Below are 144,179 nucleotides of genomic sequence, written 5' to 3' on the forward strand. Positions count from 1 at the left end.
TTTGTTTAGTTTCTCATGTACAAGTGGATTTTCACTTCTGTCTTCATGTACAGACCGTGCTGCTGCTAATGTTTGGCAGTCTGAACATTTTCAAACGTTAAAACGTTTTTTTGGGGAAAAAAATAGTATCACCTTCTTCATATCCTCCAATAGACAGGAAAGTATGCTGGCTTCCACACTTCAAAATGTGACCTCCCTCCCTCTGAGCGCCTACACAGCAGCTTCGCCCCTCTCTGTGCTGCGAGTCTGCGGTGTTTTTTGTATAATAGCCTATGATGTTTTTTACAGTATTGTAATTAACGGGTCTTACCTTTGCCGAAATTTAAACATCATGATGCAGATTTGTCAAAAGTAAAAATGAAGCTTTGTCAGGTCTGTCCTCAAGAGGAGAAGAAAACTACTTTTAAAATGCTCGTTTGTTGAACGGAGGTCGGATCGATCATTTCTGATGCATTCGAAGGAGTCGGGAAATCTGAACGCTGAACGGCTTTTGCAAACTAAAGTTTTTTGTGTCCGTTTTGGCTCTTGTTTGTGTTATTCTCATTATGTGTTTGCCCTACAATCTGGCACAAGGCCACAGCTCTTTGGGCTATGCCCATAGTCGTCATTAAATGATAATCACCTGCTATTTGATTTCTGTTACCTGTTGTTTGAACAGTAGTAATACAGCCTTGATATTATGAGAGGCTTGAGGCATTTGCAATAAATCTTGTCAAGCTTTAAAAGTAAATAAGTGTCATACTTTAATCAAATGAAGAAAATTATATCAATTTAAAGGGAAGCAATGTCAAAAATCTCAATTTTTTCATTAGGCAGGGTATGTTGTCTTGATGTTTTAGTTTATTTAAAGGTGTCCAGAGTGTAGCAGCCAGAGAGAGAGAGAGAGATTTGTTATTTCTGATGAAAACATCCTGTTTTGTTTACTTTTATTGCTTTTTCCATAGAAATGTCATTCCTTGTTAATAGTTTAATTTGATAGGTCATTTATGTTGGCATATTTATAGCTTGTTAGATGTTTATTTTGTTAGTCACTTAAGTTTCCCCTTTTGTGTGCCTTGGGCTAGTCCATTGTGTATATAACCCCCACGTGTGTCATTTGAAGCGAGGTCTATTTAGTTATAGTTTATTAAGTTACAGCTTTAGTTCTTTATTGCTTAGTTGACTTCCTTTCCTTTATTTTGTGTGTATATTCAGATTTACCTTAATTATTTCAGTTTTTGAGATTTTTAAAAAATACATTTTGTCATTTTTATACCTTTGCGTGATCCCTTACAATAACCATCCAGTTGTTACAACTTTTGAAACCATGCAGGACCAGTGGCTGCAGTCCGCTCCACTTAAGACTGCAGAGAAAAAGTATATTTTTCATCGTTTGCTTTTTCTTTTGTTATTGTCTCTACAAACTGAACACATCTCTTCATGTTTTGAGTCAAACATTTCTTCAAGTCATCTCTGAATACTCTGAGACTCATTTCATGATGTATCAACTAAAATTATTTGATTGTTATTAAGGATTTTATGTAATTATTGTTATGATGGGTATACCTATTCTGCATACCTTAAACAATGCACATTATGAATGTTATACCATAACACTTTCTTCAGTTCACCCAGAGCTTTCAAAAAGTTATTTTTAAAGGTTGATGAAAAATATAATGAAAAAGACATGAAGGCATCATAAAGTGAAAACATTAGATTTGATTTTATATATGAAAAGTTGTTTTTGCAGGATGATCCTGTTAAAACAGTTTAAATCTTTGTCCCGAGTGTCGTCTCTCAGGGCGATCCTGCCTCTTTAGATGGAGCGTTGAGTCTGGTCTTCGCTCTGTCATCTCTTTCATCATCCTGGAGCTGTCCCGCATCCCGTATCTCCTCCTGAGGTCCTCAGGGGTCTTCTTTTAAGCTCCTGGTCCTGCAGTCTAAAACCAGGGCTGGAGGGAAACAAACAACAACAATCATGCCTTAGCATGAATGAAGGTAAACAGATTTCACCCAGAGGGCCTTGCTATGTACTTGACATACAAACATGACACACCTAGATAACCATTATCCCTTTCATAATCTTCCATGTGATCTCATTTGCCTAATCTCTCTTTGCATCTCGGGGTTATTTCTCATCTTTGAGCTGCACTGTCGCTTTTTATATATATGGGGTCATATGGGGTCTTAAAGCACTTCATGAATTCAGGGATAACTAAAAGCGTTTCTTTAAATTAGAGCACTTTATACTTTAACAAAAAGTAGAGCCATTTTTCTTCAAGTTACCATTGTTCCTGAGAACTGTCCCTCAACTTTCACCTCCGCACTGGTCATAGGCCTGTTGCCTCGTCTTTCCTTTTGGGGCTGTCTGTCATCTCTTTCGTCACCCTGGGCCTGTCCCCCATCCTGTATCTCCTCCTCAGGGGTCTTCTTTTAAGGTCCTGGTCCTGCAGTCTAAAACCAGGGCTGAAGACAAACAAACAATCAGACAGGATCAAACTTATTACATCAGCATGAATTCTTCTGGTATCAAACTCACCTTTTCATATTCCAGTTGCATGCTAAGTGAATCCATCATGTAGAGTTGATTTACTTACCCACTGAATGAACCTCTACGAGATTCCACTTTGATAAGCTACATTTAGAGGATTCATCTTGCTGTATCTGTTTGTTTCCCGCTCGCAGTGATGAGAGTAACTGGGAGGCAGTTTTCCCACTCCAAATGCCATTACACATTTCTCAGCATTGTGGTCCTTGTGACTGTCTCTAGTGTTTGTACAACAGACAGCAAATTAAAACACGTCTCATCACAACATATTACAACTCATCACATTGCTATGTTTAAGCAGCTGTCTGGTGTGGTGGATAAAGTGTTGTCTAATAGATGCCCTCTGTGCATGTCTTTTAGCAAGTTGTAGTGAAACCAGTCTTGGTGGTGCCTGCTCTTATGGCAATGATTCGGGCTGTGTGACACTGATATAGCTCTGTCAGACTGGGCTACCTTACCTTTGTTATAAGAGACTTACTACAACACATGGGTTATTTGCCCATAGCTGAGGCAGTGGTTGACGGGCACGCCTGCACGCCGCGTCTCTGGGGCCCACTGCTGCTCCGAGATCCCCTGTAGTTTAGCCTGGGACCGTGAGATACCCAGTTTCCATGTGTGGCCGCGAGGAGGCACTGCAGGAGTCTTGGTGGTGGAGAGGCTGCATGCTAGCAAGAGAAAGCTTTAACAACTGTCTGCTGTAAGCAAAGAGAGACAGGCAGAGAGCACGGAGCTGCACGCAGCACGCACCGACTACCAGCTCCTCTACACTACTGCACTACTGCATGAGACACTCCACACACCCTGTGTGCAAGCACACCCACACACACACATTCACACGACGCAGACAAACACATACATTCACACACACCCACACACACACATTCACACGACGCAGACAAACACATACATTCACACACACACACACATTCCACTGACGCAGACAAACACATTCATTCACACACACACACACACACACACACACACACACACACACACACACACAGACAAACACACACATTAACACAGACACACACACATTAACACAGACAAACACACGCACACACAGACAAATGGACTGTACTTATATAGCGCTTTTCTAGTCTTTGCGACCACTCAAAGCTGCTTTTACACTACTTATCACATTCACCCATTCACACACTGATGGCAGAGGCTGCTACGTAAAGTGCCCAACTGTCAATCAATCCTCACATTCACCGGGAGCAGTGTCTGTTCAGTGTCTTGCCCAAGAACACTTCGACATGTAGCCTGAGGGAGCTGGGGATCGAACCTCCAACCTTCCGATATGCACATGTTAACACAGGCAAACTCACATGTTAACACGGGCAGACTCTCATGTTTACACAGGCAAATTCACATGTTAACACAGACAAACTCACATGTTAACACGGGCAGACTCACATGTTAACACAGACAAACTCACATGTTAACACGGGCAGACACATGTTAACACAGACAAACTCACATGTTAACACGGGCAGACTCACATGTTAACACAGGCAAACTCACATGTTAACACGGGCAGACTCACATGTTAACACAGACAAACTCACATGTTAACACGGGCAGACTCACATGTTAACACGGGCAAACTCACACGTTAACACGGGCAGACTCACATGTTAACGCGGGCAGGCTTACATGTTAACACGGGCAGCCTCACATGTTAACAAGGGCAGACTCACATGTTAACACGGGCAGACTCACATGTTAACAAGGGCAGGCTCACATGTTAACACAGACAAACTCACATGTTAACACGGGCAGACACATGTTAACTCAGACAAACTCACATGTTAACACGGGCAGACTCACATGTTAACACAGGCAAACTCACATGTTAACACAGGCAGACACTCATGTTAACACAGACAAACTCACATGTTAACACGGGCAGACTCACATGTTAACACGGGCAAACTCACACGTTAACACGGGCAGACTCACATGTTAACACGGGCAAACTCACACGTTAACACGGGCAGGCTCACATGTTAACACGGGCAGGCTCACATGTTAACAAGGGCAGACTCACATGTTAACACGGGCAGGCTCACATGTTAACACAGGCAAACTCACATGTTAACACGGGCAGACTGACATGTTAACAAGGGCAGGCTCACATGTTAACACAGACAAACTCACATGTTAACACGGGCAAACTCACATGTTAACACAGGCAGACTCACAAGTTAACACGGGCAGACTCACATGTTAACACGGGCAGACTCACATGTTAACACAGGCAGACTCACAAGTTAACACGGGCAGCCTCACATGTTAACACGGGCAGACTCACGTGTTAACACAGACAAACTCACATGTTAACACGGGCAGACTCACATGGTAACACGGGCAGACTCACATGTTAACACGGGCAGGCTCACATGTTAACACGGGCAAACTCACATGTTAACACGGGCAGACTCACATGTTAACACAGACAAACTCACATGTTAACACGGGCAGACACATGTTAACACAGACAAACTCACATGTTAACACGGGCAGACTCACATGTTAACACAGGCAAACTCACATGTTAACACGGGCAGGCTCACATGTTGACACGGGCAGGCTCACGTTAACACGGGCAGACTCACATGTTAACAAGGGCAGGCTCACATGTTAACACAGGCAGACTCACATGTTAACACGGGCAGGCTCACATGTTAACACAGGCAAACTCACACGTTAACACGGGCAGACTCACACGTTAACACGGGCAGACTCACATGTTAACACAGGCAAACTCACATGTTAACACGGGCAAACTCACATGTTAACACAGGCAGACTCACAAGTTAACACGGGCAGACTCACATGTTAACACGGGCAGACTCACATGTTAACACAGGCAGACTCACAAGTTAACACGGGCAGCCTCACATGTTAACACGGGCAGACTCACGTGTTAACACGGGCAGACTCACATGTTAAACGGGCAGACTCACATGTTAACACAGACAAACTCACATGTTAACACAGGCAGACTCACATGTTAACACTGGCAGACTCACATGTTAACACAGGCAGACTCGCACGTTAACACGGGCAGACTCACATGTTAACACAGGCAGACTCACACGTTAACACAGGCAAACTCACACGGGTGGCTGTGGCTCAGCGGTAGAGTCGTTCGTCTTTCAATCGGAAAATCGGAGGTTCGATCCCCAGCTCCCTCAGGCTACATGTCGAAGTGACCTTGGGCAAGACACTGAACCCCAAATTGCTCCCGGTGCCAACGGGTATGAATGTGATATCTGACTGACAGTTGAAACTTTACGTTGCAGCCTCTGCCATCAGTGTATGAATGGGTGAATGTGATATGTAGTGTAAAAGCAGCTTTGAGTGGTCGCAAAGACTAGAAAAGCGCTATATAAGTACAGTCCATTTGCCATTTACATTAACACAGACAAACATACATTAGCACACACATTAACACAGACAAACACACATTAACACAGATAAACACACACATTAACAATCAATCAATAAAACTGAAACAGAGGACGCTTATCTTTGGGGGCACCCTCGGCCTCCTCAGCTGGTCTCTTCAGTCCTCTGCTCCCACGCTGACGGTTCCTCCCCATCAGGTCCCGCAGGTTCTCCATCCACTGCCGAGAGGGGTCCGCTGGGACGGACGTCTTCGGACTGCTGCTTGGGGGCGGTGTGGCAGGTGGGCTGGGTGGATCAGAGGAAGAGTCAGAAGAGAGGCTCCCAAACACGTCAGCATAAGAGGTGGAGGGTTTAGGAGAGGTCAAGGGAGAGTTAGAAGGTTCGTCAGAGGAGGAGTCAGCAAAGAAGCATAAGGACAGGCTGTCGGACAAGTAATTAGAATTGGTGGGGGATTTAGGATAGGAGGTGAAGGGAGAGTTAGAACATTCGTCAGGGGAGGAGTCAGAAAAGAAGCATAAGGACAGGCTGTCGGACAAGTAAGCAGAATTGGTGGGGGATTTAGGATAGGAGGTGAAGGGAGAGTTAGAACGTTCGTCAGGGGAGGCGTCAGAAAAGAAGCATGAAGACATGCTCTCGGACAAGTCAGCAGAAGTGGTGGGGGGTTTAGGGGAGGAGGTGAAGGGAGAGTTAGGAGGTTTGTCAGGAAAGAAGCATGAGGACAAGCTCTCGAACAAGGTAGCAGAAGAGGTGGAGGGTTTAGGGGAGGAGGTCAAGGGAGAGTTAGGAGGTTTGTCAGGGGAGGAGTCAGGAAAGAGGCATGAAGATAGGCTCTCAAACAAGTTAGCAGAAGATGTGGAGGGTTTAGGAGAGGAGGTCAAGGGAGAGTTAGAGGAGGCGGGGAAGGACTTGCGTGCGCCGCCGGAGCGAGCTGGTACACGGATCCAACGCAGTCTCAGCCTTGGGATGCCAGCCTCGTCGGGGGACGGTACGAGGGTCGATGTCCACGTGTAGTGCCGGCGGACCTAAAGACAGCAATACATCCAACATTTAAACTTGTGCTGCAGGTCACATGAACATACCAAAATCTGCTCTACCATAATGAATACCAGGAAAAGTCCTCACATTTACCATCACAATTCAATAAAAACACACTTGAAGAGATATGCAACTGTCTCTGTGCTGATGGTGTAATGTGAATGGACACCTTGGATTCTACATTATTGGAAGAGGGAATGGCCTAATCAGGGAAACTCACCCTAACCCAAACGATTAAAGTAAAAACTGTATCTGTAGTCGTGTCAGACAAACTGAATATAACTAAACAACCCCTCTGCACAGCACATTTTAACACACATGTTACAGTTAAAGCTCAAATTGGTGGCATCTGGCACTTTAAATGCCACTATTCCACCATATCTTCCCATTTTATTACGTAATAACATATTTAAATGACTTGCCCATTCAGGCCAGACACTCTGTAATATTGTAAATAAGTAATATTTTAAACAAGCCCATTCCTAACTGATCTGAACTTGATCTAAAACTGACTAAATTGTCTGTTTCACTTTGTTTGCATTCATCTTAGTAATTTCATACTAATATAAGTCAGAAAACATTCAGTGAAAATTAAAATTACAACAGAGAACTACTTGTAACCTTCCTAAGAACGGTTTAGGTTCAAATATATTTTAGTTTTATTACAGTAATAGGCCTGCTAAATGAACAACTAGGTTAAGTCATATGGTGGAAACTTCTGCAAAATTCTGTATCATCAAGAAGAAAGAGACAGTAAAGCCAAATGTCTCTGCTGCAGTCAGCAGGGTTTTGTTTATATTTAAAATGCCTTTACATAACATCTGATGTAGATCATTCCCTTTACCCTCAATATGTCCTTAATATGTTCTGTGTTTGCCTATGTTAAGAAAAATAAAATTGTTTCATACAATTATTGACAAAACTGTATTGAAATAAAACCCAAAGTAATTTGTTCAACATTTAAATCTTCTCACAATATTCGGTGTAACTGTGCACAGTGATTATTGAGTTTTGTCAAAAGTCTGTCAGATTTAATCAATTAAGCTTGAAAATTACATTTTAAAAAACTTTTCATCATCTCAATGCATCGTTAGGGTCAAACGTGTCAACCATGAAACACACAGCAAAACAAAGTGGGTAATAAAATAATAAGTCTTACGTCCTCCATGCTGAAACCGGTGTGGTCCAAGTCCGTCGAAGGTCAGTGGATGTCAGGTGGCGAAAAAATCTGCCGTAGGAGGTTTGTTTTCGAAGAAAACTCTGAATAGAGGCGCTGAAAAAAAAGTGTCTGCGTTTTCTCTGCGAGAAACTTTGTGACTGTTCAGATAACTCTGAGTATGTTTATATTCAATATATCCGCGATGGCTATCTGTAACCATGACTTTATTTACATTTTCAAATAAGTCGGAGTTTGTTACTGCTCGAAATGTTCTAATTATGTCAACGTTCCGACGTCACTCACCGTCCGGTCTGCAGTCGCGCTGTCGATTCTAAAAGCTTTAGGCTAGCCTACTTATTTTTGATATAGCCTACATATTTGAAAGTGAATGTACACAAACATTATCTAAATCTTACGACGGAGTATTAGGGCCTCATTAAAGAAAAAAAATATAAGATTTCGAAAATAAAGTCATAATATTACGAGAATAAAGTCGTAATTTTACGAGTATAAATTCATAATATTACGAGGACAAAGTCATAAGTCAGTCATTTTAGGCTATGGTTAGCCTGTCTTATTTTGAAGGGTAATATCAGAAGAGTAGCCAGTCGCCGGCGCTGAAATGACTAAGATCACTCATTTAATTTTTCAAATAAATGCTATGCTACCGGGTGTGTTCAATAAAGAATACATAAATACAATAAATACAGCTCCGGCTCAAGTTGTGTTAAGCTTACACCTCTTTTTAGGACTTTGTGGTCTTCCACCACCAGGTTGGAGCATCAGCATCCATCTTTCAGCAACCTCTTCATTACTCAGGTGTGGACATACAGGTACATGCAGCAAAGAAGGATTGACTTCACACAGTATCTGTTGCGTATGTTACGTTGTATTTTGCAGTTTTGCAAGCACGACAGTGCATGGAAGATTTAATGGAGAAGGAGTAGATTTAAGAAATAAGTTATATTTTTATTGAACTTCGTATATATTTCCAGGGTTGGTTTTTTAAATTGGCTACAACTTACAAACTTTGTCTTTAGGTCATTTATTTCCCTTCACACTTTTAATTTTGGTCAATGTTTGTAGGTTGCACAAAGTATTGCTTCGTTTAGGGTAAAAATAAGTTAAATACATGCTAACATACAAACATTGCTTTGGTCTCTGTATCTTTAAAGGATAACATTTATCATATTTTGGAAATGTTTCTTGCACTAGTTTTGTTGTGTGATGCTTAAAGTTTTCTACAAAGTCACAGAAAATTTAATAAATCCTCTTTGAACAAGTCGCAGCAATTTTACTTATTAATTTTCCACCTAAAGCCCTGATACTCCACTTTAATCTGCTCATGTTGCTCATTTTCTGTCAGTCAATGAAAACCGTACAGGAAGTACTCTCACAAGGGCTTATCTTTATTACAATAGGACATACACATATATATACAGGACACAACAACATACAAATGCATGGACGAAAGGAGGTTTGGTTGTGTGTTTAGAAGCACTTCCTGTGGACAATGGAGGGGCCAGCCTCATCGTACTCCTGCTTGCTGATCCACATCTGCTGGAAGGTGGACAGGGAAGCCAGGATGGAGCCACCGATCCAGACGGAGTACTTCCTCTCAGGGGGAGCGATGATCTACATCAGAAATTAACAGTTTTATTAAAAGGTAATTCACTTCACTGAAGAACATGACGACTTTAACCATGTCAGTTCTCTCACCTTGATCTTCATGGTGCTTGGGGCCAGAGCTGTGATCTCCTTCTGCATGCGGTCAGCAATACCAGGGTACATGGTGGTACCACCAGACAGCACATTGTTGGCGTACAGGTCCTTACGGATGTCAATGTCACACTTCATGATGCTGTTGTAGGCAGTCTCATGGATACCAGCAGACTCCATACCTGAAAGGGGACAAGCAACAACCATGAGTTTTGCCAGAGACATTTCTCAGATCTATTAAAAACAAACACAACTAATTACTCACCAATGAAGGAAGGCTGGAAGAGGGTCTCTGGGCAACGGAAACGCTCATTACCGATGGTGATGACCTGACCGTCGGGAAGCTCGTAGCTCTTCTCCAGGGAGGAGGAGGAGGCAGCGGTGGCCATCTCATTCTCAAAGTCCAGAGCCACGTAGCACAGCTTCTCCTTGATGTCCCGCACGATCTCACGCTCGGCTGAGGAGCAGAAAAATCAACGTATTGAGAAAACTTGCGAACATTTTATCCACACATTTAACAAAATAAAACCATGATGGCATTGACCTACCAGTTGTGACGAAGGAGTAACCACGCTCAGTCAGGATCTTCATCAGGTAGTCAGTCAAGTCGCGACCGGCCAGATCCAGACGCATGATGGCGTGTGGCAGAGCGTAACCCTCATAGATGGGGACGTTGTGGGTCACACCATCACCGGAGTCCAGCACGATACCTTTAGCAAGCAGAAAGAGAACACAGTTAGTCAGCAATACAAGCATGCATAGACTTGCATAGCTGACTAGAGGATTAGCCGCTATGCGCCCTCTACAAGTATGTGACACATCATAAACTGCACAATGCTGCTGACATCACTTGACACACACCCTTCCCAAGAGAGATTAACACCTTCCCTTAACAACAGAAAGGAATCTGTCCATATGATAGACACCCTATGAGTGTAAATGTTAAACACTTTCTCACTTGCGGTACAAGTTCTTCTTATTGTAAGGCATTGTGTAACTGACCACACACTTGGTTTGAGAAGGAGCTGCAGTGTACTGACCGGTGGTACGACCGGAGGCGTACAGGGACAGGACAGCCTGGATGGCAACGTACATGGCGGGAACGTTGAAGGTCTCAAACATGATCTGGAAGAATAAGCAAGCAGATTGTTAAAGGTTTGTCCTAACCAAAGGCAATGTGTGAAGACAAAAAGCAGTGACTGTAAATTAAGGTACCTGGGTCATCTTTTCCCTGTTGGCTTTGGGGTTCAGGGGGGCCTCAGTGAGCAGGGTGGGGTGCTCCTCGGGGGCCACACGCAGCTCATTGTAAAAGGTGTGGTGCCAGATCTAACAGTGAAAAACAACAGCTGATGTCAGGACTGAAACAACTCCTGCCTGAATAAACAACAACAGTCCTTCTAAATAAAGCGCCACACTACACAAGCAGCTTTTACACTGGCGCCAAGCTGTGAACTCTCGAGGATGCGGACCCTCAGCTGCCATGAATGTTGTAAATGAGTCCGACTGTCAACACACACCTTCTCCATGTCATCCCAGTTGGTGATGATGCCATGCTCGATGGGGTACTTGAGGGTCAGGATACCCCTCTTGCTCTGGGCCTCATCGCCTACGTAGCTGTCCTTCTGACCCATACCCACCATCACACCCTGAGGGAAGAAACATAAGAGGAACATAAGACACAGAAAGAGGGTAGCTATGTTTTTTGGGTGGTTAAAAAGGAGGCAGATTTGTACCTGGTGGCGGGGCCTTCCAACGATGGAAGGGAAGACAGCACGGGGAGCGTCATCTCCGGCGAATCCAGCCTTGACCAAGCCAGAGCCATTGTCGCACACGAGGGCGGTAGTCTCATCATCGTCGCACATGATTAGGCTTTACTTGGGGCTGGTCTACAATATGAGGGAGAGATGGTTTAAGCAGGGTGTTAGGAGCAGCTGTCCAAAGTCTCCACCATAGAATACATAGCAGGAAGGCCTGATCTAATGAAACAATCACAGACACTTTATCACTGGACTTTCTGATAATGCGATGATGTGATTAGACCTGCTATGTCTGGAAAAGTAAGTGCCTCAATAAATAAGCCACTCATATGATTATTACATGTATAAGCTGCGATGTAGAGGCCTTTGAAGACCTGCCAACACAATCTCACAACCGCTTTAAAGGTATTATCACTTTCAAACACTAATACGACCCACTTGAATGGGCTGCTATCTATAGAGAGCTAATTAGACATGCCTTTGGATGCTATTTTGGTGCTAACCTTGCTGTACAACTACTGATACCATATCTCCACATGCATGATTGTTCCTGGGACATCTCAGAGCTGCTGAGGTAGCACCAAAAAGGGGCATAACAGAGAGACCTGAGATCTATTTTAAGATCAGCACCCCCGCCGCGCTTAATGGGGCGAAACAAGTGACACATCGGATGTCCTGCTATTTCAGGTCTGAGAGCCGGGCCGGCTCTCATCTGTCGCCCACACCGTGACACTTTTGTTTTACTACATGGCTCCGTGCCCCAGCTGCCTCTTCACTTCATTCATTGGAGCAGAGGTCAATTTGGCTGCTTTTTGTCTGGCTTTTTGCACTGATCCAAGTGAAACTACCTTATAATAAGTCAGAGAAACCTAATGTCAAGTTCTGACTATGCTTTTTGATATAGAAATTTCCATACAAGCTAATAATGCTAACTCCAACATCCCATTTAAATCCAAGTAGCATCAACATGTAACTGTACTCATTGAGTTCCTTTAGCATTTACAACTTGAGCAAACCATTACTAAGCTGCAGATACATCATCCATTCATTCATTCATCCAAGTATCATTAGCTCAACTGATGGACTTAATGAAACTAACACACAATTTGCACAGATATCCACAGTGCTTCAGAGAAACAAGCTGCAAAGAGTACTCACCAAGGTGCACTGGTAGACGGATGCTTCCACTGGGACAAAGGCTGAGGGTGAGAGGAGCCCCTTAAATAAGAGCCTCACTGGGTCCAGGGACCAGGGGCGGGGCTCGGGGGTTTACACAAGTCCAAATAAGAGCTGCAGGCAAGGAAACTCAGCAAGCCACAGGAAAGTGTGTCTCACATACATGGATGGAAGTCACTCCAGAGACACAGTTTGAATGAAATGTTGGGAAGTTAATGTCATTGTTGATTAAAGATCACCAAGAAGTAAAGAGTGCTGGGGGTCTTATCCGGCATCTGGCTACAGTCTGTTTATTGTATTATATAAATATAAATAATACAGAATATATTAAAATTATTCACATTATTATTTCTGAGAGGACTTCTCAGAACTTCATGTGTAAAAAAAATCTTACATACATGTTTGTTGCAGTATCTTTATAGCCCTGAAAGTACAAATCAAAATCCAGATATAGTGTGATTTTCAGTGAGTTTTTATACTGTATTTTCATCGACTCTAATGTGCTTACACTCATATGTCATATCTCTTAATATGTTTCAATAAACTCATAAGCACCTAGAAGGCCCACTATGATGACCCAGTCAGCCCAGCGTCACCGGTGTCTTGTTAAGGAAATGAAAACATTGCATATGTGTGTGAACCACGCTGCTGGTATGCGCGCTGAGCCTCCTCAACGCGTGGAACAGCTGATGGTAATGCCAGCCGGGCTCTGCGTCTCATCTGGCCGTCTGAGTGGCCTGTCTGTTTCAGTGCTGCGAGCCAATTGGCCCAGCTGTCTCCTTGTAGGGTTATGGTGAGCAGCAGAGTCATGAATGTGCAGCCACTGAGCTTCCCGAGCTGTGAGTTTGCATAGAGGAGTTCCATATTTGTGCCACCCACTTTTCCTTATATTTACCTCCATGTTCATTGTACCTTATGAGGTAGTACTTGCATCCAGCTTGCAGGAATGACACCTACATTTGACGGATTATTTGTTATTACAACAGCATTCACAAAGAAATATCATATACAGGCAGATCTAAGGGAACATCATGCATTCAGTAAAACTACGAATACTTACCTCATGTAAGGAAGGATTACTCATATAAACAAGCAGCATATATGTGACTTTATATCATATCTGTAGGAATGTGAAAGCGTTCTTCTGTACCAGGCTGTCCCACCAGATACTAAAGCCTCCTATTTATAGCCGTGTTTCCTCTCTATCTCCACAGATAGGAGCTGGATGCAGCTGAAGCATCTCACACTTATTTGAATACCAGAGACGACTTTCATAAATTGGATTAATATTGTTTTAATTTGTGAATAGAGGACATGTGACTCATGAGCAGGCTCTTCTACCAAGCAGCAGTGAGAGACAACTGCTCACTTAGAATTCTGAAACTTAATGAATACAGTATTAAAGGGGAGCTGGACCTCTGATGAGTTCTCTCAGCTTAGGCTTTGAAACTATAAATTCATAAAAGAGAGCCTGCATTACACACTTGAGGTTTGGGGATTTTAAATGATGTGTCAATAAGAAAATTGCCATTCAGTGTACTGTAGGTGGTGAAGTATCCAGCGGGGCATGAAGTTTTAAAGTAATAAATATCTCAGCCTCTGCTTCATCATTTTTGACCAACTGAATCACTGCAGTACCCCTCTCAGGATATGAAAGGGTTGGATTTAGCAACAAAACCCAGTTATAAATTAAGTTTTTGAACATGCTGCTTTAATCGAATCACTATAAAGTGTATTAAAGTATTGCTGTGTCTTATGTCTTTAAAATGTTTATCACTGGGATACACTATGCTGACCTTTGACCCAGCCATTCTGTTGCACTCCATCCAACTTACATTAAGTTTTCCAAAAGTGAGTTTTTAACATTTTCTTAAGTACTGTAATTCCATACAAATATCAAGTCCTAGCACTTTTCTTTAGCAGTTTCATTTGATGCCTTTAAATACTCCATACAGTTTGGATACAACTATTGTATACTACTCCATTATTCACTTTACAAATGCTACATTTCGTACTAAACATATGAAGATCTCATAAAAAATATCTATATAATATATTTAAGTATTTTTATCCAATTTAAGTTAGCTTGATCTTGACTAAGAACAACAGTAAAAACTACTTTCACATTTATGCATTAGCAAAAATGTGATAATATTACACTTAATGGTGGGACATTCTCAGGGGTATTTTTGAAATAATAAAAATGCGTTTAAAATATTCAATGTCTCACTTTTATGTTCAATATTTTCTCTATTTCAATATTGATATTCAGTATTTTCCACTTCTTCTCACAGTTACTCCCATCGTCAGCGTTGCCCCTAGAGGCCTTATTTTGAAAAAGCAACGTGATGACGTTGCACCTGCGACTGCGACACGCATGCAACAGCCATGCGCCAGTAACAGCGTTGTTATGGTGGCCTGTGCGATAAGTTCTCTATAACTGAGTTGTGGTAACAGTGCGTTTTTTTTTTAACTATTACAAAGTTTAATCGTTTGCAAAGTGCTGGAGGAGGCGCGGGGGGCGGCGGCGGAGCAGCGTGTCGAGCGGACCCGCTTCCTGTTTTTGTTTGACGGCTGTGAGAGTGACAGGACCCGAGGACTGCCATGTAGCTGAGGCAGAAGAATGAGCAGTCAGCACACTCCAACAGATGGGACAGACGACCACACGGTCCAGCAGGAAAACGAACTAGAAGCCCTCGCGTCTATCTTTGGAGATGATTTCCAGGATCTGCGGAACCATGATCCGTGGAAGGTAAGTTAGCTAAAGATATTAGCACAACGCCTTGCCTTTAGGTAGCTGATGATGGGTAAAAGTTGACTCATTACTAGTTTTACATGCTGTAGTCCAAAGTGAAATTCATCACAAATCCATGGCTGTATTTTCAGGTTAAAAGGCCTCCAGAGGTGCACCTCTACCTGCGGCCCAACGGGCTGAACACTGGGGAGGAATGCTACGTGACTGTGGACTTGCAGGTCAAATGCCCACCCACATACCCAGACGTGTGAGTACTGACCCCTCACATGTGTCATGTACCATTAATGCCACTGCAGTACAAAGTATTATTCTCTGCAAATGATGTACTCATAAGATCATGTGCCTTTGTTAGAAATCACGATGTACTTTTTGACACTGCAGGTGTTGGAGCTAGATTGTTTAGAAGCCAACTTTTTTTTTTCATTTCCTTGTTTTTCTCCACAACTCATTTGTACTTTTATTTACCCCCCTTCTAAGACAAAGAAAATACTCAGCATCTCTGAGCACTAAGATTGCAAATTTGATGTTAGCAGCATTGTCAGGTTTATTTTGTTCAATCATTGTTAAAGTCTCAAAAGGGTTACACACTCCTGATTAACACAAGTCAAAGTACAACTCAGCCTTAGAGTGTGATTTTATCTTGTGTGTGTGTGTGTGAAAGAGAGCCGTCTTGCTGAGACAGATTTTGCAAGATTTCAGGGGAAATTTGCCCAGTATGATTTTTATTTATTTATTTTTATATTTCGAACATGTTTAAAAATGACAACATAAAAGAAAAAAAAACACCAGGCAAACAAAACTGATTGCAATACCTGCAGTCTTTGTAAAGAGTCTCAATTTGTAAAACTAAAGTCTGTTTGAAAAGGGTGTAGGATGAAGTGAGAAAAATAATGCTATAAACTATATCAATTCGGTCTAGGCCTAAGCATTCAAAATAATACCAGCAAATACAGATACCTAGCTAATCAAACTGTAAAAAAAAAATGTAATAACCAAATAATATTAATTACACAAGATACACAGTAGTGATATTAGTCTAGTTTAGCCTTTTGTTCTTCTGTTATAACCAGCAAACTCAGTAAAAGTAACAGTTATTCTACATTTTCCAGTGTCTAACACAGTAAGTTTGAGTGCACAGTATTTAATTCAACTGCTATTTTTCAGCACTGACCAAAATGTATCTTCAGCACAGATAATCAACAAGTGAAAAGTACCTAAAGCTGGCTCAGAGTCCTAATCTTGTTAATTTCCTTTTGATCACATATAAAACTTAATTTTAATGTATACACTGATTTATTCAGCCAAAGTCCCCTCTCACTGTGTGCTATTAACATAGATTTCCATATCACCTGTTCCTTCCAGAGCTCACTAAGTAAAGTTTCTTATATCATACGTGTTAGAAGTCCAAGTTATGAAAACACATTTTTGTTATAGAGTGTTGGAGATTTAATTTGTGATTGTTTTGCAAGTTTTGGACCTCATATCTGTCCAATTAATAATAGTAAAATATAATAGAAATAATTATAGAAATAAGCACTATTTTGCTCAAACTTGCATGGTTGCATGCAATATCCGCTAGCTCACATGCAAGTTATGTTGTTGTCTTAAAACAGTTTGTAACCACATAAGCCCACATGATTGGGAAAAAAGAAAGAAAGAAATTCAAGTCCAACAGCCACGTGTTCCTGATGCTAATCAAGGCACAGTCAGCACAAAGATGTACTTTGTGTAGAGATGTAAATGTCACCTGAGTGTTTACTAGTGATCTTCTAACTTATCTCTCGTGTTACCAACAGGCCTCCGGAGCTGGAGCTGAAGAATGCCAAAGGTTTGTCAAACGAGAACCTCCAGAACCTGCAGAGTGAACTCACAAAACTTGCCGCAGTGCGATGTGGAGAGGTGAGGACACACGCATAGCAACACACTTACAAACTAGGGATGGGTACGGATAATCGAATATTCGATTATTCTAAATGATGATATTCAACTACCGCTGTAGCAAACTTTTTTTTTCATTAAATATTATTCATTAGCTACATCAATCACATATTGTTCATTAAACATGTATACCAATGTCATTTAAAATATGTACAAAGGAGAAATAAAGATAAAAACATGCCTGGCACAGCAGCGTAACTTTAATTATTTAAGTCTCCACGCCGTGCGTTGGCTGTAAAAGTTTGTTTACTTATATTTGCTGCTGGGTCACATGGCTATATTCTCCAGTGTGTGTGTAATTGACACTGGATAGTATATTAATATATGTGGGCACAATTGTCAGTTCCAAAGGTAGTTATGTTTAAGGTTTATTATTTTATTTACCTCTCAGTTCCGTGTGTGCGAGTGTGTGTCTGTCTGAACTTGTTGTCGGCCTCTGGCTGTTTTTGGCCCGTGCGTTGCTCGAGCAGGAATCTCCCTAAGGTGAAGCAGGCGTGTGTGAAGGCAGCGGTGAGCGTGTCCTCGTTGCCAGATCGGCACCAAACCGAAAGCGGTATCATGATGTGAGGAGGCGAGGGAAACAAAAGCTCGCTGTCTCACAGTCCTCTGTCCCATAAACAACTTCATTTAACTGTCTCAGCAAATACACAGATTTTTCCTTATGAGGAAGAGTGCTACTATTTTTGGCAGTGAAGTTAACCGCATATCCAATTTTTTTTCATACAATATTCGAATATTGCTATGCCTTCAATGCCCACAAGTAAATGTACAGACTGATTTGAATTTACCTTCCTGTCCACTTAGGTGATGATTTACGAGCTGGCTGACCACATCCAGGGCTTCCTGAGTGAGCACAACAAGCCTCCGCCGCGCTCCTTCCATGAGGAGATGCTGAAGAACCAGCGGAAGCAGCAGGAGAAACGAGACCAGGAGGAGCAGCAGAGGATGGACCAGCGACGAAAGCAGGAGGAGGATATGGTGAGGAAGGTTTATTGCAAAGTTGCCAGACATTCAACACCTTAATTCAACCGATTTATCGATACAAAAAATACAGAATTTAATACTCTTTCTACACAATCTGCAATCATTCCCTTGAATTCCCAACAACTGACTGAGGCTATGTTTGTTTCATTCTTGTAGGAAAAAGAGATCATGGCTGAAATCCAAAGAAGAGAGGAGGAGAAACGAGAGGAGAAGAGAAGAAAGGAGATCGCCAAACAGGTCTCTGTGCTGCACTGTCCCTGCTGAACTCCCTTTAAAACACTGTTTATGTTTGTTTTTTAGAAAGTGTGTGACCTTCTATTCGCAGGAGCGACTCGAGAGCTTGGAGCAGCCGCTCTCTGCTAACCCTGCCTTGTTAGGGAAGAGCCCGCCCAGCCCGGGCGGAGCTCCTCCTGAATTGACTGAAGCCAAGAAAGCGGTCGGTAACCGCCGTCGTACTACCTCGAATACTCGCCACAGGTAAACAGCAAACCATCAGAGTAAAACACTTCTCCTGTTAAAGACATGTTGTCATAATGATTAGAGTTATTTGTTTCCTCAGACGTGACACGGTCAATGAAGAGAACCATCGGTCGCAGGAGCTTCTTCACTTCAACAGCAGCACTTTTGGAGAACTTGTTGTCCACAGAGGCAAAAGTTTAGGTAAGAGCAAACCTGAGAAGATGCAGCTAATGTCTTTGTCTACCTTAGGCAACATTTTCGTTCATTTGTGGTCATTATTCTGACAGGTGAAAGTGAGAGGCTCCGCCGGAACGTTTATTATGGATTTGAGGCGAACTCAGGAGACTTTGCTGTGATCTACGAGTGGTCGCTGCGCTGGAACAAGAAGATGGGCAAGTTCTTCACCAGCCAGGAGAAGGGGAAGATTGAGAACTGCAAGAAGCAGGCAAGTGTAGATGAAGGCAGTCGCTATCATTCATAACTTATTGTTAAAAAAATGTATTTGGGGGTGCCAGTTTAGCTCACCAGTTAAATCATGCGTCCCATATACAGAGGCCTCGATGTGGCAGCCCCAGGTTCAACTCCTACCCCTTGCTGCGTGTTGTCCCCTCTCTCGCTTCCCTTGCTTTGGACACTATTTACTGTCCTCTCGCTCTCAAGTAAAGGCAAAAACGGCCAAACAAAATAATCTTTAGAAAAATAAAAAATTTATTTGTCTGTTTTCAGAGCATGGACATCTGAAAATACTCCATAAACTAATCAAAAATTGCTTCTCGGACTTGACTTCCTGTTTAGATCCACGCAGCAGAAAACGAGTTCCACTCCCTCCTGCGGCTGGATCACCCAAACCTGGTGCAGTACATGGCACTGAGCTCCTCTGAGAAAGAGGACTGCCTGGTGGTGAACCTGCTGGTGGAGCACGTGCCCGGCATCAACCTAAACCAAAGCCTCGTCACTCAGAGCCCGGTCCCTCTGGATAAACTGTGCCAGTACGCAGCCCAGCTGCTGGCCGCCCTGGACTACCTTCACTCAAACTCAGTGGTCCACAAACAGCTGGGCGCCTCCAGCGTGCTGCTGGACTCGGAGGGGAATGTTCGATTGACTGATTACAGCTTATCTAAGAGGTTCTCTGATATCTGTAAAGAAGACATTTTCGAGCAGGCACACGTGCGTTTCTCAGAAGAGACAGCAATGCCGACCAAAATGGGCAAGAAAGGGGACATATGGAACTTGGGGCTGATGCTGCTGGCTCTGAGTCAGGGGAAGGAGGTGAAGGAGTATCCAGTCACAGTGCCCACCAGCCTGCCTGCTGACTTCCAGGATTTCCTGAACAAGTATGTATGGCTACCTCACCAGCTTCTGTGTGGAGGATACCAGTTTTTCAGTCCATTTAGTTTTAATTATGTACTGCATGGTTTGTTCCTTTAGCTCATGATATTTTATAGGCAGTCTGTTGACTTCTTTTCTGGCTGTTTAAACATGATTTTCAGGCTAATTTGACAGACAGAGTGAGTCTCATTCTTCTAAACTAGCTTGAAAAAGGTCTGAATACTTTAAATACACCCACCATGTTTTTGATAGCATCTTTTTTCTTAGTCAGCAGAGCACCAGCAAATACTGACTAAGCACAACAGACTAGATTGTTCCAGCTGCACTACTGCACTATTGAACTGTATGTGTCTTTGTCACAGGTGTTTGTGCCTGATTGATGCTGAACGCTGGACAACCCAGCAGCTGTTAGAACACTCCTTCCTCAAGCCTCCGTCACCGAAAAACCTGCCGCAGTACCAGGAGGCCAGCCCAGAAGGTGATGTACCCAGCCTTATGCAACATCTGAATGTGTAGGACACAATGTTAGAAACAGCTTTCAAAATCCAGGACAAGAAAAAACATTTTGTAGAAACTATGTATCCAAAAAATTGAGAGAACAATCCAAAAATTAAGTCAATTGATCTGTCCATTAATTTTTTGATTTAATCATGAATTACTAAAAACTAAATCATAATAAGCAAACCACTTTATTATCCAAACCGATGTATGACATGCCAGCTACCTAAAAGTGAAGCCCATAAATGTTGAGCGCTTGCATGGGGGCTATTTTGGCTTCACTTTTGTACAATGACGGTTGATGTATATTTAGATGGTCCATCTAAATATACAGTCATTGGTCCAAACTATAAAAAATCAGAAAACTTGAAAAAACTTCAATCTTTCCTCGTGCTTTTTTGTGTCATCTTAGATCTCGCAGAGGACTTTCCATCCTCGGTGATCCCTCAGAGCCACATCCTCAACGCTCCCTTCAGCTCCGGGGTGCAGAGGCAGTTTTCTCGCTACTTCAACGAGTTCGAGGAACTCCAGCTTCTCGGAAAAGGAGCGTTTGGTGCTGTAATTAAGGTAGGACACTGGGACAGAACGTTAAAGCGAAGTTATTTCTTCGTGTCTGATTCGTCTACTCCACTTCCCCTCTCTCTCTTCTCATCTCCAGGTTCAGAATAAACTAGATGGTTGCTACTACGCTGTGAAGCGCATCCAGGTCAATCCAGCCAGCAGACAGTTCAGACGCATCAAAGGCGAGGTGACGCTGCTCTCGCGCCTCAATCATGAGAACATAGTCCGCTACTACAACGCCTGGATCGAGCGGCACGAGTCGCCCTCAGGGGGAGTCCTGAGCAACACTGACAGCTCTGAGCAGTGGAGCCCCGCAGAGAAGCCTCCTCCGTGTAAGGAGCGTCCGCTGCGCCTCAACGAGCTCGGCCTGCCTGATAACGTGGAGGACGTCGCGCCTCCTCTGGCCCTGTCCAGCTCCGTGGAGTGGTCCACCTCCATCGAGAGATCCTCCAGCGCCAAGTGTAGCGGACACCAGTCGAGTGATGAAGAGGATGATGATGACGACGAAGAAGACGTGTTTGGTGCCTCCTTTCTGTATGTTTTTTTTTGTATTCTAGAAACAGTTAGTCCACTAAGACTTCCTCCTGCTGAACTCTTTATTTTGCTTCCAGGCCATCAGACAGTGATTCAACCAGTGACATCATCTTTGACAATGGGGATGATAGCACAGAGGAGATGTCACAGGTTTTATTATTTACACTTCATGTATTATTCACTAGTTGTTTTTTTTCGTCTGTGTAACAATCGCAGTGTTTCCTCTTGCAGGTTGAGCCCAGCAAAAGGACAACAACTGAGACAGAGAGCACGGACTCGGATCGACTTCCGCTCATTGCACATCACCTGTACATTCAAGTAAGCTTCGCCTCTATGCACACTTTTAACCACTAGAGGGCCCCGCCTTACCTCTAATGCATGTTGTCTCTGTCTGACAGATGGAATACTGTGAAAAGAGCACTTTAAGAGACACCATAGATCAAGGCCTGCACCAGGACCAGGTTCGCTTATGGAGACTTTTCCGAGAGATACTGGACGGCCTTGCTTACATCCATGAACAGGTGCTTATCAGTGTGTGGAGTTTACATCTTACTTTAAAGACGTAACATCTCCAGAGTGTACCATAACAGCAAGGATCACACTTACACAGCATACTTTTTGTTATCCATGACTTAACATCCGTCGCTCTTGCAGGGCATGATTCACAGGGACCTGAAGCCTGTCAACATCTTCCTTGACTCACAGGACCATGTGAAGATTGGAGACTTTGGCCTGGCAACAGACCATCCTGCTAATGTGGTATGTAGATAACGCTATGTCTCACCCTGCAGGGGTTCCTCCGCGATAACAACCTGCTGACTATTCATTATACTGCTTATTACTCGACTTTTACTTATGAAACTAATAATTTGACACAAAATCTTGATTTGGAAATAATTTTGTTAATTTAAAAATGATTATATTTCCGTTTAAAACACAGCAGCAGTGAGTGCGTGAACTCTTTAGCCTTCTTAAATGAGCTAACCAAGCTAATATTACTCGCATTAAAATAACCTAAGCTAGCTGTCTTTACTCACATTAAAATTAGCTAGCAAGTCAAAGTCAAGTGAAGCGGCCGTAGCCACTTCTGCTAACCCAAACACACACTTAACTTACTGAAAAAACAGCAAGGATCCCGCACGCCGGCGTGTTTAACCGCAGAATAGCTTCTTTGTGTTGGTGTGAGGTTAACATTCACAGGTATATAAACTTCTGTGACTGTAGTGTTCGTTTTAGTTACGTTTCCACTCGCGGATCGTCCTCTACTCTGCTCACCTGAAACTGATTGGCTGCAGGAGCCGAATTTGTCAACAGAGCTGTCAATCATCATTTTGACAGGATCAAATAACTAATTAAAAATAAACTTGTCAGAAAAATGAACACTTGGACGTGAATCACCATGATAATAACTAGCTAGATTTCCCACCTGTTAACATGGAGGAGGCGGGCTTTATGACCTATACTGCAGCCAGTCAGCAGGGGGGCGCTCTAAGTGTTTTGGCTTCACTTTAAGGGAGCTGTCATGTCATCCATCTTTTTTATACAGTCTATGGAATCAGCGCAGCAGCTGATTGAGGTTTTCTGTCTCAACACTGTCAGAGTCTGTTGACATTTTCGTTTCCATTCATCGTCTTTAAACACCCCAGTATCCCGTACTGTGTTCTTTTTAATGTTTAACTCTTGTACCATCTTCAGTTTTGCAGATCTCTCTGTCGTAGCCTTCAGTTTTTTATCAAGACATAAAAGACCTTGGAATGCTGTAATTAACCAATCAGAATCAAGTATTTAACCCAGCCTTGTAATAATTTAAAACATTGGCACTCAGCCAAATATTTAACCAATAAATAAAAAGTATAATACCAGTGATGAAGATGTTATGAATGTATAGAGATACTGTTTATGTCTGTCAGGCTGCAGGTCTATTTGAAGTGGAGGAGACCGGTTCAGCAGTGATGCCCAAACCAGACCCGACAGGTGCACAGAGTTTGATAATATTCCCACTGTCCAGCTCTGTTTTGTCTGATGTTCCTTACTTACACCTTTTCACCACTATTCCACAGGTAACATGACGGGCATGGTTGGAACTGCCCTCTACGTAAGTCCAGAGGTTCAAGGAAACACCAAAGCCACCTACAATCAAGTAAGAGTTCAGATTTTTATTCCTGGTTAGTCAACATTACATCCAATAGTTTTTAAGTGTGTGGTATTCATCCGCTCTGTCTGTTGTCAGAAAGTTGACCTGTTCAGCCTGGGAATCATCCTGTTTGAGATGTCCTACCGGCCCATGACCACGGGGGCCGAGCGTATCTCTGTCCTGAGCCAGCTACGCGTGGTGCGTCAGTGTTCAGTGCTCTTATTTGGACCATGTGAGGCTTTATAACTGTTCTTTACTAATGTCATCTCTTTTTATGCTGCAGGAACCCATCATCTTCCCTGATGAATATATTTCGTGTGAACAAGGAACACAGGTGAGGCCCCCGCAGCATAGAAGTGGACATGAATCTTTCCCCTCAGCTTCATAAGCTCTCTAACAATAGAGCACTCGTATTTGTGTCTGGTAGAGGGAAGTGATCCAGTGGCTGTTGAACCACGACCCGGCACTGCGACCGACAGCCCTGGAGCTGCTGAAGAGCGACTTGCTGCCTCCCCCACAGATGGAGGAGTCGGAGCTGCATGAGGTGCTGCAGCACACCATGGCCAATGTCAACGGCAAGGCGTACCGCACCATGGTGGGCCAGCTGTTCGCCCAGAACCCCTCTCCTGTCATGGATTACACCTTTGACATCGATCTTCACAAGGTACAGCTTCTTCTTTGTTTATTTTACTAATGTATTGTATGCGTCCATTTTGTAGCAGATCGGTGCTGAGGATGGGTAAAATTGTTTATTTAAGTCACCAAAATCCTTATTGAGAAATGTGGCAAAATCCTGTAGTAAAGTTGTTCCTTTCTCTACCTGAAGATGTCACTGCAGTCATATGAATGACTGCACTGACCCCTCCGTGCTGCTTCACTCATCTGGTCTGTGTAAGCGTCCAGCAGGAGGCCTGTTAGTGCTTAATCGATGTCTCCTGATCCCTAACAGAGGCTGTTTGTTTGCTCTCCCTGCAGGGCAGCTTCAGCTTCAACGGTGCCAAATTGCAGCAGCATGTGCACGAAACAATCACCAGGATCTTCAAGAAGCACGGTGAGTACATTAAGCTTGTTTGAGCCGTTGTTGACTCTCCTCTACAAAACCACTTGGACTCCTGACCTGCTGTAAGCCTGTTTTTAGGGACCCCAACATCTGCTCCAGTGAGTGGCAGCTAAACAATAAGCACACTGTTGGACGGCGCAGATTCTGTGCAGGTGGTAGCTCTATTTTTGTGCACACTGCTGATGATGTCCAGCTGGGCTTATTTGTTTATGCTCAGTGTGTATCTGCTCACACGCAGCAGCTCTGTAAAGGTGCGGGTTAAGTTATCTTATGCAGATGTAGCAGTAATGCGTGATGTTTGTCTTCAGGAGCGGTGCGTCTCCAGACACCGCTGCTCCTCCCCAGGAACAAAAAGCTGTACGAAGGCAGCGAGCTGGCCTGCTTCATGGACCACAGCGGAATGCTGGTTACACTGCCCTATGACCTCCGCGTGAGCCCAACACACATGCACACAAAACACACACACAAGCCTGTGTGCATGCCAGCGCTCTCACACCAACGCTAAATACACACATGCAAACACACACACAGTGAGTATGAGGGTGCAATCAGCAGCCGCCTTTAGATCCTGCTACCTCAGGAAACCCTGAGGACTAAATGGTTGTTTCCACAGTGTGATTGATTACAGCCTGGTAAGCACTCACTTCACTGTCATTATACAAAGGCACCCAATCCAACCTGACTGTCTTCTTGTTTTAGATGGCGTTCGCAAGATTCATCGCACGCAATAATATAACTCATCTAAAGAGGTAAGTTAACATTTTCTATGCCAATCGTCCTCTGTTCTAATAGTTTTTTTTAATGCTCCTTTGTTAGCTTAAAGCTCTTAAAATGTGGCAATATCACATGAGAGGGAGTGACGTTATTATTATCTGCAGCCTTGTGCCTACAAAAGGATCACAGCCGAGCTGATATTCAGCATCACAACCTCAAGTGTGATATTGACATTAACAGTTGCACAATCGGCAAATAGTAATAAAAAGTAACAATCAACAACAGATTATTTTCTGCTCCACCAGCTCAACTAATTCCCCAGCTTAACTGAAACTGGACCTTTGTTGCCAAGCAACCCAAACATTCTCCTGCACTCTGTGTCTACAGGCTACCACAGATCAGCTGTTTTCTATCATGTACATTTATATGTATGTTTTAATTTATCATCAACCAGTGAGATACAGTCTTCTGTGTGATTCAGAGGTACCAGCTTAATCAATGTACATAAAATACACGGTCTGTTTTACTGTTAATTAACAGTATTCAGAACACGTGGCTGAGGCAGAGTGATACACAGAGTGAAAAGTCCTAGTAATGTTGTTCTCTATATCGCCACTCTTGTCCAATCAGATTACTTGGATTGGATTACTTAAACTACACTTCCTCGATCTAGGATGCCCTCCTCTTATGTCATGTCTCGTCAGGTTTGAAATGTAGACTGCTGACCCCAAGATTTTTTAGACGATCCACTGGTATATTCTCGTCATATTTCGGATTCTGTACCGCTCTGAGCCATTGCTTGCAGCGAAACGGTAGTGTTTCACTTCAGCATCTCTCGCTCCTTTCAGAGGGAGGGGTGCAATGCACGCTGGGTGTTGTAGGAATGTAGAATGGGCGAAACCAGGAGCTGTTTGTACAACTTTCTCCACAGCTATGGCGCCAATTTCCAATATTATTGCTTCTATCGATTACAGAGAACACCAGCTTTGACTAACAGTAGCTTTTTCCAGGGGCGAACTGCTCCTTTAATATTTGATCAGCACTGTCTCACCTTCACAGCTCCCCCAAGCGCAGAGGAGAGGCCCTCTCCTGAATCGTCCGAAGTTAGAAATCCAAAATAAAACGGTTTTAGTTTAGATTTCTAAATGAGACCCCTGGTGCTTATGAGTTCTCATGAAAACAAACAAGCCAGTTGTTAAAAATAACCTTTAAGGGAGCGTTCCTGCTGCTATTGTCAACCTGACTCTATGTTTCTCTTAAACTTTAAGGTACAGCATCGAACGCGTGTTCCGGCCCAAAAAGCCGGATCGTGCGCACCCGCGGGAGCTCCTGGAGTGTGCCTTTGACATCATCACACCCGTCACTAACAGCCTCCTCCCTGACGCCGAGACCATTTACACCATCTCCGAAATAGTCCAGGAATTCCCAGCACTCCAGGTTATACACATGAACTGCCTGTGTTTTATACATCCCAGCGAGCTGACCGTTTTGATTCACATTCCAACCCTGCAGTCTCTGTCGATGCATCATTGTTCTTTTTCCTGCGGATGCCGTCAACCTGTCCTGTTTTTGTTTTTTCCCTTTTTACTTCCCACTCACATTCCTTACATGCCACAGCATGTGTAAGCCTGACAGATTGACACTGGATTTATTATTTACATAGTAAATCTGTAATGTGCAGTTCTGTCTGCTTCCTTCCATGCCTTCCAGTACAGTCCATTTCCTGTCCGCATATCCCAGATCTGCGTCAGTCTCCAGTCGCAGCTCCTCTTGCATGTTTCATGAACCCTGTCAACCCAGAGTCTGACCTCTGGTTCATCCTTCATAGACCCTCTCCACCATAAAGCTCTTTGTGTGAAAGCTTTTCAGAATATATGAGTCAGACAGAATGAGAGGGCAGCCAGACACGGCCGTCATTATTCACTGAGCCGCTCTTTGTACAGTAGTGCTCCTGCTGTTGACTGTAATTGCATCTGAGAGGGTTAAAGGTGTGATTGCGTGTGTTTTTGTGACCGCAGGAAAGGAACTATAACATTTACCTGAACCACACCAGCTTGTTGAAGGCCATCCTGCTCCACAGCGGAGTCCCTGAGGACAAGCTGAGCCAGGCCTCCAACATACTGTGTGACGCCATGGTCAGTGCAGGTCACACGTGCGTCACAGATGTTCTGCACATCGCGTGTCAGTCGCTAATATTCTGGCAAAAACATAGAAAGCAGAATTCTCCCCAAGTCTGGCAAAGGTAACCTTTCTGTCTGTGTTTGTTACAGAGCGAGAAGCTGACCAAACGTGAGGTGGAGGCAAAGTTCTGCAACATTTCACTGTCGACCAACAGCGTAAGTGTCCAAACGGGTGCACGAGCCTTCTGTGAAAATAATCAGTCCTGCAGCAGCTCGTAAACTCTGAGATCTCTCCTCCTCCTCTCTGTTGCATCCAGCTGCAGACGCTGTACAAGTACATAGAACAGAAGGGCGACCTGCAGGACTTGGCACCACTGCTGACATTGCTCACCAAACAGAAGACCGCCGTCACCCAGCTGGCCAAGCAGGGCCTCAAGGACCTGGAGGAGCTCACCGTGCTGCTGCATAGGCTGGGAGTGAAACAGCAGGTGATCTTGATTCTGGCGAATGAACGTTTAAAGAAGCAATTCTATGTTTTCTCCCCTTTTTAACGCAGATGTACGCTCTCTATAGGTGGTGGTAAACTTGGGTTTAGTGTACAAGGTGCAACATCACTCGGGGGTCATCTTCCAGTTTGTGGCTTTCGTCCGGAAACGGAAGCGGAAGGTTCCGGACATCGTGGCTGCAGGAGGACGCTACGACCACCTGGTGGGTTTCACTGTCATTAGTAGACAAAAATCTCCAGCTATTAGTTTTTAAGATGTGGCCTAACGCTGTCATTCCACATATGCATGCACGTGAGCCATCTTTTTTTCCATCCCAAATATACTGCAAGCTCTTCCGTCTGTGTTTCATTAATTCCTCACGGTGCAGTGTGGGTAACGTAGTGCAGATCCACGTGGTGTCTTTACGTGCTTTCCTCTCTCTGCTGATAGATCCTGGAGTTTCGAGGACCGGCTTCCACGGTGCCAGTGCTCTCTGCAGTCGGAGCCAGTGTGGCCCTGGATAAAGTGTGTGCGGCTATGGCCAGCATGGAAGAGCCAGTGAGAGAGACACACACACACACACTGTGTCTGACATTCCTAATTATTGTGATGAAGCAGCAGCAGACAGCTCCATATTTAATGATGCCCTATTGCAGCAGTCGGCCGCCACACAGCCACTTTTAGAAACATGTTAATAACTATGATCAGTGTGACTCTTGACGCCGTTGGGCTATTTTTGGAGGAGCATTATTTCCTATATTTCAGATTGAATGAGAAATGAGCTGCCTAGAAGACAGTGAAGAGCATTGAATTAACTTACAATAAAGTGATTGTTATTACAGATCACTGCATCTCTCAGTATTTGACAGTTTTTTAACACTGTTTTTTCTCCAGCCGTCAGTGAGCTCCTGTGATGCGCTGGTGGTCCCTGTGGGTCATTCTTCAATGTCCAGAGCCATCAATGTGGTGCAGAAGCTGTGGAGCGCCGGTGTCTCTGCAGACATCGCATACGATGTCTCACAGGTTAGCAGCCTGCCCGAAATCAATCTATATTGATTCAAAGGTGTACAGTGGAGTTTACGTGTACACAAGTAGTGTTATGTGAACATTTTGTGTATTCTCGAGGCCTTATAAAAGCTTTAAATGCATTTCCTTCTTCATTCAGTATTTGAAGAGCCAAGCTTTTGAACATTGTGAGACTTGCATCAATGTTTGCTTGCTGCGGTCTTTTACTTTTTACTGCAGCTCTGCTGCATTACTAACACCTGATTTTGATTTGATTTCTGTAGATCAGTAGAATAGTGGCAGAAAGTAAGCATCCCACATAAACTGCGTGGAGATAAAACATCACACCGTCAAACACATTGGTCCAACACTCCACCTGGTACCTTAAAGATATAATCTGGAAGATTTTCATCTAAATAAATGTCTGTTAAGTCACTATCTATCACTGAATGAGGTAACACAATGGTGATTGAGCCTATTTCCCACTCATGAAAGCCTTTGCATTAGCAGTATATAGTAGTATTACAGACTGGGTGTCTGTGGCGACATTCATGGATAAAATCACAAGCAGCGCCCAGTTAGTGACGCGTTTTCCATCAGCCAGCAGTGGTTGGTCTGCCAGAGAGGGTAAGCGGAGCTAAGTGGCTGCTTTTCCGGTCTCTGCAAGTGTTGCGAGTAAACAGTAATCTACTATGGCTGAACAAACAAAGAAAAGATGGATGACTACAGATAAAACTTCAACAATAAGTGAAAATCCAAAGAAAAAGAAACAAATTTCGACACTCAGATGAAGACAAACAGGTTAAAAAGGAAAGCCACCGTCAGCGAGGAAAATCAAGAGTTACAACCGGAGCCAACCGTGGACGTCTGGTTATTTTGGACGTATGTGCCTGCAATTGCCGTTTATCGCCATATATTATATTTTTAAAGTTGGTTCCATAAGATGTCTGCATATCAGTGATGTAAAATAAGTGTAAGAGCTAGATTTAAACTATGAACAAACACGTTATCTGCTGTTATAAAGGGCTTTTTTCCTCCTCATATATGAGGTTCATCATGAGAACCACATATGCCAAGGCTTGTAAGCTTGTTTTAATACAAATCCAGGATTTTTGTAATATGTTTCCTGATAGTCGAAACAATGGGCTGCATTTATTGTAGTAGAAGAATATTAAAAATATAAAGTGCAATCAAAATATATGAGCAATAATGAAATTGAATGCGGAACAACCACTTACAGCAAGTCGAGCCAGAGCCATCAAGCTCTAAATATATGTGGGCTACAGGAAGCAGAGAACATTTCTCAGTCAGTAACTTCCTCACTGATGCTTCCAGAGCTGTTAGAGAAAGAAGAGGGGATGCATGTAGAGCAGCTCTGTACATGTAAAAGGACTTTAATTAGTTTGTGTTCATACACGTATATTATGTAAATGAGCACATGTGTTTGTTGTTTGTCTAAGATTAACCACATTTCTGACATTTTTGATCCTAAAGAGTGATTTCCTTTTGCCCTGCAGTAGCCTCATCCCTCCTACAGAGGGCAACACCTAACTTCCGTTCTTGAGGAAAATGTCCCCCTTCTGTCAGCAGCAGACTTATCGAGACAGAATCAGGAATAGTAAACATCCCAGAGAATGAGCTGCATTCTGCGGTTTCATGTAAAAGAGGCTTAGTGGCCATATTTGGACAATAAAACATGGAGTCATTTTGTGCAGTAATTGACTCGGTCATCTGTTAGAAGAGCTTCCAATGACGTTTCCTGATAAGCTCTCGTTATGGAAACTTGTTCTGTGATTGGAGGGCAGCCCAGCTGAGATCAGTCCCTTCAAAGTGAGTCATTATCGTCTGGTCCAAAAGTCCCGATGCCATGCCTCCGTCACATTCTTCACGTTAATGTGACAAACTGATCTCAGCCTTGTTTTTGTGTTAACGCCCTGCCTGGCACAATGCTGCACCCACATTTAAATACCCGTCCTGTTATTTCCCCCTTTGCTCTTTATAACCTATTGTTTCAACTTTCCCCTTCTGGAGTGCATGAGTGTTTGCTTTAATGGTCTTCATTGTCTTTTGTACTGGCACAGGACATGAGCGATTGGCCACCTTCATTTCCCCCCAGAGTTCTTAGAAGCAATTAGGAAAGGTTGGGTTTGGCTACAAACAAGCGGCACTACTATGTTTGTGTGTGTGTGTATTTGTTGATTATGTATGCAGGTGGTGCCCTGACCAGTGGCAAAACGGTGAGAACACCTTGTTCGACCCTTCTCACCCATGTCCCCCCTGCTCAACATTTGTTAACACCTTTCACACACTGGCCTTTTTAACGGGCCGAATCTGCCGCTTTCATTCAGCCTCAAGGAGACGGTTCCCCTCTTTTAACTTTTATTAGCCAAATATGGCAAAACCCCTTCCACATGCCGTCAGCACCCATCAGCATCCGGGGAATGGCTTACCTTTGACTTAATTTGTTCTGTCATTGAGAATGTTGTGAGAAAACGGGACGTTTCAGTGCTCGTGTGATGATAGAGCAAAGTCACACACACACTCACACGTTGTACAAATAAGGGTTTGTTCTCTGCCGTCGCGAGCTCGTCTAGCAGAGAGGCCAGATGAAGCTCTGTGGTTGAAGTTAATGAGAACACATTCTGTTGACACAAACATGTACAAACATAAACAGTCATACACGCTGTCAGGGTTGAATGCATTACCTGATTGCACGTCGGTTCGGCTGTGAGTGTCGCTTAATGCTCCTTTGTTAAAAACAAAACTCTGCTTAAACTGACTCACTGCTGCTGTAGGAGGTTTTGAGGCGAAGAATTACCTAATTTATTGAAGACTTTCCATCCTTTATGCTTCAGCCAAGTGGTATCTCAACCATGCCCTTTCATTGCTCTTTCAGCAAACACATCAGCGTCAGAGTGAAATGGGCAGAAGCAATGCATTAAGTATAAACGTCCTGTACTGTTGACTCATTACTCTTTTAGTGTTTAATGGAAGAAAACATTCAACAAACTTGTTGTTGATGGAGGCAAGCTTTCAGCGCTGCAGTTTCCATAATGCCAGTAAACACCTCCCTCTAAGCTAAACCATGCAGGCCCTCTGGTCTGCATCCGGAAGCTCCTACAGTGAAACATAGTGACAGGTCATCAGCAAAACAGAGCTACCAGGAATCTAGCTCTGAATGGTGCTCTTGGGCAAAATGATTCATAGATATAGAAAATGATGTTTTTATGCACACTGTGAATAATTCAGTCTTTTGTCATTTTGTGTGTTTAGTCTCAGGAGACGTTGTTGGACCACTGCAGGCTGGCCGGCATCAACTTCATGGTCCTCGTCTCTGACAAGGAGGGAAACTATGTGAAGGTAATTAAGCCTCTGCAACAGAGCCTGACCAATGTATTGGTTGGCCGATATTAGTGGGCCGATATCAGCCGGTCACAGAGAGATGTTTCTGATATGAACTGTCATAAAGACTTTTTAAATCAAACATATACTGTATTGGTCTGAATAGAAGACACAGTCCCAAAAAGTGGGATCGTCTTATATTCGGGGTCTAGACTTTTAAATGCCATTTTACGTAGAAGGTGCTACTTATCTTTAAAGCGAGTGTAGCCCTCATGACTGAGACCAGCCGTCACTCACATCTACAGTGCCTAACCCTAACCCTAACCCTTAAAAAGGTCGTCTTAAAAAAACAGTCTCGACTAAAAGAAGAACAGAACAGAAAAAAAACAAAATTAAATTGTTTTCTTTTTAAAAACAAATTTGGTCTTCAAAAAGTATTTTTCAACAAGACTAGGTGAAAACCTAGTATGCTGACTGCATCAGGTCAATGTGTTACAAGGACTGTCCTCATGAGGCCGATGACAACGTTTTTGAAAGCAGGTGCGCGCTGCGGACGTAGGTGAGGACAGCGGACGAGCAGTGGAGGAGCAGCCCCGCCTACTCCTTGAACAAAGGACCAGAGCCGTATAGACAGGGAGTCGCGTCAGTGCAGGTCCAATATGCTCCATGATTCGCCATTGTGATGTTGCAACTCTCTCTCTCTAGGGCTCTGAAAGTACCGTCACACGCTGGCTCAGTCAGTCAGTCAGTCACATACAGACCCATGTGTAGGGCTGACCCAGGCCGTCAGCCAAAAATATTAGCCCTGAAAAGGGATTATATTCGGACCAATACAGTTATTCAAGTATGATATTTGGGGTGATCTAGAATAGTTGTAATTATGTACTTTGGTTTAGCAGAGTGCGCTCAGACTCCATAGTTTGCAACAGTCAGCAATGTCTGCAGCACATGTAGCGAAGAATCACAGCTTAGTTGACAGTGGTCCACACTAGGTTGACAGTGTTGAATAGTTTTTCATATTCCTTAATAGTTATTTGTTTATAAAAGCAGCTTAGGAAAATGTTCTATTTTCATTTCAGTTCATTTCAGTTAACTGCCCTATTTATCCCTCCAAAATGAGTCAGTATTAGTTTCAAAAATCACATAACAGTCTGGCTCTACTCTAGAAATATAGTGACACCTGACTTCTTCAATGTCTTCAAGTTTCGTTTCATTTAAGTAAACAGTTTTTCTATAATAAACATTGCAGATAAGAGAGAATCATAGAAAGGCTGTGTAGAACATCACATGTTAAAGTCATTATCCGTCTTCAGGTGAAATCCTTCGAGAAGGACCGACAGTCTGAGAAACGGATCCCAGAGTCGGACCTGCTGGACCACATCATTCAGAAATGTCGGAACAAATTCCTCGAGGACCGAAACAACAGGTACAGAAGTTTGGGCCTAATGTTCTGCTAAGAGGTGTGAGTGATGTAAGAGGCTTGTTCTTACATAATGTTGTGCCTGTGCCTGCAGAGAGATCTCTGAAAGCATGTCTCTTCAGAACCCTAAAGGATCGCTGCTCAACACCACAGGTACTGTGTTCAGCCCCGTCTGATTACCCCAGTCTGCCTCGATAAACAGCTTAAACTGTATATTTGTAGCCTTTAAGTCTAAGTGCAGCGTGAAACAGTCACACCTCTGTGTTCATACAGTCGTGCTTTGACTCCACCAAAGTGCCTAATGTATAATAAAAGTGTTTAGTTATGAAAAGTGGGATATGTAACGTGTGACAGATCCGAGTGTTGCCTTTAATTTCTGATATTAACTCATTTATTACCCAGAGTGACGCACAATCAGTGCAACAGAAGAGTGAGTGTTACATTTCACACTGCTTCTGGCGTACACACAGGTAGACAACAAAGTGAGTAACAGTTAAACAGAAGCAGTTTTTACTGTCGCCTCACTGGAAAAAGTAAAAGTGAGATTTAGGTGTGATTACCTGTTAGATAGCAGACATTAAAAACACTGACAATTGGATTGAGGTGGAAATGTTCCTTTTTCTGCCTCCAGGCTCCTCGGAGCAGCACGGGAGCAGCAGCTCCATGAACATTAATGTGAACTACATCAGCCCGGAAAAAGTGTCTGCCAGTTCTAGACGACGCTACGAGACTCAGGTTAGTGAGCCGTACACACACACACACACACGCACACGCGCGCAGATAGAACATTTAACAGGCAGAAGAACCGCTGAGCTCACAGGCCAACCTGTTCTGATTGTTTTCTTGTTATTTTTCTTTTAATCAACGATTTGGTTCCGCCAGATATTCTGACATCATCACCTTAAATTAGTCACAAATGTCTGCCACTAAGACGACACAGGAGTGTGTATCTGAACCTTCTCATTAAAACATTTCTGTACAGCACTACAAGTGTGTAAAACTACACAAAGTATCTTAATTACCAGAGTAGTTAACGCTGGGTTAACAAATGTTGCTTTCTCACAATTTGACGAATTTTTGCTGGTGAAACTCCGCAGCTGTTGTTTGAAATTTTCCTTCAAATTAAAAGTTTAGTCTGTACTTTGGAGATGATTGTCTTCTTTATTTGGCAGTAAGGGTTAGGCAGTAACTAAGGACTATTTTGATAGTCAACTAGTCATCGGTTATTGAAACGATTAGTTGGATAATTAATAGCACAATTACTTAATGGCTCTTATTTAGCTCTCAGCTTTTAAATGTAGTTGGAGGTTCCTTTAGGCATGTGCTAACTACCAATAAATGAGTTCTTCATTCAAAAATATATCTTCATAAACTTTGTTGCTGATTTGGCTTCTACTGATACAAAAGATAAATAGAGAAAGAAGAAAAAGAGATGAGAAGGAGAGAAGAAGTGTTTAAAGTGAGGGACAGAGTGTGGCTGTAACTTTGGACTGTGAAGTTGATGCTTAATAGAAAGATGCGTCAGGTTCCTTCTATAGAACGACAGTGTTATATTAATATTAAAAGCCCATACAACTCCCTGTATAGATAGCTAACGTTAGCTAGCTGAGAGGCTAATTATCTTATCTGGGCGAGTCTGTATCATCCACAAGTCTAATGTCCCTTCTCTTCAAATGCTCGCGCATTACCGACATGCTCCCATGATAAGTACGGTCTGCTTTACTAATCCGGCAGGCGATCTTGATGTATTTTCTGGTCATTAAGAATATGGCATCTGTAAATATAGCTCCAGCTTGTTTGCTTATGAAATGATTGCATGTCACAATGTTTTTTCTCCTCTTCTTCTTTCATTTTTTATCATGGGAACACATTTTTCTTCTTTCTTGCTTATTTTGTTTCCCTTTAACTCTCTCTTTCAGATCCAAACCAGATTGCAGAATCTCAGTAGCAATTTGCAGAACAAGAGCAATGACATTGAGGTTCTGGCAGTAAGTCATTTGTTTGTTTACCCCTCCCAGTCCCTACTCCCCCCCCACCCCCACCTTTTTTCTGCTCTCCCACCTTATCTCTCGAATTCATGTGTGAAATCACAGAGCGAGGAAAGGGCTTCTGATAGCTAAAACAGCAAACATCAGCGGGAGCAGCCCTTTTATAGTGCTTTGCCTCGCGCTGAAATCCCCTGCTGGAGGTTACGATGGCTGTGAATCCGTTCTCGTCGCCACAGAACATCGAACACTAAACAGAAGGCAGCGAGCGTGTCATTTCAGGGGATGTAAATGGCTGCCATATTGAGTTTATTTGTGGTTGCGTTGTAGATTTATGGCCAGATACTCTCAAAGTAAATCAACCCTGCTTGTCTTATTTACTGTGTTGCTGAATACTCCAAATACATTTGTCATCCCTGCTGGGGTCTGGATCGCTTCAGCGCAGCGACAGTAAATACGAGTTATTGAAACATAACAGACATAATCACCTTGAATCCAGTAAGCGGTTTGGTTGTTGCTTGTCTGTCAGGCAGACTGGAACACAACAGCTTATTTTCCAACGATAAACGCAAGAGGCCATTAGCTCCTTCCTGAGAGAGGGACATGGAGTGCTTTCAGGCCTGGCGAACGCAAAGTGAAAGTGGACTTATGAGTTACTGATGTCAGAGGGGATTGGATTATCTTGTGTTTAAAGCATTACACAACTAATCGAGCACAGGTGTAACCTTTGATATTTTTAGCTGGGTTATAAAAACACTGTTCTGCAGCATTTCCTCTCAAAATATTGCGTTCTGCAACAAGACGTAAGGCACCATTGTTTGTGCGTAACCTTGCTTGTTTTGCGTCCCACAGGTGGACCTGCAGAAGGAAACGCTGGTCAACTTCCTGTCTCTTGAGGTTTGTTCAATAATGGCTTCATATTTAGAGTTAATAAAAGGTTACATCCGAATGAATGCAGGGAGGGAGGAGGGGGAAGTGGAAAGAACGGCCACTAGAGGTCAAGATCCTAGACAGGAAGAGGGGATCCCGTCTGCTTCCTTACAGTCTGATGAGGAGCGCAGCGAGGGAACACCCTCGCCTGACTCTAACTTAACAAGGCTCCCATGTGGAACAGACACACAGTACAGTTAACAAAACGCATACTTTAGAGGTGTTAATATTCACATTCCTAACTCCTTACCAAAGCTGCACCCATTAAAACCCTGCTTTCTTAGAGCGGTTTAAAAAAAAAAAAAGATCTTAATTATATTATGCTAAGAAACATGAGGAAAGCTGGAAAAAGCCCTTAACACCACTCTTATATAAGCAAATGAATGGGCCACCTATACAGTCGGCCCCTCGCAGCACATGTGTCAGAGAAAACACGTTCAGTATATAAAACACATGACAATACACAGTGTGTACGGCCAGGCGTGCAGGAAAGGCCTGTTTTAAATATGGCAAATTACCCCGAGTCACACGAGGAACCAGGGAGCTCTGTGAACCCTGGTAGCTTTGTACCTCCACAGCGCTGCTGCACTTGACATGCAAAAATATACCACCAGGCTGCAGTTAAAATAAGATGTATTCCTGTAAAATCCAGTACAATGCTTCACAAGCTGTTATTCTCCTCATGTTAATCTGTAGCAGGCCGTTTACCGTCACTGAGCCCTTTCTGTTCTTTCCTCTCTCTAGTTTGAAAGTGAAGAGCAGTTTAACAGCAGCGTGAAGACTCTGCTGTCTCGTCTCCCAAAGCAGCGCTACCTGAAGTCCATCTGCGATGAGATCCACCATTTCAAAATAACCAAAAGGTGCGTTTGGTGACTTTGCTCTTTACTGTGCTTCTATTTTATACTTTTACTCTACATGTATTTGTTAGTTTAAGATTGATCTTATAAAATAAAAATAACAAATTATGATAATTGTAATGTAACAGATTTAGATTTAAGCAAAATCACATGAAAGGGAGTGATGTACTGAATATCAGCACTGCTGTGATCATCTGATATTCAGTTATCCAAGTGGCATAAAATAGTAAACACTGTGAGGGCCTGTGTCCACTTGCGGCGTTTTTTTGCGCCCACGACCTCAATTTCAGAGCGCTTCTCACCGGTACTTACTGTTGCTAGGTTACGAAAGTTGTATCGCTGCACTTCCGGTTCCCTTGGTAGTGACCTTTAAGGGCCCAATCAGACAGGGCGCGTTTTAGCAGCTAGGGGCAGCTGTTTTGTCATTGTTTTCAATGAGAGGGACGCTTTTTGCGCGCTGCTTTTGCTTTGCAGAGCGCCTCGCTTTTTTTTCCGCTCTGTGCGCCTTGCGTTTTTGAGGAAACGCTCCGAGCGCCTCGAGTTGAAAAAACTTCAACTCAAAGCAGAAAAGCGCCCGATGTCATGGGCGTTTTTTCTCATTGTCCAATCGGATGAAAGGAGAGGCGAGCCTTCTGTCAGTTTACAATGGAACGGTTAGGTTAATGACACTTAATGATTCGGTGGTTGCCTTAACAACAGTAGGGAAAAAAAGCTGCCCCCAGCTGCTAAAACACGCTCTGTCTGATCGGCTGTGTTTACTTCCACAAAAAAGGCAATTTAAAACAGACTTAGGGCCCGATCAGACAGAACGCGCTTTGCAGGCTGTAAAACGCATTCTGTCTGATCGGGCCCTAAGTCTGTTTTAAATTGCTCTGTATGCTTAATGTTTGTTTTTATTCAAGGAAATTTTACAAAGAAAACATAAAACCAATGGAAAGAAATCGTGTCCTGGCATTAGCAGCAGCTCTACCGCCATTGTTGTTGACAATGTTGATATCGTAAATCCCGCCCCTTCTTAATTTTGATTGGTCAGTGAGGGAGAAGTGACATTGACGAGTGCGATGGTGTTCCAAAAGTTGAACTATTTTCAACTGAGAGCGCAGTGAGCGCAGCGACAAAAATTAGTGATTCAGAGGTACCAGCTTGATTAATGTAGACATACATGGTCTGCTGTGTTAAAAACACCTGGCTGAGGCGGAGTGATACACAGAGTGAAAGTCATTTCAACTGCTGCTGTGACGTTCCAGCGCTTTGCATTGTGGGATACAGTAGGCGAGGTAGACTGGTCTGATGCACACTGGAGATTTCAGTACGACATCCAGGCATCTTTGGCATACTGCACATTTTGCTTTTGTTTGCATACTGCATACTATATTTTGGCCAAATCAGTACGTACTGCTAGTGTTGTATGGCATTTCGAACACAGCATATATCAGCACTTATGGAATGTCTCTGGTCCAATCAGATTACTTGGGCAGAACTAACTGTATAACAAACTTTATAGACCTGTGGGAAGAAAGATATCCAACCAACATTATCGTCCCTACAACCATGAAATAGAATATATAAAGGAGATTATGTTGAGTGCGCTGGCGAGGAAACCTGCATATCTGATGTTGGCTGCGGTGGTGCAGCAACATTTTCAACAATCTGAATTGGCCTGCAGGGTTTATCCTGCCTATCAGCAGTCCTACTCTCCACTGTACTGGATTTAAATGTATGATGCTAATATTTAGATAAACAAATAATACTTACATGAAATAATGAGGAAAATCTGGCCATTAAAATAGATTTTAAGTGATGTAGTAAAGATTGAAATACAGGAATGGGTCAAGAGTCAAGACTGAAACTCCTTCCCATTTCTAAAATTCTGTTTCTAAAAAGTGTTTTCAAACTCCATTTTCACACGCACAGCCTGGTGTTTGGTGTCAAAATGTTTTGTATTTCAGTTTTTCCTCCTCAAGAGTAAAGAAACAAGAGGAACTGATATTGTATTGACAACAGTTGTAAGACATCTTGTCTCAGCAGGAGCCGAGACCCCACCGCCTCGCCTCTCTGCTCACCCGCACATGTTTCCATCTACTACTAACATGTTTTTTTCTTTTAAAGAAACCTGAGGCAAACAGTAGAACACATTAAGACCACATTAAAAACAGACAGACTTCCTTTTACGGGCAGCTGCCACTCCAAAGCTCCGACCGAGCCCAAACACTCCAGGTGTAACAGTGACAGTCAGTCCTTCAAAGGGAGCTGTTAGACGGATAACTACTGCCTTGCAGAACATCAAATCCTCAGCTGATCCCGTTTCCTGAGGTGAAATCTGGAGAAGGATTAGCCATGTTTGGTCCTCTGATGTCTGCCTCTTAACACCCAGGTTGATTGACACTGAGATTGCGGCACAGAGGAGGCGGGTTCGCTTCATCCATTACTGTGGTTGTGGATGGAGCGGGTAATAGTCCCAACCTTCCCGACAGAACGTTCAAAGCAAAGGCTAATTCCTCAGAGTTTGAGCTTCTTGTGTCGTGACGCTCGTGAATGCACATAGAGAGCGACCCTGTGAGGGATTCAGCGGATTTTCTCTTTCATGAATGAGATGGCAACAAAACAAAAAAAAATCAAAGCTTCTCTTTCTTGCTCCCTGCTCGCCTCAGCAGAGCAGTTGGTTTTAATTTCCTGTTTCTGCTGTGTGTCTGATTTCCCATTTGGGGTTGGGGTGGGGGGGGGGGCTGATAAATGAGCATCACAGAGGCAACAATGGACATATTCAGCGTGTGTTTTTATGTGTTTGTTTAGTTGTTTTCTTCGAGTGTGGGGCGCTTTAAACCACCCCAGATGAATGGGTTAAAGGGCTCATGCAGTCACCTGGCTGCAGCAACACCATAAACAAAACGTATCCCGAGGGCTTCACAGTCAGCCTAAACTACTGTGGGCTCGACCTGTATGCGTGACCTGTGTGTCCAGTGCAGGCTTAACAAGTCTGCAGCCATGCTAGCAGCTGTAATATGGCACAGAGATGCTGAATACCAACATCGGCATGTTAACAAGACCACAATAACAATGGTGAGAGGAATATTTAGTGTTTCCTCAGGATGGAACTTAGTTTTTAAGACATTTTACTACAAATCTAAAATTAACATGGTGGCATAAGAGGACATTTCAGATGATAACAAGAGACAGGAGGCTTCATACCTACATATGTAAAGTGTTGAGAGATAACTTTTTTGTGACTTGTATAGATAAACATTGATTGATTCCACAGACTGTTCATGAAAAGTGGACGTAGCCACCGTGATGTCACCCATTGGTACTTATTTTTGAAGCCTCAAGTTTGGATTATAGGTCGCCACCATCTTGTTTTTTTGGAGCCAGGAGTGACCATGTTTGGACGATAGAGGCTATGTCTCTCCTGTTAGAGAGGTCGTCCTATTAGTAACATTTCAAACACATTTATTGCCTATTTTACTGGGAATATGACATGTGGAGAGAGATGCTGATTTAAGGGAACATTTAGCGTGGTCTCTTAATTATTTTCAGAGCTGTATGTAAAGTGTCAAGAGGTAACATTTAATGTGACTTAGACAGATGGACAAACAGAGACAACCAGAATTCGATGTTTATCTATACATCTGTCTGTCTGTATGTCTCCCCTAGTAGAGAGGTCGCCCTGGTAACAACATTTTAATCACCGCTTGTACAAAGCATACCCTAATTTATTGCCTATTTTCCTGGGAATAGGATCATATATTATGAATATCATGCTGTCTATAAGAAGACTTGGAACCAGCAATTGAAACCATAAACTCATTTGGAAAATGTTTATGTAGGTAATAAATCAGCTGAGATGTAAGGTCATGGAGTACCAAAAAAATAACTATACTCCATGTATAATATAGATAACGTGTTACAAGGTTGATTTGAAGTTCATTTCTAGTTATTGGGACTTTAAGGAGACTTGGCAGCAGCTCTGACCTCTTCAGCTCAAGAAATCGAACATCCTGGAAATTCTCCCAGCTGACTTTTCATTGTTCTCATTTTCAGATGTCCCCTTTGGACGGTCTCCATTACGTTCTGTTTTTTTAATGTTCTTTGTAATCTTATAAGTGACAGATGTTGTCCCCTTGCAGGATGGCTGTGGTGGTCTTGTACAGCTACAAGGACGAGTACTACAAGATCCTTCTCTGAGAACCAAGAGGCCTCCTCCGGCCTGGGAGACGACCCGCTTTGCTTCGAGGCTCAGGAGACTCCCAGAGACACTTTTCATGCTGGGACCACAGGGATACGCTTGAACATTGACAGAATCAAACCCTTTCTATTTGGAAACGGGGCGCCTGATAGACACAAAGGATTTATCTTTGTGCCATGTTGGATGGTAATTTATGTCTTTGACCTTAAAATCCAAAACTTTCCAGTGTTTTTAAGTCTTTCTCAAAGAAGGTGTGACAAGAGGTTCACTGGACTTTTTTGCCTTAATCGAAGTGTAGAAGTTGGAAGAGGAAGGGCTTTTTAGTGAAGAGTATGTGTCATAAATGCAACAATTTTACATTTCTACTACGCAACAGTATGAAAAGTAGAAATAAATCACTTTTTCCCACATGGAGCTCAGATTCTGTCTGTTTAAGTGAGTATAAGACAGTATTCAGACTGTTGATCATTTATTTTCATGAAAACTGATACTTCTGAATCAAGTTGTTGCTCCGTTGGGATAAAAGTTTGAAATGTTTGAATATATCTCAACTCAAACAGCTCTGCCTTTGATAGTCTGAAGGCTATGTGCTGCAGTATCTGACGTTTCCAAGGCCTGGGAAACTGACCCTGATGTTTGCTTTATTGATCCTTCCGGAGAAGCTTCCTCACCTTGAAGTTTATGAGCGAGCTTTGACGAACAAGTCAAAACAACAGCACAGCCTGCACCGAGGATTATCCAGGTTTCCAGATCCGGCCTGCGCGTCCTTGTGCGTTTCTGTGTTTTATTAGCCCGCTGGATAGATGAGAGGTCTCCCCGCTCTTATTTAAAACTCAGGGGAGCCCCGCTTAGAAACCAAATACCACCACTGAACACATCTGCAAGTGCTACTGAGATAAGAGAACAACCGTGGTAAGCAAGAGAGAGCGATCAGATTTAAAGCAACTAAGAGAAAACAAATTCCCATTTGGAGCTGAACTCCAGAACCAGATGTGCATGAGCCTGCAAATGTGCAAGTGAGTAAAAACCGCTAACAGATACCATCTTAGATGACATCACTGCGCTTTAGAGGACTGTTTCTCCACACAGAGTATCAGCAGAGGAGGCTACTTTGGTTCACACATTTATTTTTCAAAATAAGTGTAAATGTTACATTTGATCATCTAGGAAACGTATGTACACAGTTTGCAACGGTGAAATAAATAAGTCGGTATAGAATATAGCAGATAGAAACGGTAATAGTCTACAATGTACAGCAGCTTTGGCTACCAAACGTTCATTTTTCAAAAGAAAACTCAAACTATAGTATTAATAAATAAAGCTATGTGAAAAAATAAATAAGGTACTTTTCTGTCCTACTAATTTAAACTACTTTTTACACAAAGAAGAACAAAGAACTGCGTAAGCTTTTACAGCCGCCTCTTCATTTTAAAGCACATGGTCGTGATTCAAACAGACACACATCTACTGAGTTGCTAAAACACTTCAATATAAATTGGTCTCTAACCAATTTTGGCATCAGAATGGTCTTTGTGTTGAGAAATTGGCAATGGATTGAGAACTCTGATCCAAAACGTTTTTTCTTCTACGGGACCCACATTTTGTTTCGTAACACGTCTCCGCTTCTGCTGGTCAGACCGGTGCGGAGCCTCTCGCTGCATGAGTGGTTAAACATCTCCGTGTGCTTAATATGCCCATCAAATCCCTGATTAGGGATCTTTATCCCTCCAAGAATCCTGCAGGGAGCTTTCTAAAAGAAAAGTGCTACGTCTCTTTAACATGCTCGGATGTTGTACCAGTAAGTACGGTTACTGTACAGCTCCCGTTAACGTCTCCGCATCCCATAATTCACTTGTACATGAAGGTGAAAGTGATGCTGTACAACACAATCGGTCCACCTTGAGTGAATATATTACAGTTTGTAGGTTCCTCGCACGGGCTGACGGTTAAGTGAAAACAAGACGTTGACACATTAAATGCATTAAGGCTAAAGAATTAAGGCTTAAAAATGAATCCCTACTATCACTAACATTCGCCGTGAACAGTAGCTCCACACACACATGTGAATGAAGTTAAGGAGTGAGGCATGGTATCAAAGACATTCCTCGCAGGTCCAGATGAGTTCTCTGGCACCGTTTTGTCTCCTCTGCATTCAATAAAACGACATTCTTCCCGGATGAACATCACTCCGCTTCACCTTCATTTCGCCGCTTTATAAGACGATGACGTTCGACTGATGAGCTGATTCCTCCCGGACGAGCCAAGGTCTACCGGCTACTGTATTGTGGGCGAGCTCTAGAGAGCGGATTCACATGTTTCCTTTTGTAGGACTGCGGTTTGTTGTCGGGAGTTTTCTGAATGGAATGGCTGGGGTCATGTGAAGGCAGGCTATTATTTGGGGAAGCTTGTCCTTCCTGAACTTAATCGGGGGGAATGTTTAGACTGGCATCTTCAAAATATTTCAATCTGGCCCATTGGAGAAACCCATAATAAAAACAAGAGGTGGCCAAGAACAACATTACAACAAGTACAAACACTGTAGAAATATACAAAAAGGAAGATGGAAAGCACACATTCTAAAGCAGGGGTTTGGATCAGGGGGTCCAAATAAAGCCTGTTGACTTGTTATGATTTGGCTTCTGCACCCAGTTTGATCCGACTGGATAATCAGTTCCTTTGGCCTCCCTGCTGATGAGAATGATTACATCCAAGAAGCACTGCTGAGTTAAGAGAGGGCAGCATCCTCTTTACGCCCCCTTTAAACTGCAGCCCAAACCCCCGTCCTAAAGCTTTTTATGCTCCTCTTACTGCCTCAAAGTTCCAGTTTCAAAGGAGGCAATAATAAGCAATCATATTACAAAGTTCACAGTCAAAGTCTGATTCTGACAGAGGAGCCTCTCTGGCTGCCTCCTCCTCTGTTTGTAAAGCACAGAGTGGCTGCGTCCTTAAAGAGTCTGTGCGTCCGCCTCCCAGCGTCTCCTTCCACCCAAAGATCCAAACACAGACGAATAAGGACACGAAATAAAAGAATCTGAGGTCACTTGCTTTGTCTCTTGGAAAAGTCCTCAGTTTTACTGTCACACAGAAAGAAGGTGTATCCGATCACCTTGTACACAGCGGCGAGAGAGAGAGTGGGAGGGGCCGGACAGCTCTGATCTGCAGGGTTTGAGCGTTGTGTTCATTTAGCGGGGCGTCCACTCGTTGCCCATGCTCAGCTTGGCCCTGGGGATGGTCATCTTGTCCACGCAGGAGGAGCTCATTTCCGGAGAGAAGTGGATGATGCCGCAGTCGTTCTTCACGTTCTGGAACTTGTTCTCCTTGGAGGGCTCCATGTAGACGACGGCGTTCTTGTTCACATGCTTCTTAAGGATCACCGTCTAAGCAGGAAGAGGAGAAAGAACATAATCCCTTGTTGTTAGCTGGATGTCATAATTCATGCCTTGACAGCTGGAAGGTGATGAAAGCTAACAGGATTTATGCTAACTTTCACTCCTTTGTTGTTAAACTGACGGCCTCTGATAATACTCTCTGATTTTCTGACACAACAAACTCGTTAAACGGTTCATTTTATGACGGACTTGACCTTTTTTCCAGTCCAAAGGTCGAGGGGGGGAACTGCATTAATCCTAAAGTCGTGACAGCTTTAGCGCTGGTTGTAGCACAAGCCTGAACATCAAGGAGCCGGCTCTTTAAAGTAATCACCTTATTTACGTGATTTACGGAGAACGCCTCACCTTCTTTGGCGCGCTGTAGCAGGACATCTGCACCCACTTCTTTTTCTTGTTGATGAGCAACGCCACGATGAGGAAGATGATGATGGCCAGTAGGAGACCTGCCAGGATCCAGGCAGCTGATTGGTAGATGAGGGCCATTTCTGTTTGGCTGGGGTAGTTCTCACCCAGAGCTGGCTCATCTGTGCGACAAGAACAACATCAATAAATCCATCCCGCAGAGAGTTTGTCATTAACTTTCCCACCACTTTCACCACATCGTAATTGGAAACAGCTCTTTTGCTTTTGGCAGATATCCTGGCTCAGTGCTGAAGTAGCCAGTGTCCATTTATCATTATTGTTTAGTTCAGCTTTCACTCATTTATCAAGCAATCCCAAACAGCCTGCATTAGGATAAACATGTGCAGAGATTGGCAAGAAGATTACACATCCAGCAACCAGGACGGGGTACTACTACACAGTGTATTAAAGGGATGAGCAGGCAGGTACCTGTGTCAGCGATGATGGGCGGCACAGTGACAGTCGTGATCCACACTGCACTCTCCACTGTAACGGTGGCCGTCGTCTTGGGAGCGTTGGTCGACACCATCACCGGCACTGCGGTTGTTAGTTCTGTTCAAACAGAAAATAAGATCCAGTATCACTGATGTAATCCAAAACATTGTAGATATAAACATTTCAAACTGTGAGTTTGTGTATAAAGTCTCTCGGTTCTTGATTGATCGGCTCTGTTTAGAGGAACTGTCCTCTTAACTTCCACTGTACTGCTATGTAAAGGCATAACGCAAAAAGCTGTGTTTTCCACGGGGCCAATAACACAAACAAAGGGCCGGTGAAACGGCTACATATCAGGCTGAACAATGGGAGCCTATGCTGAGGTTTTCCTCTATAGGAAAAGCTGACATGGAGCTTTGCCTTCCTGTGCCGCCACAGAGAGAGAGAGAGAGAGAGTTGCGCGCCGATTCAGCCGGGGACAGGAAACACGTGTGAATGTGCGGATGCTCGAGGAATGTTTTCGCTCTGAGTGGACCCTGTGTGTATGTCGCATGGAATGAACGTTGCGAATGTTTGCCTTTGTAGCGCCAGAGTGGCTACGAGTAAAAAACAAATGCACACATATTCAGTCTGGAAACCGGCCTTCCCTCGGTGACACCCTCTTTTTGACATATGAATTATAACTTTCCCAACAACAGGCTGTGCCTTGTTCCTGTTGTGCCACTTACAGCTCTGCTCCTCACTTTGTGGAAGTGTTTCATAAACTGCAGTATGAACTCAAAGCTGACTGTATTTTTAGTGCATTAAAAACACTCAGAGCTGATCTTTGGCACAAATACTTGAAAGCAGCTTTGTTTTTATTCAAATGCACAAAAATACTCACCGAGACAGTGTGGGCAGCACTGGCCCTTGCGTAAGACGGGCACCCTACAGTTGGCAGCCGGACAGCGCTGAGAGAAACACTGAATGGTGCCGTTGTTGCAGGTGCAGCTGGTGCAGGCGTTGGCCCTCCAGGAGTCTCCAGCCAGCAGCACGTCTCCATCGCTGGTGATGCAGTACTCCTGCTGACTGTTGTTCACCGGCAGCAGGGGGCTCAGCGTCTCCTCTGGGGTTGCACACAGGTAAAAATAGGGTTAATAATTCCCCTTTAATGGGACTTAAGGACAAAGCCTTGCAGAGAATTGCCATTGTCAAAGGGGAAACCTAATTTTGTCTGAGTTGTATATAACTACATGGCGTTTCCTGCTTGGACACGACTCCTACATTAACCCCTGCTGTATAACATCTCAATCCAAAGACATAATGAAGCCTTTGGGGTTCAAGATAACATACTTTACTGCATGTTAAACACAAGTGACTCCATATGGCAGATGTCAGCTCTAAGGCCTTATCTCTCTGTCTCATCAGACCACCGCAGGCCTGAGATCTGTGTCCTTCTAATGACCAAAGACTTAGTTAGCATGTGCACACAGCACTACCCGACGGTACACATACATCATAGGGCCTGTCAGTGTGATGTGTATTATTCCCACATTCCTGGTGACCAGGCCCATACATATATCAAAGGCCGGCCTCTGACAATCTGCTTTTGTGAAGGGGAGATGCAGCGATAAGGCGGGCCGGCATTCTTGAGGAGCCGCTCTCAGGCGCAGTCATGCATTGCTGATTTGTGGGCCTCCTGCTTGGGAGTGCTCGGGATATGTTGATTCTGAGTGTATAAAAGAGAGGCTGGGGTGTTTGGGAGAACGGTTGTAAATAAAACATGCGTGCGGTTTTGCATTCGCAAAGATATCTGTGTCGAAGTTCCCATATCCAGAGGAAAAGATCAGATAGAGTGCAAATGTGTTACATTCTTGCCCTTTAAGCTGCATGAGAGCTAACTGAACCTCTTTGGGTGAAAGCAGTCCACATGTGCTGCCGCCTGCCTGGAGGATCACTATGTAAACCCAACCGGTCTTGGCTGGTTTCTTTATGAGTCTGTGTGCCTAACATAAAACTGCCTGACAGAGAGCAACATACAAGTCTTTCCTAAACCACATGCTGATAGTACATTCAAAACAGCTTTATACTTCTGACGCCCCCTGCGGTTTTTCCGAAATGACCCGTCTCTTCCTGCACTCTGGACTTTTCCTTATTACCTGGGCATACGTGGCAGCAGGTGTCCTTGTTCCTGATTGGCGCCTGGCAGAGAGCCGGGGGACACACTTCGGTGTCGCACAGCACACGTCCCTTCCTGCAGGTGCAGCGCGTGCACTCGTCCAGGTTCCACGTTTCTCCTTCCACATAAAATTCGCCTCCAGGAGCTCGGCACACCACCATGTCCATCCCCTCTGGCTGACCGCTGCCCGACTCATCTACAGTAGAAGGATGAGAAAGGAAAACAATCGTTTGTGTGTTCTGCTATCAAATTCACATCATTCAGGCCGTAACAATAACAATAAAGTGAAACACGGATCCAGAGAGAGAAAACCGAGTCATAGGTTAGTAGAATAAAGATGCTTGGGAGATCACTATCCGTTAAAGAGAAACCTCGGGCAGAGTGGGGCGCTGTCCAAGTTGTGTTTTGACACTAGCTTAGTTAAAAACATCTTTCTGTCCAGCAGAGTAGCAAAACATCTGCAAGGAGTTAGCCTGTTGTCCCCTGACTGCGATGTGTGCACAGCTTCTGAAAGTTGTAGACATTCTTTCACTCCTAAATATTTGAACAGCCAACTGAGTCACTCCTCCATAAATATCCTGCATGAGTCGGACGGTTGTGGATAAAAAAAAAAAGAGTGTGGGTGTGGATCAGTGTGCCTTCCGTTTTTAGAGAAACAGACAGAGACTGTGTGTTTGAGAGTTTAAGTGGACAGGGAGTATAAGGCCTGAAAGCTAGCTAATGATCCTGAGCTCTCGGCTGAATGAGCTGTTAGAGGAGTTACGCTGTGTGTTGCCAGATGTGTGTGTATCGAATACAACTAAATGAGAGTAAAAGTGAGCTCTAACGTCTTCAGCCTATGTAACTGCACAAGAAACAGTCAAACTTAACTTACATCATTGATAGAGTTTGTCTTTTTTTAAGTTAGAAGAAGATTTTAAAGGATTATTCCATTGATTATATCTTGAGTGTTTTTGCAACTTTAACCATATTGTTTTGGTTTATTATACACATTATTATTTATATTTTATTCACAAGTAATTGGTAAGATCTGGGAACATTGCATCAACAAAGTAAAGAGGGGGTGCACCCAAAGTTTGTGGAAAACTTGCATCCAAAACATGTCCGGTTGATCAAAGCTTGAACCAGGAAGTAAGCCTGTCACCGTGTTAATCTCGTTGACGAAAATAATGACGAAAAATGTTCGTCAACGATCGGGACTAAAATGTTGGTGGTGGGCTGTCGGATATTCAAAATGCATATTTTCTCCCACTGTGCGTCTAATCTGTCAGTCAAAATACAAGCAATTCATTCCTGTAACTGGGTAACCCGTTTGAAGATAACGGGTGTCACAAAGGTGGTTGTGAACTTTCTCTTTTAACCCAGGCTTTCTGCTTCAGGCTCTGTGCACGCTCACAGAAAAAGGGGCGTTTTACACGTCATTTGACGCTTCTTCCGCACAAAAAGGAGCGATCATCGGCTGTCTGCTTCAGTCGGACTGTTTCAATGAGAAGCGATGATGAAAAGTAATCTTTAGATGCTGTGCCCTCATCGTTCTTTAACTGTATGATTGATCTGTTGAAATTTAAAGTCTTAATTTTACCTGAAGCAAACACATAAAAACGACAAGAGGCAGACTAAAAGTAATATATAAAAATTGAGTTTTTTGGACTTAAACTGGACTAAAATATTTTGAGTTTCGTCGACTAAAACACTAAAACATTTAAGGGTAAAAATAACTAAAATGTAACTAAAACTAATAAGCAATTTTGTTTGAGGACTAAGACTAAATCTAAAATAGCTGCTCTGTCAACTGTGATGGATGTTTTTTACAGACAGTTTTGGTGATAAAATCATGATTCACCTTTATTTTCTCTTCCAGTTTAGTTGAGCTTACGCCATGTTTATTAAAAGCCATCCTACTGTGTGATACGTCTGTTGCCCAGTAATATTTCTTCCAAACTGCGTTTCCAGATTTCATCAATAAACTTGTGTGTATGTGAGAACGCATGGTGCCTTTTTTAACAATAAAAATGATGGACAAATGTACAAAAAGTAAGATGGCTAGTAAATTAAAGTCATGGTTGCATTGCAGGGACGTACCCTCACACGTAGGGCAACACTGGTCGGCCCTCACAACTGGATTTGAACAGCTCGGCACGGGGCAGGATATGAGCACGCACATCTCCCTCCCGGAGTGGCAGTAGCAGTCACGACAGCCGTCATGCCAGCCGTCACCTTCCTCATATCGGTGCCCGTTGGAGGTGAGGCAATAGTCGGGCGTCGGTGCAGGCCCAGCGGTGCTCGGGACATGGTCGCTTTCTAGAGACACAAACATGGAAGGAACAGACGTTACTGAGGAGGCTACGGCCGTTCGAATCGTGTGCAAAGGTATCAAAAGCAACACAGCCTGCTCGGGCAAGGTCGTAAATTCAATGTGGAAATTTCATTAAGTATATTTATGATTTGCAGTAAAAGGGGTTTGTATTATTGTCTTAGGTCCAATTTCATTAGAGGCTAAAGTGAGAGCTAAGTGGTTATTTTCCATAGACTGGAATACTTGATCCTCCTTTATTGCGTATTTAAATCCCAATACTCAACTTCTTATCCAGCTACAATTAAAGCTTTACAAATCTCCAACAATTTCTGTCAACTGACAAAACTACAAGTTCGTAGCTGTGGGACACAGAGAGCTTATGAAGGGAGCAGGTTGCCAGTAACTGGGTCCCAGCATGTGTTAAACTCAGCAAGGCTCTTAAAACTTGTACAGATCTGCTTGGATCAGAAACAAGGGCGGACACAGTGAACTGTACGAAGCTGCAGAGTTCATGCAGGTGTTATGACTCTACTCAGAAGACACGCAAAATCATATTTCCCAAAAAAGGTTTCTGATCCCTAAATATTTTAACAGTCCACAGAGAGACTGATAGAAGAGTTCAAAATCAGGAAAACAAGAGATTCTTCAGATTCAGATTCTCAGTCTCTGTGTGTCACCATACAGGAAAACCAGAAGTATATTTGAGTCTGAATATTTATAATGCAGCTAAACAGGCAAAATAAACACACATAAAATGTGGCGCAGCATAAATATGGCATCTGCACGCTTGCTTTAAACTTGAGGTTTGAGGGAATCTAATTACATCTGCACACGCAGCCCCGGGTTAAAGCTAAACACCAACAAGAACCAAAACAAGCACATATAAAAGTCTCCACAGTCGAGCAGCAGAAGGTCAGAGGAAATCAAAGCTGCAGCTTCGTGGCAGAAATTCAACTCTGCTAACAGAGCGCTCCTATCTCACTTCATCTACGCTTTCCCCCTGCTCACATTTAATTCATTGTGGTGGTCTCACTTTCTTTTTCATATAAATGTTTCATATATGAGTGAAAATTTTAGACTTAAATGGTTGCAGAAGAAAGGGGTAGCTATAACCATTAATAGCATGGTTCATCTTCTGGTGATAATGAATATATTCACAATAATGTCAGGTTTCATCAAACATTTTTGGGATCATCATTTGATTACCACGCATAATAGTACCAGTTATGACCTGTAGTTGTTGAATCTTTTAAAATAAGTTTTATGTCTGAAGTGACCAATTCAATTAATTCTTATAACTGGTTAAATTAAACAGTGAATACTCTACTGTGTAAGCACCAGTAATCTTCCCAAAACTATTGTCACATTGTTACTTTTTAACATATTCACATGGCGGCCATTTTCCAGGGGTGGAAAGTTACTGCTGTGCTCTTTGTTAACAAAAAAGTGTATCTGCTGACTCGCTATTACCTCTGACAGATTCATCATCATCTGAACTGACAATGGATAGTGAAAATCTGGTGGCAAATGGGGCCATATTTCAAATTAAAACAACATATTTGATAGCTCATTAGCTACCGTTCGACAACAGCTAACGCTAGTATTCAGTCACTTCTTAGCTAACATTAGGGTTTGATGCTGCTAAGCTGTCAGTGAATAATGTGGTGAACAAGTCAGTGAACAATATCACATTGTTTAAACTTTTTCTGAAATAGTCCAATGACTATCTGTATTTTCACTATGAGTTTTCTTTTCAGTTGCTTATCAGAAAGCGCAAAAATAGCAAGTTGTATGATTCCTTATACGTTTGCAAACCTGGAACACAGAAGTGCAACATTATAACCGTATTATAACATCATAACTTTCCACCATAGCGTGACTTAAGAGGAAAATGGCGCTGTGAGTATGCTGTATCTGTAGACTTGCTATTTGCCCTATTTTGCTTCCTCCTGATTTGTCAGAATCTGAAGAGACAATGGATACCGAAAATCAGGTGGCAAATAGGCATATTTCAAATTAAAATATATTTGGTAGCTCATTAGCTACAGTTAGACAACTGCTAACGATAGCTTTCAGTCACCTCTTAGCTAACATTAGCGTTTGATGCTGCTACATGATACCTTAGGAAAGTACCAGGAAACGGTTATGAAAGGGGGCCAACAGAAATGTGAGCTAGTTATTAGTTGAATGCTAACGTTAGCTGCTGTGACTAAGTGAAAAATGGGGTGAACAAGTCAGCGAACAATATCAAATATGTTGACTGTGTGGATTTTCACTATGAATTGTTGCTGATCAATCAGTAGGCGCAGAATTGTCAGATTCCCTAAACGATTTGCAAAATCTGGAACACAGAAGGGAAACATCACAACAGCATTTGAGCTTCACACATTAGCATGCCGTCAGAGGAAAATGGCGCCATGTGAATATTTTGAATAGAGGTATTATGCAGTCAGACATACTGGGGTATTGCACAGAATTTGCTGTAGGTAGGATCTGAACCAGGGCACACTTACCTTTACACATGCAGATGGAGCAGCCCTTCTTGTTCTGACGATAGCCGTCACTGCAGTGCTTGTCGCAGGTGAAGGGAGGACACTTGACACAGCGACACATTTCGCACCCATGCTTGTTCCTCCTGAGGGAAAACAAACACACACACGATAAAGCACAGGTAGATAAAAGGAAAGGAAACAATGCCAGTTTAATGGATTCACGTTGAGGATATCTTTGGGATGCACAGAGGTCTACAGAGCAACATGGTGTTGTGAAACCCATATGTCCAAGTGTAGTATAATCAACATCTGGACCTGCTTTCCCCTCTCTACATAAGCTTCCTTTAAAGAAGGGCCAAATAAAAGGGCAACACGTGAGATCCCCGTGGTTTGCACATCATACCAACGCAAAGACTGGAAAAAGAACTCTAAAGCCAATTCAGATGCTTCCAATTCACCCTGCTGCCATCCTTATTGCTCTAAAATCCTTTAGTGGACATAAAAGAGCACCAAAGCAAGACGGGAGCTATGAAGGTATGGTGATTTTAGATTACAAGGAGGCAGAAAAAGCAACATTAAACAGATATTTTCAGGTACAAAGAGAGAGGGACATTATGAATCACAGAAGCTGCAGAGCCTGGAAATAGTCCAGTTGGATGCAATTATCTGCCTGATAAAACATGGATGAGTCGCAGGTTGATAGATCGTCAAAACCCAGATGAAAGAATGACCTGTATCTCGGTCTCGCCACTCTCTCTGGCTCTGCCTCACAGTAACTGATGATACCTATTTTATGAAGCAGTAGCCTCATTAGATGTGGGTAATTACTCAATTAATCTTTATCTGCCAGGCCAGCATTAATAAATGAAGCCCTCCAACCAACCGATGGGTGCTGTGTCCCATAAAGAGGACAGAGCATGTCAGGCTCAGCAAACAGAGCACCCTATCTATGCTGAAGCAGCAATAACAGCGGGTGAAACAACATTGCGAGGGCTTGGCCAGTGCCTCACTGTACAAATACAGAGACAGAGAGTGCTGCGACCTTAGAGCAAGGCTTTGTTTAAAGATGGTGTGTGGAATGCCAAGCAGCGCTTTGGGCTCCGGGGGGATAGAGGGGCTTGGGGAGGCACTGGGGGCCAACCGCTGGGACTGCTGGCTCTGCACAATTTCCAGTTTGTCACAAATGTGATGGCCAGAAGAATGCCATTCATGACCCGTGAGGTTAAAGTGATGATTTTAGGCTGTGAAGGATGGAAAACAGGACTTAAGTTGTTAGAAATACCCTGAGAATGTCCTTCATCCGAGTTTACAAGGTTTACATTCATCCTGCACCTTCAGTTTTGGATACATACATTACAGTTACTCACAGGATGTCATCTATACAAGCAGTATAAACACAGAGATCCTTTGTGGCTTTTGTTTCTTTGTGGTGGCTGCATGCAGTGGCTGGATGTGAAGGGACAGATCTACATTGTAAGGCTGGCAAGCTCTCAGAGGATTTCAGACTTCTGAGGCTAGACCTTAACAGCTGCTTACGAAGGATAAAGACAGGACTTCCTGTTCTTCTTTCATCCACAGAGTCCCCATCATCCTCTCTTCTCTTCTCTCCTTTTGCAGGCATATCGGGCCCATCTTGAGCCGCGGCTTCACAGAGCACGGTTGAGATACCAGAAGAATCCCGACTGTAAACGTTTCATAAAGGCCGCTTTTGTCCTGATGTGTTTTTGATCGTTGTTTTGAGACAGAACGATGATTTATGAAATGAGAGTGGTGCCTGGGGAGCGAGCGTCCCGGTAGAGAGCACTTCCAGATGTTTGATTGGGTTAAATGGAATTGAGAGGAGAGGATTTGCAGGGGGCTGAGGGGCTAGTGAGGACCTCACAGTGAATTACTCACATGCACAATCACAACCACGCACACGTTTAAAGACCTGGGATTGGCCACCCAAGGTTGGCCCTTTGATTTCAGGTTCCAAGTACTCTTGCAATGGTCTGTTCTACTTCCTTTTGACCAGGGACTGGCCTCTGGGCATCACTTGAAAATCTAAGTATTGAACTATATCAATTTATATACTGGAGGTAACTGTGGTAAGTTGACTTTAACACAGATTTTAGGGCGCAACATTCCAGTTTTGTTGCAGACAATGATTTTGCATGTCAAATGTCCTTCAAGAATGGAATAATTGGCGTAAAAAAAGCAAACAGCCACAAATGTATTCAAACAGGCTAAAAAGCATGCATGACAAATGAGTGTGAGAAACCGATGGGTTCACTAGGTGTACTTACACGTATCCATAGGGGCAGGTCTTAGTGCAGGTCAAAGGTCGGCACTTGGGCATGGGGATGCTGCACTCACAAACCTCACATCCAAAATCATCCCTCTCGAATCCCATTGGACATTGCAGGGAACAATATTTACCCAGGTCAGGGCAGGAGTCATCTGAAAGAGGTGAGGAAGAGGTCATGTGATAATGGGCACGAGCTGCTATTGGCCTGCTCACAGTAACATTCTTGTGAACCTTGCAAAGACTGCAGCTACGGACGCAAACAAGCTGCTGTTTGTGCGAGAATGTCTTTGCTGCTTTTATAACCGAGCGGTCGCCAAATTATTTTGACATCATCATGAGCAAATTGGTACTTACAGCAGTGTGTTTCCACTGTATTAATGCAAAACTTCTAGAGGCAGCTTTTCAGAAGAACAAGTCAGTCCCTAAAACCTTCAGGGTTCAACATAAAGTGAGAAAAGTGGACTTACTATTGAGACACTGGCAGAGCAGACATCCATTTCTGTCTTGCTGGAAGCCATAGGGGCACTCAGTGCCTGACAAGGAGCAGTTTTCCAGGGGAGGACACAGCATGGGGCTCACCGTTTCATAAGAAGGCTCTGGTGAACACGATTGGGAGTCAGAATTTAGCATGGGCGCAACAATAATCAAAGCACACAACAACAACAAAAACAGTCATTTCTGTTATGAATTTCTCTTTGTTTTCATAAATGTGTTCAAGGACCCACTCAGGTCTAATACCTCTATGCTTTTTGTGCCAACTGTAATAGCTACCCATTTACACTGCTCTTATTGTGGAGTAAATAGTGATTACAGATAAATGTGGAGCAATTACAGCAGGGTGGGTCGCACGGTAAGGGGGATTATACCTTTCTGTCTTATTGTGCGGAACTGTTTCCAATTAATAGGTTGTATGTGTCTAAAGTGCATTTTGGCTCTACCATTGAAAATAATAGCGTCCCCTGGACTCAAGTTAGATGCCAGCACTGTCCAGACTGCCCATTTTGAATCAGGGCCAGCTTTATTGTGAACCACAACAATAGTTTGGAAAAACACAGTAACTGTTCCCGTCAAACATCTCTTGCCACGTTCAGTGGAAGGAGCAGCTCAACGAGCTGTAACTAATTACACTCACAAAAAAAGGATCCACTTCAATTATGCAGCGTCCTGTGTTAAAAGCAGAGTCTCACACGCACAGGTGGGTCTCGTTTTTGGCGGGCAGCAGTAATAAAGGAACACAAAGAACCCTGCAGCTTGAAGAATTCTCAGTGGCCTCCTCTTTAATGAGCCCATGCCGACATGGCCTCTGTAGCAAAGCTGCGGGACCACAGGAGCCCCCTACATGTGGTATGTGGGCTAACGTGTACCTCATAATGTATAGAGCTATTTATTAGATGTGATAATGATAAAAAACAGCTTTTTCGTTTTGTCTCTACCTTCACAGAAGGGACAGCACTCTCCTGGGATCTTGACCGGGTTTTGACAGCTCTGTTTGCAGGCCATGGCTGTGCAGTGCGGCTCTCCATCCACACATTGGCAAAAGGTGCAGTCGTCCTCTTTCCACTGTTCCTCATGTGCTCGCAGCTTGTTATTTACCCAGCAACTGGCCTTCGTGCTGTCCATCGTCAGTAACTCCACATCTGGGAGGAAAGAAAGAGACGTGCACGTTGTGGGTAAAGGTTAGAGAGGAGGGGAATCTTTGATCTGATTCTTAGCACATGTATAAGTCACATGTATAGTTTGGTTTGGGTCCCATGTATGTTATACAACATCCTCTAAAGTAATTGAATTAACAGGAGACAGAGTGAGAGCAGAGCTGAAGGAAGCACGATACTCCATAAGGGAGCTAACAAGATATGGAAACTGGCTTGTCACCAAAACGCTGTTGATTGTAAATGACCTACTACATTTATAGAAGGGGAGAGGCCGCTGGCTTTGGGACAACATATACAGTGCAGGGATTTACGTAGAAATGACAGATGAGTTGAAGGGTATCATTGTGTCGTCCCATGAGAGATTTGATCATTGGAAACACAGCAAGGGTTATGACACTGGAAACTGCAAGTACCCACAGTGTCCACTGACTTTTTGGCTGAAAGTTCATCCATATGAGTTTCAGCTGTAACCCTGGAGGTCAAAGGCTAGGTCAGTGTTTGATACCATAAATTTCGCTCCAAAAGCAATGAAGGCCCCTTTAAAAAAGGAGATCTGTAGCCATCAGTCTTAACTAGGAACCGTAAAGTTTGTGCCAGTTTAAAAGCCAATCTGGGAAGCCGTTCTGCTCAGCAAGAGGTTATAAATAAGGCTCGACCCAGCTCAGAGTCAGAACGGTTTTAATTGTTTTTGTTGCACTTTTAAGTGGTAAAAGAGGCAAGTTAGAAGGTGGTCTCAGCATTTTGTTCATTCTCTGTGTTCAAGTGTTTGGTGTGGCCTCCTGAATATGTGTCAGAGGGAGGAAGGGTGCTGTATTCTGTGTTCAGGGGTCCTATTTGTCCTATCTGATCCCAGCTAGGTTTTGCCGCTGAGGTTTGGCCATCTGGCTGTGATTAACCTGAACGGGATCTATTTTTCTCTCCCCTATTCTCTCTCTCTAACTGTGATCACGGATAGTGCACCGTGAGCCTTATGATAAAACTTTAAAGGACCTCCTCAAGATTTAAGCATTTCACTTCTATCAAGCTGGGGTGATAGGCAGGTAAAAAAAAGAGTAGTCATGGGTGATGCAGCAGAGGCCTAGATATCCTGACTTTATTTGTCAGCAGTGCTGGTCAAGCTCGAAAATCCCAGAAGACTACATTACCCATAAAGCATCTTTTGGTTTGCTTTTTTGCCATCGTGCAATCTCCAAGTCTAATCCAACATTCAGTCCTCAAGAGTTTATAAGGCTAAGTGGTACAATCTCATATAAATGACGCTGTATTGTTTCACCAAAAAAAACTGCATCTCTACGCAGACGACTGTCACGTTTCTTCTGATAAGTTAAGACATTTTTTGGCCACTAGAACATGCTAAAAAACAGCATTTACCTATAATTACCTTTATAATTTTGAGCTTTATTTAGAGTTCAGTCTCAGTCCAATATTCATTCCTCTTAGGTCTGTTAATCCACTCCAGCAAGACATGATAAAAGTATTTCACTTTTAAGCTGCTTTTGTGTGTCTGATGTCTGGTGCTGAGAGGGAATCTTACAGTGGGTTCATCAAAGCCTTTTCACTAAAACCACCAGCACTGATTAGCTAAGTAAAAATGGACAAGTTTATGGGCTGTAAAACCAAAACAATGAGCTGAAAGATGCTAGAGCACTCAGTGGAGCTGAGAGGAACCACACAGTCTGGTAATCGTTACAATGCTTTCCTCATTACACAGTCCTTTGATCTCTACTTAATAAAATATTGATCTGTACGGCATAAGGTATAATCACAACCAGGTAACCTAAATACATATCTTAATCCAGATTAAGAGTATCAAAGCCAATGTTCTCTGCAGCCAGCCGTGCAGTAAATAGGAGCAGCTTTCCATAAGGAAAAGATGAAAGCATTCCATACCATCTAAATGCCTGCATATTGCAGGTGTTCTTCCAACATTGACCTAACATGATCCCCTCTGCAGTCTTGCTCTTTGTCTTTATACACTCTCTCTCTTTCTTTTAGGCCCATCAACTGTAGCCAAGAAGGCAGAGGCCAACACTGGCTACCGTCTCCATCCACTGGCTTTTGGCAGACTGTAATGTGGTTGCCATATGTGCTGCAACCACGTTTTTTTAACAATCCCAAGTGCACATATCAGAGCTCCCTACCTGGCTTTGAGCACATGTTTTCTGTGAAAGTAGGTCCCCCCCATTAAGCAAGACCAAGATATAAGAAAGCCAAGCGGTACACTCTAAAAGAGGGTTTTTATGTTCTCCCCAGTGGAAATGAATCCCTGGCTGGCTCCAGAGTGCGCCTCATGTATGCCAGGTAGGTTAACAACTGTGGAAGCTGGTTATATGAGGAAGCAATTAAGCTAGGGTCGCTGGAGGTAAGTGTCAGGCAAGGTAGGGTTTGATATCACCTCAAGCTCTCCTGGATCCACTTTTCACTTGGCCAGCTGGCTGCACAGGCCCACTACTCTGACTGCCACATCACCACTGGCTTAAACTTCAAAGATACAAGTTTAAATCCAACCCCCACCCCCAGCCCAAACCCTAACCCAAACTTCCCCAATATTATGAGTGTAACATTTGGCAACAATGAAGATTCTATATATGAATAAAGTAGTAAGGTTAATGTGCATACCTATGCAGACAGGGCAACACTCGCCCTCAGGAATGTAGAAGTTTTCACAGTCCAGTTCGGCGCACTCTGCCTTGGAGCAGAAAGAGATTCCTCCCCTGCACTGACACAGCCAGCAGGGGTCCATGCGGTACACCTCTCCCTCGGAAAACTCCTTCCCATTGTGGACACACTTTGGGGAAACTAATGAGGTAAACACGGAAAAGAAGAATCAGACAGATGCTGTAATCCTTAAACCGAACAACATGTGGGGATTATAATACTAAACACACTTCCCTCCACACTGCGGGTGATGGAGAGGTCACTGTGAGTTGTCAGGTGTCCATCACATTTGGCAAAGATTAACGCAAGGATTTCCTCCGTATGACTATATGACAGCAAAATGATACCAAACGTCAAGCTTGATCAGTGTGAAACTTTCGCAGCTGTATACAATCAATTACAAATTCGTAAACATCCATTCATTTTCTGCTATTGTTGGAAATGTTTATGTGAAGCAAACGGTGATGAGGTAGACACTGATTGCCCACGGGGTTGGAATGGCATTCATCAGACAATGAAGCCAAGTCCATGATGAGGAATTTCACAGGGGTCTATCAAGTCTTGAAAAGGCGTCTTGCACAGCAGAGTAAAAGGAAACAGTAGTGGGTCTGAGGATTTGGCAGAATCTGGGCTCAGAGTGCTGGTGGCAGGTGGAGTGAATCAATGCTCTGGTCTACCCTTCGCTAAAGCATCCAAGCTCTGGGAATGTCAGTTAGCTAAGTTCCCTCTGTAATAAAATAAATGAGCTTGGTTACAGCACCGATGGAAAACCTTGGTCTAGTCTTGACTTGCATGAATACAATAAATATGATTCAGTAGTTTTGTAACTGAAGCAACAGGAAGATTACAGCGCAACGTCGCAATGCTAATCCTGGATTAGACATTCAAATGTACCACAGTGGTTAGGTTGACTCAACATCTCAACTAACCACACAGTAACCTTTCATCCATCACACTCCAACATGAAGGAAGTGAGGCGATGTGGTTATGCAAGTCTCCCAGCTCATAGAGAAGTAGCTATACTAGTTAGACACGTAGATATATTGCCCAGATGTAAGCAGATGTGGGGCCAGTGGTTTCTATAACAGAGAGCGGTGGTTACGACAGCATCTGTACGCCATACCTTTAAGCGCAGACTCAAAGCGCCTGCCGCCAATGACCCCATGCCTCCCGAAAACCAGCTCTGCACTCTAACACAAAGCAGGTGGGCCAACTGAGTTGAAAGTAGACGGAGATTTGTTGATCTTTTATTCCCTTCCATGCCATTCTTTCTGCCTTTTCCTCTCCCTCGCACTCAGTATTCCTGCCGTCCCGCTTCGCGTGCAGCAAAACCAAGCAGAGAAAATGCAATAAGCACTTTAGCTGGCCGAAATCAAAAGGCACGGCAACGGTTTTTTAACGCTCACAGAAGCAATAGGAAGTCACATGAGGGGATGCTCACATGTGATTTCCGCAGTGTTTGTTAATGGTAATCCCTAAAACAACGTGCAGCACAGAGTCTAAATTCCAGTCATGCTTTGTGATGTTTGGTCTTCTCTAAATTGAGGTGAGGATTGGATGTGGAGATGGACAGGCCATAAAGCAGTGACCTTTCGCCTGTCTAAATCATCCATTATGGGCTGTCATACCAATGCTTCTTGTGGTTTACAGGCGCATACAAGCGAAACCACAGAGGGAAGCTTTGACTTTTCCCATAGAAGAATACTGATGATTGATTAAAGTCAATGTTACAGAGATACTTTTGATCAGTTTGGAATAACAAATAAAAGAAATATGAGCTTATTTCAATAACACAACCACTCATCAGCCTCTGAGAATATAGTTGTTGTGTGTTTATAACAAACTCAAGCTGAGCTCCCTGAGAACCAAAAAATTAATAAATCAAATCATAAATCTCAAACCCAGGGCCGACTGCAGAGTACATTTATGTTTGTAAAGCTAAAGCGGTGATAAACAGCTGGCCAGATCAAGAACAATCATGTGTAACATCATATGATATTAGGTCAGGTCAGCTCTGCCAGGTTTGGCCTGCAACCGAGCTACAGCCATTCTCCAGCCAACAGTGGAAAGAGTCTATCGCCAGTGGAGGCCAAAACACACAGGTGGGATTCATTGTCACTGCACACACTGACCCTGACTAAATGTGAGCCCTAAGCCAAGAGGGCAATGGAAACAAGTTAATCAGTCCAAGCCTGACACACAGAGACAATGGGGGCCACGCTACAGGGGCTTCCATTAGAGAACGGGTATGTGATTTGAAAGCAACTTTATATTTAAAAGGTACAGTATTTGTAGCCAGTGCTAAGGGGGCCTCCGGAGGACTAGGGAGGTGACGAGGGGGCCCGGTGTGTGTGTCCTTGTCCATGTCCCTGTCTGTACAGCGTTCTGACACGGCGCGCAGTCATGCAGGCCTAACGGACAGTAGGGGTAGCACAAAAGGCATCAAGCCCTGGGCCCAAAGAGCAGCAGACACTTGTTATCAAAACACTGATCCCATGGCCCCCAAGGCTGCCATTCAGCCCCCGCCGGCCTGCCGGACTCGATTACCCTCCCCACTGGCAGACTGGAGCACATAAAAAGCATTCCCATCAATGAACTGTTGAACCTTTTCCCTTTGGACGTGTGACCAGACAGGAACCCTTTGACACTGCACTTCTGTTGAGCAAATTCGTAGCCTAAGCACTTTTCTGGTCACTGGGCTCGTTAAGTCCATTAATTCCGGGACACGGCACTCATTTATGCATGTGGAGGGGCCAGAATGGGAATTTGTTCTGTTGGTAAAACAGCGAATATTTGTTGGGAGCGCAGAGCAAACAGACCAATACCACAGGTCCCCTCCCTGCCTTCCTGACGCTCCTGGCTGCCTCTGGGCCACGTCGGAGAGCGCTGAGGGGTTTCTACATGTGATGGACATCTGCTCTCTCTCGCTTCTTTTTCTCTGCTTTTCATCTGTCTCTTTCACAGCATGTGAGAAAACGACACACCAGCAATCTGCTTTAAAATACCAATTATATTTAATATCTCTTCAGGCCATAGAAATATTTCTGGAAACACCCCTGAAAAAATGTCTTTGAACCATAGACTTAACCCTGGGAGGCATCGGCTTAGCCCGATAAACAGCCGGTAATTATCCAATCAGCTACTTCTCTTTTCATGTGTGGACATTTGGTCAGCAGGGAAGAACGCCTTACTCTGAGCAAAATAATTGCTTCCTCAGAGGCGATAAATCTCACACCAACTGTGCCATTGCTACCCCCAGCGGGAGAGCAATCGAAAGAGATTGTGTAGTGGTCAGTTTAGAGAAAATCACCTTTCTGGCACTCAAAGACATCACAGCAGTCTCCTGGCTGACCGCTGGCCTGGCTGATTGGCACGGTGCGCTGTCCGCTCGGGCACTGGGGCTTGTGGCAGGCGCTGAGGTCGCAGGTGCACTGGGGTGGTATGGAGGGGCAGCAACCAGCAGGGGGCGTGTAGCTCTTAGTCAGGACTGAACCCTTGGGGCAAGAGGGCACCTGCAGGGCGGGACACGTCACTCCGGCACACCTCAGCTCCTCTGAAAAACAAGGACATGCCTTTTCATGTTATGATACAGGTGGGCATGCAATATAAAGTTTGGCAATTTTAACCTTTGTCTTACTTTCTGCAAAATTCTCTACCACCACCTTAAACTGCCCCAGGCTCTCACAGTATCCACAGTGTTCTCCGAGAGGAAGGAGGGTCTTTCTGTGCTTGTGTGTGTGTGAGTATGTGAGGGCTGCTTCCTCGTAGTGTCAGCTGAGCCACTTAAGAACAGCGCTACTCGTGTTACGCTCTTAAAGCGGAGTTCACCCAACACAAACTCCATGCACAGTCACCAGATCCCCACTCCGGTCCGTGACAGCTTCTCAGCATCCTGTCAGAGAAGTGAGAGCGGGCGCTGTGGACACGACAAGGCTCGCCGAGTATCCTCTGGGCCTCTGATCCCACCCAGCCAGACTCGACTGCCTCACAATCCAAACAACCCCTCGCACTGTAAAACCAGTCATTAATACCCGCCAACCTTCAACAGATATTTCCTTCTTGCCAGGCTAGAATCTTCCCTTCATTTAGCATACCAGGATGTCTATTCATTCGCCCGAGCCAACATAATAGCTCTAATACCCCTTGTTAGGTGGGAAGGAGGTGCGAAGGTAACTGAAAATCTGGGCAAGGGGCTCAGGGGTGTATTTTGGAGCCCGTTCAGGAAAAGAAAAGTGGAGCGCCCCTCTGTACCGACATTGTACGAGAACAGTAGCTACCTTACAAAGATTGGATTACCAAACCAAAGAGATGTGTTTATTTTGGTTCTCAGAGTCACTGTAATGTATACAGTGCAGGCTGAAGAGAAGGATTGCAGAGAGCAGACTGTCATATAATTGTCAATCACTAAGTAATGTCCAAGATCCCGAGCTGAAAGCTCAGTAAATACACACTCTGTGGCACTTGGACGGCTGAGAGGAAGAGCAGAAAGGCAGCTTAACCAGCACGCAGATTATGCTTGAGAAAGAGGAAAATCCGATAATTGTGCATGAGTTTAAATCATCACTGACATTTAAAGGACAAAATGTGTCAACAAATGACTTCTAAGAAAGTTGAATTAAATAGATTTGTGATTTAAGTATTCGGAATACTTGACAATCTTTGCATACATATGGTTTTTGAGGAGAGGGAAGGACACAGGCTGAGGTTGCGTAACAGAGCTTGGGGTTTTGGTAGTGCTTCCAGAAGCTGAGTTTTGTTGATGGTCTTCCCAGACTGGTGCTGGCTCCAGTCCCTCTGAGGATATGCATCATCCCTGATATTTGAAGACCTGTAAGTGGATCCCTCTGGGCTTTGCCACAAGATGGGAAAACTGAACTCGGGAGCAGCTCAGTGTCCACACTTCTGATCCCCTGATAATGGCTCTGCTATGCCAGTCCTTAACTCCAGAGCCTGATCGACTTTATATTTCTGCCATTTGAGCCGTTTTAGATAAGTTCTCTGACCTGATGCTCTGCTGGCACTGCATTCAAGCAGCCGATTGATGTCTACCTGACCTAGAATAAACATGGAGGAGAGGGGCTGTGAGACTGTGGCTGCTGTATTTCGATGGGTGGGGGTAACATTTCTGACAGATGAAATTGAGGATAAGGGAAACGTTGAATTTTTCTGGCTCCAGATAAATAGAGCGGGAGTGTGAGGTATCTGTACTGTACTGTTTACTCTAGCAACCTGGGAACAGTGAGGACAGCCACAGAGCTCTCATTGATAAACTTTGTAGCTGAATGGTGTCATAGAAAATGAGGGGAAAACCCCTGAATTACGGGAGGCTACAACCCTTTTAACGGTTTTTGGCCTAATTCCTGTGCTGGAGTTAAATAAACTTCAGTTGGAAGCTCTGATTGGCGAATGTTTTACTTCCAATAAAGTCTAGCGCAGTCTGCTGCTCATTTGAAGACTGGTTTTGCATATGAAAACCTAACACTGTTTAAAGCCATAGAAAATACCCTGGGACGATCTTGCACAACGTTCTGCACTGAAAAACCCTTTTTTTGTGTTTTGTATGTTTCCCAGAGAAGGCTGATTACTCTTTCAGTAGTGATAATGGCTCGGGTCTGAGTGGGCTGGGAAAGCAGCTGGCAGACATACCATTGTCATTTAAATGAATTGAATTGTATCCATCTGTGGAAATGGTCCAACACTTGCAGGTCCAATTAATATAATTTTCTAGACGGCGCATTTATAAGCACAATAGGCAGGCGGAGAGGATGGAAAAAGTCAGCAACAAATGGATTTTATCCTGTGCTGTTTGTGTTCTATCTCGCAGCATAAATGGCTATAATTAGTGAGTCAGCAACCACTGAACCAATCTCCACGTCACAATGGTGGCCATACTCCAGCTTGCACAAACACAAAAGGCTTGATTTGGTATGCTTGATAAATTCTCTATGCAGATTAGAAAACATGTGCTGCTGTGCGACTGTAAGATAGCAAAGAATGGAAGACCTTTGACCTCAATGCACAACCGGCAACAATCTAGAGTCACACACACACACACCTGACGCTGGTCTGGAAAAGGTGGAATCAGGAAATTGCTTCATTACCACAGAATGGTCTCTTTTGTAAACAAAGCATATTTCTGGCATCTCAGCAGCTCATTGAAGAAAGAAAAACACCTCCTATCTAAATGGGGTTTTTCTTCACTCTAAGCCTGCGTACAAGGAGCGCAGTCTTTCCCCAAACCAGCATGGCTGGGCCAGGCAGAGGAGGCTGTGTTGACAGCCTGAGTTTACTCATGGAAAAAGCACACAATGTGAGTTCTGTTCAGCGACTGACTTTGGAAGCAAGTCAGCTGAGAACAAAGCTGTCTCAGTCCAGCTGCCCTCCGTGGGTTTCTGGTCCGTCCTCAGGTTTTATAAAGTTGCTCCGCAAAGGGACACATCAGGGCCGTGTCTCATGTAAAGCTGTGGGGGCCTGGCCCGGAGCCCACCAGCAGTTACAGCTGAGAAAGTCGGCATTGTTCAACGTGTGTATCGGCATGTGTGAGTACATGTGTGATGACCGCGGAGCAGGTCTGGGAAAGGGTCCGGGCCAAAGGCACAGACAGGGTCACCAGCAGTTACACTTGGTGGGAACTTCACACCATGGTCAGAAGCTTGAGGTAGTCAGGCGCAGGCATGTGGCCGGCAGGCCTGCATCTGCTGCCTGCACGCCTCGCTCCCTCACTCTTTGGCTAAATATTTACAGATGAAAAACGTGATCTCAGTGTCATAAGTAACGCCACTGCAGCTGTGAATGAGCATGTTCGGGTTGGGTAATGAGTATGTCCACATGTAGGTGCACATTTGTACAAAGAGTTCTCATGTTTTTGTGTGTACATAGCAAGTGTACAAAGCATGTGCGCATTCCATTGAAACACACACCCTTTCCTTGCCTTCAGATGGCCAAGAAGATAAGGCCTTTGACAGAGCGCAAAAGGGACTTCTATCTAGCTTAAGGGCCCATCCGTCAGACAGAGATCAAACCAGCGCATGGTCTACTGTTACATCTGCCACAAAATACAAATGTAAAGTGGTAGCCCTCCTCCAGGGTACTGTGCATGATGCACTGGAATAAAAGTTGTCACTCAGAGGACACTATACTTAAAAAACAACTCAGCTCAACTCTGTGGGAGACACTGGGTGTAGACAGCTGTTGATGAAATAGTGGAAGAGGCAGTTGAGTAATGTATGGATTTCCCTTTGGGGGGGAAGGGGGAAGAAGGGAAGGATGGAAGAGGATAGAAGACATGTGCATGGGAACAAGAAGAGTTGGCTTTAGCTGCAGTCGGGGTGTCTTTGATTTGTTAATAGTTATGGTTAGGTCAGCGAGCTGCGGTTCTACGTCTAGATTCAGTGAATGGAGGGTTTGAACAGGGCATGCAGAAACAGTCTTTATGTGTGTGTGTCTTGGCTTGTCTCGTTGGCCTGATGCTGGCTGGTTTGGTGAGCGGCTGACCAAGAGTAGTGGTCTGAGGTTGAAAGCAATCCCAGCATGCCTTAAAGGGAAGTTCTTTGTCTCAATCGCCACACAAGAGTTTTGTTTCCTCTTTGAAATCACAACCCACACTCATATTAAATACGCACACACTGGGAAACGAGCAGCTTGCAGGGTACAACAGGGCCATAGAGCCACTGAGACGTCTCACGCCCACGCCAGCCAGCAGCGGTCTGGCTCGGCCGGTAATAGCTCTGCCACAAAGAGGCTGCAGCCGAGCAGAACTAACGGTCCTTTCACAAGCACAGATTGAAGCAGGACGGAGGTGGCATAGGTGGGTAGATTTGTTGAAGCAAGGTCAGTTTGTGCCATGGTATCATAGTGGGCACTGCTTCCCCATCGTGAACTTCCATCTACCTGTGAGGGACAAGTATTAGTACAAATTTGGAACGATGTTCAAGCGCTGCTTGGACGGAGACGGGCGGAATTTGTAGCTGAGATGACAAGGAGTCACAGAAGTTACAGACGGAGCATAGCGCCGGAGAGGGGGCGGAGATTAGCATGTTGACACAGGTTTTGTGTTCCCATCAATGCCGATTGGAGCTGTGGCTATAATTACCCGGGTCTACTGCAGAGTCATTTGACCCAGGTCTGAATGCCAATTGTAGCCTTTCCCATTAAGCAAAAAAGCCGAGTGCTAGCGGGTGTTAGCGGGTTTTTTGACAAGTGAGAAAAGGGCTTAAGTTGAAGCCAACCAACCTATTGCGACATCTTGCAAGCTATTAACTTTTTCCTCAGTGAGGCAGCTGTTTTTAACCAGTTCTGGAGCGAGAATCCACGCTCTGCAGCCACACTCACCCAGTGTGTGTCGCCCAGCTTTGCCCAGTCAGAGTAGATTTCCCGAAATCCTGGATGAAAGTTTTACAAACTGTGTGGAATTTCAACCTGCCAAAGCCACAGAGCGCTGTCGTATGGCCGAGAACCGAGATGCGATGGCAATGGCTGTATAAGTTTATATTAAATGTCTCTTAGCAACACGTCTTTTAGTATATCCAACAGCCTATTTAATACGCCATTACACATTTTTTTATTATTTATTTATTTGGCATATTTTCCCACCGGACATTTTGGCTGTTGATATCTTTATCTGCCGGACAACGACACGTGATACCGGCGTAACCCCTGGTTCCGATACATATACCATTATCGGTATCAGCATCTGATACTACCTAAAATGCCAGATTGAGTACTGGCGAGCATGAGGTTCAGATAAATAATCGCGTGACAACAAACAAAGCTAGCCAATGTCAATACTTTGACACACACAAATCAAGTAGTCCTCTTACTTACTGTAAATGATCTTTCATTGTACAAAAGGGAACTACTATATTTTTGTGAGTTATTTTCCACACATCCTGATTATCAGTCAACGAGCAAGTGGACAACCCGACTGCTCTAGCAGACTCAGATTTTAGGTACCATTGCTTGTGAGCAGATGTTGTGATTCCATGTGTATGAATCATCTAAACACTTCTTTTTGCTTGTTCCTGTCAGTGAGCAGCAGCAGGGGAATTCCTCTTAAACAGCAGTTAGAGGCCTTATCATGAATGAAGTATGTAAACCATCCTAGGGTGTAAAATTACCAAACGCCACCCTAGCAAGACCCCCGAGCCTGTAACATGAATACCTCAACAAAATGCTCGGTCTCAATTGTGATTTCCTATCTTCCTGCGTCTGCCCCCCCCCCCCTCCCTCTCCTACACTTATCACATCCTCTTTTCCTGCTTGATGGTAATACGTCTGCACACTGATTGAACGTTGGCAGCATGCTATATCCCAGCAGAGAACAATATCCTACTTATACTACAAGAAGTAACACTAACTGTGACTAGGCAAAAAAGATGTTATAACAGTTCACAGTGAGTCACAGCGAAGAGATGAACCGACAAGACCACTGAGTGAGTCAGAGAGAAAGTGAGGGGCCAAACCATTACCATGTGTGAGCTCACGAGTCTCGAGAAGAGGATCTATTTTCTGACTGATGTCTGAGAAGGGTTTTTTGACGCATTAATGCAGGTGAAGACAAGCGTGATCCGCTGAGCATTCATTCCTTGGGAGCAGGTTTACAGGATACACACCAGCAGGGCATGCTAACACAGATCTTAATAACTGTTTGTGTCTTAAGACAACGATTGACGGGTTGACGGTCGCAGTCGCTATGGAGTGAGCGAATAATATCCTAACCACAGAGTCCCGGTCTGGTCGCAGAGGAAGCTCCTGCTGGTGACAGACAAAGGAAATTCTCGGCCGAGACATCTACACAAACAAGATAATTATCACACACAGACACACGCACAAACACAGATGCAGACATGCACGCTCAGATGCCCACATATAGGTTTATCACACACATGGGATTTGGTGTACAAACACATGCAAACACGCGCGTGTATGCATCTTTTCGCTTGCACACATGCATGCTCACAGACGTAACAGACACACGCACATCCTGGTCTCTTACTTAATGAGAGGCTATCAGAGGGGTGGGTGTGTGCTGCAGTGAGAACTCATAAGCTGCTGAAAAATGTTGTTTACAGTTTTCACTTGTGTTAGTTTAAACTGTCATCTGCTGGGCTCGGGCTGTGAGGTGAGGGAGTTACACAATAGAGAAGACTAACAGTGGAGCTTTCATTGTGACTTATACGATGAGAGGTTTAATAATATATAATGTTCGATGAACGCACTTCCCGTGAGATTTACTTAGATAATGGCTGAAGAGGAACTTCCACACAGATATAAATGTTCTATAATGACCTTCATGTTATTTGCAGACTATATTATCTCGAATATGCGTGGCACGTTTCCAGCTACGGTGTTGGATATCTAAAGAGCCGTTAACATGTTGCAAAGAGCGGGTGAACTTTGAATATCAAAGAAGCAACATGTGGATTTAAACGCATGCAGTCATATGCTGTGGCATTAATCAGTTCCCCACAGCTTGTAAGCATATTTCTTTAGGTGTTCTTTTCTGCCTTTGAAAGTCTTCTTCAGTAAGATGCGGTTTACCCAGCGTACACAGAAGTTCAGGGAGTTCACTCAGTAGCAGCCCTGTCCTATTTTACAGACGTCACTCAGGAGAGAGCCACCACTTAGTGCCTGTCTATCTAATAGACACTTCACAATCCAAACGAGGAACTAAACTATGCGTGCCAATAGAAATTTTCACTTAGAAGTGTCAATCAGCGGGACTGCTGAGAGTGGAGGTAAACACACATTCTTGTATCGCCTCGCATACTTCAAGGGATTGTCTTTTTTATCCCCAACACAGGGGAAGCATTCATCACACTCTGTGTGTTTACACCTTCAGGACTCTGTCCTGTGACCGAGGATCTCCAACACTTCATATTTCCGTCATCAGTCTCGGCAACTCCTTCCCTTGTAATGGCTTTTTTCAGTCAGTCTGACTCACACCTTCTTTCTGTCACTCTAAACTTTTATTTTTGTTTTCTTTACATCCGTCTTCCTCACTCCTCTCCTCATCCTTCCTCTCATATCCGACTCTCTGCATGTCATCAGAGAGAGTGTCCTATGCAATCTGCCTGTTATGCAGACTGTGATACTCTAAGTGTCAGCATGCAAATAATCAGGTAGATTCAAAGGAGTGATGTTACACTCACATATTTTTGAACTTGAAGTTTTCCATGAAATCAAAATAGAAAGTTTTTCAATCTCATGTTTTCTAATTATGGTCAGATTTTTGTTAGTATCTGGGCGGCTGTGACTCAGTGGAAGAGTTCGTCGTCTCTCAATCGGAAGGTTGGTGGTTCGATCCCTGCACTGAACCCCAAATTGCTCCCGGTTGCATAACCATCGGTGTCAGTTGGGCGCTTTAAGTAGCAGCCTCTGCCAGCAGTGTGTGGATGATGAAGTGCGTGAGTGGTCGCAAGACTAGAAAAGTGCTATATAATTGCAGTCCATTTATCCGGCTCAACTGTAATAAAAAGTAATTTTGGAAGTATTCTTAATGATATTTAGAGTTTTTCATTTTGTGGATAACATCATAAAATGTTGATGACTCATTCTGCTTTTGTGATTTAGAGTCCAATGAAACACTATCTCAATTTTTTTGGCTTCAAATGAAATGAATGTATCTGTCCCTCCCTCATGATTTTACTCACTGCCAGTTATCGTCCGGAGCGCAGATTCCGCAAGCTAACTCTTGGCTTAACAACCAATGCTTATGAACCTCTTTTGATTTACCTGCCAACCAATTTGGGCGCTTTTTGCCCCCTCTCTGTTTTTACCGTAACGTCGTTACATTTTAGAATCAAGTTGCACTCTGCTAGCTGTTTCACGTGGACTTTAAAGGACCCCTTAGCTTGAAATTGAAGTGATAGTTGTGAGGGGCATGGTTGTCATCGGTCAGCAAGAACATGTGTCCTTTCCTTAATGAGCATAAGGAAGGGCAGTAGTTAAGCTGTAGCACACTATATCTATTATATAATTTGGCATGGATCTTTTCAGACTCAGGTTTAAAGCCCTGTACCGCAACACTAAATAACTTGAGCTGAGTAGAGCCACTCGTCATCTACTGTGTGGTTGTCTGTTGCAGTTGCAGGTCATTTGAAGGTTACCTGCGGCTTCCTGGCACTGGCTGCGGTTGATGTAGGCGAAGTGGTGATGGCAGCTCTGAGACTCGCACACACAGCCTTCGGCGGTCAGGTTACATCCAGAGAACATGCAGGCCGGGTTGGATGGTCCCACATACTTCTCTCTGTGTCTGTCCCGGTGCTCGTGCCTGCGTCCCTCTGAAATCCAGCACCGGACACACACACACACACAAACCACATTCATCAATGAGTCACAGACAATGGCACCACTCAAGGGTGAGCTGGGAACCACTTGTCAAAGCCTTAGCATGTGTGTCATCACTAGGATATGTACGTAGCATTAGTCACCTCAGAGCCACATCTGTTATGGATTAGCTCCTCTCAATGGACAGCATTATTCCCTTTTGAGTCGGATTCTGTGCATGCATCTGTGTTTCAACATATACGCGTGTGATGGGAGGAGGAGGGGGCTCACCTGACTTGCTGGCCTTCATGCAGGTCTCTTGGTCGGGGTAGGTGAAAGAGCCCAAGCAGGAGTGACGGGCATCGCACACACACTGGCCTCCAGCTCGGTCGCAGCCTGTCATCAGGGGACAGCGCTCGTCCTCCAGGCCGGCCTCTGGATGGTCTGGGAGCACTACAGAAGAAATTAGGATCGGGAAAGAACATGACATTTAACTTGGACTATTTCGCCAATCATATCAATTTTTAATGGGAGTAATAAGACATTGGACAGAGCTACAGATACAACGTAATCACAAGCCCAAATGTGCCAGTAACCTAGATTTGTTTCCCAAAAGTGCTGTGGGGTTAGCCAGCTTACAGCCTCTGTTGCAACACATTGCCCTGGCACCACCATTACTGAAGTGTCCAGTGTATTTCTGGGCTGCCATCCCTCCTCCCTCCTCGTCGTGCCACGCTACTTCAGCCATTGAGCCCATTTGTTTGCTTTTGTTCCACAGCATGGGGCCCTCCCAGGGTTTCCATCCCTGCTGGCGGCTGTAACGCCTCTTCTGTACCAAGGCCACTTGCACCATACCCACATATTGTTCCTTCTTCGCCTAGTGGGGCCTTCCCCCCCCTCAGACGGCACCTTGGGGCTTTTTCCAACTTGGATGAAACTTCATGATAGGAAGGAAGGAATGTGCGAGGCAGTGATGTGTCCTGTTAGTGCCATGTGAGCTGAATAAGCACCAGAACTCTGGGATTAAAAGGGCCCCAACATACACATCACCCTTAGTGTTCCTTTCACATGCAAGCATGAATAAACACATGCATATACCCCCAAATTAGCTTCCTTCACAGTTGTCCAAGTGCACTAAGAGTGGCAGCAGAGTAAACAGGATGAGACAAACTGTAACACTGATACCGCTTTCCCACCAAAATGAGCAGGTTTTTCAGACCCGGGAAGACCCACTTATAGATGCCGATTGTCTCTTTTCCCATTGCCAGTGGAGTATACTGCTTCCGCTCTCTTTTCTGCTGCGTCACAGTCTGACATCACAAACGTGCCTGAAACAAGTTACTATGGTTAGGTCGTTATTGTATCTATTACTCATTCAGTCTACTTATAAACGATGTTCGAGCGCTGCTTGGACGGAGACGGGCGGAATTTGTAGCTGAGATGACAAGGAGTGGCAGAAGTTGCCGACGGAGCATCGCGCTGGAAAGGGGGCGGAGATTAGCATGTCGACACAGGTTTTGTGTTCCCATAAATGCCATTTGGAGCTGAAGCGATAATTACCCGGGTCTACTGCAGAGTCATTTGACCCGGGTCTGAATGCCGATTGTAGCCTTTCCCACTAAGCCAAAAAGGCTGGGTGTTAGTGGGCGTTAGTGGGTTTTTTGACAAGAGGGAAAGCGGCTTGAGTATCCTCTTCCTAAGTCTCCATAAAAGGTGTGGTAGCATGATTGGAGCTTACCACAAAACTCTGGCTTTCCTCTCCATAAAAGCTACAAACCAGAACAATGCACCAACGTAAAGGTGAAAAGCTGTAACTGTCCAGTATAAACATAAGCACTCATAGTATATTTGCTTGCTTACTCTTGAGATACAACATAGGAAATAGCCTCTTAAATGAAAACCATTCTCTCAGTTGGGGTCTGAGCAGAATAATGGGATGACCCAAAGTGACCGGAAAGGAATTCCATCCATGGCTTTGCTTTTAAAATGCTGTAAACCATAATAAAACTCAAATGCATATTAATTTGAAACAGATATTCCACTATGGTGTCTTAATGTAAAACATTTACAGCTGAAGTGATTCAATGTGACTGCTAAAGAAAGCATCCCTGCAAACACTTTCCCCATGCTAAGATGGATCACGTGGACGGCTCCTTCCTCGTCGGGTGATGTTCACAAGCACTGAAGTCAACGCCGGCCAATGGAAGAGGTGAAGGTGCTGTAACACTACCTTTAACCTGAGCCAGTCTGTGCTGTTAATAGCTCTCCCAGACGGCCAGCGAGACTGGCAAAGCACAAGAAGCCTTTTCAATAAACCACACCAAAATTTTCCCTGTGATTTCCTTTCACCTTAAAATGATCCTCGACTCCACATTTTTTCCATCCCGAGGCTTTCCTGTGCCTGCGAGGGTGTTTTCATTTGAGGTGGTGGTGGTGGACGGGTTGTCTGTCTGTGTGGGGCGCTAAATTTGGCATGTAGAGAAGGATTTGGAAGTCAAAACAATTAATAAAATCCTTTGCTTGACCCCGGTCAGCCCAGTTTGTTCAAAGCCTTTCTTAGACCCCTTTTAGCCTGACCCTGGTCTGGTCCGGCCTTGCTATCTATTATCTGGCCTGGCATGGCTCTAGCCAAAGTCTATGGCTTCGTCCCAAGGGGATTCCTCTCTCAGCCAGTGAGACTGCTTGTCTTGGCATCCAGAGTCAGGATGGGAAAGCTGACCTCTAGAGGCCCTCTGGCTGATAGCGAGCTAAAAAGGAAGTCTTTGAAACATTAGATAATACCAGAGGAAGGGAGAAGTAGAAGGCATGTGAAAGAGTGCAGCGGACATAACGTCCCTGTACGACTGACATGCTGTTACGTGGTATGTTAAGTGCCTCTAGAGCTTGGGGAAAGTTGGCGTGGGAGGACAGACGCAGGAATACAATGGGAACATCAAAACAAGGCATTTAGCTGAGAAGACTGGATGATTACACCTGACTGACTGAGCGCTGGAGCAAATATGATGAGGTGAAAGACCCAGATGACCTTTCCCAAGAGCAGGTGTCTGCGGACTCACGAGACAGACTTAGCGTGCAACCACAAGCTGCAGCATTTGCCTCCCTTTTTCAAACATTGATTGTCAGCTTCAGAGAGTGATGACCCATTACAAAAGGTATACCATTTATATAATACGCAATATGTCACCTGAAGTTGTTGCCTCTCTCGCCGCGCTAACATATCATGACCACCCAGAAAATCAAAACTGTGAGCAGAAAAGCAGGGGGGATCAGAAAGCGGAAACATTTACCCCCTACTCCTGATTGCAAGTCTAATCACTTTAAGACCTTTGCAGCTTGAGGAGGGAAATCTGGGATCAGCCTCCAGCAGCCTGCCTACTGTGGCCCCTGAAAACACACTGGGAGGTGTTGATTTACCCCCACCTAGACCCTCTGGGATATTGAGCTTGTGTGTGTGTACGAGTGTCTGATTTAGGGGTCAGCAGGCCTCTGGAACCACAGGAGCAGAGGCACGACTCAATCAGAGAAGCCATTAGGGTTCGGCTCGTTCCAAAGCTGCTAATTTGCAGAGATGTCCTCCAGGCGCCAGCCTAACCTGAACCTGAGGCACAATCATCAGCAGCAGGAGCGTCTCCTGGGATGGTTCGGGGGCTTGAGATCCCTGGAAAACCCATGTGTAGCCCTGGCTTGGACCACCCCGCAAAGGGACAGAGTGGGGTCAGGGGGATCCAGACACCCACTGAGAGCTGCTTACTCTCTCCTACAGTCGTGTCAGTCCCTTTCAATCATCCCGAAACGGGCTGGAGACAGTGCAGGTGGAGGGGCTGGGGGGGTCCTCCTGGCGGTTATTTGTTCCTCAGGGGACAGCTGCTACTTACTTCTTTCACTGTGAGGAACCTGACACCCTTTATGTTTCTTTGAAGTTCAGAAAGTTGCTGAAATTGTGCGTAAAATGAGCACAAGCATGGCATAACAGCAGAGCTCTGCTTGGCAGGAACAGAACAGTGGAGGTCTGTGAATTCACAAGATTGCGCATGAAATCTGCAGGGGACTTTTGCAATCGTGCTGTCAAACCATTACACTTCAGAGGCACACACTGAAACACAGGGTGTAAACAATACAGACAAGGAAGAACAGCATATTTATTGTATTACAGTGTAGTTCAAGTTAACCCTCACACAGATTCAAACTGTCATTTTTGTCTTATCTCAACCCACTTCCTGTAAATAAATGCGTCTTTGAGTTGTAAAGCAAACAGGATAGAGCCTACTAAAGCTGAAGTGCAACCTGGTGCCAAATCACTGCTGCCAAACTTATTGTCATGCCTCTGAGCTGAGAGTGAATGAAGCTTTGAGGAGAAGAAAGAGCAGCTGAACATGACTCCTCTCCTGGCAGTCAAGAGCCCCTCAGACCTGGGGAGCTGCTGCAGGCAGCCAGAGACAAGGCAAACACTGACACAGTCACTTCAGTCAGGACTTAACTGACGTTTCAATACCCTCGAGCCACTTCAAGGATGAGGAGGGTTGAAAAGAACTGACACCTACAGTTCATTTATTAGACTGTTAAACAACCTGCATATTTAATCTCCAAATACAGGCAAAACTCATATGATTTCACGTCAGACAGGTACCCACCTTTACACACTCCAATCTCAGGGATTTCTGCTGCTCCTGTTTTATTGAAAGACGCGCAGGTCAGCCCCAGGGCGCAGTAGCCGTGCGTCCAGTTCTGTCCCCCGCAGGGCTCCCACTCCAGCCGGGTACACTGGTCACAGCACCCGCACGGATCTCTAGCCAAGGTCCGGCCACCGTCACAGCCGTGCGGGGCTTTGACGGGACATGTCCGGACGTTGCACGGCGTGCACTCGTGCGCCGAGACCGCCCGCACCAGAAAAAGGACATTCAATAACACAACGGAGCACTTGCTGAACATGTCTGAAAATAATTCAGTAAGTTTCCCCAGAGAAATAGTCCGCTTCTGTCAGATGAAAAAGCACATGAACTCCGAAATATACACTTCTGGATGTAACTCCAAAGTTGCGAAAGTCTTCTTTAAAGTTTTGTGATGAGCCTCCCCTCGGGCGTGCTGTTTAAGCTCACTTCAAAAGCAGAAAATACCACGAGACTGAAGTGTGCGGATGTGTTTCAAGTAGCAGCAATATCCAAAGGCGAAGGTTCACTGAAAGCAGGTAGACGCACGTCTCAAGCGTCTCATCTGATTCAGTAGAAATCCCAGAGCGAGGCTGTGGACTCGCTGCTGCTGACAGCCACGCACGAAAACGCAATCTGAGTCTTAAATTGACATGCAGGCATATAGAAATTAGCGGTGCACCCCTCCCCCTGACTGACAGAGGCAGCGACCAGTCACAAGGACGGAAAGGAGGGAGGATTTGAACTGATTTATCCCCGCTCGGCAACTCGTCTATGTGTTGCGCAATGATGCAACTTTACATGTTTTGAGTAAAGGGCTTTTTTTGCTTCATATTCTATTTTTTTCCTTTTTTTAAAAAAGTATTCTTCCTGTTTTAACCGGATATAGATAAAATACGCTTGCTATAGTAAAAATTAAACTAAAATATCTTTAAATTAATAAAATTGTTTTTCAGAGTGCCTTCAGTGCAAATTGCTTTTTCGGCATCATATTCTGTAATGGACACAATATTTGTTTTTAACGGTAAACTTTCAGTTTGAAACCGGAAATAGTTAAAATATTTTTGTAAATTCAAAACTACCACTGCTTTACTGTAAGAAAAGCACGACTCACTCAATCTCTAACCCCGTTTTAGATCATATAATGACACATTATGAATAATCAAACATATAATATATATTTACCACCATACACCATGTATGCAAACCATGAAAATCAAATAACCCTGCCTTTAAACCCCCTCCTTCATTAAGATAGTATATGTTATGTCATGGAGTACATTGTAGTGCTCTTGTCATCAGCCTCCCAACTGTTCTCTCTGTTCAACAATACAGCCATAAAGGCTGTCAAAGCCCCGTAATGAAACATATCAGGCATTATCAAGGCCATAAATCAGCCCACAGCTTTACCTTTTGTGTGTGTGTATGAGTGTGTGCTTACTTGTGTTTGTAGGTGTCCGATTGTGTGTATGCAGGTGGCTTTGGAGAGGTAAAGGGTCATCTGATGTTTGTTGAAGCAGTGGTTGTGTGCTTACATTGGCAGATGGATGGTGTGTGTGCGTGCGTGTGTGTGTCTGTGTGTGTGTGGCCAGTTGGCACAGCTGGAGGCTGATTGTGACAGTGCCACAGACACTGAGGACAGAGCGAATGCAACTCTGATTTTCAAAATAAAACCAACAGCACCGCTTGAGTTTTTTCCCCATAGTGACAGATCATTTATTCTTCAGAACCAAGTGTGATGGTACCGCTTAAGTCTGTGTTACATAAAGATGGCAGCTCTGAGAAACTATTAAAAGTTACTGGAAAGTAATTGACACAATAATAGATATCATGTTACAAAAGTGTGTGGAGGGTCCAATATTTTTAAGTGTCGTTGGAAACATTTCCTCTTCAAACACCAATGAGATGTCATCCGGGGATGATCTTTACTCACAGTGTCAACACACAACAGCACCTCCTTCATTTGCAACATCTGCCTGGAGCCGCCCGCTCCAACACAAACACAACATCCAGGAAACCAGCCCCACAGCACGCATAATCAGCCCTTGCAACACAACTCGGCTCTTGTCCTCCAGCCCTCCCTCCGCCCTCCCTCGCTCCGTCCCCTCCTTAAAGCTCTTGTCAAACGGGCCGACCTGCTGACCGCTGGCCGGACACCCGCAGCTGGTTGACGACACATCAGACTACGGGACCTTGGAGAGCCTTGGTCAGTTTCCACTCGCTTGCAGAGATTGTGGCCCGGCGCTGACCTATTTGCCTGGGCTTTCAAACGGGGCCAGCTGGCTACCTTTAGAGGCCCCTCATCCTGCTATCATAAAACAGAGGTTTGTTTTTGCCCGAGTGAAAGGTCACCACAGCACCTTCTCCTCTTTCTATCTATACCAGTAATGAGATGTTTAAACGCTCCTGGGGATCATAACAGCGGTGTTTATCTCTCAAAGTGGCAGCCACGGGGTCGTAAGCAGACACCGTATTGGTTGACAGGGGGATGAGTTTCATGTGTTCTGGACACAACATGAATGAGTTTTGTAACTTCCTGCGTCCACTATGTGTTACTACAGAACAAACACAAACACTCAGTAACCATGCAGTGTTGCTGAACAAAAAGCACTACCACACACTTTAAAGACAATGACAGAATACTGGCATAGAGATGAGTGCAGGCCGGGACTCTTGTCAAATGTGAGGGCGGATTTAACACTGTATGTGAGGGGTACCACTACTTCCTCTCTATCACAATCTATCTTGAAGCCCATATTAGATTTAATATTTTGCCAGTTGTGATGTTCATGCCAAGTTTTGAGAGTTTTTAATCATTCCTTAAATTCAATTTACACAACACGACTAGAGACATGGCCTATGAACAAACTCATCAAAGTGTAGAGTATATCATTTCCTGTTGCCAGTAGATGTTGTTATAACTATGAACCAATATTGGCATTTAGATGTGTGTTCAGGCTTGGACTGTCATCAAACATGTGAAACTTGGAGCAGACTCAACATTGTTTATGAGCGTTAGAACAACTTCCTGTTTTATGGGGTAACATCTAACTTCGAGACACTGGAATGGAAACTCCTTTCGACAAAAACTGAAAACTTTTAAAGCTTTCCTAAAGTGAGAAATTTTGAAGTTGACCCAACGAGTGGCCAAGGACAAGTGTGACCCCTGTCTATGGGAAAATAAGAAGAACATGTCAATCAAAAATAAAGATGCCGGTCTTCCTGGTGGGTTTGGTAGGTGTGGACATCATAAAAATCCCTAACAAAATTCATACATGTAGGTGAAGCCTTTAGCAGGCACTCGTTTTTGGAAATGTTCTTGGGTGCGCTTTGGAGTTTTTGAATCAGTCATCCGCAAGACCCATTAAATATTCAATTTTTCACCACTGCTGCCTTTCCTGCCAAGAGTTTTAGAGCACCTTTAGCCCCTGCAAAGAAAAAGAAAAAGCAATTTTAATAGGATCCTCCACGGATGTGGTGGTCGGGCCTCGATAAACTCTCATTAGACACGCTACAAACATGCCCTGTGTCAATGTTGCATGAACTTGACATTTGGAAAAGTTCCCTTTCAAGTCTGACATTGAACGCCACAGTGACACTTTCCATCATTAATGCCTAAATTAGGCCCAAACAAAGCTAATTACAAGTGGTATGCCAAAAAACCCCAGCACAATCTGCTACACCATGTGCCTCCATAGAGAGACTGTGTCTCTCTGTGGAGAAAACAGAGGGAAAAGGTGGGTCAGTGAAGGGCGTTTCACACAGCCTGAGTTAACAGTGGTGTGTGTGTGCTAATGATGTTCTGAGTCACAGATCCCTGGGAAAATATGGCGATGTGGCTGCACGCTTTGCTGTCTTCTACACTGAAGTCCCTGGTGTGATGATTGTGATCCATGTTGAACCAGATTCAGAGGGCTCAGTCATCTCTGGCCCTCTGGGGGATTGGATGACCTCTCTCTGTCATCTGCCCCTGTTGCTTCTAGTCTTTCCACTGATTTACACCTGTCTGCTGTGGAGGCGTCAGGCTGGTGGTGCGGAGGTGTTCTTTGGGATGTAGTTGGTGTGAATGACGGTTTGGAGGTGACCTAACCGGCAGCAGCAGCACATTGCGGAGTGTGATACAGTGTGTCGAGTGCGTGTCGAGAGGACAGCGTGCGACACACCTGATTACAAGTCCCCAAGATGTGCTCCCGGATTTCCCGCGAGGAACAGTGTACAGTGCTGGTTATCGCTCTCGCTTAGCTTATCTGTGAGCGCATGGTGCCGGACTTAGCCATACTTTGCAGATCCAGGCCAACGGGTGGGGGTGGAGAGGTGTAGGAGGGGGTGAGGGAATATAATGGCAATGCATACTGACAGTTGAAAGAGTTTCAAAGCCCTTTAACACATCTACTAAAGAGCGGAAATATGGAGCATTTAGTGCAGAGGCTAAGCTTCACATAGACTGATGAATGGCTTGTTTAAAACACAGAACAGACGACATCATCTATTTTTCATGCAAGTAGCAAAAAGTTTAATAAAAATAAACATGATATACATGCAGAAGAGGTGAGAGGAAAACAAAGCTTTTCAGAAAACGAGCCAGAAAAGATGAACAGACAGTGCTTTTCTTTTAAGCAGACGGCTGATAGCATATTGAGGTAATAATCGACAGAGATGATTACTTCTCTTTTCCATGACTGCCATCCAGAGGGACTCACAAGTGCTTTTGTTCCTCACTTTACACGTTTGTTTGGACCTCTGTTAAAAAGAGGTCGGAAACAGTCAGAGGAGTCCAACAGAAAAAGAAACTCAGAAGATCAGAGCTGATTCCCAGGTCAGCACATCACTTCATCATGTTCTGTCTGTTTCTCTGTCATTGTCTCTCTCTTTCTTCTCCCTCTGTGTGTTTGTTTTCTCTCTCTCTGTGAGGGTGGTCCAGTTGCTGTTTTCCAAGCAGGGACTATAATAATGTTTTTTGACACCGTCAGGTCTCCTGCAGTCTTCTTCTCTCTGTCTCGCAGAACTCCCAGAGTCATCACAGCAGCAGAGCACCAACACAATGATTCAAGCCCCACCCCCCTCCCACTTCTTGCTTTGGCTTCTTGTTTTTGCAGGCCTTGCTTGAACTTTTGGGGGTTCAATGGGTTCATCCAGGCCTGAGAGCTAGGTACACCAATTTAGTCATGCTTTTTGGCCACTGTGAGGAAAATGTCATTTTACAAGTTGGTTGGTCCAAATCCAATTGAATGGTTGAATCCCATTGATTGCACTACTCCTCCGACGATCATTTTCAGACATTGTATCTTAATGTCGTAGGAAATTTGTGATTTGGAGTAAGGTACAGATGTTCATGTCCTCTATGGACAAAGTTTAAAAACTTTGGTGATCCTGTAGGGTTTTTTAGCCCCCCATCATCAAGTCAGAATCTAAATTTGTCCAGGACTTCGTCAGTGACTAAATGCTAACACAGCTAGCTGTTAACCACTGAAACTAAGATGGGAAATATGGCCGCTAACATCAATATCTGTACTCTCAAAGATGTTAGCATGTTAACATTTGCATGTAGCTCAAATGTGTGTCTAACTACAGCTTCAGAGAACTGCTAGCATGGCTGTAGACATGTTTGTGAGGTTTTAGCGGGGACATATCAGCCGTGGATAAAGTAACCAAGTCACAGTTAGCCTATTACCACTGATAGTATGACTCTAAACTCGACACCACACACAGTGTTGACTTACAACACTTTCTGTTACCATCAACACTTTCTGCAATGACACATAAGGTTTCTGGGTTCGATTGGCATCAGGAGCCACTATGACTCACCAGCGGACCCTTCCTACAGTCATGGCTCAGATCCTCTGGCTGCAGATTATGCCCAGCTCTGGGCCTCTCACTCCCTCCATCTTTCCTACCGTGAGATCCTGTGACCCTGCACAACGAACGGCCACCAGCTTGTTTGACAATTATAAGTGGCATACTTGCTCACCCCCCGTCGTCCCGCGGCGGAACGTTAAGTGGACCTCTCAGATGTTTTAATCTGCAAATCTGTGTGATGATGGTGAATTCCTCAGTGGATTGGAAGCTAAAAGACCCCTTGTGTCCCATTCCCACAACACCTGCCCGGTGTAATCTTCCCTTTCATACACGGGATCATTGAGACTATTGAACAAGGGAGTCTCAGAGGGTCTACGGTTACAGAAAATGAGGAGAGGGCGAGGCTGTAACCTAGATTTTCTACCTGCTCAGAGAGTACTGTGAGTGGGCGAAGCTGGAGATATTATTGAAGTGGATCAGCTGTGAGTGTGTGTGGTTCTCACATAAAAGTTCTAATGGGCTGAAAGTGCATCCTGAAAAGTTCACAGCAACAGGCAGGGTATTTTCGTAGTTCAATGTAGAGCATGGTGTCAGTATAGTGTCTGTAACCATGGTGATTTCTTATCACTAAACCCCAATCTTTAAATCTTTTTTAGGTCTCCACCAACACCCTTAAACTGCTCACTGACCCCGTCTGTTCCCTAAATTCAGTGAACTTTCAGAAACAAGACTGAGAAGAGCAGTAAGACACAACTAAAAGCATAAAAAGTGTGGGCAAGAAAAGCAAACAATTTGCTGAAAGATGCTACGTGGAGCTATGGGGAACTGGTGATAGCTCTCTGTGGGCTTTGTAGGCTTGTCAAATTAGCATAATGATAGCATAACTTTGACCTATTAGAGCACATTTGTCAACATGTCTCAGTGATTTCTTTCAATAATTTAAACCTTTGGGGCGGATGTGGCTCACAGGTAGAGTGGGTCGCCCCTCAATTGGGAGGTTAGCGGCTCAATCCCACAGCCATTCTGTCCACATGTTGAAGTATCCTTGGGATACTGACCCCCTGCTCCTTAAGGCACAGCCTGCGTGTATAAATGCTTAGCTGATTACAGTGGCTATGCTATATAAGTACAGTGCATTTACCATTTACATTTGGAGTTACTGTCCTACTTGTCATGGATTGTGTCCCTGCTTGTTTTCAGTTTTACAAAGGTTTTCAACCAATTGGAAGGAGGACAATGAAACAGGTTGAAAGTACTCTGGCTCTCTTTTTTCTTTATCATTTGGGACTGTAGTTCAAGGACTAACACTATCATGTCTGTGACCAAACACTCCTTACCTTGAGCGTCAGCATCTGTCGCTGTATCTCAGAACAACTGAACTATAAACGGATTTGGAGCAAGCAAAAGAGTATCTGATCACACTTTCACTCATTGTCTTAAATAATCAGCAGCATTCATTAGATGGAGATTAATCGATCTAATGAGGCTTTTTATTTATTAAGCGGCTGCAGTTCATCCTCTTCATTAAAACACATTAAATCCTGCACTCACTCTGCACCACACACATACACCTGTGTTTCTGCATAGATGGTTCCAGTAGTTTCTTTGGGCTCTGAGGGGAGGATCCACAGGTAAAGGTGCCAGATTTACAGGCAGACCTCCAGCTGGCAGAGGAATGTCACAACCTGTGTTTCAGCTGTAAATTCTGACATAATTACAGTGCCACTAACTCAAACATTGAGGCGAAACAACCACCCTGCGAGGAGAAAATGATCACGTCTTAATGTTATGTCTGGGACGCAGATTTACTCGTCTCTTTGTGGGGGGAAGGACGGGCGGCAGGGGCAGGAATGTGAGAAATGCGTGAGTTCTCTGACCTTTATGAAGGTGAAGCAACGAGCTGACATCATTACCATAGCCGGCATGTGCGTGCTTGCAGTCACATGGGCCGAAGGAAAGTAGATACAGGTCAAATGACGGGGGAGAGAGTATGTTACGTGCTGGAAAAATTGTTTAGTGAATCCTTAAACTTTGTGTTTATTTGACATCTAAACCACGTCAGAGATGCAAATGTTTAAACTCATCATCGCCATTTCCTGGTCACGATGAGCGTGGGCAGAATGATTCCTAGTGTGATGATTTATTGTAGCAACATGCACGCTTAAGTAGGGATGCCCCGGTGGCCAAGGGGTTTTAAAAAACAGGTCAGTGCGAGTTAGATGAAAAGATTGATACCATATACGCTCAATATGAACAAGCAGCTTGTTAGCTTAGCTTAGCGCTACGCCTTGAAACAAGGGGAAACAGTTAGGCTTGAGCTGCAAAAGTAAAACATGTCTTTAGGGTGGCGGTTTGATCCCTGACTGCTACAGTCTACATGTCGAAGTGTCCTTGGCCAAAACAACAAATTATTCCTGAATGTGCATAGATCCTGATTGCACATTGGCATTGTAGCCTTTTGTCATCAGTGTGTGAAAGAGTGAATGTTATATGTAGTGTAAAAGTGCTGTAAGTGGTCTGAAGACTAAAAAAGCGATTTATAAGTGCAGTCCATTTACCGTTTATATTATATCAAGGCCCAAGTCTAAGACATCAAGTCTCCCTACAGACGGCACGATGTTTGTAGCGTGACATTTTGTAAGTTCTGGTCTTATTAACAGTAAAATAGATTAAGCAGGGAATGCTTTATAGTGTGGATGCCTGTGATTGACCTGCTGACCTGGATAGAGACTTAGTAATTCGTATCAACCCTGTCATCCAGACATGGTCACTTCTGGCTCCAATATGTAAGATGGCCAAGGCTAATATGCCGAACTAGAGGCTTCAAACCAACAGCTGACATCACAGGAGCTATGTCCAATCATATACAGTCAATGGTGCTTGTAGTCTTCAGACCACTCAAAGTGCTTTGCACAGGACTGTTCGCCTTCAGGAGCAGTTTAGGGTTCAGGTCTTGCCCAGGACGGTTCGACATGTAGACTGTAGACCGAACCGCCAACCTTCTGATTGAAAGAAAACCCACTGTACCACTGAGCCACAGTCTGTGCTCCAGTTTTTTGGGTGAGAGAAATTCTTATATGGTTTTTGCAATATGATTAACAGGTAAAAGTGTCTGAGCTCACCAGGCCTGGCTTGTTAGCATAGCTCTTTAACTTTCTAATCAGGCAGTTTATGAATTAGCCTCAAGTAAAAGTCTAAAAATATAATAAATTAGCTTTTATACTCTCCAGCTCCACCTAACTGTTTGTATAATACGACTTAACATATATTAAAGAGACTGATATAGACAAAGAAAACTGTCCTGGAAATGACTTTTGTTCCTTTATGTGTTGCTGCCACTGTGTGGTGGTATGCAGGCAGTGCACTGTAACTGTAGACCCGCCTCATCCCATATTATTCAGGCTCATTCTCTCACACAATAACACCACCTTGATGATCATACTCCCTTTATGCCAGTCAGCCCATGTGTGAGAGGAAACATCTAAAGCCAGGAAGCCTTTACTCCTCACAGCCAAGGTGTTTCATCGTCTTACTCACGCACTCTTCCTGTTTTTCTCCCGCCACTAACCACCAACAAACAATACTAGGAAGGGGTCTGCTCTCTGTCTAGGCGGCGGCCTGTCAGCTGTGTCTGATCTGATTCAGTGTGCGAGCTCAACAACAGCAGTGACTGCTGACCTGTCTGGCTGAGGTCGACGAGGTTACCGAAGCAAGCCGAGGTCTTAGGTGAAGTCTGGCGCATCGTGCTCTTTGTGAAAGCTTCTTCCAAACATCCAACCTGTTGAGGATCATGTGGAGATCTGTCTTTGTGAGACAATGAAGAGATTATTGTGTTGTGTTCGGTGCAAGATGATGATGGTGAGGAGGTACAAACGTGTTGTGTCTGAAACGTTTCACTGAGATGATCAAACATGTAAAGTAAGACTAAAGAAAATAATTAGGCTGAATAGATGTTGCAATTGCATGATTTGATCAATAGAGGGCAGAATGATACAACTATACAACAATCAGGGTTTCTTTAAGGTCAATGTTGACTACTAAGAAGTGTGTAAGAATTACATTTCACTGTACAGTGTGATTATTATTGAACCATTTAACAGAGGAAGTGTCAGAACTTTTAACACTATCCTGCAGCGATCCTGCAGGGCAGCAGTGCACCAGTGTAGCGAGATTTAGGGACAGTTGGAGGGGAGACAAAACTCTAATGCTTTTTGCAGTTAGTGCAACTTAACCGAACATATTATTCTTTCTAACCTCAGATCAAAAGAAAAACTCTCAGATAAAATCTGTGTAAATGTCAGAGCTGAGGCCTTGAGGTGTTTTTTTCCATCTGCAAAACAATGACTAACTCCTGTATTGTGTCTCTATTAGCAACAACTTACTCTCTTTGAAGCTTTAAAACTCCTTTGACTGATTTCTTAGTTGACATCTGACATGACGGCTCCACCATGCAGGCTGCTGATGACTCAAATCAAAGTGTGTGTGCATGTGTGGGTTAGAAGAAAGAAAGAGAGGCAGAGCCAGTGTCAAAGTTGGTACAGGGGCAGACTTTCTGGAGCCGACTCCCACATGCCCTCCGACTACCTGTCAGTGGTCGGACCAGCCTCGTCTCCCCGAGCTGATGATGCGATAAGAGTGGCAGAGAGGAGAGAGAAGATGGGAGGCTGGGCGATATAGGGGGAAGAGAGAAAGAAAGAAAAGATGAGAGGTTTGACAGGCAAAAGTGTGGGTAAGAGGAGAGGAGTGGAGACAAAGGAGAGAGGGATCGGGAGAAGAGATGGCAGAGAGAGAGAGAGAGAGAGAGAGAGGGAGGGAGGGAGCAGAAAGCCTTGCCCTGAGGCGTTGTTTCTCTGTCTGCGCTTGGCGCGGGGAGGCCAACAACAGTGTCATACACAGCTGAAGACATTCACCAGCAGCCAAGAAGCACATCTGGATTTCTCATAATGAAATGCAGTCGGCTGCAAAGTTTTCCTCTGCAAATATACAGTAGAGAAAGAGCAGAGTCAGTGTGCATGTCTTTAAGTTTGTATTTTAAAAAAACTTTAACTTTATGCACATGCATATGCAGACTTTAATAAGCACTTTTCATACTCTCGCTATTGGTCGACACTGACAGACAGATGAATTACCATTAAACTGTCAGCAAGTGAAAGCAGTGTGTCTAATCCTGCGAGCGACTGCTCATCGCCATAGGGTAAGGAATCTATCATTTCACGCTCTTATTATGTATCCCCTGCTTCCAAAGTACACCACACACACACATCTACACACAAACTCACTGCCAAGCTGTCCAATCCTCTGCGTGTGCAACACTTCACCCCTCCTCTTTTTCATTGCACAATACCGAAGAGTTGCGCTCGGGTTACACGTTCAGGTTGGACCTCTCGATTGCTCCCCGGGGCTGTTAGGAGGAGAGGAGGTGGAGGAGATGATGGAAGGAAGGCCCACAATAACAGTCTGTTTCCTCGCATGTCAGGGCCTGCAGCCTAACCTACTGCACCTGTTGTGGAGGCTCATGCTAGCTGGAGAGCGATATGCATGGAGAAGGGGTGTGTGTGTAAGAGGTTTGGGTTGGTGATCTAGTGTGGCACCTGTAACGTGGCCCAGTGCCAGCTGGGAGGAGGCCAGGCCTGGACACAACTCAATGAACTTTGTCACTGCACACTTGTCGACCCCTGTAGCCTCCTGCTAACCCCGTGTGCATGTCCGTATATGCATGTGTGTGTGTGTGCCCAGTCCTCCTAGGTAATTGGGTAAGTGTGTAATAGGGTTGGTCATGGGTATCTGCACCCAGGCCGGGGTAAATGTGACCCAGGCTGCACCAGCACCAGAGTTTGTGGAATAACTGAGGATCTGTTTATGATTTGAGGCGAGCTGTGGGGGAGGGGTGTGTGTGTGGAGCTGCGGTAGCGATCGCATTCAAAGTTTGGTTCAAGCTGCAGAACTTTAATATGAATCACTCACATCCCCCGTTTTACTGCTCTCTGTGTAATCACGCTTGGTTTGAGAGTGTTTAACTTAACGGCCTCAGCAGTATTTTACATGTTACAGCTTGTTGTAATTTGGAATAATGGCAGAGTGTGACTTTATGACACAAGATTTGGTGGCTAACAGAGCACACTCCTCCTCTGACAATTGTCTGACAGGATTTTGGACGGAAATATGATCCTTACAAATTTCCGTCCAGAACAAAACGTCTTACCAAGACTCCTCAGGGGACTGTCGCTTTTATATCTAACTGCCACTCTCGACCGCAGCAGAGGAGCGCTTAACTCCACCCGATGAAGATGAGCGATCTCCTTTAGCACTTTGTGGTCTTGATGACAACTTTTCAACACAATCTTCCCAGTTGTCTCTAAAGGAACACACTCTATCCATCACTTCAGAGAGGGATTAAGTTAGAAAGCTTTTGCCTCTTTTTCTGTCTAACTCTGCTCTGATTCCCGTTTTATCGAGATTGTGCAACCACATCATCGCGAGCAGCGAGCGCTGCGTAGAGCTCGTTATCCCTCATTGCCTCCGCAGGAACAGGAAATGAACTCAGCGAGGCTAGAGGCTGTTCCAGGGCATGAATTCTCCGAGGGGTTCGCACTACAGTGATTACGCGACTTTTTACAACAACTAACCAAAACACAATTACCCAATTCCCTAAACTACATATCACATGTATAATTGGTTTTGATCTGCTGAGGGAAGTTTGAGGGGTAAATTTAAAGGAGGGTCCAGTTGGACCTGCTTATTTTCTAGGTTTGTTCTAACCTGATTTTGGGTTTTATGCTGTAAACAGACGGACCCAACTTCCTGATGATGAATGCACCCCAACCCTCGCCACTTTCAATTTCATCCATCCTGGAGCCTATCCCAGTTGTCATTGGGCGATAGGGGGTACATCCTGGACAGATCGCCAGTCAATCACAGGGCTGACACAAAAAGACCTTTCAAGTTCCATTCACACCTACGTGCCTATCTAGAGTCACCATTTAACCTAACAAGCATGTCTGTGGGAGGAAGCCGGAGTACCCGGAGGGAACCCACGCATGCACAGGGAGAACATGCAAACTCCACACAGAAAGACAGTCTATTTGAACTTACTAAGATTATTTTTTTGGCCTTTTTTGAGTGAGAGGAAGGTGGATAGTGTCAGAAACAGAGGAAGAGAGATGGTGGGAGTTGAACCTCGGGCCTTGGAATTTTTTAAATTCCATTATTTTCAAATTCTGTTCTTGTTTTCCGTCTATTCCTCTGTGAAGCACTTTGGGCTGCAGGTTATTAGTGCACTTTATCACACAGCTATGTTAAATAGCCTACTTGATTCTGATTGGTTAATTTCGGCATTCCGAGGTCTGCTGTTTCTCCAAAGCAGACAGAACAGACCACTGCCGGGGATGCGGCTCTAATCACACAATCCGGAGGACTAACTGTAATCATATCAGTGTGCCGAAAGAAGTCTGGTAAATTTGCCGTTGCTCTGTTTACAGAGGGAAAAAAGGAGAGACAAAAACACACCGGACAGTGAAAGAGAGGTTATATGAAGCAAGTACTGTAAACTATGAAATGAGAGATCTACAAAACTGAAGACGGCACATGAAGTAAACATTAAACAGAACACAGTACGGGATACGGCGGTCTTAAAAGAGGGCGAATGGAAAATGTCAACAGACTCTCAGAGTGACGAGACAGAAAACCTCAGTCAGGTGCTGCGCTGATTCCTGCCGTCATGTTCACTTTGTCTTACCTCCCTATCGGGAGAAATGTTTATTTCACTGTGAGTTACAACCAGGGGTGGACAGTAGCAAAGTAAATTTACTTGAGTATGTTACCTAAGTACATTTTCTGAGTATCTGTACTTTACTTGAGTATTATTTTTAGAGGAAACTTTTTACTTATACTCCACTACATTTGAAAGACAAATATCGTACTTTTGAGTCCATTACATTTCTATGAATGTTCTCGTTACTGTGTTCGTGTAGTGGAGTGAAGTGGTGTTGCCGTACCTGTACCTAGTGCTTCACCATGGTTGAAGTTGTGTACTTTATCCACCTCTGGTAATAACAGCTAGCTTAGCTCAAGGCTACACTGTTAACCATTGCTATTGACGCAGCTCTCACTGTGAGTGTAACAGACTATTCTTAAATGAAAAACAGAAATAAAATCATTTCCAAATCAATATTTTGTGTGAAATTATTTATTGCTTCAGTAAACAGCCATGTAATGTAATGTAAAGTGAGATAATGTACAGTGAGCAGGTTGTTATCGCTTACTCATTGTTTAAATGCTTTTCTTTGCATGTTCTGCCTCTGAAGCACTTTTAATTGCCTGTGTTAATATAAATAAACTTGTCTTGCCTTTGCCTAAAGTTTTCCCTCTTGCTTATACTGCAGAAAATATGCACCATTGTTACCTGGGCTGTCAGCTGCAGACACACACCTGAGATGATTGACAGCACAAGCTGCCTGGCGAGCCTGTCAAAGCTCCACATATAAACACGTCTTCATGCTGTTTCCTCGGCCTCACTGGCCTGTCAGAGGGCATTACTGCCTACTACTACCAGCACAAGCACCCTCCCCTGGTTTTCAAATCCCTCCATCCAGCTTGTCTCTTTCTATTTAATGCCCTCCTCTTTATCCGTCCATTTACTTTATAGTATACGTCTCTACCTCTGTGTGTGCCTTTCAACTCCTTTCCCCTCCTCTCCCTCCTCCTTCTTCTGTTTGACCAAGTCTGTAGTAGTTGTCAGACAAGGCGGTCTCTGTCTGAGCACTGCGCTTGTGTGAATAAGTGCATCTGTGTGCACGTCTATGTGTGTGCTTGCAACTGTTGATATGTCCGTGCGTGATCATGTTCTGTGTGTGTGTGTGTGTGTGTGTTTAAGCACGCCTGGGCTGAGCCTCGGGGGCAGTCCTCCTTTGTCCTCCCAGAGATGGATGTGTCTCCAGGGAGTTGGCCCCAGAAGAAAAGCACCTCCAGCTCGCTCATATTAAATTCTGCTGAGCAAATACAATCTACCAGCATGTTTTTTTTTTCTCTTTTATTCTGAGAGAAGCTAATTTAATGTGTGTGTGTTTAAGTGCAGACTGGAGAAGGAGTGGAAAATCAGTTCAAAAAAGTCAATTGCTGAATTAAAACCATCATGTTTTACACTTCTTTTATTCCAAGGGTTATATTTCTCTTACGCGCATTTTGGAAACTCTCACGGGAAGCATTCATCATGCAATGGACGAGCATATGTCATGTCTCGGATATCATTAGAAAATGCTTCAGTTCCTCTTGTTGACACATTCGGATGCCACAGGCTCTTCTGTCAGAGGCCTTGGCGTGCTGTCGGCCTCCTTGTCCTGCATGAGACCATTTGCCGTTATGGAGTCATAAAAATGTGTGCAGGAGAATAACAGACTCCTCTCCTCTTTCCTAACGCATCCACTTGCTTCTCCCTGATTTCCACTCCTCCCCCAGGCTTAAGGCTGGACACCTGTGGGCCCCTCCCCCACCTAAACTTTCTTCACTCCCCCTCCCTTTGGCAGGAGGCCCGATGCGCTCACACAATCACGGCTCTTAGCGCGAGTGGGAGTGCCTTTCACTCGGAGCCTCGCTGATTTGCGAGCAGGGACGTGCGTTTGTGTATGAAATTGAGGGAGCGCATTTAATCACACACATCCCGAGACAAAGAGTCAGACTTTTAGCTGAACAAGAAGTTAGTGAACTTGAGGCGATTCAACTCTTGCACAAGCCTTAATGATTACTCCTCCTCTTCTCATCTTCACTTGCTACTGCCCTGCTTCATCTCCTTGTTTGTCGTCACATCTGTTTAAGCCATCCTGATGTGATTTTACAAGTAAAGGGAGATTTGAATAGCCTTGCACCTGCTCGCCAATAAATGGTGCCATAAAACAGCTGTGGATGTAAAACTTTATTTCCACATACCCATGACCGAAGCATGCCAGGCCATCCTCGCCCCATGCATCTCTGCTCCTCCAGCCTAAAGTCTTTGTCACTTCTCTCCCTGATTGAAACCCGGAGCCAAACTACGCAGGCTTGCAAAATCACGCTGCCATCTCTCCTTCCTGGCACCCAGCGGTGCGTGGCACTGCCCCAACACATGGTTTTAATAGCCTGTCCTCGCACATTCTCTTTCTTCTCTGCTTGTATTGTATTTCTGTTTCAGCGCACATGTGTACGTTCACACGCAGTAACATCATATCAAGAGGTTTCTCCACAGAAACACAACTTCAAGACGGTCTTGTCACGGAGATGTGATGGATTTCCACTCTGCATGCAGCCGCTCCTTACGGCATGTGGCATTGATTGCCCTGTTCTGATCCTCCTGACAGCCAAGCAGTCCCTCAAGGTTAGACAGTAATGTATCACTCATGGCCTCAGGATCATCGACTGTTTCCACTACACATCTTCCCTCTGGCTGGGTGTGTGAGTGTATGGTTTTCATTAGCAGACGTACTGCCAAGGAGCATCATTCTCTGGTGTTACCTCAGTCTTGACCAGTGCACGGACAAACTGCATCTGTTTCCCTGCAGGTGCTGATGTTGCATAAGAGCACCAGAGTTATAGCATAGAAAAGAAAAAGAGGGGACTATTTGACTATCTAACAATAAATCTGATTTATTTAAGACCCCACAATCTTGGGGTCTTGTCAGAAAAAGTGCATTCACCTCTTTGACCTCGGTCAAAGTGAGACCGTGGGACTTCCAGAAGACAACGATCTGAGGGGCCTCAAGGTGTAAGCTGGAAGTTATTGTAGGGAAGGCTTTAATTGAACTAATAAGCTCCCTCTTGTTGGAACCAATAAGAAGGGGTAATCTGTATTTACAGATTCCACAGAAATATGTAGTTGGGGATTGTGTATTTTTAGTACGGGAAGTGTATGTTTGTGGTATGCTTGTAGTTCAAGTAGTATTGACCAATCAAGTATCAGCAGGCTCCGTAGGCAGGAAAAACAGTCCGTGTGGAGAGCAAAAGCAGGCGGAACATAATGCGCCGTAACGGCAATGATTTACCTGCTTATCAATCTCTATAAACAGACAGCTGATGCAAGTTCAGCTAACAATCTGCTCTAGATTAAAAATTCAACTTGAGATAAATTCCCTTGACGCTGTGTCCACGTTCAGCATTTAGAATTCCCGACATCCTCGAATGATCGATCCGACTTCCGTTCAACAAACGAGCATTTTAAAAATTCTCATCTTGAGGACAGACCTGACAAAGCTTAATTTTTACAAATCAGCATCATGATGTTGTAATTTTGGCAAAATTAGTAAAGTAAATCAAGGGTTCATACCGCTGTAGAAAGCCAGAGTGAAGCCTCTGTGTAACTTACTATTTACAGTGAAACTGAGACTCACCAGAAACAGATGCACGGGCGCTCCTCCGGGGGATTTATTTTGCTGACACATCTGGAGGGGCGAAATTCGCTTCACTTTTGATCTGAACACATGGTCGCTTCTCAAGTTGCTAATTGGACTGTAAACAATGCAGCTCATGGAAAAGGAAGTCTTGACTGGAGGTTGTTTCTCGCTAACAGCTGGCTACACTCCCGGCATGTTCACCGTTGTCCCCAGAGGCTATATCGTTGTCAGACTATAGCCGATGGGTTCCAAGATTGGGAAAGGGGTGACGGTGGTTTCAAAGATCTAAAGAAGGACAGTTGACCTATGCTCTAAGAGAAGGGTTTGATGAAATCTGGGGGGGCAAAATGAACAGCTTCAGATGTGCTCTCATTCAGTTTGAGGAAATTCCCAGCCAACCAGCTTTTGATATCTTCTGGCAGTCATTAAGTACGTTGCAGTCCAACTGAGTCGTTTTTGGTGAGATAGAGCTGAGTGTCGTCTGCGTAACGGTGTTATCCAGCAGGCAGTTTGAGTTTTACAATAGCACAATAAGTTCCCTTTTTTGCATTTTGCATTTTTTTCTCTCTACTCTGCTGACGAATCCTTGCAGTCGTAAATATGCACTTTGATAAAATGCACAAAGAAAACATTAAAAAAATCCTGTCTTTGAAGGCCATGACTTCTGAGAGTTTTTGTGTTGCATCAGGCAGTAGAATGTGCTGATGAGATGAAGGTAAAGTGTTTTGTTAGCTGGTGTGTTTTGTGTGATCAGTGCTGCAGAATCTGTGTGATCTTCAAACAACCAACCATGACCATGAGCAGCGGATTATCCCCATCATGTGACCAGGGAGCAATTTGAGTGAAACATGAATGAATGAAGAACGGTAATTAAAGCAGTGGATCTCCTCCATCAAAAGGAGCCGGAGAGAGACGGCTGCTCTTGAGTCATGCTGGCTGCTTTAATCTAACTCTCTAATTAGGCACCAGAAGAGCAACTAAGAAAGAAAGAAAGCTTTAAACGCTTTGTTTTCCAAAACCCTCCCAAAACATGGAGATCCATCTTTAAGTGGAGGCAATAACTGCACATTGTAGTAGCATTGTCGACACACGAATAACAATTACACAGTGTGTTTGGTTCTCTGGCTGAGGAAAGTTTTTACACAAAGACTCAACAGGCGCTGCCAAACGCTTTCAGCTGGCTAGTTTCCAATGAGAGACTGTGTTAGCCAGACGCACACATACACAGCAATCAGCATCCACTGCCCTCCTGTAATGTATCACCTGGATGCTGAGCAGTGGCCAGCAAAAGGCCCCAGCTGGGAAAAGGGATTAAGGCTTTTAAATATAACCCCCTATGGCCCAAAGCCTCCTAATGGGACAGTGATTATACTGACTGGTACTGTGCTCTCAACTGTTTGTATATATGGAGGTTCCACATGTGAATATGTGTGAACACTCGTGTGTGAAGGTGTGTGTAGACGCAGTGTGAACTAACCCAAGAATAGTCTTTTTCTAACAATGCCTGTTTTTTCTATTACAGGCTTCTGCAGCATTTGCTAGAACACAATTCAAATAGTAGCAGACAAAATTAATTTAAGCTTGCGTTAACAAAAGAAAAAAGAAAACTCTTCAAAGTCTGATAAATGCCGTATCGGCCAGGAACAGGGATACTCGCTAACATACGTCTGTACTGAGTTTTATAGAGATTTATGGATGTATTTTTTGCACCCTCAATCATTGTCCTTTTGCAGACAGTTTGGAATCATGATTAAAATGAGTTATTGTATGGAAACATTAACTGTTACATTATCTGATTATTTTGACTTTATTATTATTTGGTGCTAATTCTAGCTTCATATTTGTTTGACCACTATGTGGCAGAGAAACATCAAAACAAGCTTAGAAATAGAAGCTGTGTCTCAATTCAGGGGCTGCATCCTTTGAAAGAACGCAGGCATCTAAGGATGAGTCATTCGTAGCCTGTGAAGACCACCAAGGCCGAACTGAAATGAGACAGTCTCGTCTACGGAGGATTTCCTGTTTGTGTCACCAGCTGTTCAAGCCCTTAGCCTACCCCTGAGTCACCAAACGCCGCTTCTGTCACCTAGCAACAGGTAGCTAGCTGGCTAACTAGCTATCATAACTAACAGCACGCAACTTAACCTATTATTTAAAGATAATGTGAAGTTTCAAGGCTCCTTTCATTTTATTTAACATTTGTATCACAAACAAATGGATTGAGTTGAAACCAAAAACTTTTACATTTAAAAGAGTCCACCATCTTGTTTGAATTGGTGCGCAATGAATCTCGGGATACCTTGGGCTATGAAGGATGCACCTGATGGATCGTTCGTGGCCCTGGAAAAGGAGGACACATTGGTCAGCAGCATCTGAATGAGCCTTTGAAATGGGACAGCCTACGACACGCCGCTGTTGCGCAATCGGGATGCACAGCTCAGTGTAAACAGAAATGTGTCAACATCTTTTTACACAGTGTCACATTTAAAGCTAGTGTGGTCTTGACTTAATGTTCTAGCTCACACTGCTTATCGCCATGTGACAATAAGGAAAGTGCTGGCAGGTTAGCTTGCGAGTGCTAGTGCTAGCTTGGCTACAGTAGATGACCTTTGCCTTGCAGATTGTAGCGTTTTGCATGAAGCTACATTAGCCAGTATTTAAAATAGTTTCTTTTGGTTATCAGATGTGTAGGATTATAAAATTCAAGCTACTAAAACTCTTGTTTGTTCTCCAACTTTTAGGTAAAAAGAATCAGGGACTTTGGCTCACTAAGTTTGACCTTCCTTATAAGCTAGTTGCTAACTTTGTTTTTTGATGCTGGGTCGGTAAAGTTAGCTGAAATGTTAGCTCCTTAAAACTATGGAGTTAAGGGTTGTTGCTGAGACTTTAGACTCATAGATAAAACTTACATATAGCAGTATGAGCTGTAGCTTATAGTTGGTAATTCTTTTGTCTCTCTGTTTTGTAGCACAAAAATGTGACCTTTGTCAAACAATGACAAGATGAACCTTCTCTATGAGAGCATTGGAAAAAAGCCTGCCTTCATTATTCCCTGTTAGACTTTCTAATATCTGGCTGTGGCTTGTCTTTGTGTGTGCGCGCAGCAAAGGTCTGACCGCTGGTGCCAGCTGTGAACAGTAGTCCCTCATTAGCACTATTTTCATGTGACCAAGCTGTGCTGCAAGGACACACACACACACACACACACTCACACACACATACACACACTTTCAAACAGTTGCATACAAAATCACACGTGCACACACACACACACCACATGACCAGATGAAGAGGAACCATTGTCCGGCATCACAGGACCTCTTAACACAGACACACACAATTCTCCTTCTGCACTGCCGTTCGTGTAACCACCAGAGTCACCCTTGTTTTAATATTCTGTGGCTTACATGCTTCCACATGCTTCCACTGACTATAAACACACAATCCCTCTGTGTTCATGTCTATAACTATGGCGTCTGTGTTCATGTGTGTCTCTAGCATAACAGAAATCAGTGTTGTGTCACACTAATGCACAGAGATCTGAAGCACACAGACGAACCCCCTGAGCCCAGCACTCAAGTTTGCCCAGTGTGATGAGGCCTCGTAGAGCTGTCAGACTGTGGCAGGCAGTGACTGTGGCAGGCCATTAGCCCGCTGAGCTAAAGTGGGTGAGGTCAAACCCCTGACCTCCGAGTCTGAGGTCTAAAAGGGACCCAGGGATCAGGGGTCAAGAGGTCACGGGGGCGGAGACATTTGACCAGCTCTAACATTCATTGTCCTTTCAGTGGAAACCAGTCACAAGACAAACATGTTCAGCTATGATTTATGAGCTGATAGACATTTCTTCTTTTTCCACTCATGATGTCTCTTTTGTTCTTGGACAGCTTTTTTTCTGATTTTTATGACTTGAATCTTTTCACTTTTTGCATGTAAGGTAAACTCTGCAGCTGCACCAAACTACAGCAAAGATAACAAAACTTTTAGTAATCATTTTAGGATCTTGTATCTTGCTGCTGCTTGCATTGGCTTAATATGCCACTGAACGTCAATACACTGTATACTGAGGCACAGTCAGCTCTGGAACAGTTACCTGGACCAGCAAAGGAAAGTCAGTGGAAAGTCTTGTCAGCTGCAAGTTGTGCACAATTCCTGCATTAATGTTGACCATAAACAAACCTGCTTGTTTATCTCATCGTCCATTTCGCTCTCCTTTCTGAGCAAGACCCCAAAATACATGATCTCCTTTGCTTGAGGCATAGACCTACTCACATCCCAGAGGGAGCAATCCAGTAGAGGGGCATAGCCTCTAACTTGGAGGTGCTGACTCTCCCCTCGACCCCTTTACACTCAGTGGCAATCAACCCTACTGATGCTAGGGGTCACTGTTTGGCCAGGCCAACAGAAATACAATGATTTCTTGTCTTGTGAAGCCTGACAAAAACCAGCACAGAGTTGTAAACCCTGGTCTCATTTCAGAAGTCTGTGAATTAATTACAGCTCCACCAAGGAGATAATTTGCTTCTTATTATCTCAGATGGTTTAATTTAAAGGGCCAGTTCGTCTATTTTCAACCTCTATCATGCTATTATGGGGAGCTAATGCCATTATGGTAGAAAAAAAATGCAATTTCGCTCTGTGCCTTTGGAGGACACTTCTCCAATGGGCCCTGGAAAACCTGCCAGTGAGCCCGCCTCCGATGTCATGTCTGGTTCAAAATCATCAGGTTTGAAATGTAATCTGCAGACCCGAAGATTTTTTAGACAATCCAACGGTATAGTCTCATCGTATTTCGGATTCTGTACCGCTCTGAGCCATTGCCTGCAGCAATTAATGTCCTTGCACCCTGGGTGTTGTGGGAATGTAGAATGGACGAAACCACGAGCTGTTTGTACAACTTTCTCCGCAGCTATGGCGCCAATTTAAAATATTATTGCTTCTATTGATTACAGAGAACACCAGCTTTGACTGACAGTGGCTTTTTCCAGGGGACAATTGCTCCTTTAATAAACAGTATTAGGCCTAGAAAGGTAAGGTAAACAGACACAAACACACACACACACACACACACACACACACACACAAAGGTTTACAGATAAGTAGCCGCTAACGTTTTTCTTCTTTCTTGCTTCAATAGTCATCTCACGACCCCCAGATTTGTCTTGTGACCCTATTAGGGGGCCCAAACCCGGGGTCGGGAACCACTGGACTATATAAGCAAAATGTTGCATGCTCATTAATAAATCACTGATTTGCTGCAAAATTCTTCTGTATTGTTTCTCTTTATGGAACTATTTTTATTTCATTACCTATAATAGAAATGTAGTGTTTTTACATTGTTGCACTGATATGTTTACTTGTACTGATGGATCACAACACATGCTACAACTTCACTTATAATATTCCTTTGTCAAGTATAAAGGTCATTTCCTGCTATTTTTGCATCGCACTCCCACATGATGCTACAGATAATAACAATTTGATAACCAAAAAACATGAAACCAATGGTTTATCACAACACCTTTGCACGAAATCAGTACTGCATACCCCTACGCACACTAAAATTGGTTTACGATAATCACACTCTCCTTTCTGAAACTCCGGCAGCTGTCATGCCTTTGTTACAGACTGAACACAAACACACACAGCTGTGTGACACATCTCTAAAACCACAGATACTCGAGGGAAATGCACCTGTGACAGAGTGAGATTATCCCCCCGTCTGACCTTAGAACCACTTCCCCTCACCAGACGCACAGCCCAAACCAGAACATGACAGTACATTTGCCCCAGTCCTGCTCTCTTCACTTTTCTATAGGTGTCTTATAAACTTGTGCTGTTACATAATGAATCACTATCTCTAAGTTTAACAAATATAAAGCAGAAAATAAAACCACCTCATGCAGCTGACAGTCTTCAGGGACGTCATGACTGTTCCTGTTTTCGCTGAGGTGCACGGCCGTGTGTCACAATATCGCCTCATTCCCTGTGAAAACAAGCAAGTGCCACACTGTCACTTCCCTCTTTGCACCATGACCCCCGCTGGCATCCTGTGTCAGAGTGATAAGCAATCCCCTGATACCTCCCGGCCCCTCGCAGAACAAAAGAAGCACAGGAAGAGGTCAGGCACTCGCTACATCAGCCTGCCAAGAAATTATAGAGCTCCATATGTTTCAGGTTGAGGCTAACTCAAAACAAATCCCCTGACTGCACGGTGCGATCGTATACAATTAGGAGAAGTACAACTCACTTATAGAGGGACTGGTGTTGCTTGGCTTAGGTAATGATGATTTACCTGCATGCTGTCAAATGATGTCAGCCTGATCATCATTCAGCGGTACTCGCTCTGACCTGCTAATTGCATTGTTTGTTGTGACTGTGCACACGCAGGTTGTCCATGCTTTGCACTTGTGTGTATATATATTCTGCTTTAAAGAGTTACAAAAAGGCTGTTTAACTGGAGTGAGAGGGGGCGGGCCTAATGCTCAACCAGGGTCAACCAGATCCAGGCTGTTTTTCACTTCAATCTAGTAAAAGAAAAACCCGCGTCTCAGAATAAAACCTCATTACCAGCGGTGGTGACATTGTGGTCGTGTCGTGACAGGTCTACTTTTCACCAAAACAATCAAACGATCTGCTGCGGTCACATTATTTATTTTGCCTTGCAGGTTAAAATGATGTCAACCAGAAAAGACGTTTAAACAATAAATGTTGTTTTTGTCACCTGGCCCGCCCACTCAACCTCACAAAAGGAGCGAATACTAGTGGCCAGAAAGATGTGGTGAAAAGCGATCCTCCCCTCAGCCAAACAACAGCCTGTTGAACATTAATCTGACTCAGTGCGAAGGCAAACAGCCCCCCACCTGGGTCGGTTCTCCCCCCTAGTTCGGTCTAATGCAAGACTGTAACTTTATCATAGATCACCAGAGTGCACCGAGAGCTGATTAATAAAACTCAGAGCAAACGGAGGGCAACACAAAACAGCTGTTTGTGCCTGCGTGAACCCATCGGTGCAGGGCTTATGAATCCTGAGAAGCCAGTTTCTTTTTTTGGTTTGGGTATTAAAATGTGAAACTGAACCCGATCCAAAGTCGAAGAGTGCCAAGCCCCTTCCACAATAGAGAGAAGACAGATGTTGGATCATGAAGGGGAAAAGAGCTGCACTTGTCAAAAGGGGTGGAAAGAAAAAAAGGGAGTGTTGCAGTTTTAAGTTATTGGCTACCTCAAGGTCAACACGGTCAGTTAATAATTTTGACAGCAGAACACGTACAGCCATAAGTTACAGGGTTAAAAATAACGTTTCAGCCATACAGCATCAGTATGTGATGGATGAGAGTGACTGAAAAATAATAGCAACATTTAGTAGCTTTTAAAATCAATTCACTTTCAATCACATCACATGATCACAATCAGTAGCTGGAGTATTCACATCGATCATAGAACTAGATGTTCAAATATCCTTTTTATTTCAGAGCACTTAATACCATTTATTTATGTGTATTTTGGCCACAAGGGGGCAGCATATCAAACTTTACAAAATACTAACACATAATTACCTTGTTATGTTCATATAGAACTAGCTAGCTGGCAAACAGATCTCTATTTACACATCCAGAAGACAAAGAAAACCATTGATTTGGAGTCAGCTAAGTGGCTGCAAGTCCAATACTCACTCTTTTAGTTCTGGTCTGACCTCTTTCTTTATGGGCCAAATGCATGGCGCAGGGAACAGGACAAAATTAAGACTGTTGGGAGGCCGAAGGAGGCTAAATCCTTGCCGAAACCAGCTACTGATGTGGCCAATGATAAGCCAGCGCAGGTAACTGAGAAGTCGCCTATTAATTTGAGTCATGTGTCTAACAGCAACCCACTGGATCGGCTACTGGCTAGGCTGGTCATTAGCTTCCGAGGCTGACAACTAGCACACCGAAGCTAGCTACATTAGCCATGGACTTGGCTGGTCAACTTGACAGCTAGGCTTGACTGAGTACACAAACTGGTGTAGATTTAAATGTAACGGTTAATGGTCTTTATTAAATATTAAACACACATATGGATGGATGGATATGTTTGTGCACATGCACATTCTAAGCAGCAATACCGTACATAAATTTTCATCAAAGGAAAGAGGAAATACTTTCTTTGTTAGGAACCACGAATACACTAATTTAAAGAATCTAGATAAATCCTACGTGTGTCCAGTTGCTGGCGGTAACATTTGGCTCCAATACGCCACTAAAATGCAACAGAAGAAAATGACTAACCAAATAAACGGCTAATGTAGCTAGCTTCGGCGTGCTAGTCGCCAGCCTCGAAAGCTAATGACCAGCCTAGTCAGTAGCCGATCCATTGGGTTGCTAGCTTCGGTGGGCTAGTCGCCAGCCTCGGTAGCTAATGACCAGCCTAGCCAGTAGCATATCCAATGGGTTGCTGTTAGAATCATGACTTGCCTCCCTGGTCAAATGAATAGGCGACTTCTCATTTACCACCTCGAGCCTCTCAGTGACCAGCGCTGGCTTATCATTGGCTAGATCAGTAGCTGGCTTCGGCAAGGATTTAGCCTCCTTTGGCCTCTCAATAGTCTTAATTTTGTCCTGTTCCCTGCACCATACAAATGCTCCACCAGCTAACTAAGTTTGTCATGTGTTTGGTTGTTTGGTACAGGGCAGGTATATTGGGTTTACTGTTAACCATGCCAATAAGGGCAGTGAGACTGAGCCAACCATAGACTGTATTGTAACGGACTGGGTGACATGGTTACTGTTATGCCATAGTTTATGCTGCTATGTTCAGTTTAAGAAAAGGACTGTTTAGGATTGTTATTGAGTTTTCCTGAAGTCAGTGAAGGTGTCATGAGTGTATGTCAGAGTTTTTGTTGTGTTGCCGTTGACCACGGTAGCCTGTGTGTGAAGTGAGAATAATAAAACACGGTAAAGCTGAATAAGTCTAGTAACTTCTTATTAGGGAATGTTACAGTATAATAGGCAGGGATGGGTAATCAATTTCGAATATTTGAATGGTCATTAACTTATAAATAATACAAAAATTCAAGTAACTATTATCTCATCTTAAAAATATATTTTTTCCACAGTTTTTACAGATGTTGTAATGCAGTACTACCGCTAAAGGGCCACTGTAGCACATCTGAAAGCTGTTTGCTAACCGCCATCTTCAATTAATAGTTGATTAGTTCCCAGTGAATATTGAATAGTATTTTTGCTTGAAATGCCCATCCCTAATAAAGAGATGGATGACATGACAGTGAATATTAAGCCAAAACATCTCTATCGCCCCCTGCTGACTGGCTGCAGTATAGGTCATAAAGCCCGCCTCCTCCATGTTAACAGATGGGACATGAGTCAAACTATAAAATCAAAATACACGCCCAATAAATGTTTCTCAAACATGGTTTCTGTCATTACAGTTAGTTTTTATCATGCTGATGTAGGTAAGTGTTCATTTTTCTGAAAGTTAGTTAGTATGAGTTATTTGATGCTGTAAAAATGATGATTGACAGCTCTGTTGACAAATTCGGCTCCTGCAGCCGATCTGTTCCGGATTAGCAGAGTAGATGAGGACTAAAACAATCACTACAGTCACTGAAGTTTCCATTACTGTAAATATCTGCTTCAGTCCAACACAAGAAGCTGTTCTGCTGTTGAATGCACCTACATGAGGAATCTTCTTTGTTACATCAGTACCACGGCTCCACCAGAGGATCTCTACTGCACAGACTCTGGCTCCAAATGTACAAGACGGCAACACTTGCTTCAGGGCTTATTATTTGCACAACGAGAGGAGGTGGAGACAAGTTGTCCATCTTTATATATAGTCAACAAAGCCAACACACTGTGGGCTGCCAAACTAAAACAATGTCCTGAACGATGTGCCCACTAGAGCCAAAGTACAATGTAGAGTCACTGGCAACAAAAAAAAGGAAAATTGAAAAATCATATGATAATTACACTAATAACTATGCTTAATCTGTGGTTATTACATGGACAGCTGTTAAACCTACTCCACATCCTTCTGCTCATTGCATTTATTTCTTTGTCTCTCTCTCTGTTCATTTCACCAAGCAGTTAAATATGACTTCTGACTTGTGAAACTGTTGTAAACTTTGCCAGAGACTGGATGAATCACAGACAAAAGACAAGAGAAGAGATGAAAGGCTAAATTGCATTGGAGATCCCTCTTTAGAACATCAAACAGACAGTGTTTCTCAGCGGGGCTCCAGGGGGACGGAGTTGTAATTTCCTGGCAGAGAGGGGCTGGACATGTGGGCACTACTCGACTCGACATCAAAGAGCACTCGAGAACGCTGACTGTACACACACTCTGTCTGTCTCTGTCTGTGACATCTCTCTCTGGGTCTGTGCTCATGACTCTCATCCAGCCTCTCCACGTTCTCTCTCTAGTTCACATACAGTAAAGTTCAATCAGAAGACTTGGTACTTGATTGAGTGTTGAAAGTTATGAACTCTGAAAGTGAAATAAGTTTTGAAACTGAAATGAGTGTTGGAAATGTTTCAAAAATGTGCTTGGTTTCGAGGTGTGATTAACATACACTTCACTTCCCTTTTCATGTATTTAGAAATTTTGTTGCTGGGGTGCCGGTGGTGCAGTGGTTATAGCGCTGTCACTTCACAGCTAGAAGGTTCCTGGTTTGAACCACCAGCCTGCGGGAGCCTTTCTGTTTGGAGTTTGCATGTTCTCTCCGTGCATGCATGGGTGCTCTCCGGCTTCCTCCCACAGTCCAAAGACATGCTCGTTAGGTTAATAGATGACTCTAAATTGCCCGTAGGTGTGAATGTGAGGTTGTCTGTCTCTATGTGTCAGCCCTGTGATTGACAGGTTCGAGGCCCCCCACGTCCCTGAACAGGATAAGCAGATGGATACTTTACTTCAAATTTGTCTTGAAGCAAGTATACATGTGCAGGTAGTTCTTTTTGATCTTTATCCCCTTAACCCTATCTCTCCTCTCTCAATACAGTAACCATTGAGGATGCTGAACCAGTAAGCTTGTCCAGATGTGCCCACACTCTGAGTCTCGACCCCCCCGGGTTCCTGGCAGCTCCGATGACCTCAACCCCCTTCATCCGACCCCATTCGACCCCCTTTCATCCCACCCTACCTCGACTCTCTAGTAGGTTCCAAAGAAACTATATTTAATACCGTACAGTGGCGTGGTCTTGTTAGTGAATATCTCTTTGATGTGACTGATCTGGACTGATCTGTTTCAATTTGTTGGCTTGTTATAAATGCAATGTTATTTACTTAGGCAGATATCAAACATTGCTGTAGCTACAAAGAGCGTATGCTAACCAGTTATGAGAGAGTACAGTTTGTAAAACACATTTGTAAAGAATAAAAATACAAAACTTTCACTTTGGTTTGAGCAAACTAAGAAAGATGGCTGAATTAATCACACCACAAGATGTTGTGACCAAGTCATCTTTGCTCAAGTCCCAAGCAAGACTTGAGTCATTTTTTCTTGGGCAAGTCAAGTCAAGTCAAGTCACAGGTTATGTCAAGTCAAGTCGAGTCCTTAGTTAAGGCAAGTCAAGTCAAAGTCAAGTCACTTTTTTTCCACCCGAGAGTCCTCTCACCTGTAGTATCCGGTCTTTATAAAGAGAAAAGATAAGGTGTTAGTAGGCCGTCGAATAATGATATTATTGGCCAATTTATATAACCTGTTCAAAAAGTATGACAATGAAGTGTATCTGTATTATCTTGGCACAGACGCAGCCATGATGATGGTCTGGTCTGAGACCGTGTTGCGTAGTAACGAGTCCGACTGATGAGGCTTCTGTTTGGGGAAAAAACATCAGGTAGCGTGGGGCTTTGATGTTGGGTGTTGCTATAGCGAGGAGTTTGACTGACATCCAGTCCTCCTACCATGACGATCAAATATGGGGGAGCTTTTTGAGTCGTCCAATCATGATTCTCAGTTTGCGCTGCGTACATACTTGATAGTTAAACAGAAACTAGATAACATTGAATTTAATCATTTTATGTTTAACAGCTAACATTCAAACTTATGAGCACACTCAAGTTATCCGAGTCCTCATGCCTCAAGTCCAAGTTGAGTCTCAAGTCATTTATTTTTTGTCAAGTCATCAAAACAGTGACTCGAGTCGACTCGAGTCCAAGTCACCAAGTCTCAAGTCCACACCTCTGGATAATAACTTAACGTTGGGCCTACAGTGATAGCAAGGAAAAGGGAGAATTAACACTATGTTAACATTTTAGTGTAGCTGTATTCATGCTTAAATCAACAGAGCACAATGAGAAGTCCTGGACCAGATAAGATCCGTGTGTGAGAACAGTTCAGAAGCCATCATCACGTGCTCTTACAAAACAGGCAGCACCAAAGTGTTGCTGAACATGACGTACGTAACAGGTGGACGTGGTGAGGGGTGATCTCTATTCTCCACGATTAACATGAATTCATTGAATTTCATACTGCTGCAAATTTGCTCACAAATTATGTCTAAAAAGTTAACTTCACTATTAAAGTCACTGTTGCTGCAGGTTTAGACGTTGCGAACATCTGGTGTGGGGCTGCTAACATTTGTTTGTGATTTGAGAGAACTAACCTCATTCACATGCTCACCAGTCACAACGGATTTGTGTTCAGTAAGATCAGATAAGTGTGGCCTACATAGCAATGACGTTATCTCAGCTCATATGAAACACACAAAATTACTTATTGATGGTGACGAGACTTGATGCTACAATATGACAAGTGTGACAGTTTAATGACAGGCGTCTTAGCAGCGGGGAGTAAACACGGAGTTTAGCTGTCCTGCAATAATCTTGTCCCACAAATGGACTGCCTGTTCTTCATTGAAGAATACAACTTTGGTTTTAAAACACTCAGATAGACGGAGATTAAAGAGCAAAGTTATAAATGTTACACATATATTTTCTACACTACTAGTTTTATGAAGATTTTAGATTTCATATCCAAATACAAGCCACTGTAATGTAACCAGGGCCGCTACTACAGGCCATCAGGTCCCTGTATAACCAAAGTGAGAGCTGTGTCCGCATCCTTGGCAACAATGTGGGCATTTTTAACTATAGAGGCATACCGTCAGGGCACATTGTCTCACACGTAGGAGTGTGGGAGGCCAACTAAGTTTCCAACATGTATCATTTATCCACTGGAAGGACACCAAGAGGGCACTTTATCATTTTTTTTATCTATGACAAGGGCATCCATGAGGGCATTTTCATGGCAATTTTTCAGACATTGGGGCACTCGGGCCCCCTTGAGTACACCACTGCCTCCAGCAGTCACTGAGGCGGTTTGCAGCCCAGTGCGAAGTGGTTGGGATGAGAGTCAGCACCTCAAAATCTGAGGCAATGGTTCTCTGCGGGAAAATGATGGATTGCCCCAAGCGAAGGAGTTCGAGTATCTCCGGGTCTTGTTCATGAGTGAGGGTGAAATGGATCGTGAGATTAAGCAGCAGTATTTTGGGCATTGAACGGGACCATTGTGGTTTAGAAGGAGCTGACCCATAAGGCGAAGAGGGATTATCTGACCTGGCAACATCTCGAGATCCCCCAGGCGGAGCTGGAAAATGTTGCAGAGGGATCAATAAAATGCTAACAACATTCTTGGTCTAACCTGTCACTCACTGTGTCTTATTTGCACTTAAAGTTGTACATCGACGGATATGTGCTCTGGGAAGGATGCGAAATCAAAAAAAGGTGAAACTAAATTTACATGAAAGGTGATTTTGGAGACGCCTGGATGTTCTGCTGCCTCCTAAAGCCACACCAAATGTGGCTTCAGTATCCTCTGTAATGTGCATGCACGATGTTTGGAAGGAGTGATGATCATATGTTGTCCTGTATGTTTAGACCATATGTAGTTATACTACTGTATATAGGTATAGGTATATATACTTGTCATATTGTTGTGGTCATAGTGTAAGAAGCATGTGAAGCTTGTGGGAATGCCTGAGGCCTCTTTCCAAAGGAACATACAATAGCATTTATGCTAGCAGCCATATTACAGCATAATTACAGCACACAGTTTGTCTGGAGGGGAAGATGTCGGAGGCTGCTGGAGCTGCTGGACTGGAACACTCTGCTCAAAGATAAGTGGACCAAATCTCTGTGTTGAAACCTTGTGTTTATGTGTAAAGCATCGAGTTAGCCGCTGCATTTCTGCACACACACGGCCTCAGGCGCTGTGAAACAAGCAGGGCTATAATTTAGGAGAGCAGGCAGGGAGGGAGGACGCCTCTTGGCCCTGACTCGCCTCAGGTAACAGCTAAGCCAATAGATGTGAGTCAGGCAGCTCCTGAGCGGAGCGGACGGCCAATTTGCTCTGAGCGGAGCCTAACTGGGAAGGCTTGAGCTGTGGGAGCAGCTGGGCTTGTCAACAGATTAATGCATCAACCTGAGTGACAGGTCAGGACCCACCTCCTGTCAGCTGTGTACACTCTGTGCTGCAGGAAAGTCTTCCTCTCTCTCTCTTCTACTTTCCTTATCATTCCTCTGGGACAGCTCTTCCACCGCAGCCCCCTCCTCCACCCCTGGTCCAAACACCCCCCCCCCCACTCCAGGTGCCAGTATTGTTGTGGTCTGGCTTCGGGGTTTGCTGTTTTTTGGTTGAGGGTAGAATTTTCCACTGGCACACTTAACATGTCTCCTCGCTGCTCCTCGCATATCAGAGCCGTGCGTGTCAGCCGCTCTGCTAATTCCGCCCAGATGAGGCGAGGAGAGAAGGATGAAGAGGAGGAGGGGGGAGAAAAGGGGTACATGTCGAAAAGAGACAGGAGGACAGGAACCTGAGGAGTGTGAGGAAATTGCAGCACTGCAGGTGTTTGAGAGGAGGGAAAAAGTAGTCCCCCCCTCCCTTCCCCACAATCCCCTCTCTCCTCTCCCCTCAGGCTGTGGTGAGACAGGTGACCTGCAGAGTCATAGCTCGCTGTGCTGCTTGTTTAAAGTTCCCGGTCATAGTGGTCAGACCGGGTCACTTCTGCCAACGGATGTCTTTGATGTGTCCATCTTCAAGGAGGTTTCAAAAACCAGAGTGTGTTGGCTCGGGGTGTGTGCGTGTGTGTGTGTGTGTGTTGGGTGGAGGGAGGCAGGACGTACTCTCTTTGAAGACGTGTTTGCGTCCAAGCCAAGGACAACATAAAAGAAGAGACAAATTGGATCGAATGAGCGCAGATTGCAGTTTAGTTAGGTGTGCTGCTTTCAAGGTTTGCCACAAGAATTCTCAGTGCTCACAGGATAATAGAGTCAGTAAAAACATTGTATGATGTGGAGAGAAACAAGGGCACATCACATCCTCTTCTTGACGCTTTTTCTCCTCTTTGATGTTTGCTCTTAATAATTCACATTTCGTCTTCATGCAAAGGAATGTGCTGTCCCATTGATGCAGCTATGCGGGCTGCACATCTGTGCAGGTTTGTTTATTCTAGCTTGTAATATTATGCGTGATTGCTCTACCGCAAGCACACAGTCCATGCCAAATGCAAAAAAAGCCTCATGTTTGATAGTTTCTCAGCCTGACACGCTGTCTGTAATGGAATTCGAGCACTAACACAGCGACCCAAATCAATGTCAGTCAAGTAAGCCAAACATGGATAAACAGCAACCTTATGAAACACAATCTCCTTGCATTAATGCAGAAAGCCCTCCACACTATCACACACACACACACACACACATGCACATACTGTACAGGCTGCCGTGTGGAGGGTGTGCTTTGTTCTGCGCGCTCTGACAGCGAGCGGGGGTCTCAGGAGGCGCATGCTGAAGTTGAAAGCTCAACAGGCTCTGTGAAGTGGCTCGCTTTTATGTCGCACAGTTTGCTGGAGCTGCAGGGGAGGGCAACACAAAGACCGAAACACAGGCTTCTTTAAAGAGCAGCAGTATTTCAGTCTCACCACTCGGTGTGATTAGTTTATTTTTGAGACTAAATTAAAGGTGGTGGAAAATTGATTTCTTTTCTTTTTATAAATTGGCACTCGGATGATCGCCCCGGAGCGTCAGATTGTAACCGATGCAGCGTTTCAGAGTTATCAAAGTGTGGATTCATGCCTCAGGCTGCTTCCCTTTCTGCTGAGGTCAGGGTACATGTCAGGACATGTACGATGCAGAGCCACTGCTCGCTGCTCACTGTGCGGGGCGGGGAGATTTAATCACTCTGTGTGTGTGTGTGTGTGTGTGTGTGTGTGTGCTGAGTCACATTGTGGTTACCACTTCTGCCATAGCGTTTAATAGGCCCCTCTGTAATGACTCTCAATATTAGATGCTTATTATGTTAATTGTGTTCAGACGGTGACAGGCTGCTTTAAGAGCAGCTTGTTGAGACAATAAACCGTCACAGCTGCAGGATACGGGCTGAAAAAGTAGTTCTGTGCGCAACATGCATTATTACATCTTTTGTTTCATTTGCAATTTAAATGCAAAGACCTGAAAAAGTCAAACAGTTTCTTTGGGATTTCACTGCACTAAAACATTGATGCCCCTTTGCCCCGCAATTAAACAATAGATTGGTGTGTTTGGGCATGTTTGTTATCTTGGATCACATTTCTCTGGTTTGTGCCAGCAGCAGTGACCTTTCCCCACCAACCTGTCCTCATTTCCTTCTCCTCTGCACCCTCACCTCTCTATTACCCTGCTCCTCTGCTGTATTGCAACAGAGGGTAAAGAATGGCAGAGGTCCACAACATTAAGACAGTAAAAATAAACCGTTTTCAGAAGTAGGGAGCATTAACTTTATTAGTCTATTAATATTCCCTTGATATTATGTGGTGGAAAAGTCTCCGCACACTGTGGGGTCGTAAAAATGTGGGAAGGAAAGCCTTTCTTTCATAAGCGGCTCATTTGGATCCAAAACAATCGGGCAGCCTCCTCTGAGATTTGTCTGCATGACAGAGTCATCTCCTGTGACTGCTCAGATGGCTGGAGGCTCTGGAGGGATGCCAGAAGGAAGAGAGGCAGACTAGACAGAAGAAGAGTTATGTATTGTATCGGAGGCAGAAGTGGCCTGGAGACTAGAAAAACAAGTCTGAGTCCATGAGGTCAAGTGTTACTCCCCCGTTCTCCATCTGTACTGAAGTCAGCTCCCAACCGTCCAGTGGGAGAACTCGGCGGGCAACACAACAGAGGCTAAACTGATGTAAACATATCTGGATGTCCCTGTTTTAAAGGGACAGTTAGAGTAAGGTTAGCATCAAGCACAGGGCTTCACGTTGACGTCACACAGCCCCGTTTTAATCCACACAGCTCTTTTGTAGTCTTATGCCGTGCAGTGTGTTAAGCTGAGATCTGCTATTCGAGCCGTGGACTTTTAAACAGTTAGTGCGTGCAACGCAGCTAGCCACATCTGTCTGAGACCTGCTTATATAAACAGGGCCGCCACCATTGATGAGTACCCCATACAGCCCCACTTCAGAACAACTATAACTGAGTTTTTGGCCACTTGGGGGCAATAGAAACAAGGGAGTGTAAAGGTTTTCTGTCTCTGTGTGTCAGCCCTGTGATTGACTGGCGATCAGTCCAGGGTGTAACCCCGCCTCTCGCCCAACGACAGCTGGGATAGGCTCCAGCCCCCCCGCGACCCTGAACAGGATATTTTTTTTGTCTTCATCAACTCCTGTGGTAAATATGTCTATAGTTGCTTAAAGTGCCATTTTGTTTGCAAGCTAGTAGCATACTTTGTTTCTGTGCAGTTGGTGCTAAGCAGGAAGTGTAGAGACATAATTCTCTTCATCACTGTAAGCCCACTTTCGCAGTATGTATTAGTTTAGCGATGAAGATGCAGCTGAAGGGGAGAGGATCAGCGTGTGAATGCATCACATCCATCACATGCATGCGTCATTTTCCCCTGAGTCTTTTGTGTGCGTGGGAAAAAACCTAAGAAGGGCCCTGCCAGTAACACTGAAAGGCCAATGTGGTGGTGACGAAATTACGGAATGCAATTACACCGAACAGATATAAATAGTATCAAAAATGAGCTTTGATATCACGACAGTCTATTATCACTTTAAAGAATCCCTTTAAACATCACTCACTGATGCTGCTTCACTCTTCTTTTACGATACATCTGCAGCGAGCCTGAGTCCTAATTAAAAGCTAATGTGAATCTCATGATGGGACGGTCAGCAGTGGGCTGTGTGTGACAGTGGCGCCAGTGTGAGATAATGACTTCTGATGTGGTTGACAGAGATCAACTGTGTCATAGTAACATTACACTTAAATGGTGGCTCCTTAAAACAGCCCGTCTGACTGATTGAATTTGAAAGGTCAGATAGTTAGTGGAGCTTAATCTGCCTGATGTGCTTCACACTGCGTTTGTAAAATAACTGTGATGCTATCAAAGCTATAAACTAGATTTAGGTCCCTGTTTTTTCAGGAGGATAGCTGTGTGTAAAACTGATTCATCATGTGAAATTTTATTTAGAGGAATGAGACTTGAACCAAACAAATAACAGAAAGATTACGATGTGAAACCCCTGCATCATTCGCTCCTTTGATCCTGAGCTGTTATCTCAAATACAGCTGGATTTAGATACAGTCAAAGAGTCTCTGTTGTGTTTTATTAGCAGCAAAATGTAAAGGAGGCCCCCTGTCCAGATAAGCGCTTCTTTATGGATGGTGTTTCCCCCGGACTGCAGACCTCAGAACCCGCCAGGAGATATTAGATGACCGCGTGCTGGAGCCTACGGTCTTCAACCCAGCTGTTCACACAAAACCTCCACACAGTCAGCCGAGGGGAGGGGGCGCACAGGGGCAGCAAAGCTGGGTCAGGTGCAGGCGACATGCCGGCACTATGACTACAGTGCAGTGCATGAATGTACGGGGTGTTTACATTGACCTGACTAAGCTGATCTCCTCTTTGTGCACGCACTTATTCTTTTTATTCCTGTGCATGACTGCAGCTTCTTTCTCCTTGCAAAGTGTGACGCACTGATATCTGTCCCCCGTGTGTCTGCTTTATTTGTTCCAACTGTGAGCTGACCACAGGCGCAGAAAAACCACACGTTGTCATGCACACAAAAACTTGCACATTTGGATTGCATTCATTATTTAGATGTAGCCAACTGATGCAAACCAGTCGAGGCTTTGTCATTAACCATAAAAGCCTCACTTCAGGCAGAGAATGTAAAAGTATGTGTCCTAAACTCTCTATGGTAGAAAGAAAGGCAGATAAACCTGCTGAGTGCTGCTAAAATGGGAGAGAGACAGCCAGCGGTGATGGGAGGACAAGTTATGAGCAGGTTTCATAACGTGGTTTGTTCCTCCTCCACAGAGACCTCGTTCAGTCAGGATATCCTGACCAGGCACTCGTTTTGTGTTTTGCTTAGACACAAAACGAAGATTATTCTCGCTTATGCAACAAGTAGCGACAACCACCACAACTAACTGATGTTAGTGCACAGGATCCACCATGTGATGCAGAGGTGGAAAGCTGCGAGGAAACAGAGAGCAACCACGAGTTGAGTCGGTGCGCTGGCCCTTTAAGAGAGCGGAGTGGATGGGCGCCCCTCGGGGGGGCCAAGACTGGGGCTTTGTTTAAGAACTACACGCTCCAATCTGCTGCAAGACGCTGACATCAGCAGAAGCGGAGCAGGGGGGGTCAGGTGGGGTCGAGGCTGCCAGTCACCCGCTGCGAAATCAAAACAGGCTGAGCAGGGGCTGCAGGAAGGAGGGAAGAAAACAAGCTGCAGCAGATGCACATGTTGCTTGATTTACAGTTTATTCAAAGATACTGAAGCTGAAGTCCCAGTTTGACTGTTTTTTAAATCTCATTACACTTCTGTTTTTAAACATTGGGGTCATTTCTCTCTTTCCTTCAATCCCAGTGGAAGCAGACGGCTGTCTACCACTGAGTCTGGTTCTGCTCGAGGTTTCTGCCTGTTAAAAGTTTCTCCTTGCTGCTGCTGCTGCCAAGTAGTTGCTCATGGTGGATTAATACGGTTCCTGTAAATAATATAACAAAAAATACTGTCTAGACCTGCTCTACATGTATCATGAGATAACTGTTGTTGTTATTTGCCACTGAGGTCAGTAAGGTCACACACTTTAATTATATACTTTAAATGTTTTCATCTACTTCATGCTCCTGTCTGCCGGACTGGATCTCATTGACACACACAGTTAAAATAAACTACTGAACTTTTCCTCTGACAGCAGGATGTGTCCCTGCTGTGGTGACAAATCCTCTCAGCAGTCACTGGAACACCGTGACCTGACACTAAGCCACAAACAGGCAGCAGGTGTTTTGCTACGAATCAGAGAAACATCCACGAATGCCTTTACAACTACTGTTTTAAAACTGCGCATCAAAATCTTTTTTACATTACAGTCATTTTTTTTAACTTCTAAACTTGACAGTGTTTCTGTGGTAAAGTCAGGGAGGTAAAAACACAGCGTGACTCAGCCTGATTCATGCTAAACTGAACTGATCAGACAACATCTGCAGAGCGCAGCACGATGATAAGAAGGTGATCTTTGCCACAACGGCTGCTGCTCGAAGGTCATCTTCAGGTCAGTGGCTCGGTGCTGTAAAAGGCTGCAAAGCAATGAAAGGCGTGTTTAACCGCAGACTTTACCCCCTCATCACAAACCCTGCAGATGCACACAGGAGATAAGAGTCTCTCTGAGCGTCTGCTGCTGGAGGATGCAAGTCAACTGGGTCGCACAAGCCGAGCTGCGGACGGACACGCACATGTTGGCACGTACACGCGTAACCAGGCACACACACACACACAGGGTTACTTGGCCATAGAGTTGTTTCACAGCACCACCCTGTTGAGCAGCTATCCGTCTGACTGCTGAACTTTTAAACCCCGACATCCACACAAGTGGCCAACATCACAGCACGTCTCACAGGATAACACTCCCAACACCAGCAGTGTCAGGCTCTCTCCCCATTAGAGGTTGTATTTTACAGTGATTTAAAGACAACTTAGAGCCAGTAGGTGACACAAAGAGGAGTTAAATTCACAGTATGTTTATTTTAAAAACGCACCACATGTTTCTGTCTATTATTAATCTTCAGTTTGACAGGGAAGAGTGTGACTTCATTGCATTTAAAGGTTGTAGTGGTGAGTTTCTTTCTGCTCAAGAAGAGGTGGTGGAGGATGCTCAGGGACATGCAAACTCCACACAGGAATCTTCTAGCTGTGAGGCGACAGTGCTAACCACTGCACCACTAGAAACAGTCCTGCAATGTCTCCTTTGACTGTTTTACCATAATGTAATTTATCATTAGATTACTATTACCCATGCCTATGTAAAGATTATTTTAATGTAATCGTTGGTTGAGGTTTTTAGTTACATAAACTGTGTCTCAATCCAGGGGCTGCAGCTTCAAAGGAGGAGGCCTACAGAGGATGAGTCATTCATAGCCTGTGTAGACCGTTAAAGCCGAACTGAAATGGGATGGTCTGGTCTACGGAGGATTTCCTGTTTGCGTCACCAGCTGTTCCTGCCTTTACTTTTGCGTCATCAAACGCTGCTCCTGTCGCCTAGCAACAGGTAACTAGCTGGCTAACTAGCTAGAAAACGTCGAGTAAGTTAACCTATTATTTTAAAGATAATTTGTTTCAAGGCCCCTTTCTTTTTTAAACGTGTAACGCTAGCTATTCAGTTGAGTTGAAACCAAAAACATTTAAAAGTGTATTTCTCAGCCGTGAAAGAGTCCGCCATCTTGTTTATAATAGCACGCAATGAATCTCGGGATAAGTTAGGCCACGAAGGATGCACCTGATGGATCCTTCTTGGCCCGCGAAAAGGAGGACGCATTTGTCGGCCGCATCTGAAGGAGCCTTCGAAGTGGAAAAGCCTTCGACACGCTGCTGTTGCAATCGGCCTTCAGATACGTCCTTCGGAGGCTGCAGCCCCTGGATTGGGACACAGCTATAGGCCAATTGCAAGTAAATAATAAATGTGTTGGTTGACACGTTTCGTGCTTGAGGTTTACCTGATGAAGGTCGAACACTGAAATTTTGCAAGCCTCTAAATGTATTTTCTGCAAGTTGGACAGTGTGCGAGAGTTTACTTGCAATGTTGACTGATTTCTTCCTCTACTACACACCTGAAACAGATGTGCAAAGCTTTTCTTTATTTTGAAGTAATATAGGCCTGCAACACAGGATTATTTCATTATCATTTAATTATCCTTTCTTGATTTATTGATTAATTTTCAATAATTAAAGGCAATCACAGTTGCTAAGATGCCACGTGACACCTTCATGGTGATGTTTTTTCCCCCCCAACCAACAGTACAAACCTCAAAAGTCTCAACAATAAATCACAATTTTAAAGGCCTCTAATCTTCTCAGTTCTCAGTAGTCAAAGTAATGTTACCACTTTCCTTGTTTTATTTATAGCAAAGCATCTTTTTCAGAAGCCCTCCCTCTGAAATCCATTGCAGACGAATAAAATGACATGAAAAAAGTACTAAAGTAAATTAAATTAAAGTAAAAAGTACCTTAAATTTGTACCTAAGTAGAGTATATAGGTGTACCCCATATAGATGGTAGACGGTAGCTCAGGCTGTAGGGACTTGGCTTGGGAACTTGGTGGGACTTGGTGGCCGGTTTAAGTCCTGGTCCTTGAGCAAGGCACCGAATCCCCCACTGCTCGGGACACATGTCCATGTGCAGCCCCCTCACTCTGACATCTCTCCATTAGTGCATGTCCATGGAGTCCTGTTTGTGCATGTGAGTATTTCGGGCCTATGTGTGTGTAGCATGTTTTTAAAAGTGTAATTTCCCCTCGGGGATTAATAAAGTATCGCTTCTTCTTCTTCATCTATGTGTAAATATTAAGTTACATTGCACTAAGAAGTGGTAAACAGCTCTGTAAATACTGTACTCAACAACACAAGAATATGCTGCTGAAACAAAGGTTTTATTAGACAGAACGTCTATTGACTTTACTGATTTCTGGGTAATGAAGTCCTTTAGAAACCCAAACAGCTGTCTCTTTTTGTAGCTACTTGAGCCAGCAGTGGCAAAGTGTTCTAAATGCTCTTCAAAGTGTGAACAGTTGAACGCTGCCTCGCTAAATGACACATAAGCACCGGTGTGGGTGGCTGTTCTGTGGTCACAGGTGTGTGTTAGTGGGGTGTTTTACAGCAGCTTTCAATGTGACTCAGCCAATCAGGAGTGAACACCAGACCTGCCTTTTTTATAATCAAGTGTAGAAGACTCTGGCTAAGTCCTTCAGGAGCCGGGAGCACACGGGTGATGTTTTGGGCGGAGGAGGTGGTTGTCGGCGGAAAATAATAATAAGAGGGGGGGAGCAAAGACGGACAGCAAAGCAAACAGAGAGGCACAAACAAAGTCCGATACATATAAACACGCAAGATCACACACACATACACACCCAAACATACACACGCCCACGCTGTGATTCATGCAGACAGAGTCAGTCTCCAGCAGGGATCTGTCCTCACCAGAAGGCCTCAGGGGAAAACAGACAGAATATTTAAGACAGGCCTCCCTAATCCCTTTAGTTAGACTGATATTACACACAAACTCTCTCTCTCTCTCTCGCTTTCTCTCTCTCTCTCTCTCACACACACACACACACACACACACAAACTATATTTAGGGGAAATGATTCAAAAGAAAACAGGATATAGCTAAATCTGCTTGCTTGCATCTGTGTTTGTTTTTCTGTGTTGTTTTTCTTATAGTTCCACTTAAGAACTTCCAAAACCATCTTAGATTTAGAGAGTGACAAAGTGTGAGGATGCAAATTCAAAGTATCCAAAGAGAAAAAACTGTGTCCTTGATGAGACTTGCTCTCACATGGATACATTGTGTGTGTGTGTGTGGTGGAGGATGGTGGCGGTGGCCATGAGAGCTGCCTCCTGTTGCTTCTTTAGCTGTTTGACGGTTTGCGTGTGCGTGCGATGGAACAAAAGGTCACCGGTCTGACTTTGCGGTCGCACATGAGTCTCTCCGGCGTTCGATCCCACAAGTGAAGCTTCGACAGAAATCCACCTACACAACACACCAGAGATAAACACTTTTACTCCCCCTCGCTGCTCTCTGCTGCGCTCGCTGCTCTCTCCTCGCTTGATGAGAGGGTTGTTATTATTGGCGGAGGGCCGGCTCCTGACTCCCAGTAGAAGCCTGATGATTGTTTTTGCTGCCTGGGGTCCAGACCCGAACCTCTCCGGATCCTGTTACTGGAACTGTGGACCTTTCCACAGTGTGCCCGCAGAGGCTTGGACATAAAATAAGAGAGATAAAACTGCATCTAGAAACCTACTTTAGCTATTGACATTTTTCTATGGGTCATATGTACTCTATATTTAATGAGACAGCTCTCGTTACTTGTTATTCGCAGATTAAAGGTGTCCTGTTGTGTTTTTTACCTTCACTGTTTCTAACCAAAGTGCATTGCAAAGTATCCTGGAGGCCTAAAAAACATGCTGAATGCATTTTCTTCCTCATAAAACGTTAGCAAAGCTGGTTTTGGTAAAGGTTTAAACCCTGCTTTGTTTACATCCATGTCTGCTTGGCTAGCCGTCTAGCATCTTGTTAGCAGCAGAGTGTTTAGAGCATTCTCACCACCTGTAGAGCTGTGGCTCGGTGTAAACTTGTTGGCAGGAATATTGATTGTGTAATCCATGTGCATGTGAGCACACGTGTGTTCTCGTGCATGTGAACAGGAACAAACAGTTAAAACATAGAACTGTGAATGCTCTGTTGTACTTTATGCTAGGTTAACTTACTTGCTGTTTCTGCATCTTTTCATGTTGTTCATGAGCAGATGTAGCTCAGTAAATTGTTATTAATTCCTTAATTTAAAACTTTAAACTTTCTAATCAGTATTGAACAAAGTGAGGAAGTTGTAACTCTTACGACAACTGAGCTAGCTTATCTACTTCTCATGGAGACCATGCGAGACGGCTGAAGGGTCCAGAAAGAGCAGGTAAACGGACCTTGAGTGGAGACCGTTCTTTCAACAGCTGAATCTAAAGTCCTTTTTACATTGTCATTCGGTGTACGCTGCCTTTACCATTTCACATTGACCCAAGCAACGCTGGAGTAAAGTCGCCTCAGTAGCTGTTTCTATTTGCATCCTGCATCCTTTGAAGGACGCAGCCTACAAAGGATGCATTGTTCGTAGCCTTCGCAGACCATTAAAGCCGAACTGAAATGAGACAGTCTGGTCTATGTAGGATTTCCTGTTTGCATCACTAGCTTTTCGTGCCCTTACCTTTGCGTCACATAGCGTCGTTCCTGTTGCCTAGGAACAGGTAGCTAGCTGGCTAACTAGCTAACATAACTAATGTCACGTAACTGAACCTATTATTTTAAAGATAATTAGTTTCAAGGGCCCTTACATTTTGTAACGCTAGCTTTTCGATTTGAGTTGAAACTAATAACTTTTTAAAAAGTGTATTCCTCGACCGCTTGAGAGTCCGCCATCTTGTTTGAATTGCGGCGCAATGAATTTCCGGATATGTTGGGCCACGACGGATGCACCTGATGGATCCTCTGTGGCCTGGGAAAAGAAGGACGCATTTTTTCGGCCGCATCGTAAGGAGCCTTCGAAATGGGACCGAACTTTGACTCTTTGCTGTGTCGGCCTTGAAATACGTCCTTGAATTGGGACACAGCTAGTATGTGTTTTTACATTGCGTTCCGGCATTGTGAAACCAAAAGGCACTCGACCCGTGAACACACACACACACAGCGCTGTTCCATCCTGCCGTTTCCACTGAGGCCGTTTCCCTTCTCTTGCGTGTCTGTTATTTCCTCTGAAGCCGGCTCAGAGGCGAAACGGCATGTCCGCACCATTACGCCTTGTGCGTTTTACGTTACATATGTGGTGTAACAGAGGCGTACCAGTCCTGGTTTGAACTGTAAAAGGGTATCTAGTATCTAAAGTAGTTAAAATAAGCTCCAGTCCATTTACATGGACATTTACATAGTACATTTTGCTTATTTCCATTCTCTATTTTAATGCAGGATGTTTACATGGAGTATTTTTACATTAAGGTCTCACTACTTTAACACAGCCACTGTTTTTATTTCCTCAACCGAAAATTGAGCCACACGATCTTTTACACAATCTTCCACGCTAACTCTGTGGTGTTAATTCACAACATTTTCCCCTCTATTTAATGTAATCTATCTTTCCTTCTATGAACTGAAGCTTGCAGCAAACTGCAGTTTACAACAGACTCATGCACATGCGCACACCTGTCTAACACGTGTGTGTGTGTGTGTGTGTGTGTGTGTGTGTGTATTTTTAGCGGCCACACCGAGCAGCTGTTTGCCATTAGTCATATCAGTGTGTGCTCCTTCTCTCCCTCTCCGCCTCACTGTTATTCTTTCTAAGCCACCGGAGCTACAGTCACTGAATGACTGTGTTGGCCTGACCCTGGCAGCCTGTTTTTCCTGCCGTGGTGCTTTAAACAACTAATTTTGAAATGCTTGTCTAGCTTAATCATTTTCCACTATCGGTGTGCCCAGAATTATTTATCATATAACTGTGCAGGGGGGACCTGTTGGTGAATTATTCATTGTTCTACACTTTGCTGTTTAGAGACGTGAAATGAAAATGTCAAGACGAGAGTGTGTGTTTGACTTTGTGAGTGTGAAAGTAGTTTATAAATTAACCAACATAAAAAAACACTCACAATCCTGCAACTACCAGAACAGGCTTAGGTGCTTACATATACACACCTCCACCACCTCCGTACGAAGGTTCAAGGGTGAGACCTAACGCTGTGTGTAGCATTGTGAGTCTCTTAATTGACCCGTACAGCACGTCAGAGGTCAAGTCAAGGTCACCTCATCCCAAAAGGCAAAAAAAAAACTTTATTACCCTTAATTAAGATGGCATTAATGACTTCCCTCTGGGCCTGGACATAAACATCCAGTTAGTGTTTTACAGAGTGCAATTACCTCGGTGGTGCAATTACCTCAGACCGGAGCCTCTGCTGGCTTCCTTTAGCGGTAATAACTGGCCAGGAAGACATCAGCTTGTTTAGTTTAACTCCGCAGATCAGGGTCGGACTCACCAGAGGATAACAAGAGAGAGAGAGAGGGGCAGAGTAACGGACATAATGCATTTTACAGCCATTGTACTAAGCAGATGCTCTGATTAAAGATAGAGGCAGTGATGAAGAAAAGGCTTTAGGGGAAAGGTCACTGGATGTGGTTAAGTCAGTAATCACCATTAAAAGCCTGTCAATTCAAGTATGGAGCTGTCATCACAAGTGAATAATCTGCCGATCTTTTATTTGTGCAATCAGAAGAGCAATGGGCACCGCTCGAGATAATCAGGATGCTTAGAGATCCAAACCAACAACATCATCTACCCCTAATCCAGCTTTGGCTCAAGTTAGTCATCTCAAAGGGAAAACAAACCCTGAAGCAGAGCTCCTAGTTTTTATTTGCTCATCGATAACAATTGATTCAGGAATCAATTCTCAACATGTTCCACTTTCTGCTAATGATTTTGCAATGCTGTATATTAGTCAGGACATCACAATCTCAGAATAGGTGGGCGTGTTGCACTAAATTTGTGACATGACATGTGCCATGGTATTTCTGCTAACCACAATATTGACACACTTTACCCAACAGCAACCTTCAAGGCTGAAAGGTGAAGCAGCAAAAGACTGCAGTTCCTCAAGTGGCCACTTGAGGCTAGCTCCAAAAGTGAGTCAACCACCATTAGGCCCCATAATAACGTGACCAACTATACAGCAGAATTAAATGTGTTTCAGCCTGGTACAAAATGTATGTTTAGTCTCTTTTCGCTTCCCACTTTATAGCAGCTTAATGAGGGTAAGCTGTAAAACTACTCAACTGTTTAAATTCTATTAGTGCTTTAAGTAATGCAAAATTAGTTGAACGTCTGCTGTGAGTGGGGTGCTGCTAGCTGTCTGCTAGACATAAACACAGGTAATTCAATCACTGAACTGAACCTCTTTGTTGTGTTCATTTACACATTATAGTGAACAGAACATCCAAGAATCATTCACTTGTTTTTCTATTAATAAAAATGTAGCATTATGCACTAATTAACATGTATCAGTGTATGTGCTCACCGTACAAAGGTTGCTAGCTTGTTCAATGTTTTTCACATATTGATTTACTTATGGCTGCCAGTGCATATGTGCCTGGATTGTTGCTGTCTTGTCCATGGTCATTTTAAGTGATCATGGTACATGTCATTCACCCACAGCTAGCTCTTGTAGCTTCTTAAGTCTGATAAATAAACTACTCTGGTCGGCAACCACCACAAATAGAATCTCACTCTGTGGGGAAACACCATGGTTAGCTAGCTCATTCCACAGCTAATGAATTAGCCACGGGCGTAGACTGTATACCTTTAAGAGCTTGGACTTTACCAATCCCTTGCTGCTCTCCAGCACCATCTTCTCTTTAACATATCGTCACTTCTGCTCTTGAAAACCACCATGGCAACCACCAAAATGCAGAACGCGAGCCATCGAAAAGGCAGTCAATAAAACTAATACAGTCTTTAGTTTCACTGATCAAACCAATCATACCCAATGCATGACAATGCAAAGCCTTTTAGGAGTTGCATATTTATCTGAAACTGGCCAGCAACAATCATTTAAGAACCCTGATCACTGTTTGTGATCCATGTGTAGGCAACACTCGCAAATCAACTGTTCTCTGAAAAGAGAGTTCATTTCTCCAGGTGACAAACATATCACACAGTAGCTGTACTACGCTGGCCTGCTGCTTTCATAAATAAATCATCACAGCTTAAGCGTGCGACTGAACTCTGTATGACACATCCTCACAGGCCTTTAGGCACTGAGGGATTGAGGTCGACTTATGGACCAAGCAGTGTAAAGGTGTTTGTGGCTCTATAGCTGATAAAGAGGATGACTGGGGGTGTGGGGGTGTCGGTTAGATGTTAGCTGGAGGATGACTGAAAGTTAATGAGGGAAGGGGGGCAAATCTAAGCTGCAGATGAAGTGCCACTCTCTGAGGGGGTTTTCCGAGCATGATTTAGCCACAGAGGTCAAGTCATTAACCCTTTATTGATAATTCTTAGAAGTTCAGTCCTCAGGCATCAACATGTTGCCAAACAGTCATGCACTCCCAATAAGCAGGCTCACTGCTGTGGATAAAGCCAACCATGTGTGTCATGTAAACAAACCAGAGTGTTTATGAGCCATACATCAGACGTTAAGGCTGATTATAGCAAATTATGCATTTTAATCTACACATGTATGTGTGAAGCCTTGATTATAAACACTGACAAGGTCACAGGGGTCATACTGTACAACATAAACATAGTAGTAATGTGAGTTCTCTCTGCTGATTATCACATTAATTCAAACACAAACCTCCTTGTCCCAAGCAGCAACACGAGCATGACTCGGCCCTGCAGACTCCAGGGAATTGGTGCGAGCCATTGTAACATACTCAAACCTCATGGGGCGTGATTGAAAGCGTGAGGTTTCAGGGTGTGAGAACCACGTGAGAGAAGTTGTCGAGAGGACAAAAACAGAAAGAAAGAGAGAGTCGGAGAAAAAGGCAGACAGGGTCTCTTGTTTCTTGCTCTCAGAGGCCCAGCTGCTGCAGCTCTCATTATTCTGATGCTGCAGCATGACACTGAATTAATACAGCCACTGGTACACACAGCTTCATGAGGGCTTGCGCCGCAAACACAAACTGGGCTTGTGCTGCCAACGCAAATAAGCGAGTAGAACGATGTGCTTTGGGAGAAGTCGGGAGGGAGATTGGAGGAGGAGAAAATAAGCACAGAAAATACACTGGAATGTTACATGATTACTGGAGACACAAGACCTTGCTACAAACCAACTTAATATATTGTCAGATGCAGTTGTTTGCATGCAAACGTGATTTATGCTTGACAAAGTTTGACTTTCACATCTGTTTATTGTATGACGTTGTATTTTAAAAGAAAGCCAGAGTCGTTTTTCAAAAGATGAATCACTGTTTAACGTCAAATTGAACTTGCTCAATGCTTCCTGTGTTCCCTGCTAACTTAATTTGCTTTCTGATTAATAGCTTAGTTTTCCTTGTTGTTATTCTTCTGCACCATCTCCACATGTGAACAATAAAACAAGCCTATCCCTGCGAGTGGAGCTGTGGGTTAGCAGAGGTCACTACCAAGCAGATGACCCTGAGGTCACCGAGTGTGGAGGAGGGGCTGTAGGCACTGAGGGTATTTCTGTCCTCCTGTTCTCTGATTCCTAATGTTCTAATCCAGAGGGTGCGTGAGAGCCGGGGATTGCCAACTTCCCTTCCCCCCACCCGCCCTGCGCTTCCCCCTGGGGAAAACTTTGAGCTACGCTCGGCTGAAGTGGGTAAGACGATGTCCAGACTCTCACCGCTCAAACTCATAAAAACAACCATCACGAGAGGCGATTGTTTGCATCGAAACATCACTGTAACAACATAGACATGCAGGTTCCTGGAGTTTTTTTTTGTCAGGCTGTACTAACAAATTCACTGCCAAGTTTAATTGCCATGAGCCCGAGAGACAAAAAGAGAGATAGAGAGAAAGAGAGACAGATTCAAAGAGACGGAGTGAGACTGATTGCCCGCTCTCTCGCTGTATATTTGCGATAAGTTCAAGAGTTCAAGATCGTATCTGAGTAGTTTGTCTTGTGTTGCTAACCGCTCGACGCCACTCTGCCAACCAGCGCTGGTTTGGGGTGACTGACCATGATGCCTAGATCATAAAACCTCTGCAGGACGGGGCGGTTCAGCCTGAGTTCATGGAGGTACTTTGAAAGAAAGAAAGAGAGTAAATAGGAGGGGAGACGCAGTGCACTGAACTCCACAGACGCCTGTTCAGCTCCGCCTCTGCTGCACACTGATCTGTTTTTAGAGATTAAAATAACAAGCCACAGTAGAAATGGTAATTCTTCATATTAGCTGCATCATGAGACAAGCACACTCTGCTTTTTTTTCATGCCCTCTAATGAATCAGCAGATTTACCGGTCCACAATATATTTGTTGTCTGCACCTCCTCATCTAAACATCCTAAAGCAAAGAAAACAAAGGTTCCCATTGGACCAGTAATGAATAAATAGCTCCCATGTGACCACAGGCCAAGTCCCATTTCGCTCCATCCTCTGTTTGTTTTCCCCACCATTGTAATTACCCCGCCCCCCCCCTAAAAAAAAAAACCCAAACTACCCTGTGGTAAACAAACCCAACAAACCCCGGGACCCTGACTCAGACCCATAAAAACACGACACAAGAGAATAGAGCGAGGGGGGTTTTTTAGCTTATGGGGCAAACATGGCAGGGCAGCTTTGGGCATTCAGTACATGTGTGTTTGTGTGTGCATGTGCAAGGAAAGAGTGCCTTTCCCCCCCTCCTCTGGCTCTGACCCTGGCCCCCTGCCAGCAACAGTCACAGTCTAATTACTGAAATCTGTGTGCCAGCTAAAGCCATTGTAGGAGTCAGTATTGTGTGGGGGCCCATGAGAGCAGTCACCATTCATCCCTGGGTGCCCTCTATTTACTGAGGTGGAACGGCCTTTACAAGAAATCTGTTTTTCCAGGGAGCGACAGGTTTGAATGAGTCGTCTGAGACCAGCCTGCTAAATGATGCAGTGTGACAGTGTGACACTGTATTGAATCAGGCAAGCAGCCTCAATGAGACAGACTGTGGCTCCATGTTGTCATAGTTGGACAAAAAGTTGCAGAAGCTACTTACTAAATTCATTGATAAAAGTATCATCATTATCTGCTAGTATCATATCTAATATAACAGTATGTTATACTTGGTCATTAAACTGGGCATCCTGTGTAACTGCCTTACATTTTCAGTTTATCTCCTAGTCGCCCAGCCTTCTGATTTTGGTTCCTACCTGTAATCATTAAGGCGGAACTAATTATCGCCGATCGTGTGTTCCGCACGTCACAATTCATCAACGCACCCTACAAAGTGTCAGAGACGATGAGCTCTCAAACTTAGGTTTAAGCATTTGTCATCCATAGGTAACAGGTAAGGTAAGACGGGTACAAAGAAGTATGTTTATCATTCAGCCCCTCTTCAGTGATAAGCAGCCTACGAGGTATGTTAAAGCGCAAGTTTATCACTATAAGGTAACAGAATGCACGCTCATTAGCCCAGCCACATGTTAATTAGCATGTAATTTCCAATCCATTTTCATGCAAATAAGCATGTGACATGTTACAGATGTGCTTTTCATGCTATAGTTCAAATGCATAAATAACGCAATATGTGTGTATGTAGTGTGTAATTATTTCCTAGCTTAATAAATGAGCAATTTATTTAAGTCAAGCGTCTGATTGTATTGTGTTAGCTCAAGATTCTTTATATTGTAAAGTTATAGGAGCGTTAATTGCAAGAACAAGACAAACATATATGAATTAATTTACTGAATTTTTATATTATTATTATTTTAAAATCATTGTTAATTATTTTTCTCTCTTTCAACCCAGTTTTCTTTAATAAAACCCTGTTTTTATAACCATGACCTCGTGGGTATTGCTGGAGGGAGGTACATCCAGTTCTGGCTCCACGAGTCCTCATTGTCATTGTTTGACTAAAAGTTGGTAAGCTACTGCTCATAGCTAATAACTATATTCATTTCTAAAGTTTACAGACAATTTAGCAATAACACTGTAATATCAGGGACTGTAAAATTCGGTGTATAAGACGCACTTTTAATACATTTCTTCTAAAAAGTGGGCTGTGTCCTATATACTGGTGCGGCCAGTATACCAGTTTAAAATGCAGAGAGAGGTATGTTATGGTATTTTACCCAGACGATGGCGCTATCCGGTTTTTAAGTGGTGAGGTCACACCTCCGCATTAAACCATGTCCGGGTCCAAGCCCTCGCTGTTTTAAGCGAGGAATACTACCTTGATTGTCGCTAGCGCTTTCGTCACGGACGTGCACCGTTATGATCGCCATTTCAGCCGCCACCCTCACAACAATCAACGTTACTGTAGGCTCCCAGCCACTGCGAGGACTGCAAAGTGGAGATGATGAAAACAGATGCTAGGCTGTAATTTGTGTGTGTTTTAAATGAAAAGAAATTGAAATAGTGTTGAAATGACTTGTATACACGCTATCATTATTAGATAGCTGTAGAAAATCTTTTTCCCTCTGGTCTTATATTCCGGTGTGACATTCTTTTAACAGCTACAATTTTACAGTACTTGTTTCAGGTAACCAGCCTAAATTAGGCCGACTGTGACTCCACTTTGTCATAGTTTGACAAAAAGTTGCCGTAGCTACAAACTCACCAAATTCATTGCTAAAACGTTTTAGCAATGTAGCATTGGTTCTGTAATATTAGGTCATTGCTTGTTCTATCCCCTCTGAATTTCCATTACACAGTCTTTGCATTTCATTACAAACCCTCCGATGCTTGATATTAATTTATTCACCATTATTGCATCTGTTTTTCACCTTCACCAGCAGAGCATAAGAGCTGATGTCATTTCTTCCCAGCATGAAATCCCTCCGCTGGTATCCAGATTAGAGCGCTGCTCCCGTGTTGGAGCCCAGCAGGGAGGGACTGGCAGCAGCTTAGATTCCCCGGCCTGGTCTTTATCACGCCCATGACTGGATTTATGAAGCCTAATGTTGTTAATCTGCTTGATTTTTCAGTGTAAACCCATTAGGGGACATGCTGGAGGTAAGATAACAACCGGGGAGATTAGAGAAAACTCTCATTGTTTTCAAGTGTGAGCCAACTTCTCTGTTGTGGCTGTGATCTTGTCAAATGCAGACAACTGTCGTAGGTCAGGCTGTGCCACAACAATGGTGTTGTTATCACTGACGCTGGAGGAGAGGAGTTATTTACATGTATGTTATCTCCTTTGAGCCAGATCGCGCTCGCTTGCTGTTTTCCACAGGAAACCTTGAAAACAGTGTCAGGAGGCATTCACATCAGCAAAACAACCTCAGTTTATATAAACACTTAGAGAGATAGGAGGAGACTTGTGGTTTGCAGACATCTCTACACTGCAATTCTGACAAGCTGGCAACTGAATGCATGTCAAACCCGTAATGATCAGCCATGTTATAATGCTCAATAAGATGTAATAACATACTGTGCTGGTGGCTTTCGGAGTGGTCAGGCTACAGTTGAGGGCCCCTGCCTGCCTTTTGCCCCATGTGGTGAACTTCAGCAGCCGCACTCCGTCTGCTGCGACCACAAGGCTCACCACCGTCTCTCTTCGGCGTCGCAGCCGTTGGGTAGGCAGGGCCCGATCCTCACCACACCTCACCACACCACAACACAACACGCAGCCGCAGTCACATGAAACCCTCACACCCCTCACAAGTCTGCAGGGCTGCTCGTTCTGTCTGCCGGGTGTCGCCGTGCAGAGAGGAACTTTGCACATGCAACAAAAGTACCACACAATGATGATACTTTCACATGCTCGTTGAAGAAGTTTCACATCATCTTCAGCGACTGATACAGCTGTTGTTGTGTGATGTCGGGCTGGAGGAGCAGATTAAGACAAAAAAAAGTCTCTAAACAAGAAGGTCACTGCTGGAAAGCCCGATTATCTGTAATAAGAGTGGACATAAACGTCACATGGTCACCTCAAACACGTCTCAAATAGTTAGCATGAAGCAGCTCACAGCACAAAGTGAAATACCAAAGAATTAAGGTCAGCCCTGGAGGCCATAATAGTATTTGTAGGTGAGTTATAGCATCAGAATAGAAGCAATGAGCTATTTTTATCATCAGCACCGCAGTTTAAATCTTTGGGCTGGACTTGTCAAAGACGAATGTTGCACACGACTGCACATTTACCGCTTGTTTGTTCTCCAGCCCACCCTCATCTCTGTCTGCATTTGTAATTCATTCAGCTGCTTGGAAGAGAATTATTTATGAGCAAATCTGTTCATTGGAATGGTTTGTCTTGTTTGTGCTTTACCGCGCTCCCCTGATGCCGCTCTGCTGGGACCGCCTGTCAGAATCACCGCCTTTTTAATGGAGCCATTGTGCCAAAACAGCACAAACAAAAAGTTAGTTGTTTTGGAAAAACAGGAATATAATTACAGCCACGATACAGATATTATAATAATCCTCGCACAAAATATCCACCGTCCCATTTCCCCAAAGTTATTAGTGAGATTGTGTGTGCCTGTTGTTTTGTTTGTCTTAAACAGGGTTTTCATGTCCTCCCATGCTGGGACCGAGGTGACCACAGGTTAATGATGAGCAGCCAGAAACGAGACGACCGGAGCGAGTTTGTTCTCTGAGCTTCACTCCCAGGTGGTTCTCTCTTTGAGAAGTACGAGTTCAAGAGTTTACCCATAGTCCTCTGGGCATTTGAGGTAGCCAATCAGCGTGCGGGGATAGGGACAGTTGGCTGGTGCTGAGACGGCAGAAATGGACGTCTGGACTTTGATCTCTGAGGGACAATTAAGAATGAAGTTAATGTGATAGCCAGAATGAAGAACGACTTTTTGCTTGGCTATTTGGATAAATAATGTGCAGCCATATTTAATTCTTCTAAGGGGTCTCCCAGGGTCTCATAAACATTAAATTGTAAAGAATAATGCGCTTAAAGTTTAGTAGTGATCTCAAAGATTGGAGCAGAAGAGAGGAGCCAATCTACGACTTTGTTTATTGCCATCCAAACTTGGCTCCGCCGGCCAGCCAGCCAGCCCTGTAGCTCATGCGATTGTTTGAGATGAGCTGGCAGCCGGCCAAACCTGGAGTAAATCAGCACTGTCAGTCAGCAACAACAGCCAGCAAGGGGAGGAGAGGGGGAGGAGGGTGAGAGGAGCACGTATGTTAAGACGGAGGGGGGTTTGAGTGAGAAGTTTTGTGTGTGCACGTTTGTATGTGATAGACATACAGATAGCAAGGGAGGGCAGAAAAACAGGGCCAATAAGTGAGAAAAAAGTGAAGAAGTAGAGAAGTGGGGGAGGGGAAAGAGAGAAAGAGAAGGAGCCGGAGATCGAGGGAGTGCTCTGTTGTGAAACATGAGCTCGGAAAAACTGCTCTGAGTTTAACACTCAGCCCGATGTTTTTGCAGTTGTTACTGTTTGGAGGAGGTCCATTGCGTGAGCCGACGACACGCACTCACACACACACACACACACACGATCGTCCCAGAGCCCCACCCCTGGTGCGCTGGTTGTTTTTCTCCCCCGGCCTCATCCTTCTACTCACACTCCTGTTATCAAGGTGAGGCGTGCTAACAAGACACGCTGCCTGCCTGACGTCTCTGGCGCTCTGCCAACCTGCTGGGTAAAAAAAAAAGAAAAGAAAGCGCACCCACTGAACTGGCCTGCTTCTGTAGCTCGGAGGGTTTATGCGTGATTGGGAAGACAGTGCGTCTGGAAACTGGGCATGAGGCGAGTTCTTCTCTCATTACGGCGCACCAACTGAGGGCTCCTCGTGTGTCCCCAGGAAATCACAGTGGCTGCTTATTTTTATCCGGCTACATGAACCTTTTCCTGCCAATTAGTTCCCAACAATGACCCTGTTTGTTTATGTACTGCCTTTTGAGTGACAGCCCCCATCATAATTAGGCCAGTGTCTTCCTCAGCTACATGCCAAGTGCATGGATTTTCACACGTGGATAGACAGCTGCTCGCTGCGTGCAAGCTGACAGGGTGCACCTTTTAATTGGGTCCAAATGGACGGATAAGTGAAGATTTTGAAAAGTGATAAAGTTGGAGAAAATAGAGGGGGCAGAACAATAGCCAGCAGGAGACGGAGAGGACAAGTTCAACAGGTTCATGTGCTGCGCTGCGAGGATTTAAATCCCTCCCCCTTGACCACAGGATACTGCTAGTGTGTGTGAGTCAGAGATTTCAGTTCTGTGCATGTGTGTGTGTGTGTGTGTGTGTGTGTCACAGCTGTGAGGAGGCCCGGGAGTGACTGCTGCTCACAAAGCACTGCGCTCTGCTGGGTTGCTCTTGGTAAACAAAGGGAACTCAGAGCGCTTTATAGTGATTGCCCAACCTCTGCTTTAACAGAGAAAGAAAAGAGCCGGTGGAGCAGAGCAGATTAAAGCAGAAGTTAGAAACGAGGAGCAGAGAGTTTTAAAAGTGAGGGAATTTATGTTTGATGATTACCAGCTAGTAACTGCGAACAGATCGATTTCTGTGCACTCTCCTCCCAGCTGTGATACGGTGGCCTCGCAGAGCGGAGCAGCCTGCAGGAGGTGGGGGTTCAGGTGGGGGTCTTTGCCAGAGGAGGTCAGCTGTGTTCAGTCACAGCTGAGAGAGGGAGGGGAGCATGCCCAGCTGAACCCCGATCAGCCTTTTCTCCCCCTGCACAGCGAAATGCGACGCTGTTGGCTTAGCTTCTTATTCCCATGACAACCGCCCGCCTGAGCACCAGATGTTTGCAGAGAGCGGAGGAAGAAGAATGGAGAGTGATCAAACACGGCTGAGGCAGTGATGCTCCCTCAACTTGACTGAGACTCGTAGGACTTTACTTCGGTGTCTGATGATTTCTACTCGTGTTATTACAGAGTAACAACGTTTCCCAAAGGTATAGTTAAGTTTCGTTAAGTTTGACGTCAACTAAGCAAGTTGACCCAAGAGCCAGTAGACTGTAAGATTGCCCCAAGTCACTGTCCCAACTCAAGACTTAGACTTAGACTTAGACTCAACTTTATTGATCCCTTTGGGATGACTCCCTCTGGGAAATTCAGTCTCCAGCAGCTTATACAGTACAATACAATAGGAAAGAATCAGCACACAGAGGGTAAAAAATAAAGATCAAAATATATATATCTATCGATATATATATATATATATATAAAAAAAGTACAAAAATCAAGGGTGCATTTGCATGATTTTTTCTTGTTGGCACCATAGACTGTATAAATAATGGACGCCATGGTAACATCACTGGCTGACTTAAAATAACCGGTCTTCTAATGACTATGGTCCGCTGTAATCTCTCCAGGGAAAGGCCAATAACTCCTGACTCCTATGAACTGGCCGACGAATAAACTAATGTATGATGAACACCAAACAGGCTAACAAGCCAGGTATGGCCAGCACAGCATACCTGCTACTTAGAGCAAAAAATATGTCAATAGGGGCGCTGGTTTGGCTCGGTTGGTAGAGCAGGCGCCCCATGTATAGAGGCTACAGTCCTCGTCGCACTGATGGCAGGCTCGACTCCCGGTCTGCTGATCCTTTTGGTGCATGTCATCCCCCACTCTCTGCTCCCCACATTTCCTGTCTCTCTTCGGCTGTCCTAAGAATAAAGGCAAAAAGCCAAAAAAATAAATAAATAAATAAAATAAAATAAATGCATTCCTTCATCTGAGTGTCAAATTTGTTTCCTTTTCTTTGTATTTTCTCTTATTTTAGAAGTTGTATCTGTAGTCATCAATCTTTTCTTTGTTTGTTCAGCCATAGTAGATTACTGTTTACTCACTACACTTGCAGAGACCGGAAAAGCAGCTGCTAAGCTCCGCCTACCCTCTCTGGCAGACCAACTGCTGCTGGCTGATGGAAAACGCGTCACTAACTGGGCGCCGCTTGTGATTTTTTCTGCGAATGTCACCACAGACACCCAGTCTGTAATAATACTATATACTGCGACTGCAAAGGCTTTCATCAGTAGACCATAGGCTCAATCACCATCGTGTTACCTCATTTGGCGATAGTGACCTAACAGTCAGACAATCCCACAGGGAGCCAGATTATATTTTTGCATGAAAAAATCTTCAAATGGCTCCAACAACACAAACACGGCCGAGAAGTTAAATTCAGTGACTGTGTGTCTGTGTTGACGTCTAGCAGTCACGGCAATCCATTCATTATTTTAAGTTCCTTGTGTCTCTACTGGGACTTCATGGGTGTGCGTCACTTCCAATTGAATTTGTGCCTTAGGATGTGTCTGATCAACATGCTTTCTCACTCTAACCTTTTCTGTACAAACGTTTAGATTTTGCTGCGAGCAATAAAACAGCCACATGCTTATTAATGTCATTTTAACTTTAGTTACTCTCCGTAAATCACGCCTACATTAAATTGTAGCTTAATTAGCAGTTTGAGCTCGCAGGTGATAATGTAGTAATTGCCTGTGTTTGCTGGAATGACGAGCCACTTGAAATGATCCCTGCACTGGGGGGCAGAGTGGGTGGGTGGTGCGCAGCAGGTGCTGAGGAGCGTGTCAACACTTATTTGCTGTTATTCTCTCACGCAGCTACTTTATCCATGACACGACACATCACTTTCGCACAGAGTAAGAGGGACAAACTGAAGCTGTGGTTAAATTTGCTGCACTCTGTGACTTCAGCTCAAGCAGAACCTCTTCTTCAGTCTGTCGCAGAGCCAGGCAAGTAGGAGTTAACGGCGTGGGCTGCCGTGTTTTGATTGGCTTTGCAGACATAAACAAGAGCCGTACTTGTGCGTGACCCCTGGCCCTGACCCCAGAGATAGACGCTTCTCTAATGGGTGTCTCTTTCAGCAGGCAGCCAGGCCAGAGGAACAGAGGAGCCATTGTTTGGGACAGGGAAAGCCAATGCTCTCCCTATTAAAGTGCTGAGCCTATAGAGGAGGGGGCCGAGGAGCCGTGAAGCCGAGGTAAACAGCAAAGGAGGCGGGGGCCATCATTGGCACAGTCTGGCTTTAGGATCAAAATCTGGAAAATATCGCAAAAAAGCAAGCGATCTCCACCGCAGAGACAACACTGATGTCTCGTCTCCACTCACATGATCTTTATATGTTTTGACAGTTGTACAAATAGCTGCGTTAATTACCTCCTATTAAGGCTTGAAATTCCTACACTTAAAAACACATGAGGCGGGATTAGGAAGGGAGAACTGAACAGTTGTGCTCACTAAGCCAACCGTGACTCGGGTAGGAGCTGTTGTTCTCTTTTAACCACATCCTCTGACACACTTCATTGTGTGTGTGTTTGTGTTGGGGGGCCACAGGCAAGGGACTTTTTTTTTTCTTTACTGCAAGTGGCCAAACAGGTGAGTCAGGTGTTGGTGAAGTGTGAAACTGTACCTGGCATGTATAACAATAGAAGAGCCACGCGTCAGCCCCGAGGGAGGAGACTGTAAGTCGTCTGCTCGGTTGAATAAAAGAGCAACAAAATCCTGGGTGTCAATGCGACCACACTGTAAGAAAATTACGTTAACATTAAGACTAGACGGATTTTAAAAAGTATCTCTTATACTTAAGCTTTACACTCTGAAAGAAGACTGCACTTTTGCACTTTAAAGACAAGCATTACGCACTAAGCTAGCATGTTTTTATGTGTCAAGAGTTATCAATCACTCCCATGGCTCGAGGGCATCCATGCTGCGGTGTAACTAATCTGCAGGCTCAGCAGCTTTAGCCTGAACCTTCAGGAAACTACAATGATACAGTGTGAGGTAACTCTTTTCGTTTGCTCTGTACAGTGGCTCATTCAGATGTCATGCAACCCTACTCGTGCAGTTATGAGAGAGGGATTTAAGTCCTCCTGCTTCGGCTAAATTAACGACCAAACAGCAGGAGGGATTGTGATGGGTACAGACCCTGGCAAACGCCTTTTCAGGGTCGCGGGGTCCTGAAGCCTATACCGGCTGTCATTGGGCGAGAGGCGAGGTACACCCTGGACTGATAACCAGTCAATCACAAGGCTGACACACAGAGACAGACATCCTTTCACACTCACACCTACGGGCAATTTTAGGCCGCTTTCCCACTGGTCAAAAAGAACCCTAATACCCGCTAACACCCGGCTTTTTTTACTTGGTGGGAAAGATTACAATCGGCATTCAGACCCGGGTCAAATGACTCTGCAGTAGACCCGGGTAATTATCACCTTGGCTCCGATCAATAATGATGGGAACACAAAACCTCGTGACGGCGCGCTAATCTCCGCCCTCTCTCCAGCATGAGTCTATGCTCCGTCGGTAACTTCTGCGACTCCTTGTCATCTCAGCTACAAATTCCACCCGTCTCTGTCCAAGCAGAAAATGAACATCGTTCCACATTTGTCTGCACTGAGTTTGATAAACAGACTGCATGAGTAATAGATACAATAAAGACCTAACCGCCGTAACATCTTCACTGATTACTAACCCTGTCTCTGGCGCGGTTGTGACGTCAGACAGTGACGTGGCAGAAAAGAGACCTAAAGGAGTATACTTCACTGACAATGGGAAAAAAGACAATCGACATCTATAAGTGGGTCTTCCCGGGTCTGAAAAACCCGCGTCAACACGGTAATTAGAGTCGTCAGTGAACCTAACGAGCATGTCTGTGGACTGTGGGAGGAAGCAGGAGTACCTGGAGGGAACCCATGCACGGGGAGAACATGCAAACTCCACACAGAAAGGCCCACTTCATCCGAACCGTGATCCGAACGAGGAACCTTCAAGCTGTGAGGCAACAGCGCTAACCACTGTACCACCGTGCAGCCCCCTTGACTAATTCATTAGTGGCTGACTTCGACAATAGACCTGCTTAAAATGAAAGTTTGGGGCCAAAAGGCTGTGAGCAGAGCAAGTAAGGGAATTTAGGTCAAAGAATAGCCTGATATGAACGCATAACTAGAGTTCTATATCTTTATTTTCATCAGATGTTCTTCTTGTGCATTAGCCGTGGGTGCAGCGGCATTTCTGCATCTGAATTTTCTTTTATCTTCCGTTTTCTTAAACATCAAGAAAAATTGAATGTTTTTTTCTTCATCTTAAGAGCTTAAATAACATGGTAGTATGTGTTCCTGTAAAGACAACTGCATAAAAAAATCAACTCGATTCAACTCGACACCTTCAATAAAGTTTTATTGAAAAAAAAAAGTACCAATAAACAACAAGAAAATCCAGAAAAAGATTTGTAGAGCAAAGCTCCATATGTACAGCATATTGCACTACATAACAAATTGTCTTCCATATTATATCAACAACCAAAAAATATATATAAACACAAAAATGAGTGCACAGTAGAGTCTCGACAACACACAGTCAATGTTTACAAAAATGCTACATTTTCGCTGGGTCTCATTTCTTGGTATACAGAGAGTGTGTGATAATCAAGACTTCGTTCAAACTGAGCAGTTAAAGGCATCTTCCAGGGATTTAGAAATACATGTACACTTTATCTGTTCTGTGAGAAAGGGGTGAACATTTCATAGCTAAAAGCTCATGAGCCAATTTAACCACCACCATGATTGAGTTTGCTTTGCTTGGTTTTGTTTTTACACCACGATGAGATGTGCAAGGAATGTTCCAAGTTCATTTTCATCTAAAAGAAAAAATGCCCTTGATCTCATGGACTTCAAAAAGGATCCTACTCGTATTTAAAATTATTTTACAGGCATGAACTGTCCTTATAAAAGCAGACCCCTTTGTCTTAAGAAAATACATTTCAAAAAGTTAGGAAAGACCATGAAGAAGAAATCGTTTAAAAAAAAAAGTAAAATCAAAAACCTTCCTCAAAAACTTCAAATTTATATAAAGTGGACTACAAAAATTCAAGACACTGACGGTTTCCGTAAAATACACGTCCCACTCCAGGGATTGTCCACACTCACGTGTAACGTGATGAGTGCAGCTTGGGAACCTCTTTCTAATAAAAGTATACAGGGCACCGAGGCGGCTTGTTTCCCTTTCCAATAAATCAAACAATCCGAGCCCACTTGGTCAGTGCACAGATATACGTCTGACACAGAGGACAATCCAGAGTATATACTATACACCAACACACGACAGATAAGGGACCCATGGGATCTACAGAAACAAAGTACTTTCCAGTGCATATTGATTACAACACAATGATCAAGATTAAAGAACATAAACAAAAGCCCTGTGACTTGAGAGGAACATGAAGGCGTCTCTAATGTCATGTTTATCATAGGAAACAGATGATGATGACTCATTAATGACAAAGAAAAGGTCATATCCTGTTTAAAGGTTAAACTGCGGCTTTTCATAACCACATATTGTGAATCAATCCTGGTTAAAAAAAAGGTTGTGAGAGATAATGAACTGGTTGTGCCTTTCAAATACAAGTCAAATACACCCAGAATCTGCTTGTTAGTAGCACAGATTTTGTAGGCTTGAAAGGTGATGCTTCATGAAGAGCAGCATGGCGGTCTGTGTGAACTCCTGTTGGTTACAGTGTTTCTTAATAGTAACAAGTTTACAAAGCAAGTCATTGACCATCTGGAAATAGTGACTGCACCATGCAAACATGCCACCATTAAAATCCAGTCTAACCAACATTAATCCAAACTGAGCGTAGCTGCTGTTTTTCATAAAGGGATGAACTAGTCATTTCTTCAGGCCTGCAGGAGATCATTCGTGCTCTAACAGGAGAATGTGGGTTGCATGCAGTCCATCCTGCTCTGCACAGAGTCAAACAACTGAAGCACATCCAAGAGTAACATAAAAATAAGAAGTAATTGCACACACACGTGTCTACAGTAGAAATGGGCAAAAAAAAAATGTACAAAAATAAATAAAAAAGTAAATAAATTACAAAGAAAAGTGAACCGATGGACAATACCCACGTGTTAGAGGAGAAGATGCCAGGAGCCGATGGTGAGACGGGGGAGCTACAGGGACTGGCTCAGCGTTCAGGATCCGCAGGAAACTATAACCACAACCACATTCAGTGCACCTCACGTCTACAACTACACGCTCAGCAGCTCCCCGTCACCACCGCAGACTGCAAGGCCTCACTATCCTCCTCGGTCAAGCTGTACCTTTTGTGTGTGCTGAAATAAGGAGTTAACTGAAATTAAACTAAGAGAGTTGACAACACCTCCTGAGTCGGGCATAAATAAAAGCGTGAAAACACTGCTCTCTCTCTAAGCACGCAACAGATTCTCAAGATTACCAGTAGCCCACAAAGTCCGTCCCTGAGACATCTTGAAGAAAATGAGAGGAAACCCTAACTAGGCAGTGAGAAAGTCCACACATTGTAAAGAGCGAGTAATTACAGAGCCCTGATATGTTCTGCTCTGCGGCTCTGAAGGTTGGCCTGGGTTCAGAGATGGAGAATATAACAAACAGCATCTTCAACAGTGTCTTTTTACATATTCATAATTCAACAATAATTACAGTCATTTCCACTTCTGTCTGTTTGTCTGCTGAGTCATGGGTGATTATATATGAGCTAAAAATGTCCCAAATCTGATCTGAGCACCGAAGACAATAGAAGATATCCCAGCAGAGTATAAAATCATTTAAAACCCCCTAAAAGTGGCCTGAGATCTGTTTCACAGATTGATTATGCAGTTTGTTCGGTGTTCAGAACACACCCGGGCTGTGAAAAACAAACCAGGAAATGAACCCTTCGATCGAGGCACGTGGATCTTTCTGTAACTCTAAGCATGAAGCCATTATCTAATCCAGATTCAGGCTGATTATTTGTCTTGGACACGAGGGTGAAATGTTGTGGCAAGAAAACAAGTCCTAAGTGAAAACCTTCATTAAAGACAGAGGTTTGCTTGGTAACAATCTGAACTCTTGAAGGGGGGAGGTCTAGTGCAAAAACAGTGGATCCACAGTTCCACTTCAAGGGCATGGAGGTCTGAAAACAATCACATGAAACAAACACATGGAAAAACACAGGAATGAGAGGACGAATTAAGGAACGAATGTAAGCTGAAGTGAGAGCAGCATTACGACAGACCTTTCCAAATTTGTAAGGTTAAAAATAGTTTGTTTTTTTATAACAATGTGCTTAAAATTTAGTGCACAAGTCAGCACAATATGACTGTAATCTAAAAACACTTCCATGTATGTTTCCCTTCTCACACGACATCGGACCAGCCAGAAGCTGAATTAAGTAACTAAGGCATCTGATGTGTATGTGTATGTCTATGTATAGACATAAACATGTCAGTTAATATCAATAAAAACTATCTCTGCAGTTATTTGGATGTAGCCACAAACACTTAAATCTTAGATGCATTTTTAGTTCACAAATTCCAGTGTTGACTATGATTTTTCCACTATTAGGTTGTTTGTCAATGCTCCATTAACATAATACCAAATAATACCTCTAATGAATCTAATTGAATGCTGTTTGCTGGCAGTCTGCAGGCCTGGTTAATGAAGCGAGAGAATGAAGGAAGGCTCGTCTTAGACATCTCTGCATATCCAGAAAGATACCAAGATTACAAGTCAAGCTGTGCAGACTTTTTACTTTGTTCCCAATACTGTGAATGATACTGAGAGATCGTGTTCAAACTTAACACCATACCAGAGAAAATGGAGGAGCAATAGAACAAAGAATAAAGCAAACTAAAGAAAAAAAAAGGAAAGATAAATGTTCCATTGAGGTGAGGTGCAAAATGCTTTGTTCTGAGAAGTTGCCTCTTTGGAAATCAACCTGTCTGGTCGCCGGGGAAACTTCAGGAAAGAAAAACCTCACCGTCCTAAACATCTCATCTTGCCCGTCAAAGTTTCTCAATACTCATTCTGGCAGAAGACACTGAATAAGGCATTCCCAGGATCTGCAGAGGTCATCAAAGATGGATACATGTTGAAGTGCAAAAAATTTAACAATGTACTGTACAAAACTACTTCACCACACGTATACCAAAATATGAACATTGTCCTTTAGAGGAATCTCGGAGAATCATGGCATCTTCTTGGAAAGAAAAAAACACCTTGTAGAAAAGTTGTCGTCTCCGTCCCGCGGCGACTTTTAGTCTCCTTTCTTTCTCCCCCCAAAAACAGACCCGTGTTAGATTTGACAGTGCCATTAGGAGGCCAGTCCCTCAGAGAGATGAAGAAAAAGGGATGTGAGGGGAAGACCCCCTCACCTCCGTCCTGCTCCACCTCCTCCAGCGATGAAGCCTCTGTCAAACAGAAGGCTGAGCAGAGCTGCGCCCAGGCGCCACCACAGAGGCCCCCGGTTCCTTTGGTTTCGATGATACTGAAACGACAAAAAAAAGACGAAACATGTTAGTAAGTGCCACTCTTCTGAAAATGTAAAAGTCTCATTTGTGAGCTTTAGTTTGTGTTGGCTGTGATGTGTGCTGACTGACAGCGAGCTCAGTGGACAGGGTCAACGGAGAAGAGGGTAAGACGGAACCAGACACCGGAACGACGCTGATATTTTCACAACAGTCTGCTTCTGTCCCCAACAATACTCATTAAAGAGGCCTCCCTTTGTGCGCGGGATCCCCACACACTCCCAAACAGACATTCCAGGTCACGAACACGCTCGTCATACAGGCGCACTCTTTCTAATCCTGCAGGAGACGACGACTCGCTCAGGTTTGCGAGCCAATCGGATTGTGTGCGATTAGGGGGATAATGCTATCTCTGCCATTGAGAAGCTGAGATAAGATAATTGCACCAAATGGGATTACGGAGCGCTTGATGAGAGGCAGGGAGCCTCTGGAATACACGGATCTGCAGGAGAGGGGTACCGTAGTCCAACCTGCAGACGAAAGGCAGACTCCACCACGCCTGATAACACTGAAGCTATTTGAGGATTGTAAACCGAGGGAGACTTTCGATTACTTTGTCAAACATAGTGCCTTTTCTCGGCAACACTCTGGTATTGTTTACAAAGCTCAAAATATCTGTAGCCTCAGATTAGATATGCCATATTTACACGACCGTTAAGGTGGTGTCCAAACATTGACCTAGTTACAACTAGAACTTCCATTGTGATAAGCCTGTGGGTGTCTCTCTTATCAATTTGTGGTGAACATTGCAGGGTGTTGCATAAGCTTCGCCAGGTTCAGACCAGCATGTGTGTTTTGTTTTTTTTACTTACAACTCACTTTCTCTGACTCGAGAGTGAAAAACAAATCCTGGCAAAGCCTGCTGGGAATCTTGATAAAGCCAGTTCTCTGTGGTATGACATATCTAAATCCTGCCCAGGGATGTTTTCGTAAAGATATAATAATTGCATAATGTCCGCTTCGTATAAACACGGGCAATATTTATATATGCAGCACAGAGCGGTTAGGCTAGCAGCCAGCATGGCTCGACTTGGCAAACACCGGCATCCCTTAAGACTTTTAAATTAAAGAAGTTAATAAAGAAAGAACCTGGGATTTAAGAAGTAAAGGGGGGATTTTCAGTTTACTGTAGGTTAATATGTTTAATACTTAATGGTGATGGAGTTTCAACATTACATAGTAAAAGCTGCAGGATTAAAATGACTCATCTGGGGCTTTTATTATGCTGCTATTCTATTTACAACAAGCTGCACGAGAAGCAATCAATCTTTATGAACAGAAACAGAGCTTTCCTGCAGTGTGACCTTTTGCCCCGCGCTCTATAAGCTGATAGACAGACAGCAAGAAACACTGAGAGAGAGAGAGGTGTGCACAGGCCTGTCGCAACGTAGTCATGAGTCACGCTACCAACTGTCAAAATAAGCCGGGCTCTAAATTTAGCGGGCGATAGAGTGGCAGAGTCTAACCAGATGCTCGGTGTCGTCACTCTGACACTCGCCTGATGTGCTTTATCAGCGTCCCAATGCGGGCTGTCTGTCCAGTCAGCTGCTCAGAAGCTCTGCCTTATCTCTTGAGCAAACAGTCCAGCAGCAATAGCAAGAAGCTCTGGATGAGTCACATCAGGGAGGAGAGCAGCAGCAAGGGGTGAATACAAACAAACAGAAATAGTAATAGATAGTGAAGATCAGCACAATCGGGCACCGGTGTGAGCAAAGAATCGTCGCAGAACAATGAATGAAAAGTAAACATCCAAATCCAGCTTCATGTGTTTTTATTTCCAGTGCACCCCCCACCCACTCTGCAAGTGCTGAAAGGAGAGAGAGCCCTCACTAGAACAGTGAAGAGATAAAGCCATGGCATGGCTTGCGTGCACACACACACAGGCGATATTCAACCCTGCTTTCAACACCTCCTATCGAAAGCACCAGGAGTCGTCTCTCTTAAAAAAACATGGGGATGAAACCTAACTCCGCTCCTTGCCCTGTGCAGGCTGAAGCCGTCTTCCTGCCATTGTGACTGTCATTACTGGCGCGTCTCGAATGGCAGGCAGGGCTAATGTCAGCCATCCTCTGGGGACCTCAGGGTCCCCTCCAGCCCACTCTGACTGAGGAGCAATTTATCTGTCAGCATCCACCGGCACTCCATCGCTACCTAATCCCTCCTTTCGCCAGGGGCCGCGGGGCTCCCATGGAGACCACTCGCAGCCACATCGCTCCCAGATCCATCAAGAAGGCACTTGGAGGGCTCGGGGACAAGTGTCAGCGCTGAATAACTGCAATCGTCTACTGACAGCAGCAGAGAGGACTGAGTGAGACAGACATTTACTGCTACAACAGAGTGAAAGTTTCTGTACTGACTGAGACAGAGAAAGGAGAAAAACAAGTGTGGGTGCATCCATGCATGAGCACACGCACGCACAATACAATTAAACACACAACCATAACCAGAAATAGCAGAAACAGAGTCTGCAAAGGAATCACGCATCCAAAACCGCACATCAGGGCTGTAAAAACATCCCTCTCTAACAGGCAGCTGCACACACTCTGAGCACTTACACACACGCTGGCACAAACTTAGTTATGCTCCACTTCACTGACAAGTGTCAACAGCAGTCTGACTGGTTCGTGTGAAAGTTATTAGCATCAGAAATTCTCTTCATCTCCAAGAAGCAAGAATATTACTGTCTTTACTTATTACTGGCTATCACCACATGTGTGTTTTAGCGTCCTGTCAGTTGCAGCTTCAGGATGTGACCTCACAGGGCCGTTCTCACTCTGACTGTCCTCTCTGCTGTTTACTCAACCTGCAAAAAAGAGCAACGCCACTTCCTCATCCAGTGACCCAGGCCTGCCTTCGTTGTGCGTCAGTAGATCCCAGCTCACACACTCATCACAGCGACCCTGTCCTGTCTGACTGTCTGGTTGTCTGTGGTGCATTTGCCAGCGTCAAAATACATGAGTCAAGCTGAGCTGCAGGGGTATAAATAACTTCAACTTGATAAGCGCATGAGAAAATCAGAAACTGTCTTGCACTTATAAAAGAAAAAAAAGGGTGATATATACGCAGGACAGGAAGGGTCCTGTTTTCTAAAAGTAAAGATGGTTGTTACATTATCATTCAAGGTTCATTTCCAAACCACCTTCCCTCATATACATGCTTATACCATCATTATAGACCCCCCCCCCCCCCCCCCCCCCCTCCCCTCTCTATGGCTGCGTAGACCTCTTATTTGGGTGTCTCCTGCGGCCGAGGGAAGAGGCTGACTGGAGACTCCTTGAAACCGCAGCTGTCCCCTTCAGGGCTCACGCGCTGAGCTTCATGTTACAACATGTTCACCTTCTCCCGCCACTTCTGCTTTTTCCTCGATGCATCAGTGCGTGTGGATGCGTGTGTTTAAATGTGAATATATAAGTGTGTCAGACTGTTAACCACTTGTGCACACTGCAGAAAATCCTGTGAGACTCTATATGTATTTTTTGATGTTGCAACCGGTGAAACAAAAATAATGCGTCTCACATAGAAGCGACATAATGCAGCACACAGACTCAGCGGACAGTGTCACCCTGACCACAGTGTCGTGTGTTGTTTCAGGGCCAGGCATCCTCCATGCCACTTTTCCTCCAAAGCGCACTGAGGAAACAGGAGGGGGAAAAAGAGAGAGAAATAAACAGGAAGAGGAGGCAGGGGGAGGGCCAGGGCTTTGGCAAGGTGGGGGGAAGGGCTGCCCTGGTTCAGCTGAGTCTTTGGCTGGAGGGTAGGGAAGGGTTGCGGGGGGGTGAAGCGCTGGGCTGTCTAAGTTCTGCATGTGCACAGGCTCTCCAAAACAAATATGGAGCAAACACAATAAAAGAGAGCCAACTTTAGTCCCACCATAAATCTTTGTCAGATCAAATAAAAACCTGCACTGTTTCTGCTTTTATTTTGAAAACCACCATCCTAACCTAACACACAGACACAGTAAGGTCTAGTTTGATGGCAGTAGAGTTAGGTCTTAATCTGGAGCAGGGCTTTCAGTGTGGGTTGTCAATATAAAACTAATTTAAGCAACTGATATAATGAGCTGTAACTGCCACAATAATTGTAAAGATTTCCTTCTATAAGACAATTAAAATCCTTGACTTTTCTGTACTATTTAACTGTTTTAACAGCAAATAACATGTATTTATGTTTTTTTCTTTACATGTGTATCACTTAGATAATCAGTGTGATTTGTATAATTGTGTGTCCTCCGGTCTTTACTATTGCCCTCATGCAACACTTCATAAAAAGGCCCATACAAGCACTTATTCTATACTTGTTTACTGCCATCAAACTACAAGTCAAAGTGTCTGTGTTCACTCAGCACAGTCAGCAGGATGCATTATTTCCTCCTCACCAGTT

The 144,179-nt window shown here is 44.1% G+C and overlaps 4 protein-coding genes across 5 annotated transcripts in view; 1 reads left to right on the top strand and 3 right to left on the bottom strand.

Moving 5' to 3' along the window:
* Nucleotides 1–9,526: 9,526 nt before the first annotated feature.
* Nucleotides 9,527–12,803, bottom strand: LOC138590904 (actin, alpha cardiac muscle). The gene is made up of 9 exons (XM_069661328.1): nucleotides 12,773–12,803; nucleotides 11,591–11,743; nucleotides 11,375–11,503; nucleotides 11,073–11,183; nucleotides 10,898–10,982; nucleotides 10,406–10,567; nucleotides 10,123–10,314; nucleotides 9,858–10,039; nucleotides 9,527–9,773 (listed from the first exon to the last, which is right to left on the bottom strand). Exons 2-9 carry the CDS (start codon nucleotides 11,717–11,719, stop codon nucleotides 9,630–9,632), a joined length of 1,134 nt encoding a protein of 377 aa, XP_069517429.1. The 5' UTR covers nucleotides 11,720–11,743; nucleotides 12,773–12,803; the 3' UTR covers nucleotides 9,527–9,629.
* Nucleotides 12,804–15,192: 2,389 nt separating this feature from the next.
* Nucleotides 15,193–42,482, top strand: eif2ak4 (eukaryotic translation initiation factor 2 alpha kinase 4). 2 transcript variants are annotated; one of them, XM_069662188.1, is made up of 39 exons: nucleotides 15,193–15,542; nucleotides 15,677–15,792; nucleotides 17,342–17,444; nucleotides 18,288–18,461; nucleotides 18,624–18,704; nucleotides 18,793–18,944; nucleotides 19,009–19,127; nucleotides 19,214–19,371; nucleotides 19,722–20,260; nucleotides 20,618–20,733; nucleotides 21,166–21,320; nucleotides 21,412–21,848; nucleotides 21,926–21,998; nucleotides 22,080–22,166; nucleotides 22,247–22,369; nucleotides 22,503–22,607; nucleotides 23,759–23,822; nucleotides 23,909–23,988; nucleotides 24,079–24,180; nucleotides 24,266–24,316; nucleotides 24,410–24,646; nucleotides 24,958–25,033; nucleotides 25,351–25,472; nucleotides 25,742–25,791; nucleotides 27,025–27,193; nucleotides 27,775–27,891; nucleotides 28,027–28,092; nucleotides 28,194–28,364; nucleotides 28,450–28,584; nucleotides 28,812–28,919; nucleotides 29,256–29,384; nucleotides 32,640–32,726; nucleotides 34,022–34,134; nucleotides 34,223–34,281; nucleotides 34,760–34,863; nucleotides 36,048–36,116; nucleotides 36,966–37,010; nucleotides 37,788–37,903; nucleotides 42,025–42,482. In XM_069662188.1, the coding sequence occupies exons 1-39, from the start codon at nucleotides 15,414–15,416 to the stop codon at nucleotides 42,080–42,082; spliced, it is 4,995 nt and encodes a 1,664-aa protein (XP_069518289.1). In that variant the 5' UTR covers nucleotides 15,193–15,413; the 3' UTR covers nucleotides 42,083–42,482. The 2 variants fall into 2 exon arrangements, with proteins under 2 accessions (XP_069518289.1, XP_069518290.1); XM_069662189.1 differs by having other exon boundaries at nucleotides 19,027–19,127.
* Nucleotides 42,483–43,193: 711 nt separating this feature from the next.
* On the bottom strand, nucleotides 43,194–77,087 carry crim1 (cysteine rich transmembrane BMP regulator 1 (chordin-like)). The gene is made up of 15 exons (XM_069662535.1): nucleotides 76,751–77,087; nucleotides 72,411–72,572; nucleotides 71,960–72,133; nucleotides 63,163–63,405; nucleotides 59,814–59,993; nucleotides 56,976–57,179; nucleotides 56,010–56,138; nucleotides 55,541–55,694; nucleotides 53,277–53,398; nucleotides 50,550–50,768; nucleotides 48,448–48,663; nucleotides 47,193–47,414; nucleotides 46,304–46,426; nucleotides 45,818–45,996; nucleotides 43,194–45,460 (listed from the first exon to the last, which is right to left on the bottom strand). The coding sequence occupies exons 1-15, from the start codon at nucleotides 77,046–77,048 to the stop codon at nucleotides 45,266–45,268; spliced, it is 2,820 nt and encodes a 939-aa protein (XP_069518636.1). The 5' UTR covers nucleotides 77,049–77,087; the 3' UTR covers nucleotides 43,194–45,265.
* Nucleotides 77,088–139,398: 62,311 nt separating this feature from the next.
* The window catches only part of bmf1 (BCL2 modifying factor 1), a 7,742-nt gene continuing 2,961 nt past the window's right edge, over nucleotides 139,399–144,179 (bottom strand). The window contains exons 3-4 of the mRNA XM_069662074.1: nucleotides 144,175–144,179; nucleotides 139,399–139,759 (exon numbers count right to left, since the gene is read on the bottom strand). The exon at nucleotides 144,175–144,179 is cut by the window's right edge and continues 195 nt beyond it. Coding sequence (XP_069518175.1) covers nucleotides 139,643–139,759; nucleotides 144,175–144,179 — 122 coding nt within the window. The 3' untranslated portion in view covers nucleotides 139,399–139,642. The remainder of the gene's footprint in view (nucleotides 139,760–144,174) is intronic.

This window comes from Semicossyphus pulcher, unplaced genomic scaffold, assembly GCF_022749685.1.
Source record: "Semicossyphus pulcher isolate SPU_LCO1_2020_fin unplaced genomic scaffold, fSemPul1.0.p SCAF_14, whole genome shotgun sequence".
Classification (NCBI taxonomy): domain Eukaryota; kingdom Metazoa; phylum Chordata; class Actinopteri; order Labriformes; family Labridae; genus Semicossyphus; species Semicossyphus pulcher.

Excerpts from the sequence above, each read along its gene's own strand:
- LOC138590904 (XM_069661328.1), bottom strand. The coding sequence starts at position 11,719 with ATGTGCGACGATGATGAGACTACCGCCCTCGTGTGCGACAATGGCTCT. Across the intron at positions 11,184-11,374 it reads ACTGGGATGACATGGAGAAG|ATCTGGCACCACACCTTTTA; the intron begins GTGTGTGTTGAC and ends TTTCACTGTTAG. Across the intron at positions 10,040-10,122 it reads CTTCCAGCCTTCCTTCATTG|GTATGGAGTCTGCTGGTATC; the intron begins GTGAGTAATTAG and ends GTCCCCTTTCAG.
- eif2ak4 (XM_069662188.1), top strand. The coding sequence starts at position 15,414 with ATGAGCAGTCAGCACACTCCAACAGATGGGACAGACGACCACACGGTC. Across the intron at positions 15,793-17,341 it reads CCACCCACATACCCAGACGT|GCCTCCGGAGCTGGAGCTGA; the intron begins GTGAGTACTGAC and ends TGTTACCAACAG. Across the intron at positions 21,999-22,079 it reads GCACAGAGGAGATGTCACAG|GTTGAGCCCAGCAAAAGGAC; the intron begins GTTTTATTATTT and ends TTCCTCTTGCAG.
- crim1 (XM_069662535.1), bottom strand. The coding sequence starts at position 77,048 with ATGTTCAGCAAGTGCTCCGTTGTGTTATTGAATGTCCTTTTTCTGGTG. Across the intron at positions 57,180-59,813 it reads GTGTTGCCCTGTCTGCATAG|ATGTGGAGTTACTGACGATG; the intron begins GTATGCACATTA and ends CTTTCCTCCCAG. Across the intron at positions 55,695-56,009 it reads GCTCTGCCAGTGTCTCAATA|ATGACTCCTGCCCTGACCTG; the intron begins GTAAGTCCACTT and ends CACCTCTTTCAG.